Source organism: Loxodonta africana, chromosome 4, assembly GCF_030014295.1.
Source record: "Loxodonta africana isolate mLoxAfr1 chromosome 4, mLoxAfr1.hap2, whole genome shotgun sequence".
NCBI classification, from domain to species: Eukaryota; Metazoa; Chordata; class Mammalia; order Proboscidea; family Elephantidae; genus Loxodonta; species Loxodonta africana.
The window spans coordinates 132,432,218-132,560,936 of NC_087345.1; the positions used below are offsets into that span (position 1 = coordinate 132,432,218).

The 128,719-nt window shown below is 38.4% G+C and overlaps 2 protein-coding genes across 8 annotated transcripts; both read left to right on the plus strand.

Moving 5' to 3' along the window:
* The first annotated feature begins 17,196 nt into the window (after positions 1 to 17,196).
* LOC100655922 (C-type lectin domain family 4 member A-like) lies at positions 17,197 to 31,921 on the plus strand. Its single transcript, XM_064285183.1, has 7 exons — positions 17,197 to 17,417; positions 20,274 to 20,390; positions 23,204 to 23,305; positions 26,673 to 26,776; positions 27,511 to 27,807; positions 28,517 to 28,629; positions 30,001 to 31,921. The coding sequence occupies exons 1-7, from the start codon at positions 17,336 to 17,338 to the stop codon at positions 30,140 to 30,142; spliced, it is 957 nt and encodes a 318-aa protein (XP_064141253.1). The 5' UTR covers positions 17,197 to 17,335; the 3' UTR covers positions 30,143 to 31,921.
* A 21,808-nt stretch (positions 31,922 to 53,729) lies between these two features.
* Positions 53,730 to 113,542, plus strand: LOC100655642 (C-type lectin domain family 4 member A-like). 7 transcript variants are annotated; one of them, XM_023549074.2, is made up of 7 exons: positions 53,730 to 53,856; positions 53,976 to 54,116; positions 56,240 to 56,356; positions 73,241 to 73,342; positions 92,586 to 92,737; positions 93,453 to 93,568; positions 94,457 to 95,775. In XM_023549074.2, the coding sequence occupies exons 2-7, from the start codon at positions 54,035 to 54,037 to the stop codon at positions 94,596 to 94,598; spliced, it is 711 nt and encodes a 236-aa protein (XP_023404842.1). In that variant the 5' UTR covers positions 53,730 to 53,856; positions 53,976 to 54,034; the 3' UTR covers positions 94,599 to 95,775. The 7 variants fall into 7 exon arrangements, with proteins under 7 accessions (XP_023404842.1, XP_023404843.1, XP_023404844.1 ...); XM_023549075.2 differs by having other exon boundaries at positions 53,777 to 53,887; XM_023549076.2 differs by lacking the exon at positions 94,457 to 95,775 and adding an exon at positions 110,950 to 113,542 and having other exon boundaries at positions 53,792 to 54,116.
* Positions 113,543 to 128,719: the final 15,177 nt, after the last annotated feature.

Sequence of the window (128,719 nt, forward strand, 5' to 3'; positions counted from 1 at the left end):
GCTATAAAATGGGGATAATATTTATTTTAAAGGATTATTTTTAGGTTATATAAAGTAATGATTATAAAATCATTTTGCTAATTGCAAAGTGCTATGTAAGCTTTCTCTTTCTTCTTTCTTTTTCTATCATTGAATTAAAGATGTCTATTATTAATGGAAACCCTGGTGGCCTAGTGGTTAAGTGCTATGGCTGCTAACCAAGAAGTTGGCAGTTCGAATCAGCCAGGCGCTCCTTGGAAACTCTATTGGGCAGTTCCACTCTGTCCTGTAGAGTTGCTGTGAGTCGGAATCGACTCGACGGCAGTGGGGTTTTTGTTTTGTTTATTAATGACACTATTCAGGTTGTTCTTTTCGAAGTTCTGGATCTGTTGCCAGAAACATAAAAGCGTTGGCATCCATCTACTTATCTCCTTGTGAACATTCCATGAGTTTATGCTTTTTTTGCTAGAAAATTATTTATGTAAACATTAATACTGGCAAAATCAACCTGTTTTGGTCTATGAACAACTAAAATTTGATTGAAATTGAGATATTCAAATTATATATCTGATTGGTTTCTAATAAGAGAACATTGACTTATTAATTTTCATGTGAAAAAAATCGTTGACTTCCTATGTTTTTTATTATAAAAGAAATGCATGCAGATAAAATATCAAACAGGATAACAGCTTTAAAGTAAAAATAAATTGCCCTTTTTACTCTGTCCTTATTTCTATGTGTTCAGAGAAAGCTATTTTTAACAGTTTGATGTGTATTTTCCCTACAATTTTTATACATATACAAAGATACATGAATATGACTTTTGTTTCTACACAAATTGACTAAAATATATATAGCTCTGCAATTTAACTTTGTCACTTAGCAATATATTGTGGACATTATTGTAAGTGGTCCTATCGACAAGGCTACAGGAGATGAAGTGGCTGGGAGGGAAAGGACAATTCAAGGACTGCTGGGTAGAAGAGCGCTTCTTATGGCACTGGACAACCTAAAGAAAGAGAATGATAAGCTCGAAGTCCTGAATTCTTGGCTCCAGTTAAAATCTGGTAATCAGACTTTCCACGACTATGTGAAAAGAATCTTTCATTGCTTGTAGCTGCAAGCTGAAGCCAAAACCAAAATCAAAATTTGACTCTACAGGTTAGAAAATTACAAACTCAGTTGAATTCAAGCATTGCTAGATCCTTTAAGTAACAACTAGAGGCCTGATTGTGATAAAATGTGACCTCAAGAACCGATGAAGAGATACACGGAGGATTCAGGTCAAAGCACCTCAAACATTGAAAACCCATCAAATTTCCTTTGCCCACAAATACAGTAGGCATAGTGAGGGCCTGACCCTACCCTGTGGTTCAATAACTTATCCAAGGTCACAAAGCCAAAAAAACAACAGGGAGGTTTTTATACCAAGGGAATCTGTCCCAGGGACCAGATTGCCTTGGTAAAAAAAAGCCACATGGTGCAATAGTTAAGTGCTTGGCTGCTAATTGAAAGGTTGACCATTGGAACCCACCCAGTGGCTCCACAGGAGAACAGACCTGGTAATCTGCTTCCTTAAAGATTACAGCGAAGATGGGACAGTTCTACTGTGTCACATGGGGCTGCTAGGATTCGGAAATCAAATTCTCTGCACCTAATAACAGCAACGACAATTTGTCTCCTTTAAAATCCATGCTCCTGACCACTGCTCTTTACTGCCCATTAATCATCTATTATGGGTAGGGCTGGGGGTCACTATAATAAGTTTATTCTCCATTCAAATATTTATTTAGCAATTATAGTCTGAAAAATGTATCATTCTGTACCTCATTTTCTGCCTGCCAAAACTCCTGTATTTCTTCACTCCCACAAACTTTAGACTCCGTAGATGAGTTTTCCCTAGAGCGTTTTCATTTATTTATTCTTTTTAAGCACTTCTGTCAACAAGAAGTCTGAGCAACGTGTTCTACAGCCATGAGGGCGTTGACTGCTGGAGCACGCCCTCTAGCGGTCCCATCCTGATATGCAGCCAGATGCAGCATCCACACAAAGAGCTTCTGTGACATTTCTTTCCTATCGTAAGTGCAATGCCAGGAGCTGATGATGAGAAACAAGAAAATATTGAAGAATAAACAAAAAACAACTTACAGTGGGTCCTAATGCACTATTTTTTTTTTAGTTGAGGGGTCACAGTGGACAATTTTACTCCTGGCTCAGTTGCAAGCAGCTAAAGTATGCCAGCACTCACCCTCATATCTTGACATCTTTCAAAAGGGCTGGAAAGAAGAATTCTGGCTAAATTTTGAAGTAAGTGCCAGACCATAAAATTGCTGTGAAAACCCTCACAAGCCTATCCATTTCCCTTAAGGACCTACAGGTAAATATATTATCTTCCTTTTTCCTTTCTTTCTCAAGAGAATGTGTTTGAGGAGCAGCTCTGGTACGTGGGTCCTAGAGTCACAAACTATATGTGTTGTCTTCATGTAGAGTTAAATGAAAAGCATAGACAGAGCTTTTTTTTTCTTTCTTTTTTTAATTGCACTTTAAGTGACAGTTTACAATTTAAGTCAGTTTCTTATACAAACACTTATACACACGCTGTTATGTGACCCTAGCTTCTCTCCCTATAATTTGACAGTACACTTCTCTCCACCCTGTATTTCCTGTGTCCATTCAGCCAGCCCCTGTCCCCCACTGCCTTCTCATCTTGCCTCTAGGCAGGAACTGCCCACATAGTCTCATGTGTCTACTTGAGCTAAGAAGCATACTCTCCACCAGTACCATTTTATGTCTTATAGTCCAGTCTAATCTTTGAAGAGTTGGCTTCAGGAATGGTTTTAGTTTTGGGCTAACAGAGAGTCTGGGGGCCATGACCTCTGGAGTTTCCCCTGTCTCAGTCAGGCCAGTAAGTCTGGTGTTTTTACTAGAATTTGAGATCTGCATCCTACTTTTCTCCTACTCCATCAGGGATTCTCTGTTGTGTTCCCTGTCAGGGCAGGCATTAGTGGTAGCTGGGTACCATCTATTTCTTCCAGTCTTAGGCTGATGAAGTCTCTGGTTTCTGTGTCCCTTTCTATCTCTTGGGCTCATATTTTCCTTGTGTTTTTGGTCTTCTTCATTCTCCTTTGCTCCAAGTGGCTTGAGACTAATTGATGAATCTTAGAATACATTTGCTACCTATTAAGACCCCAGAAGCCACTCATGAAAACGGGATGCAGAATGTTTTCTTAATACACTTTGTTATGGCAGTTGACCTAGATGTCTCATGAAACCATGGTCCCCAGACCCCCCGCCCCTGCTACTCTTTCCCTCCAAGTGTTTGATTGTATTCAGGAAACTTCTTAGCTTTTTGTTTAGTCCAGTTGTGCTGACTTCCCCTATATTGTGTGTTGTCTTTCCCTTTACCTAAAATAATTCTTGTCTACTATCTAGTTAGTGAACATCCCCCTCCCTCCATCCCCACCCTCATAACCATCAAAGAATGTTTTCTTTTGTGTTTAAACATTTTCTAGAGTTGTTATAACAGTGGTCTCATACAATATTTGTCCTTTTGCGACTGGCTAATTTCAGTCAGAATAATGCCTTCCAGATTCTTCCATGTTATGAGATGTTTGGAGGACTCATCCTTGTTCTTTATCGTTGTGTAGTAGTCCTTTGTGTGACTATATCATAATTTGTTTATCCATTCATCCACTGATGGGCATCTTGGTTGTTTCCATCTTTTTGCTATTGTAAAAAAAAAAAAAACAGTGCTATAATTCCAAGGAGTGGGATTGCTGGATCCTATGGTGCTTGTATTCCTAGCTTTTTAAGGAAGTGCCAAATCAATTTCCAAAGTGGTTGTACCATTTTACATTCCCACCAGCAGTGTAGAAGTGTTCCAGTCTCTCCACAGCCTCTCCAACATTTATTATTTTGGGATTAATGCCAGCCTTGTTGGGGTGAGATGGTACCTCACTGTAGTTTTGATTTACATTTTTCTAATGGCTAATTAAAAAAAAAAAATGAGCATTTCCTCATGTATCTGTTAGCTGCCTCAATTTCTTCTTTGGTGAAGTGCCTGTTCATATCCTTTGCCCATTTTTTAACTGGGTTATTCATCTTTTTGTTGTTGAGTTTTTGCAGTATCTTGTAGATTTTAGAGATTAGATGCTGATTGGATTTGTTGTAGCCAAATATTTTTCCCAGCCTGTAGGCTGTCTTTTTACTCCTTTGGTGAAGTCTTTGGATGAGCATAAGTGTTTGATTTTTAGGAGATCCCAGTTATCTAGTTTCTCTCCTGGTGTTTGTGCATTGTTAGTACTCTTCTGAATTCTGTTTATGACATGTATTAGGGCTCCTAGCATTGTCCCTATTTTTTCTCCCATAATGTTTATCGTTTTGGATTTTATATTTAGGTTTTGATCCATTTTGAGTTAGATTTTGTGCATGGTGTGAGGTATGGGTCTTGTTTCATTTTTTTCCAGATGGATATACAGTTATGCCAGCACCATTTGTTAAAGAGGCTGTCTTTTCCCTAAGTAACAGACTTTGGGCCTTTGTCAAGTATCAGCTGCACTTAAGTGGATGAATTTATGCCTGGATTCTCAATTCTGTTCCACTGGTCCATGTATCTGTTGTTGTACTAACCCGGCTATTTTGACAACTGTGGCAGTATAATAGGGTCTAAAATCAGGTAGAGTGAGGCCTCCCACTTTGTTCTTCTTTTCCAGTAATGCTTTACTTATCTGGGGCCTCTTCCCTTTCCATATGAAGTTGGCGATTTGTTTTTCCATCTCATTAAAAAATGCCATTGGAATTTGGCTTGGGATCGCATTTTAGCTATAGATCGCTTTGGATAGAATTGACATTTTCACAATGTTGAGTCTTTCAATCCATGAGCAAGGTATGTTTTTCCACTTATATAGGTTTCTTTTGATTTCTTGCAGTAGTGTCTTGTAGTTTTCTTTGTATAGGTATTTTACATCTCTGGTTAGATTCATTCCTAAGTATTTTATCTTCTTGGGGATATTGTAAATGGTTTCGATTTGGTGATTTCCTCTTTGACATTCTCTTTGCTAGTGTAGAGGAATCCAACTGGTTGTTGTATGTTTATCTTGTATCCTAATACTTTGCTGAACAATTAGTTCCAGTTGTTGTCTTGTAGATTCTTTAGGGTTTTCAGTGTATAAGATCATATCATCTGCAAATTTTTATTTCTTCCTTGCCAATTTGGATGCCGTTTATTTCTTTTTCTAGCCTAATTGTTCTGGCTAGGACCTCCAGCACAATGTTGAGTAAGAGTGGTGATAAAGGGCATCGTTGTCTGGTTCCTGTTCTCAAGGGGAATGCTTTCAGATTCTCCATTTAGAATGAGGTTGGCTGTTGGCTTTGTATAAAAAAAAAAAAAATTTATGCAGAGGAATTTCACTTCTGTTCCTATTTTGCTGAGAGTTTTTGTCATGAATGGCTGCTGGACTTTGTCAAATGCCTTTTCTGATCAATTGATTAGATCATGTGGTCCTTGTCTTTTGTTTTATTTATGTGATGGATTACATTGTTTGTTTTTCTAACATTAAACAATCCCTACATACCTGCCATAAATCCCACTTGGTCATGTGAATTATTTTTTTGATATGTTGTTGAATTCTATTGGCTAGAATTTTGTTTAGGATTTTTGCATCTAAGTTCATGACGGTATTGGTCTGTAATTTTCTTTTTTTGTGGTGTCTTTACCTGGTTTTGGTATCACGCTGTTTGCACAGAATGAGTTTGGGGTATCCCATCCTTTTCTGTGCTCTGACATACCTTTAGTAGTAGTGATGTTAACTCTTCTTGGAAAGTTTGGTAGGATTCTCCAGTGAAGTCGTCATGGCCAGGCCTTTTTTTGTTGTTGTTGGGAGTTTTAAAATTACGTTTTCAATCTCTTCTTTTGTTATAGGTTTATTTAGTTGTTCTGTCTCTGTTTATATTAGTTTAGGTAGGTAGTGTGTTTCTAGAAATTTGTCCATTTCCTCTAGGTTTTCAAATTTGTTAGAGTAGAATTTTTCATAGTAATCTGCTATGATTCTTTTAACTTCAGTTGGGTCTGTTGTGATATTGTCCATCTCATTTCTTGCTTGGGTTATTTGTTTCCACTCCTGTTTTTCTTTTGTAAATTTGGCAAGTGGTTTATCAATTTTGTTTATCTTTTCAGAGAACGAGCTTTTGGTCTTGTTAACTGTTTCAATTATTTTTCTGTTCTCTATTTCATTTAATTCTACTGTAATTTTTATTATTTGCTTTCTTCTGGTGCCTGAGGGCTTATTTCACTATTCTCTTTCTACTTGTTCTACTTGTAGGGATAATTCTTTGATTTTGGCCTTTTCTTCTTTTTGGATGTGTGCATTTATTGCTATAAATTGACCTCTGAGCGCTTCTTTTGCTGTGTCCCAAAGGTTCTGATAGGAAGTGTTTTCATTCTCATTGGATTCTATGAATTTCTTTATTCCATCCTTAATTTCTTCTGTGACTCAGTAGTTTTTGAACAAGGTGATGTTCAGTTTCCATGTGTTTGCTTTTTTTCCTTTGCTTTTTCTGTTATTGATTTCTACTTGTATGGCTTTATGGTCAGAGAAGATGTACTATTCCAATGTTGTGGATTCTGTTAAGGCTTGCTTTATGGCCTAATATGTGGTCCATTTTGGAGGATGTTCCATGTGCATTGGACAAGAAAGTATACTTGGCTGCAGTTGGGTGGATCATTCTGTATATGTGTATGAGATCAGGTTGGTTGACTGTGGCATTTAGATCCTCCATGTCTTTATTGAGCTTCTTTCTGGATCTTCTGTCCTTCACCAAAAGTGGTATGTTGAAGTCTCCTACTGTTATTGTGGAGCTTCCTCTCTTTTCAGTGTTGTTAGAGCTTGTTTTGTGTATTTCGAAGTCCTGTTGTTGGGTGTGTCAATATTTATTATGGTTATATCCTCCTGGTATATTGTCCCTTTAATCATTATTTAGTGTCCTTCTTTATCCTTTGTGGTGTATTTTACTTTAAATCTATTTTGTCAGAAATTAATATTGCTACTCCTGGTCTCTTTTGCTTGTTGTTTGCTTGATATTTTTTTCCATCCTTTGAGCTTTAGTTTGTGTCTTTAAGTCTCTTATAGGCTGTATGTAGTGGATTGTGCTTTTTTACCCATTCTCTCTGTCTCTTTATTGGTGCATTTAGTCCTTTTACATTCAGTGTAATTATTGATAGGTATGAGTTTGGTGCTGTCATTTTGGCATCGTTTTTTTTTTGTGTGTGTGTTGTTAACGGTTTCTTTTTTCCACTTAACTTTCTGTGCTGAGTAGTTTTTCTTTATATATTGTCTTTTCCTCTTTTTCATTGTTGTTGCTTTTGTATTTGCTGAGTCTTTATGTTTTTCTTGTTTTTTATTTTGATGTGTAGGATTGTTAGTTTCCTTTATGGTTCCCTTATTATTTACCCCTATTGTCCTAAGTTTAAGCCAATCTTTTATTTCTTTATATTGCCTTGACTTCTTCTCCATATGAAAGATCTATGACCACAGTTTTTAGTCCCTCTTTTTTGTTTTAACATTGTCATCTTTTACATAATGCTGTCTCTGTTTCTGTGTTTTGAGTGTTTTAGCTTTATTTTTGTGATTTCCCTATCTGGATTGATATCTGGTTGCTCTGTCCTGTGTTCTAGTCTAGGGTTGTTGTCTGAGGTTACTGATTTTCTAATTAGAAGACTCCCTTAAGTACTTCTTGTAATTTTGTTTGGTTTTTGCCAATTTCCTGAATTTTTGTTTATCTTGTAATGTCCTAATTTTGCCTTCATATTAAGAGACAGTTTTGCTGGATATATAATACTTGGATGGCAATTTCAAGGCTTTATATATATCATCCCATTGCTTTCTTTCCTGCATGATTTCTGCCGAGTAGTCCAAGGTTACTCTTACTGACTCTCCTTTGTAGGTGACTTTTTGTTTATCCCTAGCTGCTCTTAAAGTTCTCTATCTTTGGTTTTGGCTAGTTTGATTATGTCTTGGTGACTTTCTTTTGGGATCTACCTTGTATGGGGTTCTATGAGCATCTAGGATAGATATCCTTTCATTTATCATGGTGTCAGGGAAGTTTTCTGCCAACAAATCTTCAACAATTGTCTCTGTATTTTCTTTTATCCCTCCCTGTTCTGGTATTCCAATCACTCACAAGTTATTCTTCTTGATACAGTCCCATGTGATTCTTAGGGTTTCTTCATTTTTTTAAATTCTTTTATCTGATTTTTCCTCAAATATGTTGGTGTCAATTACTTTATCTTCAATTTCACTAATTCTGACTTCCATTTCCTCGATTCTGTTCCTATGACTGTCTATTAAGTTGTCTAATTCTGAAATTTTATTGTTAATCTTCTGGATTTCTGTTTGCTGTCTCTCTATGGATTCTTGCAGCCTATTAAATTTGTCATTATGCTCATCTCTAATCTTCTTAAGTTCCTCTAATGCTTTGTCTATGTGTTTCTTGGCTTGTTCTATGTTTTGTCTGATTGTCTTCCTGATCTCCTGAAGAATTCTGTCTATTAATCTTTTGTATTCTACTTGTTGTAATTCCAGGAAGTTATCTTCATCTGTAAGATCTCTTGATTCTTTTTTTGGGGTCTTGCTAAAGCCATCATGTGATTTGATATTGACTGTTGTTGCCGAGCCATCAGTAAGTTATTGTATTTATTTATTTTATGTTTGCTTACTGTGTCCTAGCTTCTTGTTTTGTTTTATTTTGATATGCCCACATTGGCTTCTTGTGTGAGCTAGTTTGATTATTGGCACCTTTGAAGCTCTAAAGTCCTGTCACCAGGTGGTTAGAGCTATTACTAGGTATATGAGCCCAGGAGTCCATTTACTTTTCTTGTATGGATTCAGCTAAGGTGTCCAGGTTGGCAGTCACTCACCAAGTGTGTGGTGCAGGCTCTCACCTAGTCTTAGATGAGCAGGGGTGATTGGTGTAGGCACAGATATCTGGTTGCAGTTGGAAGTCACTTGCTGAGCAAGGCAAGGGACTGACAACAGCCCTTGGATGTCTGTGGGGAAAGCATGTCCCTGTTCCCTAGAGCACCTAGGTGGGTGGGTTTTACAGCCAGACTATGGGCACCTAGTGCTGTTGACTGAGAGGACTGGGAGGCAGCACTTATCCTCAAACCCCTGTCGATAGTAACTAGGTGGAATGGGTGAAGCCACTTGTCAAACATCATGAACCTGCTTCTCCACTATATAGCTGAAACAGTTGAATTTACACTTGGGGTATATACCCTGTTGTACTGTGCTAATGTGGGCCTACACTGTTGAAATAGGCCCACACGGATCTATGCAGGGCTGAAAGGCATTAAAGTCCATGGACCCCGTATGTCTGTGCCTAGGCAAAGAAGCTGTTTCTTCCCTGAGTTCCTGGCTTAGGGGAGCCAGCAGATTGTTTTTTCCTTGTTGTTAATGTGTTCCTTCTCCAAGGCTGGTACAATGGCTCAGGGCCTGCAACAGGCTCTACTTCGGGCCCAGGGAAAGCAGCTATCACTGAAGCCAGCTTGGGGCTTAGTGCCAAGCAGGGCAGATTCAAGAAAATGGGAGAGAGTTTTTTCCCAAAGGGGTGTTTTTTGGTCTGCATGGTAGATTAGATGCAAGTACTTATCTTTTGCTAAGAGCGCCACCTTTCGCTGATTCTGGAGGCATGGGTGGACTCTCCACCACTTGGTCTCTCCTGATGTGGAAAACATGTCCTGAATGCCACTTCTTGACTCAACTGCACTTGCTCCAGTGGATCTGGCCTGTGGGATGCAGATTCTGGCAACTCCTTACTGCTTCTGAACTGTCTTTCCAACCCCTGGCTGCTCAGTCCAATTCCTCAACTTTGCCTTTGATGTTCAGGGCTCCTAGATTGTCATATATAAGCTATTCACTTGTTTTTTCAGGTTTTTGTTGTAAGAGGGCCACATGAAGAGTCTCACTTCTCTGGCATCTTGATCCTACATCCCTTTTTTTTTTTTTTTAGGTAGAAAAATAATAACTAAAGCATGAGAAAGATGCAATGGAACTTTAGCAAGTTGTGATCATTAGAATAAGATAGTAAGCTACCAAATTTATCAGCTCTGTGCTACACAATCCCTAGTGTTCCTTTTCTCAGGCCATAGGGTCTATGTACCAGGGTACAATGTGTCTTCACCTCTGGTTACTTGGCCCTCTCCTAATGTGACTGATTCTTAGAAAGGAATGAGACGTTCTACAAGTATGACAGAGAATATAGTGAATACTGAAGTTATTTAGCTAGGAAAAATCCAAATGAGAATGAGTAAAACACTCAGCTTACTGATTTCTAGTCTCTCTTTGCTGAAAGCTCTGTTAATTCAACAAGTTTTTAATGAGCTTCTACTACCTAGGAAGGTGTTTGTGAAGTACTGTGAGTAGACAAAAATGAAGACATGGTTCTTTTCAAAAAGCTTACAAACAGTAAGAGAGAGAATTTCAGTAGCAACCCAAAGAAAACAAAGGAGATCATCTTTCAGACTGGGAGAATAGTATATGGGCTATCAAGTATTATATGAGCTAGTTATATACACAATGGGAAAAATCTCAATAGGCAGGTATGGGAGGGAATTGGTCACATATTCCTGGTTCTTTGTATGTCGAATAATTTCAGATTGTATTCTGGATACTTGATTATTATGCTCTATGGGATTTGGGTTCCATTAAAATCGCTTAAAGAATGTTAATGTTAATTTTTGGTTTTAGCAGTCCATCAATTCAGTTCTCTTACCTTCTTTGAAGATGGCTCCAATGTTAGTTCAGTTTTCAGTCTTTTTACTGCTCTAAGTCTCTCCCACACATGTGTTTTCGTCTGAGACCTGGGTAGTGGTTTAAATATTAGTTAATTTCTCAAACCCTTTGCTGTGCTGCTTTGAACCTGTCTTACACATATGCAGCTTAGAGGTGAACTTGGGAAGTTTCCTATACAGAATTAGGGAATTCTCTTCTTTCCCCAGGGTTCTCCACACAGTCTCCAGAGGGTTCCCTTTTCCTGTTTCCTCTGGCCATATCAATAGAGTTTCTCCAGGGCTGCTACTGTGCAAGTTCATAAGTGGGGCCTGCCCTCAAGTTATAGCTGTGAGGGAAAAGAGGACAAGAAAATGGGAAATCATCATCTTTCGGGGCACGTCTCCAAGTTTTGACTCCCCTCCACAATCTGCCTGCTTTTACTTTCTTTTCAGAGTCCTCAAATAATTACTTTTTGTACTTTAACCAGAGTTTTCATTTTTAATCAGTGGGACAGATAGGCTCTGTAGCGGGGTTTACTCCATTTTGGGCTGCATAGGACATCACCTTATTCTTTTTTAACAATTGCATCCTAGTAGATATAGCACCATTTATTTATTTTTATTTATTGTTCTTCAAGTGAAAGTTTACAAATCAAGTCAGTCTCTCATACAAAAATTTGTGTACATCTTGCTATGTACCTCTAGCTGCTCTCTCCTCCAGACAGGAGCTGCCCACATAGTCTTATGTGTCTGCTTGAACCAAGAAGCTAGCTCGCTCTTCACCAGTATCTTTTTGTCTTATAATCCAGTCCAATCCTTGTCTGAAGAGTTGGCTTTGGGAATGGTTCCAGTTTTGGGCTAACAGAGGGTCTGGGAGCCATGACCTCTGGGGTCCCTCCAGTCTCAGTCAGACCATTAAGTCTAGTCTTTTTATGAAAATTTGAGGACTGCATCACACTGTTCTCCTGCTGCATCAGGGATTCTCTGTTGTGTTTCCTGTCAGGGCAGTTATCGGTGGTAGCCAGGTACCATCTAGTTCTTCTGGTCTCAGGCTGATGGAGTCTCTGGTTTAAGTGGCCCTTTCTGCCTCTTGGGCTCATATTTAGAATAACTTATTTATCCCTTTGTCGTTACTGTTTGGCACACAGGTTTTAATCAGTTTTTATGTTCACAAAACAATATTGCTATGAATATCTGTGTACATTATCAATGCATGCTTGTGACAATGCATTTATCAAGCAATTCCTCAGAAATAGAGTGCTGGGTCAAATAGCATGTGCATTCAACAGTGTAATAGGACTTTCCAAATAGTTCTTAAAAACTGCGCATTATAATTTGTGGTTTATGGATATTTAAAATTTTTGCTAGTCTGTGAGATAAAATATAATCATTTTAATCATGGAGGATGGTGACCAACTTTTCATATATTTAGTGACCATTTGATTTTTTTTCTCTCTTAATTGCTTGTTCATTTGTTTTGCTTTTTTTTCTATTGGTTTGTTGGTCTTATTCCCGTCTTCTTGGATATTAAGGAAGAGAACTCTTTGTCCATCACATAAATTACATGAAACAAGATGCTTTTAAGTAGAAGTAGTATAAAATTTGGAGTTAGAGATCTGGTTTAAGTTTAATTATTACCACTTGTTCTTAGCTGTGTTAAAAATTTATAAAATGAAAATTTATTTAAAATGAAAGTTTTGGCCAGGATCCTAAGTTGGTAGACATTAGACGTCAAAACGAGATGTGGCACAGGACATCCTGTAAAATGTTAAAGAACTTTTGAAAATCTCTTACATGACTCTTAAACTTTTCACCCATTTGAAGTATATAAAAGAATAAAGTTGGTGGAGATCAGGGAGCATTTTTACCGAAGGTTCTCTGGAGAGAGCTGTAATATGAGTCCCATTTATTGTCCCCAGGACTAAGGGAGAGAGTTGTCTGTCTTTTTGTTGCTGAGTTGTAGGAGGTATATATGTATTCTGGATATTAAATCCTCATTAGATATATGGTTCCCAATTATTTTCTCTCAGTCTGTAGGTTGTCTTTTTACTTTGTTGATAAAGTCCTTTGATGCATGAAAGTTTTTCTCATTGTGGTTTTAATTTTCATTTTCCAAATGAGTAATGAAATTGAGCATCTTTTTATGTGCTTATTAATCATTTGTATATCTTCTTTGGTAAAATATCACCTCAAATATTTTGCCCATTCTTGAATTGTGTCATTTGTCTATTTCTGAGTTGTAAGTATTCTTTATGTATTCTAGATTCCAATTGTTGATCACAGTGTATGGTGTGTTCTTCACTTTGCTAATGATGTTTTTGTAGTGCAAGATTTTGAATTTTAATGAAATTCAATTTATGAATTTTTTTTTTCTGGATTATGTTTTTGGTGTCATATCTAAGAAATTTTTGCTTAATCCATAGTCTCAATGATTGCTTTTGAAATAATAATGTGAGAAGAACCTGGTCTTAGATTTCTAATTTTTTGAAACACATTTATAACAAACTAGTCAAGAACATTTAACCAGTAAGGGAAAGAACTAATGAGAGTGACTTAATTAAGGTGATAAAATTAATTAATAGTGTTACTCATTTCAGTGCTGCATTTTATTAAAGCTCTGTAGTTAGATTAAGAATAGGGTTCCTTTACTTTTTTCTTAGTCATAGGCACTGATTTATAACCTTCTTGAGCTACTCATGTTTACTGACTCCTCAACCAGCAAACAAGTCATATTTGAAGAGTAACCAGTTATAATTTAAAGGTGGAATCAAAAATATTGAGTACAAATAAAGGTGATTAATTGATCTAATTCATGCTCAGGGTCTTATGCATATCTTCATGAAAATTAATCAGGTTTTTATCTAACCAGTATCTCCTAGGAGCCTGGTGGTGCATTGGTTAGCTCAGGCTGCTACCCAAAACGTCAGCCATTCGAATCCACCAGCCTCTTTTTGGAAACCCTATGTGGCAGTCCTATTCTGTCCTGTAGCATTGCTATGAGTCAGAGTTAACTTGACAGCGATGGATTTTTAGTATCTTCTAGGGAAAATATAATGTATATACATAAAAGTATTGTTTGGCCTGTGTATCTAGTGAAAAGTTAACACATTTTTAAAAAATGCATTAAAAAAGTTGTTCTCAAAACGTTCTGTCTTTGCATTTAGTGATAATCAAGTATGCAATTTTTAGTCCAGTCCCCAAAGTGGCAGCTACAGCTTACTTGGCTTGCTCTTTGCCAAGGATGTGCTTCACATTTGGGGCTTAAGTTGAGGCTGGAATTATTCCGTAGGGAGACTCTCAAGGCTGATTCCGTGACATCTCCTTGGTAGGAGGAGTGTCTCTCAACCACTGACAGGTTGCCACAGCCTACGTTTAGTTGCATGGGGCTTGTGTAAGAAGAATAATCGGCAGTAGTGGGTCTGGGGACACTCATCCCTTTTCATTTGTTACCAGCCACTACATGAGTTCCATTCCTTTTTTTGGTAAAAATCTTTAATATTCTTATAGTTCTAGGAAGCACGGAACCTTGAATTTGAAAGAGGTCTTAATGGCAATTTGCACAAACACCTTTTATAGTAACATCACTAAAAGACAATTTATCCAATATCCTTGAAAATTAACCTTTTATAAAACAAAGTTGGGTTTTGGAATTATCAAGCATGAGTTAAAATTTTTAAAAAATGTATTTTTACTAGACATGTGACTGTGGCCAAATGAAGAATAACAATGCATACTTTCCAGGTTCCCATTGGAGGCAATTAAAGCATCAAAATAAATGATAATATCAGATTATATCCCATTCAATAAAATAGAAAACAATGATTCCATAAACCTAAAACCAAACTTGTCGCTGTATGGTTGATTGCGACTTATAGAGATCCTATAGGACAGAGTTTAACTGCCCCACAGGGTTACCAAGGAGCAGCTGGTAGACTCAAACTGCCAATTTTTTGATTAACATCTGCACACTGAACCACTGTGCCACCAAGACCCTTACTTAATGAACTGAAAGTCACTGTGGAATGAGATATATGTATACAGAGGGAGAGTTTTGAAGACCCTTCCCACAAAATACTTCTTGATTGCAAAAGGGGAAAAGAATAATTTTATAGTGAAGTTTGGAAGATGTCACCTTAATTAGCTGATCAAAGCGAACATCAATAAAGGAATAAGTTGACATTGTGTACCATCTGATAGGTTGTAATGATGAGAACCTGACATCATTTTTTTGGGTATTCCTGCCAATGAAGAACACCACACAAAATCAAATTCAGTGAATTCTATAAAATAATTGGGCTGTAATTTTCATAAAATCCAAGGAAGACTGAGGAATAGTTAGTTGCAGACTGAGGAAGATTTATAAGACGTATTATTGAGACAACTGGGAAAACTAGAATGAGGTCCGAGGATTAGATGATAGTTAACATATCGATTAAGGAGCCCTGGTGGTGCAGTGGTTAAGAGCTTGGATGTTAACTGAAAGGTGGGCAGTTCAAACCCTTCAGCCACTCCATGAGACAAAGATGTCACAATCTGCTTCTGGAAAGATTACAGCCTTGGAAACCCTATGAGGCAGTTCTGCTGTGTCCTATAAGGTTGCTATGAGTCGAAATCAATTTGATGGCAATGGGTAATGTATCAACGAGGTGACTGGGTGGAAAAAACAGTTACACTTTCAACTATTAACTGAAAGGCTGGCAATGCAAACCCATCAAGAGGTGCCCTGGAAGAAAAGCCTGGCAATGTACTTCCTCAAAATAGGCCATTGAAAACCCTGTGGAGCACAGTTCTACTCTGACACACATGTGGTATCCACGAGTTGGAACCAACTCAACTGCAACTGGTTTAATGTATCAGTATTAATTTCTTGATTTTGAATATTATGTTTTGGTTACTCGGGAGAAATTCCTTGTATATTCTAGCTACTCAGGAGAAGTTTCTTGACACTAAAGTATTTGGAGGTGATAGGGTATCAGATCGGCAACTTACTCTCAAGTGGCTCAGGAAAAAAGTTTTGCACTTGTAACTTTTCTAAGTTTGTGGTTGTTCCAAACAAAAAAATTGCAACAACAACAGAAAGCTTTGTGAATTTAAATAGGTATGCTTATAATTCACACTGGAAGGAGATTATGAAGGAGTTTCAACTTAGAGCGCTCGTGTCCACTGCGGCAATGCTGGATGTTTTAGGTTGGGTTCTCTAGAGAAGCAAAACCAGTAATGCATATAATTACATATATATATATATGTGATATATATATATAGAGAGAGAGAGATTTAGATCAAGGAAATGGCTCACATGGCTGTAGAGGTTGGAATGTCCCAAGTCCATGGGTAAGGGTAGAGGCTTCTCCTGATTCACATAGCCATAGGGACTGGTGAACCCAAGTTCAGCAGGTCAGGAGCAGGGCTCTTTCTCACAGGCTGCAAAGTTAGATGAATCCCAAGATCGGCAGGCAAGACCACAGGTAAGCTGCTGGCTCAAATCCCAAGAACTGGAGGTCAGATGAACGGGAGCCAGCTTCAGGATGCAGCTCAAGCAAAAAGCCCCATGCCTTCCAGACTATTCACTTATAATCAATGCATGACACAGGCCCAAGGAAATTCCTTTTCAACTGATTTGGCTACTCACAGGAGATCCCAACATGGAGTGATCACATAATATCAAATCTATCATGGAAGTAATCACATCATACAACTGCCAAACCAATGAGAATCATGGCCTAGTCAAGTTGACACACAACCTTAACTGGGATATATTGAATGTCCAGTTTCCCCTGAAACCATGTCCATTATCCAAGACTTTTCTGTTGGACTTGGGAAGTCAGCTGCTACCATAGATCTTCTTGTTTGAGTCCCCTCTGCCTGGGGTATTACTTCAGACTGCAAGAGTCAGACTTGGGGAAATGTATTGGGTGATATTGATAGTGGTGAATTTTCTTACTCTTATCATATGTTGTTGTTGTGTGCTGTTGAGTTTATTCCAACTCATAGTGACCTTCTATGACAGAGTAGAGCTGTTCTATACGGTTTTCTAGGCTGCAATCTTTAAAGGAGCAGATCACATGGTCTTTTGTCCCACAGAACGACTGAGTGGGTTCTACCTGCCAACCCTTGGATTAGCTGTTGAGAGCTTAACCATTGTGCTATGAGTGAACTATTTGAACCCATATGCACCCACATGCAAATGTAATTATTTGAATTTCATTCTTCCTGGTGAATTCAGAGAACACAGTTCTCAGCAGATTCTGTAACCACTTGGTTCCTTCATTTTTTTTTTTTTCCTCTTATTTTTTTCCCCACACTTTGAGTTCCCACTTACTACATTTGCTAGGGTATGTGTAAAGGCGGTGGTTCTCACTGTGCTGCTCCTGGAGATTGGGCCTCTGCCTGTGGACTGAGTGGCTTCATTTTGATGTTTTTAGTTTTCGCAAGATACTTCTCTGGGGTACTTGCCCATTTGGGACCTCTGCTCTCATGTAGTTAAGTGATAGGAAGTATCACTATTTATACCATATTTGTTCTCATTTTTAAGATATTTTAAGGAAAGGATGAAACAAATTTTCTGAAGAAAGCAAAAGACCTCTTCTCAATATGGCATTGGAGATCACTTATGCTGACGTGAGGTTCAAAAATGAATCCGACACCTCAGGTGCCAACTCAGAGCGTCCTGCAGGTAAGAAACATTTTCTGGTGGTCAGAGTTGGTGATGAGATGAAGAATGAAGACAAGACTTACAAGATGTAGATGATTGTTATGGTTTGAATTTTGCCCCCCAAAAAATGTGTCAGCTCAGCTATGCCATGATTCCCAGTATTGTGTGATTGTCCACCATTTTGTCATATGATGTGATTTTCCTATGTGTTGTAAATCTTGCCTCTATGATATGTATGAGGCAGGATTAGAGGCAGTTATGTTAATGAGGCAGGACTCAATCTACAAGGTTAGGTTGTATCATGAGCCAATCTCTTCTGAGGAAAAAAAGAAGGGAGCAGAGAAACAGGGGGACCTCCTACCACCAAGAAAGCAAAGCCAGGAGCACAGCATGTCCTTTGGACCTGGAATCCCTGTGCTGTGTCACTCCTAGACCAGGGGAAGATTGAGGACAAGGATCTTCACCCAGAGCAAACAGAGAAAGGCTTCCTCTGGAGCTGGCACCCTGAATTTGGACTTCTAGGCTCCTAGAGTGTGAGTGAACAAATTTCTTTTTGTCAAAGCCATCCACTAGTGGTATTTCTGTTATAGCAGCACTAGATAACTAAGACAGCAATGTTCATTGCTGGCTCTATGAAAGCACATGACTGGAAACACTGAGGATTCCTATAAGACTGAGTTGCCTGTAGAGAGGTGTTAAGGAGCTGCACAGTTAAATTATGGGGAAGAAAAGATATAATGACCCTGTCTTCAGCCTTAACTCTCGTGACTATGAGAAAACTAAGATGTGAGAAATCAAATACAGTCCTCCATTAATGCTAAAGAAACCAGTAATGATTCTGAGAAGTTGCGCTTCTGTGCCTTCTTAGGCTCAGTGGCGCTGGGGTCCAGTGATTGGAATGATTGGGTCCAGCTCAATCAGTCTGGCCCACACAGGGATTATTGATATATTAGTGTGCTTTGGGTGAAGAATGTTGAGTGTGTATTTTTTAGTTCTGGACTGAAGTGGAACAAAAGAACTTTGTAGATGAAAGGCTAGAAAGTCTAACAAATAAAGCAAGTGCCTGAAATCTGCAGCAAAATTTTCTGAAATTAGAAAATCCATTGGCTATTGTATCTCCAAGACAGACTCAATTAATTAGACTTGGGAGTTGATAAAACAGTAATTTAGGTGGCAAGTATGGTATCTTAGATATAGAGCAAAAGAGATTTTAAAAAATGCATGCAGACTACAAGAAGTTATGGGAGAGGGTGAGGATTGCTCAGGCTTTTCAAAAACATTTCTCTGGAAATATGAACAAATGTGAAAGAAAACTCTTTTTCCCTCTTTAAAAACTTTATATCATTGCTTTACTTTGTTGTTGCTGCTATTATTAGGTGCTGTGGAGTTAACTCTTACTCATAGCAACCCTATGGACACCAGAACTAAAAATTTCCAGGTGGCACCGTCCTCACAATCATTGCTATGTTTGAGCCCATTGTTGCAGCCACTGTGCCCATCCATCTCATTGAGGATCTTCCTTTTCTTTGCAGACCCTCTACTTTAGCAAGCGTGATGTCCTTCTCCAGGACTTGTCCCTCCTGATAACACGTCCAAAGGACATGAGATGAAGTCTCATCATTCTCGCTTCCAATGCACATTCTGACTGTACTTCTTCCAAGACAGATCTGTTCTTCTGCCAGTCCATTCTTTATTATACAAGTAATAATGTTCATTACAGAAAAAAAAAGGATCAACTAGAGGTGCACAAAAATTTAAATTATACTTATCATCTAAAAATAAGCATCATTTACATTTTAGTGTATGTCATTTCAGGTCTCCAAACCAAAAAACCAAACCTGTTGCAGTTGAGTCAATTCTGACTCGTAGTGGCCCTATAGGACAGAGTAGAACTGCCCCATAGAGTTTCCAAGGAGCACCTGGTGGATTCAAACTGCCGACCTTTTGGTTAGCAGCTGTAGCACTTAACCACTACACCACTAGGGTTTCCCTTATACATAAATGTGTATATGTATTTTTTTCTAAATATGAGATCACATTACACAATACTGAGGTTCCCCCAGCACCAACTTGACAATATAACTTTCAGAAAGTAATTCTTAACTGTGAAGTGGGGACTAAAAGGAACTGACCTCGTCCTAAGGAAATGATCAGGGGTTATTATAAAGATTTATCTGCTATAGCACTACTCAGGATCCCTGGATGGTGTAAATAATTAAGCATTTGACTACTAGACAAAAGGTTGTCAGCTTGAACACACCCAGTGACACCTTGGAAGACAGGCCTGGCTATCTGTTTCTGAAAAGTCACAGCCTTGAAAACCCTGTAGAGCAGTTCTATTCCGCACACATGGGGTCCTCAGGAGTTGGAATCAACTTTACAGCAACTGACAACAACAATAGCATTAATCAAGGTTGTTAAAAATGGAAACAATTTAGAGAGTTATTTAAACATATAACAAAATATCATGTGACCATGATAGTGTTAAAGAAGAAAATGTGGTGGTAAAAAATGTTCATGGTATCCATAATGTTCATGGTATAGTATAAAGAAAAACTGTGGACTAGAAATCAGTATTTATGGTGTGTCAGTCGTGTGGGAGAATGTGCACATATGTACATAGGCTTTAAAGATTGCTGGAAGGATAGAGAGCAAAACGTTAGTAATAGTTATCTGTCAATGACAGGAATTTGGGCTTTTATGCATTTTCTAAAGTTTCTACAATGAATGTTATTATTTCTTTCACATTCGTTTTTCTATTCCTATTATTATTTCAAATGTCAAACGGTTAGTAATTGTGTGTCATCCAAGAAAAAGAAGAGGAGGAAGCAAGGACAGAATTTATAACTGATGAATCTAATTTGGTTTCCCTTCCAGCTCCCAAAGAGAAGACCAGCCCTCAGCAAAGTAATGATGGTTTTCCCAAAAAGCTTCCTGCCTCATTGTTGATACTTCTGCTGCTATTGGCAATCTCATCCTTTATTGCTTTTATCAGTAAGTATGCCACCTGAATCAGTAAGGAATGTCTGCCTTACACGAACAGAGGGTGTCGATTAGATACTGACATTTAACAATGGATTTATCCAAAACTATGGAGAAATTTTCTCTGAGGGAGGCACAATTAGTGTGAGTTTTAAGGAGCCCTGGTGGTGCAGTGGTTACAACTGAAAGGTGCTAACTGAAAGTTTATTAGTTTGAATCCCCATTGCATTTTCAGCCTATTTATTTTTGTTCTGCTCAAGACTATGGGAGTTCTAAAAGCCAATTTAGCAAATAGGTGAGTTTCTGCATATCTTTGACTATAAGAGTTTATCAAAATTTTTAAAAGATACAATAGCCAGTGTATTTGGTCATTCAATAAGCAGTGATGGGCAGCTACTGTATGTCAGGCACTGTGCCACCCAGAGAGGCCAGCTGGAGCCACAGTCCTTGGTCTCAAGAACTGCAGAGAATGGTGCTGGAGGTAGTCAAATGAACCAGTGGTTATAATGTTATATGGTAAGTGCTTGCTGGAAGTAAATACAGGAGGCTGGGCTAGGCTTCCTGAAGGAGTTGATATCTGGGCTTAGAAGGAAGTATAAGGGCACATTATAAAAGGATTTGTGTGTACACAGAGATGTGAAAGAGCATAGTAAAATTTTGGGAATATAAATATGTATAGAAGGAACATACGGTGCTAAGTGAGGAACTGTGAGAGACGAAGTTGTAAATGGGAGAAATAAGCAGGGCTCAGAGCATGAAGAGTGCTGTGTACCGTTCTAAGGAGTTTCGATGTTTCCTGAAGGTTATTATATCATTTATCTTCTGGTGCTTAACAAACCAATCTAAATTTAGTGGACTAAAATAACAACTCTTTATTTAACTCATGATTTTGTGGGTTGGCGATCAGGGCTAGGTTCAGTTCAGAGGCTCTGCTGGTCCCAGGTGAGCTCACTCATGCATATGCAGTCAGGCACTAGTCATCTAGGCAACTCAGTTTCTAAGAGTTAGCTAGATGTTGGCTGGAACAACAGGGCAATTATTCACCAGGCTAACCTGGGCTTCTTCACGTAGCAACTTTCAGGCTCCAAAGAAGGAAAGTAGAAGTAAACAAAGCATCTTATTGCTGCTTCCACATTTCACTGGCCATAGGAATTCATAAGGCCCGCCCAGATCCAAGTGGTGAAGAAACAAACCCCACTTCCTGATGGGAGAAGATGTGAAGTCACACTGCAAGGAGATGTGGTCTCAGGGAAGGACGGAGAATTGTGGCAATTTTTGTAATGCGTCACACTTGTGTACAGCCTTTGAAGAATTTAAGCAGGGAAGTGCTATAAGCAAACATGACTTATAGAAATATGCTTTTGCAGAAGAAAATGAATATATGGATAAAACTGGAAGCAAAGAGAACAATTTTAAGGCTAATTCATTAATCCAGTTGAGAAATACTGAGAGCTTGACCTAAGGGTAGTAACAGTGAATAAAAAGAAGAGGATCTTAGTGAAGAAAAAGATGATGGTGGAAAGGTAGAAGAAACATGGAGGCAGAGGCTTGCTGAATATTGAGAGTTGGAGAATAAGGGATTCAGAGAAGTAAAGAATAACTCTGAGTTTCTGCCTTTGTCAACACAGAAATCGTGACGTTCGTTATTCAAAGTGGTAGACGGTATAGGATGGGTAGCAGGTTCGAGTTGGAAGACAGTGATTTAAGTTTTGGGCATGTTGAGTTTTATATGACTGTGGGAACCTCGAATGAACATGTCTAGTGGGAGACATATTTATCTGAATTTCAAGAAAGAGGTCCGAGCTTTGGAAATCATTTACATATAGGCAGTAGTTAAAGCTATAGGAATACATGACATCAGTCAGGGAGAGGATTTAGTAGGAGAAGAGGCACAAGGATGTAACTCTGGGGAATACTGCACTTTAAAAGAGGTAGATGGAGGAAGAGGAATTTTTAAAAGAGGTAGATGGAGGAAGAGGAATTTTTAAAAGAGTGTGAGAAACAGCAGCAAGAGAGATTAAGCAAAGACAGAAAAGAGTAGTGCCCCAAGAGACAAAGGGGAAGAATTCTAGTATCCAGTGTTCAGGCAGGTGGAGTAGGAGTAGTAAGTGGCCTTTGGATACATCCTCTAAGGCATACCTGACAGCCCATTGCAAGGGCAATTTTAGTGGAACGGCAGAAGCAGAAGTCAAGTAGCAAATGGAAGGCATGGAGGGATGAGAGAAAAAAGTCCGTTTCTAGGGGGAGGTAATTGAGTTTTTGATTGAAGATACTTGAGCATGTTGGTATGTTGAGGAGTAAGAGCCTGTTGGGATGGAGAGAAGAAAGGAAAGAAGTGGAAGAGGATAATGTTCTTCCGATCAACCTTGCTGTGTCCTTTTCTGATTCCCCACTCTCCAAGTTGAGAATTCCCCAGAATTAGATGAATTGTTTCTCTCAAAGACTCATGTTGTGTATAACCTCAGATAGGTATACTTTTGAGTATTTTCCCTCCATCTCCTCTCCCTCCCATCCCCAGGCTTAGCCGTTGCCTGTATCATACACTTAGTATTGAAATACAATCAGATCCATTCTAACAAAACAGTCATGTGCTCTTTCAGCTACAGATCAGCTATTTCTGGAGGAATCTATGGTTTTAAAACCAATAGGATTAGGATTATGTTGATGGTGGAATGACAGGAATTTTTTTCCACAGCCAGGATCCCTCTAGTCAAGTAATTGGGCCTTTGTAGGTTTTGTTCCTACACTGAATGCAAGAAAGTAACAACGAGGAGCAAAGTCATACTACTACCAGGAAAATGAATGGTCTATGTTCTTTTTTCCAGTTTTCCTCCAAGAATATTCTCGGCTTCTTAAGGAAAAAAAGAATTCAAAAGAAGTGTTTCATGAAAAATGGATATGTGAGAAAACAAATTTGAATGTGGAAGGTAAAAATTAATGTGTATAATTTATTTGCTTTCTTTACTGTGTAAGTATCCCTAATCAGGCAGATGACCCTAAGAAGCTGAGTCTCCTGATCATTTTAAGTGACAAGTATGAAAATATAAGGACCTAAAATTTGTATATGTATAACTTCAATTTGCCTGTGCAGTAAAGTGGAGGCTTAGCGTAAAAAAACATTACAATACTTATGAATTTCTTTAGCCTTCACTGCCTTCTGAATTTATGTGCACACTTACTCTTTTTCTCACGTATCAGTTAAAACAGTACTCTCTCATAAAAGACCTGATCTGTTTCTATTTTAAGAAAATATATTGAATGTTCATAAAACATTTTTAGAAGAATACATAAAATGGCTTTTGTATGGTTTTACCTCTGGTAAATGGAATTGATGATGTTGAGAAGTGAGAAACTTTTAGTTTTTATGAATTTAGTTTTGTTTTATAATGAGGATGACAATTTTATTATGGATGTGAATTATTTTTTTAATAGCTAAAGCTTTATTTAAAAAAAGAGCAGATCATTATATATTTTTGTGTGTAGCTGACATGGATTTCAAGCAACTATTACCCTGTATTTTAACTTACCTTATCTGTCTATACTTTTTTTTTAAAATTTTATTCTGTTTTAGGTGAATGTTTATAGCACAAATTACTTCCTCATTAAAAAATTTATCCATAAATTGTTTTGTGGCATTGGTTACAATCCCCACAATGTGTCAGCACTCTTCTCCTTTCCCTTTCTACCTTTGGTTCTCCGTGTCCATAGGTCCAGTTTTCCTGTCTCTTCCTCTTTGATTTTGAGTAGGTGTTGCCCATCTGGTCTTGCATACTTGATTGAACTAAGAAGCACATTTCTCACATGTGTTGTTTTATAGGCCTGCCTAATCTTTGGCTGAAAGGTGGTCTTTGGGAGTGACTTCGGTTCTGAGTTAGCAGGGTGTCTAGGGGCCATAGTCTCAGGGGTTCCTCCAGTCTCTGTCAGACCAGTAAGTTTTTGTGTGAATTTGAATTTTGTTGTACATTTTTCTCCAGCTCTGTCCAAGACCTTCTAATGTGATTCCTGTCAGAGTGGTCTGTGGTGGTAGCCGGGCATCATCTAGCTCTTCTGGGCTCAGGCTGGTGGGGTCTGTAGTTCATGTGGTCCTTTAGTCCCTTGGATTCATATTTTCCTTGTGTCTTTGGTTTTCTTCATTCTCCTTTGCGCCAACTGTGATAGGACTAATAGATGGATCGTAGATGGCCACTTGCAAGCTTTTAAGACCCCAGATGCTACTCACCAAAGTAGGATGTAGAACATTTTCTTAATAAAGTATGTTATGCCAATTGACCTAGATGTCGTCTGAGACCATGGTGCTCAGCCTCAACCTCAATAACTCAGTCCCTCAAGGTGTTTGGATGTGGCTAGGAAGCTTCTATGACTTTGCCTTTGTCAAGTTGTGCTGTCTTCCCCTATATTGTGTGTTGTCTTTCCCTTCATGTAAGTTAACTTGTCTACTATCTAATTAGTGATTTCTCCTATCCACCCCTCCCTCCTTCATAACCATCAAAGATTTATTTTTCTGTGTATAAACCTTTTCTTGGTTTTTTATAATAGTAGTCTCATAGGATGTTTGTCCTTTTGTGATTGACTTATTTCACTCAGCATATTGCCCTCCAGATTCATCCATGTTGTGAGATGTTTCATGGATTCATCATTTTCTTTATTGTTGGGTAGTAGTCCATTTTGTGTATATACCATAACTTTTTATCTATTCACCTGTTGACGGGCACTTAGGTTGTTTCCATCCTTTTGCTACTGTGAATAATACTGCAATGAAAGTGGGTGTGCATATGTCTATTCATGTGATGGCTCTTATTACTCTAGGATATAATCCTAGGAGTGGGATTACTGGATCATATGGTATTTCTATTTCTAGCTCTTTAAGGAGGTGCCATATTGTTTTTCATACTGTTGTACCATTCTACATTCCCACCAGCAGTGCATAAGAGTTCCAGTCTCCTGGCAACCTCTCCAGCCTTTGTTATTTTGTATTTATTATTATTAGTGTCAGTAATGTCAGGGCGAGGTGATAGCTCGTTGTAGTTTTGATTCGCATTTCTCTAATGGCTAATGATTGCAAGCATTTCCTCATGTATCAGCTGCCTGAATGTCTTCTGTGAAGTGTCTGTTCATATCCTTGCCCATTTTTTAATTAGATTATTCATCTTTTTGTTGCTGAGGTGTTGAAGTATTCTATTGATTTTAGAGATTAGATCCTTGTAGGATATGTCATAGCCAAAAATGTTTTTCTGGTCTGTAGGTTGTCTTTTTACTATTTTGGTAAAGTCCTTTGATGAGCATAAGTGTTTCATTTTTAGGAGCTCCCAGATAACTAGATAACTTCTGGTATTTGTGCATTGTTAGTTATGGTTTTATTTTTTATTTATGCCATGTATTAAGGCCCTTAATGTCTCTATTTTTTCTTCCATCATTTTTATAATTTTATGTTTTATATTTAGGCCTTTATCCATTTTGAGTTAGTTTTGGTGTATGGTGTGAAGTATGGGTCTTGTTTGATTTTTTTTTTTTTAATAGATACTCATCCAGCTTTGCCAGCACTATTTTTTGAAAGGACTGTCTTTTCCCCATTTAATTAACTTTAGTCCTTTGTGAAAGATCAGCTGACCTTAGGTGGATGGATTTACATTTGGGTTTTTGATTCATTCCATTAGTCTATGTGTCTGTTATGGTAACAGTATTAGGCTGTTTTGACTATTGTGACTATATAATATGTTCTGAGATTAGATATTTGTTCTTTATCTTCAATAACGCTTTGCTTATCCATGGTCTCTTTCCTTTCCATATAAAGTTGGCGATTAGTTTTTCCATCTTGATAAAGAATGCTGTTGGTATTTAGATCGAGATTGCATTATATCTGTAGATTTCTTTGGGTACGATTGACATTTTCACAACACTGAGTCTTCCTATCCATAAGTATGGTATGTTTTCCCATTTCTGTAGGTCTCTCTTGGTTTCTTGCAATAGTATTTTGTAATTTTCTTTGTATAGGTCTTTTACATCCCTAATAAGATTTATTCCTAAGTATTTTATATTTTAGGGGCTACTATAAATGATCTTGTTTTCCTGACTTCCTTTTTGAAGTTCTCTTTTTTAGTGTATAGGAATCCAACTGATTTTTGTATGTTGATCTTGTATCCTGCTACTCTGCTGAATCTTTCTGTTAGTTCCAGTTGTTTTCTGGTGGAATCGTTGGGGTTCTCTGTGTATAGGATCATATCATCTGCGAATAGGATAATTTTACTTCTTCCTTTCCAATATGGTACCTTTTATTTCTTTTTCTTATTGTTCTAGCTACTACTTCCAGCACAATGTTAAATTGGAGTGATGATAAAAGACACCCTTGCCTTGTTTCCATTCTCAGGGGGATTGCTTTTAGTCTCTGTGTTGAGAATGATGTTGGTTGTTGCCTTTGTTTAGATGCACTTTATTATATTGACAAATTTCCCTTCTATTCCTATTTTATTGAGAGTTTTTTTTTTTTTTTAATCACAAATGGTATGCCACCAGGGTTTCCACAAATGGTATTGGACTTCATCAAATGCCTTTTCTGGTTCAATTGAGAAGATCATGTGATTCTTTTCTTTTGTTCTACTTATGTGGTGGATTATTTTGATTGATTTTCTAATGTTGAACCATCCTTGCATACCTGGCAGGAATCCCACTTGTTTGTTGTGTATTATTTTTTTGATATGAAGCTGAATTCTATTGGCTAGAATTGTGTTGAGAATTGTTGTATCTATATTCATGAGAGATATTTGTCTGTAATATTCTTTTTCTGTGGTGTCTTTGCCTTGCTTTGGTATCAGGATTATGCTGGCTTCATAGAATGAATTTGGGAGTATTCTTTCACTTTCTGTGTTCTGAAATAGTTTGAGTAGCACTGGTGTGAGCTTTTCTCTGAATGTTTGGTGAAAGTCTCCAGTGAAGCTGTCTGGGCCAGGGCTTAAAAAATTCTTTTTGTTTGTTTATTACCTCTTTGATCACTTCTCTTGTTTTGGGTCTGTTCAGGTTTTCTGTCTCAGCTTGTATTAGTTTAGGCAGGTAGTGTGTTTTTAGAAATTTGCAAGTCTGCCATCTTTTAGAATCTTCTTATGTTTGTTTCATATTTAATGTCAAGGATGTTTAGTAGTATTTAGTGAAAGGAATAGGGAAAAGTATGTCTACCCTATCTTCCCAGAAGCAGACATCTCCTTTGGTGCTTTATTTTAATACCATGAACACTTTCAAAATTACTTTCCTAACTTTGCACTTATATTTCCCTCTTCCCAATACAGGGAAAGTTTGTGGCTGCTGCCCGGTGAATTGGATCATATCTAATACCAGCTGCTACTTTATTTCTTCTGAAGCAAAAACTTGGACTGAGAGTGAGAAGAACTGCAGTGGGATGGGAGCTCATCTGGTGGTGATCAACACCAAGGAGGAGCAGGTACTTTCTAATAGACCATGAAGCAGAAGCCCTGCCTGGGTTTTGTTCACTTCTGTTGGCTGAGAGGAGGTTTTACTTTTCTGGGATGTTGATGCTGTGGCAGAAGGCTTTAGGAAAGCAAATAGGAGAGTCTCCTAAGCCTTTACATTCTACACCTCCTTCCCATTTCAATAAAACCTCACATCCAAAGAAACTGGGCTATTTGCAATATAACACGTGAGAGTTGAGTGGAAGGATAAGAAAATTTCAGTTTGAAATATCAGTTTCTTCTTTCGACATGTACATGCTTTATACATCACTCACTGCTTAACAAAGAAGGGGTATTAAGTGAAATAGAGAAATAAAGTTGAGTATTGAGAATCACAATCAACAATCAGAAGCAAAGTTAAAGCATCTCTGAAAGTTATGGAAGAAAAAATTATTTAATCTGCGAACATCGTCTCATGCACAAGTTTGAAGAATACCTTTTCTTAGAGAAGAAAAGAGGCAAAGTGGGTATGAGATTAGAATTCAGTCTGATCATGGTTCACACTCTCTCCCATGTGTTCATAAGTGATGTATTTGATCCTGCCCTGCTCAGCCACAGAAGTCCTGTAATCATGGTCAGGGACCATGTGGCTTACCCTGGTTCCTATTCTTTTCTCTAAGACCATAAGAAAATCAATACAACCTAAGTATATTCTGTGAGTTCTTTCTTTTCTTTTCCCAGCTATTAATAACCCAGAAACTTAAGAAGTCTTCTTATTACCTGGGGCTGTCAGACCCAGAAGCAACGCACCAGTGGCAATGGGTAGATCAGTCACCATACAGCACAAGTGTTACGTAAGTATAGCATTCAATAAAAGAATCCTTAATCCTGCACCACACCGGACGATTACAGCTCTCAGCTACTAAACAACAAAACTTTTTTTTTTTTAAACTCAGGTCTATCTGACACTGAAATCTGTGCTTTTAATCACATTTATATCTCTAAATAAAAGAAAAAAATCATGTCATTTAAGATAATAATTAATTAAAGACTAAATATTTGTCCTAAAGCAAAAATACTAAACTCTGATAATCTTATTATAACTCCTATTTATGTAGTTTTTAAAGAACTTGAATATACTTTAGAATACATTACCACCTTTGATCATCATACCAATTGTGTGAAATACACGTGGATAGTACTCAATCCTCATTTTTTGGATAGGAACCCTGAGACTCAGGGAAATTATGTTACTTTCCCAAGATAACAGGGATGAAGTTGCGGATCTGGAGATCTTAACTAGTTCTCCAGACTTCGAAAACAGTGCATAAAGAAAAAACTGTATTGATAACTTGTAACCAGAGGGAAATCTTTTCATCACTTAAGGAAGCCCTATGGGATTGGCAGAGCCCTAATAGTGTAGTGATTTAGAACACAACTGCTAACCAAAAAGTTGCAGTTTGAATCCACCAGCTCCTCTTTAGAAAGTGTATGGGGTGGTTCTACTCTGTGCTATAGGATCTCTGTGAGCTGGAATTGACTCGATAGCAACGGGTTTGATTTTCGTTTTTATGGGACTGGCAGTCCCATGGGAACAAGAGAGGATGAACAAGTATACAGGAGTCTCTGGGATAGCTGATGAGAGGATGTTTAATGCGTACTGAATTGCTTAAGGTGGCAGAATACTGGGTATCCTGGGCACAATTTTCAAGGGAAATCTCAGACACACAGATGGAGGAGAAGCTGCTTAAACTTGAGGGTTTTACAAAAGGAGGCTGCATCTTCTATTAAACCCATTGTCTTACATGGAATATCCATGTGCCCATGCTTAAGGTTTATAATTTTAACCATTTCTTCAAGATTCTACATATGCGTATAAAAAAATTATTTAATAATGTCTATTAAATCGACTTTCCTATATGTTATGTCAGTCCATAACGTAGAAAAGAGACACATGAATTTTTTTTTATCTAAGCTTGACAGATTGAAAGACAAATGTCATTGTTTTCCAGTAGAAAACAATATTTACCATATAAAAAAACACCACTGCCATCAAGTAGATTCCGACTCATATCGACTTACCGTGTAAGTGAATAAAAGCAATTTAAATGCAGGATTGGATGTGTCTGACCTGAACTCCATACTCTTCGGCCCTAGCTCTCTCAGTCTTTAAGCCATTCAAAGCGTAGTTTGAATGATAGCCTCAATCTTTTTGTGTCTTTCAGATTCTGGCATCATGGTGAACCCGATAATCATACAGGGCCTTGTGTTTTAATAAATATTCGTGATGGAAGCTGGGGCTGGGATGATGCCTCTTGTGATGTACCTCAAAAGTCAATATGCGAGTTGATGAAGATCTACTTATGAATGCAGTATTCTCCATGGACATGTGGTTGGATTGACATCCACCATGAAAGGAATATCTAATTTTCTCTTGTTGTTCATGTGTGTGTAAATCTTGTGCAAAGGATGTCCATAGAATTTTTCAGTAGGCTGCCCTCTATTCCACTTATGATAGAATCAGTTCACACATTCATTCATCCATAAAATATACATTTATTGAGCACTTTCCATGTTCCAGGGACTATACGAGAGAGCCCTTTTGTGCAAACATGGAGGAAGCCTGAGGTTCCTTTCCTAATTTCTGTCTGACTGCTAAGGGATAAGTTACTGATATAGTAAGATACTGGTATAATTTGATGTGGTTCCTCCTCCTGACTGACACTCTCTTTTTTATGAACTGGTCAAAAGCGAAAAATCCCAACCATTACTTTTAATTTCTCTCAGACAGGTTTATTGCTTTTAACTAAAAGCATATTATGTAACAGTAGGCATACAATACACATCAATTTAAGGTACAGCTTTGATCCAGTAGACTCTTTGTGCTGCTTAACATTCTCTACTGACTCTTGGCATTTAACCTCAGGTGCAGAAAAAAGGGAACTAGAGACTGAACACTAGAGATTTAGAATTAGAGAACTAGAGGTCACTGCTGATGAGCTGATCTACAGAATTACATTCTTCCGATAATCTGATAATTCTTTGCTTTGCTTTAGTGTTATAGTTTCTGTGCATGGATTCCAGCTCAAAATGGCCCTTGGTTTTTGTTCCCCTTCTTCCTAAAGTTCTTACTCATCATTTTCTTTCTACTGCAATATCAAACATAGGTACAGTAAAGCCTGTAATTCACTGTCTTAGTCCAGTGATTATAACTGATTATGGTAAAGCTGCTCTCATCCATGGCTATACTTGTACACCCATATACGGTTCCTAATGTGACCTTCTGATATTATGCCCTGATCATCTTGATGCAACTGAGTCTTTCATTTGTCACTTTCCCTCTAAGTATACTTGAAGATGAGTTATTTTTATAGAGGTCTTACCTTATCCATTATATGTAGCATTTATCAGTTCAACTCTCAGAGAGCAACTTACTCAACCATTCTGGGAAAATTTCACTTTAGTTTTAATTAAATTTTCTTGATTGTATTTCAGTAATATGGGAATGGATGTGAACGACGGGCAAAAAGCACCACTTTCCTAAGTGCCTTTGATTGGCAGTACAGAAGATGTGCTTGAACTGGAGTGCAATGGAGAACGATGATACCAATCAGTGCTGGAGCTCTTCACTTCCTCTTACCTTGCGTTTTATGAATGCAGTTCAAAGGCTTTTTCTTTAATTTCCCCTTGAGCACCGTTAAGTCAAAGTTGTTTGTAATAATTTTTATGTAAGTTTTGTGTTTAAAGAATGAAATTAAAGTGAAGAGCCATCAAACTGAGCATTAATCAATGGACAGACTTGTGAGAAATTAAAGAAAAAAAATTTTTTAAGCCACTAAGCTTTGGGTATGTATGTATTGTTTTTGAAAGGAGCCTTGGTGACACAATGGTTAAGATCTTGGTTGTTAACTAGAAGATGGGCAGTTCTACCCTGCCCTATAGGGTTGCTGTGAGTTGAAATTGACTCGACATCACAGAACAACATTGAGTTTTAGGGTTGCTGTAACAAAGTACCAAAAGCTGGGAGGTTTAAAACAACAGAAATTTATTCTCTCACAATCCTGGAGGCTAGAGCCTGAAATCAAGACACTGTTAGGGCCATCCTCTCTCTGAAGGTCTCAGGGATGGGACAAATTCTTCCTTGCCTCTTCCTAGCTTCTGATGATTGCTGGAAATCCTTGGTGTTCCTTGGCTTCCAGCTGCATCACTGCAATCTCTGGTGGCATAGTGGGTAAGAGCTCAGCTGCTAACCAAAAGTTTGGCATTTGGAATCCACCGGCAGCCTCTCACTGGAAACCCTGCGGGGCAGTTCTGCCCTATCCTGTACGGTCAATATGAATTGGAATCAACTCGACGGCATTGGGTTTGAGTTTTTTGTTTTATTCTAGAAGGTCCATGGGTGGTGCAAACGGTTTACGCTAGTCTACTAACCTAAAGATTGGCAGTTTAAACCCATCCAGTGGTGCCAGGGATGAAAGGTCTAACAATCTGCTTCTGTAAAGCTTACAGCCAAGAAAACTCTATGGAGCAGTTCTACTCTGTAACGCATGGGGTCTCCATGAGTCAGAGTCAACTCGACAGGAATGGACTTGTTTAGATATTCTAGAATATGGGCCTTGACATGCTTATTAAAGTTTAGGTAAACATTTCCTTTAAGGTAAAAGAAAAAGATACGTTACATATGTTGTTAGGAATGGAACACCGCCGAGTCCTACACTATCCTCACAATCTTTGCTATGTTTGAGCCTATTGTTGCAGCCACTGTGTCAATCTATCTCCTTGAGGGTCTTCTTCTTTTTCGCTGAGTCTCTGCTTTAACAAGCATGATGTTCTTCTTTAGGGACTGATGCCTCCTGATAAGACGTCCAAAGTACGTGAGACAAAATCTCACCATCCACAACTCTAAGGAGCATTCTGGCTGTACTTCTTCCAAGACAGATTTGCTCGTTCTTCTGGCAGTCCACGGTACATTCAACATTCGTCGCCAACACCATAATTCAAAGACATTTTTGCATGCATATGACGTGATTGAACATACCATGGCTTGCGTCAGGTGCACCTAAGTTCTCAAAATGACATCTTTGCCTATTAATACTTTAAAGAGGTTTTTGTGACAGATTTGCCCAATGCAATATGTTGTTTGATTTCTTGACTGCCATTTCCATGGGCATTGATCGTGGATCTAGGTAAAATCCTTGAAAACTTCAATATTTTCTCCATTTATCATGATGTTGCTTATTAGTCCAGATACGAGGATTTTTGTTTTCTTTATGTTGAGATGTAATCCGTACTGAGGGCAGTAGCATTTGATCTTTATCAGTAAGTGCTTCAAGTCCACTTCACTTTCAGCAAGCAAGGCTGTGTCATCTGCATATTGCAGGTTGTTAATGAGCCTTCCTCCAAACCTGATACCATGTTCTTCTTCATATAGTCCAGCTTCTCGGATTATTTGCTCAGCATAGAGATTGAACAAGTATGGTGAAAGATACAACCCTTACACTCACCTTTTCTGATTTTAAACCAGGCAGTCTCCCCTCGTTCAGTTTGAATGACTGACTCTTGGTCTATGTACAGGTTCCTCATGAGCAGTTTAGTGTTCTAAACCCTCATACTTCACAATGCTATCCATAATTTATTATGGTCTATGCACTAGAATGCTTTCGCATCCTCAATTAAGCACAGGTAAATATCTTTCTGGTATTTTCTGGTTTCAGCCAAGATCCATCTGACGTTAGCAATGACATCCCTCATTCCACGTTCTCTTCTGAATCTGGCTTGAATTTCTGGTAGTTCCTTGTTGATGTGCTGCTGTGATGGCTTTTAAAAGATCTTCAGCAAATTTTACTTGCGTGTGATATTAATGATATTGTTCTATAATTTCTGCATTCTGTTGGATCACCTTTCTTTGGAATGGGCACAATATGGATATCTTCCAATCAATTGGCCAGGTAGCCATCTTCTGAGTTTTTTTGGCATAGACAAGTGACCACCTCCACCTTTGGATCTGTTTGTTGACACATCTCAATTGGTATTCTGTCACTCCTGGAGCTTGTTTTTGCCAATGCCTTCAGTGCAGCTTGGATTTCTTCCTTCAATGCTGTTAACTCTTGATAATTTGCTACCTCCCATAAAGTTTGAACATCGACCAGTTCTTTTTGATATACTGACTGTTTATTCCTTCTACTTTCTTTTGATGTTTTCAGCATCATTCAATATTTTGCCCATAGAATCCTTTAAAATTGCAACTTGAGGCTTGAATTTTTTCTTCAGTTCTTTCAGCTTGAGAAATGCCAAGCCTGTTTTTCCCTTTTTGTTTTCCTACTCCAGGTCTTTGCACATTTCATTATAATACTTCACAAGCCACCCTTTGAAATCTTGTGTTCAGCTTTTTTATTACATTATTTCTTCAGTTTGCTTTAGCTACTCTATGTTCAAGAACAAGCTTCAGAGTCTCTCCTGACATCCATTTTAATCTTTTCTTTCTTTCCTGTCTTTTTAACGGCCTTTTGTTTTCTTCATGTATGATGTTCTTGATATCATCCGACAACTTGTATGAGCTTTGTCATTAGTGTTCAATGTGTCAAATCTGTTTTTGAGATGGTCCCTAAATTCAGGTGGTATGTATTCAAGGTCGTGTTTTGGTTCTTGTGGACTCTTTTTCAGCTTCAACTAGAACTTGCATGTGAGCAATTGATGGTCTGTCCCCCAGTTGGCTCCTGGGCTTATTCTGACTGATGATATTGAGCTTCTTTTTCATCTGTTTCCACAGATATTTTTGATTTGATTCCTGTGTATCCCATCTGGTGAAGTCCATGTGTATCGTCACCGTTTATGTTGTTGAAAAAAGGTATTTGTAATGAAAAATCTGGTCTTGCAAAACCCTATCATGTGATCTCTGGTGTTGTTTCTATCACCAAGGCCATAATTTCCAACTTTTTCTTTGGTTCCTTCACATCCCAAACATCATTAATTATCAATACATTCTGATTGCATGCTTGATCAATATCAGACTGCAGAAGTTGGTAAAAATTTTCAATTTATTTTTGGCCTTAGTGATTTGTGTAAATTTGAATAATAGTTGTATTAGCTGGTCTTCATTGTAGGCGTGTGGATATTATCTGATTACCGACAGCGTTGTACTTTAGGATCCCAGCCCAATGCCGTCGAGTCGATTCTGACTCATAGTGACCCTGTAGGACACATCTTGGAATGTTCTTTTCTATGATGAATGGGACACGATTCCTCTTCAATTTGTCCTTCGTGGCTTAGTGGACCATATAAGTGTCCAATTCAAAATGGCTAATACCAGCCTTTTTCAGGTCACTGATACCTGGAATATCAATCTTTATGGGTTCCATTTCATTTATGGGTTCCAACTTTGTTAGATTTGTACTTCATACATTCCACAATGGATGTTTGCAGCTGTTTCTTCTCACTTTTGAGTCATTCCACATCAGCAAATGGAGGTCCCAAAAGCTTGACACCATCTACATCATTAAGGTTAACTCTGCTTTGAGGGGGCAGCTCTTCTCCAGTCATATTTTGAGTGCCTTCCAATCTGAGGGGCTCATCTTCCAGCACTATGTCAGACAATGTTCTGCTGCTATTATGGAAGCGCTGCTGAAACCTGTCTACCATGGGTGACCCTGCCAGTATTTGAGATGCTGGTGCCATAGCTTCCAGCACTATAGCAACATGCAAGCCACCACAGTACAACAAACTGACAGATGAGTGGTGGAGGTTACCTACAGAATTATTTAAAGAAAGTACGCTCACATATTGCTTTATTTGGCAGATACATTTGCCTCTATGAATAAAATGTGTCTTAGAATTCTAGGCTCTATAGTCATCTTTACAGTTGCTATTAAAAGCAAATAACACCATTAGGATAGCTATTATCAGAAAAATGGAAAATACCAAGTCTTAGAGAGCATATGGAAAATTAGAATCTTCATCCATTGCTGGTGGGAATGTAAAATAACGCAACCTTTGTGGAAAATAGTTTGATGGTTCCTTAAAGTTACAGATAGAATTACCATATAACCCAGGAAATCCACTCCTAGTTATACATCCAAAAGAATTGAACGAAAGAATTAAAACAGATATTTGTATACCAATGTTCATTATACCATTATTCATAATAGTCAAAATGTGGAAACATCCATCCATCAGCAGATATATGGATAAACAAAATGTGGTATATCCATTCAATGGGGTATTATTCAGTCATAAAGAAAAATGAAGTTCTGATACATTCTATAATGTGGACGAACCTTGAAACACTGTGCTGAGTAAAATATGTCAGACACAAAAGGACAAATATTGTATGATCCCATTTATATGAAATATCAGGAATGGGCAGATGTATAGAGAGCAAAGGGATGGGGGGATGGGTGTTATTAAGGGGTACTGAGTTTCTGTTTAGGATGATAAAAAACATTTGAAAATCAACAGTGAAGATGGTTGTGCAACATGGTAATTAATACAATTAATGTTACTTTATTGTACACTTAAAAATGGCTAAATGACAATTTTTAAAAAAATGTATTTTTCCACAATAAAATAACAAATTCCACAAATAAACATGCAAATAAATAAACCTACCAACACTTTAGATAGTTTTGGCCAACCTGCTGCTTAGTAAATGCAGAAGGAGGCAGACAACTCCATGGAATGTCCAGAACTAGGGGAAATAATTTTTTTCATTGGGATTAAAATGGTCACCCTTGTTGATTTCTCCAAAGGTGGGAATCTGCTGATACCTGACAATCTTTCAGGGCTCTTTTGATGTTTATTTTGTTTAGATGATCTTAATATTGAAGCATGGATCAATAGTTCTCTGTCTTTGCCAACATAGAAATCGTCAGTGGTGCCAAAAACAAAACATGAAAAAAAAAATCCAAAATAAATAAAGGTGTTGCCGTCAAGTTGATTCTGACTTACAGTGACCCTATAGGACAGGGTAGAACTGCCCATAGGGCTTCCAAGGCTACAAGTCTTTATGGAAGCAGACTGCCACATCTTTCTCACACAGAGCAGGTCATGCATTCAAACTGCTGACTTTTTGGATAACAGCCCAGCACTTAACCACTGAGCCATCAGGGCTTTCTAACAATGGTGTACACCTTGTGAAAGGTAAACTCAGAGGAACAATTCAGAAAAGGGGGGTGAGAATGGTTGCACAACTTGAAGAATATAATCAATGTCACTAAATAGTACTTGTAGAAACTGTTAAATTGGTATATGTTTTGCTGTGTATATTCTCAACAACAGGCAATAAAATTTAGAAAAAAAAAAGAATACCTCAGTGACTCAGGATGGATGAAATAATGTGACACAATTTCAATTGTATTCAACCAAATGTTTAGTATACGTGCTTGATTAAATTAATCACGTTATGTCCACATGATGAAATGCTCTGCAAAATAGCAAAATTGCTGCAAGTGGAATTTTGTAATGAAGAATCACTGTTTAGGACTGTGGTGTATATTGTTGTCTATTCAACGTTTCTTCCTTAGGAAAAAATCTTCAGTGTTGTTAGTCACTTTTCTTCAATCAGCCCAGGTGACTTGGGACGCTGACTTCACATTAAATTCTGTGGGTTTTTGTTGTTAGTTGGCATCAAGCCAGGTCAGTTGTGACTCATGGTGACCCCGTGTATGCAGAGTAGAACTTTTTCATAAGATTTTCAAGGCCGTGCCTTTTTGAAAGCAGATCGCCAGACTTGTCTTTTAAGGCTTGTGGGTGTATTTGAACTGCCAGCCTTTCCATGTAGTCCAGTACTTAACCATTTGAGCAAACCAGGACCCTGATTAATCCAAAGCAATCGAAACAATCACCTCCCCTATTGGCTGGTTTAGGAATACTCTGAGTTTTTAAATTGTATTAATTGCAAGTCATCCAATGAATTTCTTCTTTCTTGTTCTCATCAGGTTCTGTGAGTGAATCTCTTCCAATGAACATGAACAAAGAAACATGTAATACTGCTTGCTACTGATAGTCATTCTATGGTCATGAGGGGAACCAAGTTTAGGATGACATGAACTCCATGGATAGCAGAGCGGAACCCTAGAAAGAGCCAGGTGTTTAAAGGTATTATTGAGCTACTTGTTCAACTATCTTTGAAGCCCACTCTACTCTGAGTTTTTAAATTGTAAGAACTAATACATTTTTGAATTCTTTGAGTGTATTTGAATTCTGACTGATCCAAGAAAGTATATTATTTTTATTGCCCAAACTTTATTAGGATATAGTACAGTTCACAGTACAGTTCAATGATTTTAACACATGTATACAACTCTTATACAACTCTATGGAGGCTTTTTGGTGCAGTAGTTAAGCATCTGGCTGCTAATCAAAAAGTCAGCAGTTGGAATCTACCAGCCTTTTCTTGGAAACCCTGTGGGACAGTTTCTACTCTATCCTATAGGGTCACTATGAGTTGGAATCGACTCAACGGTAATGAGTTTTCCTTTTTTTTTAATGCAACTCTATAACCATTACACCAGTTAGTATAAAGAACATTTCCATCACGGTAGAATGTTCCCTTGTGCCCCTACCCTAGGCAAACAGTAATCTGGTTTCTATCAACATATATTCATTTTGTGATCTCTAAAATGTCACATAAATGGAGTCATAAAGCATGCTGTTTTGCTTCTACCTTCTTTTACTGTGAGATTCATCTTCGTTTTTGCATTATTTCAACAATACATTTAATTTTATATTGAGCTATATTCTATGGTATGAACGTACTCTGATTTATCTACTTTCCTATTGTTAACCTTTGGATTCTTTCCACTTTGCGAATAGTAAGCACTCGGCTGACAGTTCAAACCTACCCAGGGGTTGTAGCTTCTTGAGGGGGAAGAGTGTGTGGAAAAGATCTGGACAACCTGCTTCTGTAAACATTACAGCCAAGAAAACCCTATGGGGCAGCTCTACTGTGTCCCATGGGATCACTGTGTGTCGAAAACTATTCATTAGCACTCAACAACGACAACATTGTGCAAAATCCGTGAAAATTAAATACATGGGTTTTAAGTGAAATCGTGTTCAAGTTGCTTTTATGTGGTATGTTTTGAAGACCAAAGGTTTTCAATTTTTGATGTTGTGTAGCTTATCATTTTTTCTTTTCTGGCCTGTGTAAGACACCTTCACCTACACCAAGCTCATAAAAATTTTCTTTTATGTTTCCTCTAGAAGTTTTACATTTTTGCCTTTTGCATTACTGTGCCATTAATAACTAAATTTCATGCATAGTGTGAGGTAGCAGGTGAGATTTATATTTTACATATGAGTATCCAGTTAAGATGGGACCATTTTTTCAAAAGGACTATCAACTCCTCATTGAATTACCTTCATGCCTTCAAAAAATATCAACTGACCTCTGTGTGAGCCCATTTCTGGACTCGTGATTTTTTCCATTGATCTATTTATTTATTCTTATGCTAAAATTGCATTTTCTGGATTATTGTAGCTTTGTATAGTAAACCTTGTAATCAGGTAGTGAAAGTCCTCAAACCTTGTTCTGTCTTTTTTAAAGATTGTTTTGTTATTTTCAGTTATTTAATGTCCCATGTAAATTTTAGAATCAACTCGTCAACTTTTACAGAAAAATTCTGGGATTTTGACTGGGGTTGAAATCAATGTACTGAACAACTTAGGAGATAATTGACTTCTTTAAAAAATTTTTTCATTGTGGTGAAACATTTCAAGCATTTTTGTGCATACAATTCAGTGACATCAACTACGTTCACCATGCTGTGCAACAATCACCACTATCCATTTCCAAATTTTTTCACTACCCTTTAATGAAAACTCTGTGCCCATTAAGCAATGATTTCCCTTTTCCCCTCTCCCACCTGCCCCTATTAACCACTAATAAACTTTGGTCTCTCTGCATTTGCCTATTCTGAATATCTCATATAAGTGGGATCATACAATATTTGTCCTTTTGTGTCTGACTTATTTCACTCAGCAGAACATTTTCAATGTTCATCCATGCCACAGCATGTATCAGAACTTCATTTTTCTTTATGATTAAATAATATCATTGTATGTATACACTGTTCCACTGCTACTCATAAGATTTTCACTGGCTAATGCTTTTCAGAAATAGACTGCCAGGTCCTTCTTCCTATACTTTCCTTCTTTCTACACTTCCTATACTTTGTACCTCAACATAAAGAAAACAAAAATCCTCACAACTGGACCAATGAGCAACATCATGATAAACGGAGAAAACATTGAAGTTGTCAAGGATTTCATTTTACTTGGATCCACAATCAACACCCATGGAAGCATCAGTCAAGAAATCAAAAGATGCATTGCATTGGGTAAATCTGCTGCAAAGGACCTCTTTAAAGTGTTGAAGAGCAAAGATATCACCCTGAAGACTAACTAAGGTGCGCCTGACCCAACCTATGGTATTTTCAATCACATCATATGCGAGTGAAAACTGGACAATGAATAAGAAAGACCGAAGAAGACTTGATGCCTTTGAATTGTGATGTTGGCAAAGAATACTGAATATACCATGGACTTCCAAAACAACGAACAAATCTGTCTTAGAAAAAGTACAACTGGAATGCTCCTTAGAAGCAAGGATGGCGAGACTGCATCTTACATACTTTGGACATGTTGTCAGGAGGGATCAGTCTCTGGAGGAGGACATCATGCTTGGCAAAGTACAGGGTCAGCAGAAAAGAGGAAGGCCCTCAACGAGGTGGATTGACACAGTGGCTGCAACAATAAGCTCAAGCATAACAACGATTCTAAGGATGACGCAGGGCCGGGCAGTGTTTCGTTCTATTGTGCATAGGGTCGCTATGAGTCAGAACGGACTCGACGGCACCTAACAACAACAACCACAATGTATATACTATGATTTATTTATTCATTTATCTGTTAAGGGATTCTTGGGTTGTTTCCTTTGACTGAATAATATTCTATTGTATATACAAAAAAAAAACCCCAAAATTAAACTCGTTGAAGTTGAGTAGATTCTGACTCATAGCCAGCCTGCAGGACAGAGTAGAACTGCCCCATAGTGTTTTCAAAGAGCTGCTGGTGAATTCGAATAGCCGACCTTTTGGTTAACTGCCGTAGCTCTTAATCACTGCACCATCACATTTTATTTATCCATCTTTTGATGGACACTTGAGTTTTTCTTACTTTTTGGTTATTGTGAATAATGCTGCAATGAACATCGGTGTACAAGTGTCTGTTTGTTCTTTTAATTGGGGGGGGGGTGGATATACCTAGGAGTGGAATTTCTTGGTCATAAGGTAGTTCTATGTTTAACTTTTTGAGGCACTGACAAATTGTTTTCCATTGTGGTTGCACAATTTTATAATCCCACCAACAATGGATGAGAGTTTCAATTTCTCTACATCCTTGCCAACCCTTGTTATTTTCTGTTTTTATGATAAAAGCCATTGTAGTGGGTGTGAAGTGATATCTCATTGTGGCTTTGATTTGCATTTCCCTAATGACTAATGCTACCATCCATCTGTCAGTTTGTTGTACCGTGGTGGCTTGTGTGTTGATTTGATGCTGAAAGCTATGCCACCAGTATATCAAATACTAGCAGGGTCACCCATGGTGGACAGGTTTCAGCAGAGCATCCAGACTAAAGTAGAGTAGGAAGAAAGGCCTGAAAATCTACTTCCAAAAATTAGCCAATGAAAACCTTACATTGTCCAACTCTCTTGTTTTGGACACATCATAGGGAGGGATTAATTGCTACAGAAGGTATGTCATGTTTATTGAAGCAGAGGGCCAGTGAGGGCACGGGAGACCCTCAGTGAGATGGTTTGGCATAATAGCCACAAAGATGGAAAGAACATACTGGTGATTGTGAAGATGATGCAGAACCAGACAACATTTCATTCTGTCATACATCAGGTCGTCCTGAGTTAGTGTCAATTTGGCTGTCGATACAACAGTACAACAACGACTAATGACCTTGAGCATCTTTTCATGTGCTTATTGGCCATTTGCATTTTTGGTGAAATGTCTTTTCAACTTCTTTGCCCATTTTTAAATTGAGTTGTTTGCCTTTATGTTGTTGAGTTGTAGGGGTTTTTTACATACTTTTAGCATTAAACCCTTGTCAGATATATGGTTTCCCTTTATTTGCTCTCAATTTGTAGGTCGTTTTTTCACATTGTTGATAAAGCCCTTTGATGAACAGAAGTTTTAAATTTTGATGAAGTCCCATTTTGTCTCTGGTTGCTCTTGTTTTTGGTGTCGTATTCAGAAACCTGTTGTTCTAAGAGTTTTGTGGTTTTAATTCTTCCACTTAGGCTTTTTGATCCTTGTTGAGTTATTTTCATATAAGGTGTGAGGTATGGTTCCAACTTCATTCTTTGGCATGTGGAGATCTAGTTGTCCCAGCACCATTTGTTGAAAAGACTATGCTTTCCCCATTGGGTGTACTTAGCACCCTTGTCAAAATCAATTGGGCATAGACATATGGGTTTATTTCTGTACTTTTAATTCTATTCTATTGCTCCATGTGCCTATCATTATGATACCAGTACCAGACTGTTTTTGATTACTATATCTTTATAGTATGTTTTTGAAAATGTTTATAGTATGTTTTTGAAATTGGGAAGTATGAATTCTCTTCATTTTCAAGATTTCTTTGACTATTCAGGGTCCCTTGCAATTCCATATAAAATTGAGGATTGAGTTTTCCATTTTTGCAAAGAAGGCTCTTGGAATTTCGATAAAGATTGCATCAAATCTGTAGATTTCTTTAGGTAGTATTGACATCTTACGGCATATTAAGTCTTCTAATCCGTAAACATGGACTATCTGTCCTATTATTTATTCTTTAGTTTCCTTCAGCAGTGTTTTACAGTTTTTGGTGTACAAGACTTTCACCCCCTTATTTAAATTTATTTCTGAATGTTCTATTATTTTAGGAGTTATTTTAAACAAATGATTTTCTTACAGATTGTTCATTGTTGGTGTATAGAAACCCAACTGAATTTTGTGAGTTGACCTTATACTCTGCAAATTTGCTGAATTTATTTATTAGCTCTAGTAGCATTCTTGTGAACTGTTTAGGATTTTTTTTATATACAGGCAGTCTCCGGGTTAGAAATGTTCGACATATGGACAATTCATACTTACCCTTTAATGTTATGTAAATTTCTCTCACTTTGAAACGATTGATCCAAGTACTGCCGACAACAAATTTTTCATCACAATCACCTTCATTTGCTGCACATGCAGTTTTTAAATCATTGAAAAGTCTATGAGCCTTTTCTGGCACCAAAGAAAGGCTACATAAGAATCTTATACACCTGTTTCGACTTACCTGTAAATTCTTAAAGACACACTTAGGGACAAATTTTGTTCATAACCTGGGTACTGCCTATATAGGAATATGATATCTATGAATAGTGATAGTTTTACTTCTTCCTTTCTAATTTGAATGCCTTTTATATCTTTTTCTAACCTAATTGCTCTGGCTAGGATTCCAGTACAATATCGAATAGCATTAGTGAAAATGGACATCTCGTCTTGTTCTCGATCTTAAGGAGAAAGCTCTCAATCTTTCTCTTTAAGTATGATGTGACCTGTGGGTTTTTCATAAATGTCCCTTGTAATATTGAATAATATTCCTAGTTTTTTGAGTGTTTTTATCATGAAAGGATGTTGGATTTTGTCCAATGCCTTTGCCGCATTCATTGAGATGATTATGTGGTTCTTGTCCTTTGCTGTTTTAATGTGGTGTATACTTCAATTGATTTTCTAATGCTGAACCAACTTTTCATTCCTGGAATAAACCCCACTTGGTCATGGTGTATAAACCCAAAATAAGTCTTTGAAATCAGGTATGTATTTTACAGTTACAGCCAAACAGATTTTGGACTAGCCATATTTCAGTAGTCACATGTAACTTGTAGCTATGTATTGGTTAGCACAGCTCTAGGGCTTGCCTTTCTGTCATCTTTTGTGAAGTGGCAGCTTACTTTGTGAGGTCTCTTGGCCCTATTCCCCTCTTCCACTTTTATCTTGACTTTCTTTTTCCTTTCTCTCTATTGTCCCCATCTTGGTCAAATTTGAATTCTGCGCCAGTAGTTTTTTCTGTGAGTGGGGGGCTTGTCATGGAAGGAAGCTTTGACTCTTCATTTGAAATATTCATGAGCTCCAAACATCTCCACCTCCTTAGACCCTTGCACGCATTAGCTATTGGAGATGAAACCCAGTTTCAGCTGCTATTCTCAAATTGACTTGCTAGGTTTTTAAGTGTATGTTTTTAGCTGCTGTCACATCTGCTCTGACTCATGGCAATCTCATGCACAATGGAATTGGACAGTTGTGATCTGTAGAATTTTCATTGACTGAGTTTTCTTAGCAGATCATCAGGCCTTTCTTCCGAGTCTGTCTTAGTCTGGAAGCTCTACTGAAACCTGTTCAGCATCACAGCAACACGCAATCCTCTACAGTCAGATAGTTGGTGGCTGTACTTGAGGTGAATTGGCCAAGAACAAAAGGTGAGAATCCTGCCACTGAACCACCACTGTCCTTTTAAGTGAGTACTTGTTGGTTATTTTGAATTTCTAACTCCTCTGAGGCCCAGTTGCTTCCCCCTGCTTTCTCTTGTGCAGACACTGGTAACATGCAGATCCTGTAACTCTCCATTGTTTGTCTCCACCTGCTTATATTTTAGAGTTCATGAGAATACCTCGTTCCCCAGTTTTTTTGTCTATGTTTTCCATGGGCTTTTAGGTTTTGCTATTCTAGTTGCTCTGCGTGCTTTTATTGGGGAGGTTACAGGGGATTCAATCCCATGCTTGCTTTATTTACATTCTCATTTTGTTGGAGATTGCTCTTCTATTAGCTTTTTTTAAAAACGGAAACATGAGAGGTAAACTTTCAGCCCTTGCCTTACTTACTGACATGACTTTATTTTTATAGAATTTTGGTTAAAAACAGTCTTCCCTGGGAATTTTGAGGACATTGCTTCACTGTCTTGTAGTAACCAATGTATTTGTTGAGAAGTACAATAGCAACTCTGATTCTAATTTCTATTTCTATGACCTTGCTTTCTCTTTGGCAGATTTTAGGACTTTCCTTTTTTCCTTTTTTTTTGAAATTTTACTGTATTCGTGTGTGTGTGTGTGTGTGCTTTAGGTGAAAGTTTACAGAGCCAGTTAGTTTCTCATTCAAAATTTTTTTTGTGACATTAGTTGCAATCCCTGCAATTTGTTAACATTCTCCCTTTCTCAATCCCGGGATTCCCTGTTTCCATTCTTCCAGTTTTCCTGTCCCTTCCTGCCTTCTCATCTTTGCTTTTGGGCAGGTGTTACCGTTTGGTCTCATATGCATAATTGAACTATGAAGCATGTTCCTCGTGTGTGTTATTGTACATCTACTAGTCCCATCCCATCCAGTGAGAAGGAGAATGAAGAAAACCAAAGACATAAGGGAAATATTAGTCCAAAGCACTAATGGACCATGAGTATCACAGCCTCCACCAGCCGGAGCCCAGAAGAACTAGATGGTACCTGGCTACCTTCACTGACTGCTCTGACAGGGATCACAATAGAGGGTCACAGACGCAGTGGTAGAAAAATGTGGAACAAAATTAAGATTCATCAAAAAAAAAGACAGGGCTTATTGGTCTGACAGAGACTGGAGGAACCTCTGAGACTATGGCCCCAGACACCCTTTTAACTTAGAACTGAAGTCAGTCCTGAAGTTCATCCTTCAGCCAAAGGATTAGACAGCTCTCTATGTGTTTGTTTTATTCACTAGCTCCTCACTGGAAACCCTATGGGGCAGTTCTATTCTGTCCTATAAGGTTGTTATGAGTCAGAATCGACCTGACAGCAATGGGGCTGGTTGGTCGAATTAATTAGCCCTGATGTAGAGACCATGTTAGTCTTATTTTTGTTGAAGATTCCTTGAAAATGAAATAGATCTTATCTCACTTAATAGGTTTATCTCATTCTCTTCAGATATAGATGTCAATTTTATTTCTCCAAATTTCTTAGCGACAGAGCCCTGACTCATACAGATGACAAACCTGGCAGCTTGTGACCATCTAGAAGGAAATGAATATATCATTCAGTTTACAGAAGTGTAAGCTGCATAAAATCTAAAGTTAGGAATTTGGGTTTGGATTTCATTTTCACCATTGTTACGGATTGAATAGTGTCCCCCCAAAATATGTGTCAACTTGGCTAGGCCACTATTCCCAGTATTGTGTGATTGTCTACCACTTTGTCAGCTGATGTGGCTTTCCTATGTGTTGTAAATCCAACCTCTATGAAGTTAGTGAGGCAGGATTACAGGTAGTTATGTTAATGAGGCAGGACTCAGTCTACAAGATTAGGCTGTGTCTTAAATCAATCTCCTTGATATATAAAAGATAGAGGCAAATAGAGAGACACAGGGGACCTCATACCACCAAGATACAAAAGCCAGGAGAATAGTGCATCTTTTGGACCTGGGGTTCCTGTGCCGAAAATCTCCTAGACCAGGGGAAGACTGATGACAAGGACCTTCCCCCAATGTCAATAGAAAGAGAAAGGCTTCACCTGGAGCTGGTACTCTGAATTCATTCTATATCTCATTTTTTGCCAGCCAAAACTGCTGATTTCTACCCACCCATTGCTCATTGCCTTTGAGTCAATACCGACTCATAGCGACCCTACAGGACAGAGTAGAACTGTCCCATAGAGTTTCCAAGGAGCAGCTGGTGGATTTGAACTGCCAATCTATTGGTTAGCAGCTGTAGCACTTAACAACTACGCCACCAGGGTTTCCCACATCCCCCCCAAATTTGGATGGAATACAGATTTATATTCTATAAATGAAATTTCGTTGGACTATTTTCAATTGTTTGTTACTTTTTAAGTGCTTACCCTTTTACCAGGAAGTCTGAGCAGTATGTCCTACTGTTGTGTGGGAGTTGCTGGAAGGAGCATGCAGTTTTTTTTTTTTTTTTTAGTTGAGAGGATGACACTATCCTTCTATTTATGCGGCTGAATGCAAGATCAAGTTGGACAATTTTAATCCTGGCTCAGATCCGGACAACTGAAGTACGCCCACCCCATATCTTGACATCTTTCAAAAGGGGATGGAAAGTAGAATTCTGCAAAATTTTGAAGTAAACGCCAGATCATAAATTTGCTGTGAAAACCCACCACAATCCTATTCATCCTCCTTAAGGACCTACAAGTAAATATATTCTTTTCCTTTTTCATTTCTTTCTCAAGAGAATGTGTCTGAGAAGCAGCTCTTGAGTATGAGTTCTAGAGTCACAAACTATTTGGATTGTCTTCATACAGAGTTAAGTGGAAATCATAGACTTTTTTTTTAAGGTAGGAAATAAGTAACTAACACATGAGCAAACTACAACGTGAGTTTAGCCAGTTGTAATCGTTAAAACAAGACAGCAAGCTACCAAATTTATCAACATCTGTGCTACACAATCCCTAATTTTCCTTTTCTCAGGTTGTAGTGTCTATGTACCAGGGTACAATTTATCTTAATTTGTCTTAATCCTTTCTTACTTGGCCCTCGTATATTGTGACTGATTCTTAGCAAGGAATGAGATTTTCTGCAACTATGACAAAGCATATAGTGAACACTGAAGTCATTTAGCTAGGAAAACTTCAAATGAAAATAGTAAAATAAGGAAAACGCTCAACTCACTGACTTCTAGTCTCTCTTTGCTGAAAGCCCTGTTAATTCAAGAAGTATTTAATCAGCATCTACTGTCTAGAAAGGTGTTTGTGAACTACTGTGAGTAGACAAAAATGAAGACATCGTTCTCCTATTCAAAGAACTTACAAACTAGTAGAAGAGAATTTCAGTAGCAACCAGAAGAAAACAAGGGTGATCCTCTTTCAGACTGGGAAGTATTATTTGATCAAGCCATACACAACGGGAAATATTTCAACAGGCAGGTATAGGATGGAAGTTACTCTAGGCAGAGGGAATTTTAGCATGCATTAAGTGCTCATGGAGGTTATGGTGTTTGACTAATACTCTGGTTTGCTGGAGCATATTTTCAGTGAAAGGGAAAACTGAGAGTTGAGGATGGAAGTATACTTTGAACTTTATTCTGTAAGCAAAAGACAACCATTAAAGGCAATGAAGAGAGTGAGGGGCATGAGCAGAGCTTTAAGGAGACTGTTTTGGTGGCAGCATGTAAGCTGAATTGGAAGGAAAAAGCTATCAAGTAAGCTGACAAGCTAGAAGGTCATGAGAATGGACGAATTGAGGAGTAATAAAGGCTTACAGTGCAGCATCAAAGGCAGGTGTTAATGTGTCATTGAGGGGGGTGAGCTAGAAAAGTGATTCTCCACCAATACTACCACCGCCGCCAGTTGCACTTGAATCAGCTTTGACTCATGGCGACCACATGTGGGTGAGAATAGAACTGTGCTCCACAGGGTTTTCAGTGGGTGATTTTTTGGGAGTAGTTCACCAGGCCATTCTTCCCCCATGTGGACTGGAATCCTCAATCTTTAGGTTAGCAGCCAAGCGCATTAACCATTTACACCACCCAGGGACTTCCGTAGTTAGAACAGATGCTTTAAAGTTTGATAATTTCAACATCTGGGTCATCTTGGGGTTGTTGATTGTCTTTAACCTTGAGAATTGGTCACATTTTCCTGCTTCTTTTTATGTTAAATAGTTTTGGATTGTATCCTAGATACTTGAATATTATACTATGTAGGTTTTGGGTTCCATTAAAGCCCTTTAAAGAATGTTAATGTTAATTTTTTGTTTTAACAGTAAATCAATTCGGTTATGTTTAGACCACAAATTCTATCTTACCTTTTTTGTTGATGGCTCCAACGTTAGTTTAGTTTTCAAACCTTTTTGCTGCTTTGAGTGTGACCCACATGAGTTGGTTTGTCTGAGTCTTGAGCATTGTTTTAAGTCTTAATTGCCTTTGCTTTGCTACTTTGAGCCTGTCTTACACATGTGCAGCTTCGGAATGAGTCTGGGACTTTGGAAGTTTCCTACACAGAATTAGGGGGTTCTCTTCTACAAACTCTTTCTTGCCCCAGGAATATCCACACAGTCTATGACCAGAAGGTCCCCTTTTCCTGTTTCCTCTGGCCATATTAATGGGGTTTCTCCTGTGCTGCTCCTGTGCACTTCCACAGGTGAGGCCTGCCCTCAAGTTGTAGCTGTGAGGGAAAAGAGGACAAGAAAATGGGAAATCATCATCTTTCAGGGCACGTCTCCAAGTCTTGACTCCCCTCCACAATCTGCCTGGTTTTACTTTCTTTTCAGAGTCCTCAAATAATTGCTTTTGGTACTTTATCCAGAGTTTTCGGTTTTAATCAAAGGGAGAGATAGGCTCTGTAGTGGGCTTACTCCATTTTGGGCTGCATAGGACGCCACCTTATTCTTTTTTAACAGTTGCATTGTGGTAGATACAGCATGAGTTATTTATCCCTTTGTCATTATTTGGCAAAGAGGTTTTAATCAGGTTTTACATTTACAAATCAATACTGCTGTGAATATCTGTGTATATTATCTGTGCATGCTTCTGGAAATGTATTTATCCAGTAGTTTCTCAGAAACAGAATGCTGGGTCAAACAGCATGTGCATTTAACAGTGTAATAGGGTTTTCCAAATAGCTTTTAAAAACTGTGCATTATGATCTGTGATTTATGGATATTTAAAATTTTTGCTAATCTGTTAGATAAAATATAATCATTTTAACCATCTAGGGTGGTGACCAACTTTTCATGCATTTAGTCGCCATTTGATTTATTTTTTTCTGTGAATTGCTTGTTCATTTGTTTTTTGGTTTTTTTTCTCCAGGTTTGTTGGTCTTATTCCTATGATTTTGTGATCTCCTCAAGTATTAAGGGAAAGAACTCTGTCACATACATTGGAAATATTTTCCCTAGTGTTGATTGCCCTTCATGAAACAAGGTGCTTTAAAGCGGAAGTAGTATAAAATTTGGAGTTAGAGATTTGGTTTGAGTTTAATTATCATCACTTGTCCTTAGCTGTGTGAAAAAAAGTTATTAAAATGAAAAATTATTTTAAAATGAAAGTTTTAGCCAATATTCTAAGTTGATAGATATTAGACGTCAAAACAAGTTGTGGCACAGGACATCCTGTAGGATGTTAAAGAACTTTTGTGAATCTCTTACATGACTCTTAAACTTCTCATCCATTTGAAGTGGGTAAGAGAATCAGGTTGGTGGTGATCAGGGAGCATTTTTACCAAAGACTCTCCAGAGAGAGCTGTGATATGAGTCCCATTTATTCTCCCCAAGAGTGACTGAGAGGGTTGTTTTGTCTTTTTGTTGTTGAGTTGTAGGTGTTATTTATGTATCCTGGATGTTAAATCCTTTTCAGGTATATAAAAAAAAAACCATGGTTCCCAGATATTTTTTCTCAGTCTGTAGGTTGTCTCTTCACTTTGTTGATAAAGCCCTTTGACGCACACATGCTTTTCTTATTGTGGTTTTAATTTTCATTTTCCGAGTGAGTAACGACATTGAGCATCTTTTCATATGCTTATTAGTCATTTGTATATCTTCGTGGGAACATGTCAACTCAAATATTTGCCCGTTCTTGAATTGTGTTGTTTGTCTATTTCTGAGTTCTAAGTGTTCTGTATGTATTCTGGGTACAAATCATTTATGATATAAATGATTTGCAAATATTTTCTCACAGCGTGTAGTGTGTTTTTCACTTTGCAAATGATTTTTTTTTGAAGTGCAAAATTTAGAATGTCGATAAAGTTCAATTTATCAATTTTTTCTTTTCTGGATTGTGTTTCTGGTGTCATAGCTAAGAAATCTTTGCCTAATCTGAAGTTTCAACTATTGCTTTTGCAATAATAATGTGACAAGAACCTGGACTTAGGTATCTAATTTTTTGAAACAGATTTGTTCCAAACTAGTCAGGGACACACCTAATGAGGATGACCTATTTAAGCTGGCAAAATTAATTAGTGCTGTTATGTTACTCATTTCAGTGCTGCGTTTCATTAAAGGCTCTGTGGTTACATTAAGTATAAGGATTTTTTTTTCTTAGTCATCTGCACTGATTTATAGGCCTTCTCATGTGACTTCTGTTTACTGACTCCTCAGCCAGAGCACATGAGTAATTTCTGAAGAGTAACTAAAGTTATAATTTAAAGGTGACATCAAAAATATTGAGTACAAATAAAGGCGAATGATTGTGCTAATTCATGTTCAGGATTTTACGCATATTTTGGTAAAAGTTAATCAGATTTTTATCCAACTAGTATCTTCTAGTGTAAATATAATTTGTAAATATAAAAGTATTCTTTGGACTGGCCTATGTCTCTAGTGAAAACATTAGCACTTTTTTTTAAATGCATTTAAAAAGTTGTTCTCGAAACGTTTTGTCTTTACGTTTATTGGTAACCAAGTATTGAATTGTTAGTTCAGTTCCCAAAACAGAAGCTACAGCCTACTTAGCCTGGCTATTTGCCTAGGGTGTACTTCACACTTCGGGCTTGAAGGTCAGGCTGGAGTTATTCAGTAGGAAGACCATCAGGGGCTGATTCTGTGACATCTCCTTGGCAGGAGGAGTGTCTCTTAACCATTGACAGGTGGCCACAACCTATGTTTAGTTGCATGGGGCTTCTGTAAAAAGAATAATCCGCCATAGCTTGGCTGGAGACCCTCATCCTTTTCCATTTGTCACCAGCCACTACATGAATTCCACCCCTTTTTTGATAAAAATCTTTAATATTCTTATAGTTCTAAGGAACCACAGAATCTTGCATTTGAAAGAGATCTTATAGACAATTTTGCCAAAAAGAGCCTTTTTTAGTAACATCCTTGAAAGACAATTACCAAATATCCTTGAAAACTACTATTTTGTAATGTGAAGTTGGGTTTTGGAATTAGTAAGCCTGGCTTAAAATAAAAAAATCTATTTTTACTGTATATGTGAGTTTGGCCAACTAGCTAACTTTTCAGACTGTCAGTCTCCACATTGGTCAAATGAGGAATAACAACGCATATTTTTCAGGTTCCCGTTGGCCAAATATGAGACAATTAGAGCATCAGAATAAATATAGTACCAGATTATATCCCATATATAAATAAATCCCATAAATAAAATAGAAAACGATGATCCTATACTTTAATAATAATAATGAATTGAACATTTGATGAGGAGCGAGATATATATAGTTGTAAAGACCCTTCCCACAAAATACTTTTTGATTACAAAAGAGGAAAAGAGTAACTTCCTAGTGGAGAAGTTTGGCAGATATCATCTTAATTAGGTGATCAAAGTGAACATCATCAATAAAGGGATAAGTTGAAATTGTATACCATCTAATAGGATGTAATGATAAGAACATAGCATAATTTTGGGGGTATTCCTGCCCATAAGGAACACCAGGCAAAACCCAATTGAGTGAATTCTATAAAATTATTGGACTGTAATCTTCCCAAGTGTCAGTCATGAAAGTCCAGGGAAGCCTGAGGAATAGTTGCAGACTGAAGAAGACTAAGGAGACATGTTATTGAGACAATTGGCAAAACTGGAATGGGGTCTGATAATTAGATGATAGTAAAACGTATCAGTGGAGGAGCCCTGATGGCACAGTAGTTAAGTGCTCAGCTGCTAACCAAAAGGCAGGCAGTTGGAACCCACCAGCCGCTAGGTGGGAGAAAGATGTTGCAATCTGCTTCTGGAAAGATCCCCCCCCCCGCCAAAAAAAAGCTAAATCCATCGCCTTTGAGTCATTCCAACTGATAGCAACCCTATAGAAAGGAGTAGAACTGCCCCATAGGGTTTCCAAAGAGCTGCTGGTGGATTTTAATTGCCAGCCTTTTGGTTAGCAGCTATAGCCTTTAACCACTGCACCACCAGGGCTCCCTGGAAAGATTACAACCTTGGAAAACCTATAGGGCAGTTCTACAGCAATGGGTAATGTATCCATGAGGCTGCTGGGTGGCAAAAACGGATAAGGGCTCCACTACAAACCAAAAGGTTGGCACTTAGAACCCATTCAGAGGTGCCCTGGAAGAAAGGCCTGGCAATCTACTTCTGAAAAATTAGTCACTGAAAACCCCGTGGAGCACAATTCTGCTCTGACACACATGGGGTCTCCATGAGTTGGAATCAACTCATAACAACTTGTTTAAAGTACAGTGTTAATTTCTTGATTTTGATTATTATATTGTGGTTATTCAGGAGACTATCCTTGTGTGTAGGAAATACACACTAAAGTATTTGGGAGTGATGGGGCATCAGATCAGCAACTTTCTCTCAAATGGCTCAGGAAAAAGAAGTTTTGTACTTGTAAATTTTCTAAGTTTGTTTTGTTCCAAAGTAAAAAAAAAATGGCAAAAAAAGTTTTTTGAGTTTCAGTAGGTATGTCTGTAACTCTCACTGGAAGGGGATCATGAGGATTTCAACATAGAGTGCTCATGTCCACTGTGGCCCATGTTGGGATGTTTTGAATATCCAGTTTCCTCTGCAACCATGTCCACTATCAATACTTTTCTGGTGGACTTCGGAAGTCAGCTGCTATTAGTGATCTTCTTGTTGGACGTCCCCTCTGCCCTGGAGTATGACTTCAGACTGCAAAAGTCAGGCTTGGGGAAATATATTGGGTGATATTGATGGTGCTGTTGTTGTGAGCCCTTGAGTTGATTCTGACTCATAGTGACACTATATGACAGAGTAGAGCTGTTCTGTAGGGTTTCATAGGCTGTAATCTTTACGAGAGCAGATCACCAGGTCTTTTCTCCTATGGAGCAGTTGGGTGGGTTCGACCTGCCAACCTTTGGATTAGCAGCTGAGAGCTTAACCACTGTGCCTCCAGTGGGCTGTTCGAATCCACACGCACCCACATGCTAACATAATTATCTGGATTTCATTCTTCCTGGTGAGTTCAGAGAACACAGTCATCAGCATACATTCTCTAACCACTTGTTCCTCTTTTCCTTTCCTTCCTATTTCTTTCCCCACCCTTTGGGTTTCCACTTATTACATATGCTAGGGTTTGTTTAAAGGCTGTTTTTCTCACTGTGCTGCTCCTGGGGATTGGACGGCTGTCTGTGGACAGAGTGGTCACTTTGAGGTTTTTAGTTTTCATGAGATACTTCCCTGGGGTACTTGCTCATTTGGGATCTCTGCTCTCTTGTAGTTGAGTGATAGAAAATATCACTATTTAGCCCCATGTTTGTTCTCTTTTTTAAGATATTTTAAGGAAAGGATGAAACAAATTTTCTGAAGAAAGCAGAAGACCTCTTCTCAATATGGCTTCAGAGGTCACGTATGCAGAAGTGAGGTTCAAAAATGAATCCAACACCTCAAGTGCCAGCTCAGAGCCTTCTGCAGGTAAGAAACATTTTCTGGTGGTCAGAGTTGGTGATGAGATGAAGAATGAAGACAAGACATTATATATGAGACATAGGTGGTGTTAGTGGCTGGCTCTGTGAGTAGCCGTGACTGAAAACACTGAGGATTCCTATAAGACTGAGTTGCCTGTAGATAGGTGTTAAAGGGTTGTATAGTTAAGTGATGGGGAAGAAAACATATGATGATCCTGTCTTTAGCCTTAACTCTGGTGACTACGAGAAAACTAAGGTGTCAGAAATCAACTACAGTCCCTCGGTAATGAAAGCACTAATGATTCTGAGAAGTTCTCCTGTGTCTTCTGAGGTTCAGTGGGGCTGGGATCTGAGGATTAGGTCCAGCTCATGAATCATGTGCAGGCCAGACACAGGGATTATTGATGTATTAGCGCACTTTGGGTGGAGAGTGTTGAGGGTGTATTTTTTAGTTCTGAGCTGAAGTGGAACAAAAGAACATTATAGATGAAAGACTAGAAAGTCTGTCAAAGAAAGTAAATGCCTTAAATCTACAGAGAAAATTTTCTAAAATCAGAAAATCTATGGCAAATTGTATCCCAAGATAGACTTAGTTAGGCTAAAAAAAACAATAGGGAGTTGATAAAAGGTAATTTGGGTGGCCTGTCTGGTATCTTTGCTATAGAGCAAAAGAAATTTAAGAAAATATATGTAGACTATGGAGCTATAGCAGGGGGTCAGGATTGCTTAGGCTTTTTGAAAATATCTCTCCAGAGATATGGACAAGCATGAAGGGAGACTCTCTTTTCCTTTTAAAAACTTTATATCATTTATAATGGTGTTACTGTTAGGTGCCGTTGAGCTGGTTACGCTACGTACAACAGAAGGAAACACCGCCCAGGCCAGTGCAATCCTCACAATCATTGCTATGTTTGAGCCCATTGTTGCAGCCACTGTGTCAATCCATCTCATTGAGGGTCTTCCTCATTTTTACTTTACCAAGAACGATGTCCTTCTCCAGGGATGGGTCCGTCTTCATAACATAACATGTCCAAAGTACGTGGCAGGTAGCCTCACCATCCTCAACTCTAAGAAGCATTCTGGCTGTACTTCTCCCAAAACAGATTTGTTCTTCTACCAGTTCATTCTTTATTATACAATAATGTTCATTATAGAAAAAATTATCAACTAGAAGTATACAAAAATTTAAATTATGCTTAATCTTACTATCCAGAGATAAGTATAATTTACTTTTTAGTGTATATCCTTCCAAATATAAATATATATAAATGGTTATGTGTATTTTTTTCTAAATATGAGATCATATTATATAATACTGAGGGCATTTTTCTCCCTGCACTTGACAATATAATTTTCAGAAAGTAATTCTTAATTATGAAGAGGAAACTGAAATGAACTGACCTTATCCTAAGGAAATGACCAGGGATGATAATACAAATTTATCTTCCATAGCCATTACTCAGAGTCCCTGGGTGGTATAAACGGTTAAGCACTTGGCTACTAGCCAAAATGTTGTCAGTTTGAACCCACCAGGAGGCACCTTGGAAAGACAAGCCTGGAGATCTGTTTCTGAAGGGTCACGGCCTTGAAAACCCTGTGGAGCAGTTCTACTCTGCACGCATGGGGTCGCCATGAGTTGGAATAGGCTCTACAGTAACCAACAACGACATTAACATTATTTAAGGTAGTTGAAGATGGAAACAATTGAGAGAGTTATTTAAAGCTATAGTAAAATATCACGTGATAGCAATAATGTTAAAGAAAAAAATGTGGTGGTACAAAAAATGTTCATGGTATAGTGTAAAGGAAAATAGTGGACTAGAAATCAGTATTTATTTTGTGTCAATCATGTGGGAAAATGTGCATGTATGTACATACACTTTAAAAATTGTTGGAAGGATAGAGAGCAAAATGTTAGTAATAGTGATCTCTCAATGGCAGGAATTTGGCTTTTATGCATTTTCTAAAACTTCTACAATGAACATTATTATTTCTTTCACATTCCTTTTTCTATTCCTATTATGATTTCAAATGTCATACAGTTGGTAATTGTGTGTCATCCAAGAAAAGGAAGAAGAGGAAGCAAGGGCGGAATTTATAACTGATGAATCTAATTGGTTTCTCTTTCAGCTCCCAAAGAGAAGACCAGCCCTCAGCAAAGTAACCCTGGTTTTCCCAAGCAGCTTCTTGCCTCATTGCTGATATTTCTGCTGCTATTGGCAATCTCATCCTTTATTGCTTTTATCAGTAAGTATGCCACCTGAATCAGTAAGGAATGTCTGCCTTACACGAACAGAAGGTGTGTATTAGATACTGACATTTAACAATGTGCGTATCCAGAAATGGAGCCCTGGTGGTGCATTGCTTAAGAGCACAGCTGCTAACAATGACAAAAAAAAGTCAGCAGTTTGAATCCACCAGCTGCTCCTTGGAAACTCTATGGGGCAGCTCTACTCTGTCCTACAGGGTCGCTATACGTTGTACCTGACTTGACAGCAACGGGTTTGATTTGGTTTTTTATCCAAAAATGTGGAGAAATTTTCTCTGGGGGAGACATAATTAGCGGGAGTCTATCAGGAATTTTAAGGAGGCCAGGTGGTGCAGTGGTTAAAATGATTGGCTGATAACTGAAAGGCTAAAGGTTTGAACACAAGAGCTGTTCAACAGGAGAAAGATGTGGCAATCTGCTTCTATAAAGATTACAGCCTTGGAAACCCTATGGGGCAGTTCCACCCTGTCCTATAGGGTCGCTATGAGTCGAAATTGACTCTACAGTAATGGCTTTGGTTTGGTTTTATTGGGAATTTTGGTCTTTGTTTGTAGTTACTCTCCTTAAAAATAATGGATTCCACTCCATTAAAGAAATTGAAAAAAAATATGTATAGGTGTGTCTCTGTGTTTTGCAGAGGAAAATCTCTGGGCACTAGCTCTACTTCAGGCATACTGCCTATAGATTATGTGAGAATAAATATTTCCTTAGCAGCACTTTTGAGGCCAAGCCTATTTGAGTGCACAAAAGCTTATATTTTGGTTATTCTTTCCTTTTTTAAATTATACCTTAGATGAAGATTTACAGAACAAACTAGTTTCTCATCAGACAGTTAGTACACACTTTGTTCTGTGACATTGGTTAACAACACCGTGACATGTCCATATTCTCCCTTCTCAACCCTGGGTTCCCTATTACCAGCTTTCCTGTTCTGTTGTTGACCCAGGGCTGGTGTGCCCCTTTAGTCTTGTTTTGTTTCATGGGCCTGTTCAATCTTTGGCTGAAGGGTAAATCTCAGGAGTGACCTCATTACTGAGCTGAAAGGGTGTCTGGGGGGCATACTCTCAGGGTTTCTCTGGTCTCTGTCAGGCCAGCACATCTGGTCTTTCTTTTTGAGTTAGAATTTTGTTCTACATTTTTCTCCAGCTCTGTCCAGGACCCTCTATTGTGACCCCTGTCAGAGTAGTCAGCAGTGGTAGCCAGGCGCCATCTAGTTTTACTGGACTCAGTCTGGTAGAGGCTGTGGTACATTTGGTCCCTTAGTCCTTTTGAGTAATCTTTCCCTTGTATCTTAAGTTTTCTTCATTCTTCCTTGCTCCCGAAGTGATGAGATCAGTGGAGTATCCTAGATGGCTGCTCACAGGCTTTTAAGACCTCAGACGCTACTCACCAAAGCAGAACATAGAACATTTTCTTTATAAACTATGTTATGCCAATTGAGCTAGATGTTCCCCAAGACCATGGTCCCTACAGCCCTCAGGCGAGCAATTTGATCCCTCAGGGAGTTTGGATGTGTCTATGGAGTTTCCATGACCTTGTGTTGTACAGGTCGTGCTGCCTTCCCCAGTATTGTGTACTGTCTTACCCTTTACCAAAGTTCCCACTTATCTATTGTCTATTAAGTGTTTTTCCATCCCCACCCCTCCCCCCCCATAACCATCAAAGATTGTTTCTTTTTGTATGCAAACCTTTTCATGAGTTTTTACAGAAGTGGTCTCTTACAATATTTGTCCTTTTGTTCCTGACCTATTTCACTAAGCAAAATGCCCTCCAGATTCATCCACGTTATGAGATGCTTCACAGATTCATCGTTGTTCTTTATCTTTGAGTAATACTCCATTGTGTGTATGTACCATAGCTTATCCATTCATCTGTTGATGGGCAACTAGGTTGTTTCCATCTTTTTGCTATTGTGAACAATGCTGCAATGAACATGGGTATGCATATGCCTATTCATGTGATGACTCTTATTTCTCTAGGATATATTCCTAGGAGTGGGATTGCTGGATCATATGGTATTTCTATTTCTAGCTTTCTAAGAAAGTGGCATATCGTTTTCCAAAAATGGTTGTATCATTTTGCATTCCCACCAGTAGTGCATAAGAGTTCTGATCTCCCCACAGCCTCTCCAACATTTGCTATTTCCTGTTTTATTGATTTGTGCTAGTAATGCCGGGGTAAGATGGCGTCTAATTGCAGCTTTCATTCGCATTTCTCTAAAGGCTAGTGATCGTGGGCATTTCCTCATGTGTCTGTCAGCCTTTGGAATGTCTTCTTTGGTGAAGTGTCTGTTCATTTCCTTTGCCCATTTTTTAATTAGATTATTTGTCTCTTTGTTGTAGAGGTGTTGGATTTTCATATAGATTTTAGAGATTAGACCTTTGTCTGATTTGTAATAGCCAAAATTTTTTTCCCAGTCTGTAGGTTCTTGTTTTACTCTTTTGGCAAAGTCTTTAATGATGGTGTAAGTGTTTAGTTTTTAGAAGATCACAGTTATCTAGCTTATCATCTGGAACTTACGTGTTGTTGGTTGTGGTTTGTATCCCATGAATGCTGTGTATTAGGGCCTCTAGCATGGATCCTATTTTTCTTCTATGAACTTCATAGTTTTTGCCTTTATATTTAGGTCTTTGATCCATTTTGAGTTAGTTTTTGTGTATGGTGTGACGTATGGGTCCTATTTCATTTTTTTGCAAATGGACATCCAGTTTTGCCAGTACCGTTTGTTAAAAAGACTGTCTTTTCCCCCATTTGATGGAATTTGGGCCCTTGTTGAAGATCAGGTGACCATAGGTGGATGGATTTACATCTGGGTTCTCAATTCTGTTCCATTGGTCAATGTGTCTATCATTGAACCAGCACTGTGCTGTTTTGACTACCATAGCTATATAGTAGGAAAAACTTGTATTTTGGGATGAGTAAGTGGACAAGAGGAAACATATCAGGGAGAGTTCCCCATTGCATTTTCTGCCTATTTATTTTTGTCCTGCTCAAGACTATGTGACTTCTAAAAGCCAACTTAGCAAATAGATGAATTTCTGCATATCTTTGGCTGTTTAACAAGTTTTTTAAAGATATAACAGCCAATGTATATTTGGGTAGATTTTATTCATTCATTTGTTCATTAAATAAGCAGTGATGGGTAGCTACTGTATGTCAGGCACTATGTCAGTCAGAGAGGCCAGCCAGAGCCACAGCCCAGGGTCCCAAGAACTGCAGAGAATGGTGCTAGATGTAGTCAAATGAACCAGTGGTTATAATGTTGTGCTGTAAATGTTTACTGGAAGTAATTACAGGAGGCTGGGTTAGGCTTCCCGATGGAGTTGACATCTGGGCTTAGTTAAGAAGGGAATGAAAAGTACATTATGAAAGAAGCTGTGTGTACACAGAGATAAGAAAGAGCATAGTAAAAATTGGGGAATATGTATATGTATAGAAGGAATGTATGGTATTAAGTGAGGAACTGTGAGAGATGAAGTTGTAGATGGGAGAAATAAGCAGGGCTCAGAGCATGAAGAGTGCTGTGTACCATTCTAAGGAGTCTGTATTTGTTTCTTGAAGGCATTATATCAATATCTTTTGGTGCTTAATGAACCAATCTAAACCTTAGTGGATTAAAACAACAACTCTTTATTTAACTCATGATTCTGTGGGTTGGCAATTAGGACTGGGCTCAGCTGGGAGGCTCTTCTGGTCCCTGCCGAGCTCACTCATGCATATGTAGGCAGGTGCCAGTCACCTAGGCAACTCAGCTTCTGAGGATTGGCTAGAAGTTGGCTGGAATAACAGAGCAATTATTCATCAGGCTAGCCTGGGCTCCTTCACATAGCAACTTTCAGGCTCCCAAGAATGAGAGTAGGAGTAAACAAAGCCTCTTGAAATTTAGGTTTGGAACTGGCACATTGCTACTTCCACCACATTCTATTGGCCGAAGGAAGTCATAAGGCCAGCAGGATTCAACTGGTAAAGAAATGAACCCTGCAATTGATGGGACAAGCTGACAAATCACATTTCAAAGTGATGTGACTACAGGGAAGGATGGAGAATTGTGGTGATTTTTGCAATGTGCCACAATCACGTAGAGCCATTGAAGAACCTTAAACAGGGAAGTGATACAATCAAACGTGACTTTTAGAAATATGCTTTTGGCAGAAGAAAATGAATATATGGATAAAATTGGAGGCAAAGAGAGCATTTATAGGGCTAATTCGTTAATCCAATTGAGAAATAGTGAGAGTTTGACCAAAGGCTAATAATAGTGAGGAAAAAGAAGATCTAAGTGGTGGTGGCAGGGGGGAGAGGGGGAGAAGATGATAGTGGGGAGGAAGAATCAAGGAGGTAGAGGCTTGACAGGCATTTAGATTTGGAGAATAAAGTCCCAGAGGAGTAAAGTATGACTGATTCTAAGCTTCTGCCTTGATCAACACAGAAATCATGAAGTTATTCAGAGACACACAGTATAGGATGAATAGCAGGTTTGGGTTGGAAAATAGTGATTTAAGTTTAGGGCATGTTGAGTTTCATATGACCGTGGGAATCTCAAATGGACATACCTAGTGGGAGACATATTTGTCTGAATTTCAGGAGAGAGGTCTGAGCTTTGGAGGCCATTTATATGTAGGTAGCAGTTGAAGCAATAGGAATATATGACATCATTCAAGGAGAGGATTTAATATGAAAAGAGGGATAAGGATGGAGCTCTGGGGAATGCTACATTTTAAAAGAGGTGAATGGAGGAAGATGAGCTTTTGAAAGAGTGTAAGAAGCAGCAGCAAGAGCGATAAAGGAAAATCAAGAAAGAATAGTGCCCCAAGAGATAAGAAGAAAACTGTGATCCAGTGTTCAGGGAGGTCAAGTATGAAGAAGACTAGTAAGTGGCCTTAGTATACATGCTCTAAGGGGTAACTGATAACCCATTACGAGGGCAATTTTAGTGGAATGGTGGAAGCAGAAGTCAGGATGTGTTGGGTCAAGAAGCAAATGGAAAGTAAGGAGGAATGGAAGAGAGAAAAGTCAGTTTCCAGAAGGTGAGGTAAATGAGTTTTGTTTTTTTTTAATTTTTATTGTACTTTAACTGAAAGTTTACAAATCAAGTCAGTCTCTCAGACAAAAATTTATATACACCTTGCTATATACTCCTAGTTGCTCTCCCCCTAATGAAACAGCACACTACTTCCCTCCACTCTCTCTTTTCGTGTCCATTCGGCCAGCTTCTGACCCCCTCTGCCCTTTCATCTCTCCTCTAGACAGGAGCTGCCCACATAGTCTCATGTGTCTACTTGATCCAAGAAGCTCACTCCTCACCAGTTGTCATCTTCTATCCCATAGTCCAGTCCAATCCCTGTCTGAAGAGTTCACGTTGGGAATGGCTCCTGTATTGGGCTAACAGAAGGCCTGGGGACCATGACCTCTGGGGTCATTCTAGTCTCAGTCAGACCATTAAGTTTGGTCTTTTTACGAGAATTTGAGGTCTGCATCCCACTGCTCTCCTGCTGCCTCAGGGGTTCTCTGTTGTGTTCCCTGTCAGGGCAGTCATTGGTTGTAGCCAAGCACCATCTAGTTCTTCTGGACTCAGGATGATGTAGGTCTCTGGTTCATGTGGCCCTTTCTGTCTCTTGGGCTCATAATTACCTTGTATCTTTGGTGTTCTTCATTCTCCTTTGCTCCAGGTGGGCTGAGACCAATTGACACACCTTAAATGGCCGCTTGCTAGCATTTAAGACTGCAGATTCCACTCTCCAAAGTGGGATGCAGAATGTTTTCTTAATAGATTTTATTATGCCAATTGACTTAGCTGTCCCCTGAAACCATGATCCCAAAACCCCCGCGCTTACTATGCTGGCCTTCGAAGTATTCAGTTTATTCAGGAAACTGCTTTTGGTTTAGTCCAGTTGTGTTGACCTCTCCTGTATTGTGTGTTCTCTTTCCTTTCACCTAAAATGGTTCTTATCTACTATCTAATTAGTGAATACCCCTCTACCACTCTCCCTCCCTCCCCCATCTCGTAACCATCAAAGAATATTTTCTTCTCTGTTTAAACTTTTTTTTTTTTTAAATAAAATCTATTAAGAAAACTTTCTGCATTCCACTTTGAAGTGTGGAGTCTGGGGTCTTCAATGCTAGCAAGCGGCCATCTAAGATGCATTAATGAGCCTCAACCCACCTGGATCAAAGGAGAATGAAGAACACCAAGGACACAAGGTAATTACGAGCCGAAGAGACAGAAAGGGCTACATGAACCAGAGACTACATCAGCCTGAGACCAGAAGAATTAGATGGTGCCCGGCCACAACTGATGACTGCCCTGACAGGGAACACAACAGAGAATCCCTGAGGCAGCAGGAGAGCAGTGGGATGCAGACCCCAAATTCTCATAAGACCAGACTTAATGGTCTGACTGAGACTAGAAGGACCCTGGTGGTCATGGCCCCCAGGCCTTCTGTTGGCCCAGGACAGGAGCCATTCCTGAAGCCAACTCTTCAGACATGGATTAGACTGGACAATGGGTTGGAGAGGGATGCTGGTGAGGAGTGAACTACTTGCATCAGTTGCACACTTGAGGCTATATTGGCATCTCCTGTCGGGAGGGAAGATGGGAGGGTAGAGGGAGTTAGAAGCTGGCAAAATGGTCATGAAAAGAGAGACTGGAAGGAGGGAGCAGGCTGTCTCATTAGGGGGAGAGTAAATGGGAGTATGTAGTAAGGTTTATATGAGTTTATATGTGAGAAACTGACTTGATTTGTAAACTTTCACTTAAAGCACAATAAAAATTATTTTTAAATTTTTTTTATTGTGTTTTCAGTGAAAGTTTACAAATCAAGTTGGACTCTCATACAAAAATTTATAAACACCTTGCTATATACTCCTAATTGCTCTACCCCTAATGAGACAGCACACTCCTTTCCTCCACTCTCTCTTTTCATGTCCATTCGGCCAGCTCCTGACCCCCTCTACCCTCTCATCTCCCCTTCAGACAGGAGAAGCCAACATAGTCTCATGTGTCTACTTGATCCAAAAAGCTCATTCTTCACCAGTATCATTGTCTGTCTTGTAGAGTCAAATCCCCATCTGAAGAGTTGACTTTGGGAATGGCTTCTGTGTTGGGCTAACAGATGGTCTGGGGACCATGACCTCTGGGGTCCTTCTAGTCTCAGTCAGACCATTAAGTCTGGTCTTTTTATGAGAATTTGGGGTCTGTATCCCACTGCTCTTCTGCTCCCTCAAGGGTTCTCTGTTGTGTTCCCTGTCAGGGCAGTCATCAGTTGTAGCCGGGTACCATCTAGTTCTTCTGGTCTCAGGCTAATGTAGTCTCTGCTTTATGTGGCCCTTTCTGCCTCTTGGGCTTGTAATTACCTTGTGTCTTTGGTGTTCTTCATTCTCCTTTGATAGAGGTGGATTAAGACCAATTGATGCATCTTAGATGGCCTCTTGCTAGTGTTTAAGACCCCAGACGCCACTCTTCAAAGTGGGATGGAGAATGTTTTCTTAATAGACTTTATTAGCCAATTGACTTAGCTGTCCCCTGAAACCATGGTCCCCAAACCCTCGCCTCTGCTACACTGGCCTTCGAAACGTTCAGTTTATTTAGGAAACTTTTTCCCTTTTGGTTTAGTCCAGTTGTACTGACCTCTTCTGTCTTGTGTGCTGTCTTTCCCTTCACCTAAAATGGTTCTTATCTACTATCTAATTAGCAAAAACCCCTCTCTGTCCCTGCCTCCCTCCCCCGACTTGTAACCATCAAAGAATACTTTATTCTCTGTTTAAACTGTTTCTTGGGTTCTTATAATAGCCATCCTTATACAATATTGGTCCTTTTGCAGCTGCAGCTGACTAATTTCACTCAGCATAATGCCTTCTAGATTCCTCCATGTTATGAAATGTTTCACAGATTCATCATTGTTCTTTACTGATGCATAATATTCCATTGTGTGAATATACCATAATTTATTTATCCATTCATCCTTTGATGGGCACCTTGGTTGCTTCCATCTTTTTGCTATTGTAAACAGTGCTGCAATGAACATGGGCGTGCATATATCTGTTTGCGTAAAGGCTCCTATTTCTCTAGGATATATTCCAAGGAGTGGGATTGCAGGATCGTATGGTAGTTCTATTTCTACTTTTTTAAGGAAGGGCCAAATCGATTTCCAAAGTGGTTGTACCATTTTACATTCCCACTAGGAGTCTATAAGTGTTCCAGTGTGTCCACAACCTCTCCAACATTTATTTTGTGTTCTTTGGATTAATGCCAGCCTTGTTGGAGTGAGATGGAATCTCATTGTAGTTTTGATTTGCATTTCTCTAATGGCTAATGATCACGAGCATTTCCTCATGTATCTGTGAGCTACCTGAATGTCTTCTTTAGTGAAGTGTCTGTTCATATCCTTTGCCCACTTTTTAATTGGGTTATTTGCTTTTTTTGTAGCTGAGTCTTTGCAGTATCATGTAGATCTTAGAGATCAGACGCTGATTGGAAATGTCATAGCTAAAAATTTTTTCCCAGTCTGTAGGTAATCTTTTTACTCTTTTGGTGGAGTCTTTGGCTGAGCATAGGTGTTTGATTTTTAGGAGCTCCCGGTTATCTTGTTTCTCTTCTGCGTTGCTAGTAATGTTTTTGAATACTGTTTATGCCATGTATTCAGGCTCCTAGCATTGTCCCTATTTTTTTCTTCCATCATCTTTATCGTTTTAAATTTTATATTTAGGTCTTTGATCCATTTTGAGTTCATTTTTGCACATGGTATGAGGTATGGGCCTTGTTTCTTTTCTTTTTTTTTTTGATAGTCCAGTCCAGGCCTTTTTTTTTTTTTAATTTTTATTGTGCTTTAAGTGAAAGTTTACAAATCAAGTCAGTCTCTCACACAAAAACTTACATATACCTTGCTACATACTCCCAATTTCTCTCCCCCTGATGAGACAGCCCACTCCCTCCCTCTACTTTCTATTTTCTTGTCCATTTCACTAGCTTCTAACTCCGTCTACCCTCTCATCTCCCCTCCAGGGGGGAGATGCCAACATAGCCTCAAGTGTCCACCTGATCCAAGAAGCTCACTCCTCACCAGCATCCCTCTCCAACCCATTGTCCAGCCCAATCCCTGTCTAAAGAGTTGGCTTTGGAAATGGTTCCTGTCCTGGGCGAACAGAAGGTCTGTGAGCCTTGACCACCAGGGTCCTTCTAGCCTCAGTCAGACCATTAAGTCTGGTGTTTTTATGAAAATTTGGGGTCTGCATCCCACTCCTCTACTGATCCCTCAGGGGTTCTCAGTTGTGTTCCCTGTCACGGCAGTCATCAGTTGTGGCTGGGCACCATCTATTTCTTCTGGTCTCAGGCTGATGTAGTTTCTGGTTTATGTGGCCCTTTTTGTCTCTTCGGCTCGTAATTACCCTGTGTCCTTGGTGTTTTTCATTCTCCTTTGATCCAGGTGGGTTGAGACTCATTAATGCATCTTAGATGGCCGCTTGCTAGCATTTAAGACCCCAGACGCCTCTCTCCAAAGTGGGATGCAGAATGTTTTGTTAGTAGATTTTATTATGCCAATTGACTTAGTTGTCTCCTGAAGCCATGGTTTCTAAACCCCTGCCCCTGCTACACCGGCCTTCGAAGGATTCAGTTTATTCTGGAAACTTTTTCCTTTTGGTTTAGTCCAGTTGTGCTGATCTCGCCTGTCCTGTGTGTTGTCTTTCTCATCACCTAAAATAGTTCTTATCTACTATCTAATTAGTGAATACCCCTCTCCCACCCTCCCTCCCTCCCCCCTCTCATAACCACAAAAGAATGTTTTGTTCTCAGTTTAAACTATTTCCCAAGATCTTATAATAGTGGTCTTATACAATCTTTGTCCTTTTGCAACTGACTAATTTCACTTAGCATAATGCCTTCCAAGTTCCTCCATGTTATGAAATGTTTCAGAGATTCCTCACTGTTCTTTATCGATGTGTAGTATTCCATCGTGTGAATATACCATAATTTATTTATCCATTCATCTGTTGATGGGCACCTTGGTTGCTTCCATCTTTTTGCTATTGTAAACAGTGCTGCAATGAACATGGGTGTGCATATATCTGTTCGTGTAAAGGCCCTTACTTCTCTAGGATATATTCCAAGGAGTGGGATTGCAGGATCGTATGGTAGTTCTATTTCTATGTTTTTAAGGAAGCACCAAATCAATTTCCGAAGTGGTCGTACCATTTTGCATTCCCACCAGCAGTGTGTAAGTGTTCCAGTCTGTCCACAACCTCTCCAACATTGATTATTTTGTGTTTTTTGGTTTAATGCCAGCCTTGTTGGAGTGAGATGGAATCTCATTGTAGTTTTGATTTGCCTTTCTCTAATGGCTAATTGATTGTGAGCATTTCCTCATGTATCTGTTAGCTACCTGAATGTCTTCTTTAGTGAAGTGCCTATTCATATCCTTTGCCCATTTTTAATTGGATTATTTTCATTTTGTATTTGAGTTTTTGCAGAATCATGTAGATTTTAGAGATAAGACACTAATCAGAAATGTCATAACTAATAATTTTTTCCCAGTCTGTAGGTAATCTTTTTACTCTTTTTGTTAAGTCTTCGGCTGAGCATAGGTGTTTGATTTTTAGGAACTCCCAGTTATCTAGTTTCTCCTCTGCATTGTTAGTAACGTTTTATATACTGTTTAAGCCACGTGTTAGGGCTCCTGACATTGTCCCTATTTTTTCTTCCATGATCTTTGTCGTTTTAGATTTTATGTTTAGGTCTTCATTTTGAGTTTTATTTTTTGTGTGTGGTGTGAGATATGGATCTTGTTTATTTTTATGCAGATGAATATACAGTTATGCAAGCACCATTTGTTAAAAAAGATGGTCTTTTAGCCTTTTAACTGATTTTGGGCCTTTGTCAAATATCAGCTGCTCATATGTGGATGGGTTTATGTCCGGATTCTCAATTCTGTCCCATTGGTCTGTGTGTCTGTCACTGTACCAGTACCAGGCTGTTTTGACTACTGTGGTGGTGTGTAGTTTCTAAAATCAGGTAGAGTGAGGCCTCCCACTTAGTTCTTCTTTTTCAGTAACGCATTAATTATTGGGGCCTATTTCCCTTCCATATGAAATTTGTGATTTGTTTCTCTATCCCCTTAAGAAATGTGCTGGAATTTGCATAGGAATTGCATTGTTTGTATAGATCACTTTTGGTAGAATAGACATTTTTACAATGTTGAGTCTTCCTGTCCATGAGCAAGGTATATTTTTCCTCTTATTTACGTTTCCTTTGGTTTCTTGCAGTAATGTCTTGTAGTTGTCTTTGTATAGGTCTTTCATGTCTCTTGTAAGATTTATTCCTGAGTATTTTATCTTCTTGGTGGGTACCGTAAATGATATTGATTGGGTGATTTCTTCTTCGATGTTCTCTTTGTTGGTTTAGAGGAATTTAACTCATTTTTGTATGTTTGTCTTGTGTCTTGATACTCTGTTGAACTCTCCTATTAGTTTCAGTAGTTTTCTTCAGGATTCTTTAGGGTTTTCTGTGTATAAGATCATGTCATCTTCAAATGGTGATATTTTTACTTCTTCCTTGCCAATCCGGATGCCCTTTATTTCTTTATCTAGCCTAATTGCTCTGGTTATGACCTCCAGCACAATGTTGAATAATAGTGGTGATAAAGAGCATCCTTGTCTGGTTCCTGATCTCAAGGGGAATGATTTCAGGCTCTCTCCATTTAGAATGATGTTGGCTGTTGGTTTTGTATAAGTGCACTTCATTATGTCGGGGAATTTTCCTTCTATTCCTGTTTTGCTGAGAGTTTTTATCATGAATGTGTGTTGAACTTTGTCAAATGCCTTTACTGCATCAATTGATAAGATCTTGTGGTTCTTGTCTTATGTTTTATTTATATGATGGATTACATTAATTGTTTTTCTAATGTTGAACCATCCCTGCATACCTGGTATGAATCCCACTTGGTCATGGTGAATTATATTTTTGATATGTTGTTGAATTCTATTGGCTAGAATTTTGTTGAGGATTTTTGCATATAAGTTCATGAGGGATAGAGGTCTGTAATTTTCTTTTTTGTGTGGTGTCTTTACCTGGTTTTGGTATCAGGGATATGGTGGCTTCATAGAATTAGTTTGGTAGTATTCCATCCTTTTCTATGCTCTGAAATACCTTTAGTAATAGTGGTGTTAACTCTTCTCTGAAAGTTTGGTAGAACTCTGCAGTGAAGCTGTCTGGGCCAGGGCTTTTTTGTTGGGAGATTTTTAATTAGCTTTTCTATCTCTTCTTTTATTATGGATTTATTTAGCTGTTCTACCTCTGTGTTAGTTTAGGTAGGTACTGTGTTTCTAGAAATTCATCCATTTCTTCTAGGTTTTCCAGTTTGTTACAGCACAATTTTTCCTAGTAATCTGATACGACTTTTTTAACTTCAGTAGAGTCTGGGTTGTGATATCGCCCATCTCATTTCTTACTCAGGTTATTTGCCTCCTCTCCTGTTTTTCTTTTGTCAGTTTGGCCAATTTTGTTAATTTTTTCAAAGCACCAGCTTCTGTTCTTAAAATTTTCAATTATTTTTCTGTTCTCTGTTCCATTTAATTCTACTCTAATTTTTATTATTTGCTTTCTTCTGGTGCCTCAAGGTTTCATTTGTTGCTCTCTTTCTATTTATTCAAGTTGTAGGGATAATTCTTTGATTTTGGTCCTTTCTTCTTTTTGGATGTGTGCATTTATTGACATAAATTGACCTCTGAGCACTGCTTTCTCTGTGTCCCAAAGGTTCTGATAGGAAGTGTTTTCATTCTCATTGGATTCTATGAATTTCTTTATTCTATCCTTAACATCTTGTAAAATGCAGTCATTTTTGAGCAGTGTATTGATTTCTTTCCCTGCTTTTTCTGTTATTGGTTTCTACTTTGAATACCTTATGGTCAGAGAAGATGCTTCGTAATATTTTGATGTTTTAGATTCTGCTAAGGTTTCCTTTCTGACCTAATATGTGTTCTATTCTAGAAAGCATTCCATATGCACTAGAAAAGAAGTATACTTGGCTGCTATTGGGTGGAGTGTTCTATATATGTTTATGAGCTCACGTTGGTTGACTGTTGCATTTAGATCTTCAGTGTTCTTATTGACCTTCTTTCTGGATGTTCTGTCCTTCAGCTAAAGTGGTGTGTTGAATTCCCGTACTATAATTGTGGAGCTATCTCACTTTCCAGTACTGATGGAGCTTATTTTACGTATCTTGCAGTCCTGTCATTAGGTGCATAAATATTTAATATGGCTCTGTCCTCCCGGTATATTGTCCCTTGGATCATTATATTGGGTCCTTCCTAACCCTTTGCGGTAGATTTAACTTTAAAAGTCTGTTTTGTCAGAAAGTAATATTGCCATTCCTGCTGTTTTTGATTGTTCTTTGCTTGATATATATATTTTTTCCACTCTTTGAGTTTTAGTTTCTTTGTGTCTCTAAGTCTAATGTGTGTCTTTTGTAGGCAGCATATAGATGGATTGTGTCTTTTTTATCCATTCTGCTACTCTCTGTCTCGTTATTAATGCATTTTGTCCATTTGCATTCAGCGTAATCATGGATAGGTATGAGTTTAGTGCTGTCATTTTGATATCTTTTTTGTGTGTTGTTGACAGTTTCTTTTTCCCAGTTAATTTTTTATGCTGAGTAGTTTAACTTTATGTATTGCCTTTTCCTCTTATGTGTTGTTGTTGGTTTTGTTTCTGCTCATTTTCTATTTTTTTTCTTGTGTTTTATTTTGATGAGTAGTATTGTTAGTCTCCTTTGTGGCTACCTTAATATTTACCCCTTTTTTTTAAGTTTAAGCCTAGGTTTTCTTTCTTTATAACACTTTGTCTTCTTCTCCATATGAAAGATCTATGACTATATTTCTTAGTCTCTCTTTATTGTTTTAATGTTGTCTTCTTTTACATAATAACACTGCTGTTTCCCTGTTTTGAGCATTTTTTAATCTTGATTTATTTTTATGATTTCCCTATCTGGGTTGACATCTGATTGCTCTGTCCAGTGTTCTGGTCTTGGGTTGAGATCTGATATTATGGATTTTGTAATCAAAGAACTCGCTTTAGTATTTCTTGTAGTTTTGGTTTGGTTTTTACGAATTCCCTAAAATTTTTGTTTATCTGGAAAAGTCCTAATTTGACCTTCATATTTGAGAGACAGTTTTGCTGGATATATGATTCTTGGCTGGCAATTGTTTTCCTTCAGTGCTTTATATAAGTCATCCCATTGCCTTTTTGCCTGCATCGTTTCTGCTGAGTTGTCTGAGCTTATTCTTATTGACTCTCCTTTGTAGGTGACTTTTCGTTTATCCCTAGCCGCTCTTAAAATTCTCTATCTTTGGTTTTAGCAAGTTTGATTATAATATGTCTTGGTGACTTTCTTTTGAGATCTACCTTATGTGGGGTTCGATGAGGGTCTTGGATATCTTCTCATCTTTCACAATACCATGGAAGTTTTCTGCCAACAAATCTTTGACAATTCTCTCTGTATTTTCTGCTATCCCTCCCAGTTCTGGTACTCCAATCACTTGTAGGTTATTTCTGTTGATAGAGTCCCACATAATTCTTAAGGTTTCTTCATTTTTTTTAATTATTTTATCTGATTTTTCTTCAAATATATTGGTGCAAAGTGCTTTATCTTCAATCTCAGCAATTCTGCCTTCCACTTGCTCTATTCTGCTCCTTTGACTTTCTATTGAGTTTTCTAATTCTGTAATTTTATTGTTAATCTTCTGAATTTTTGGTTACTCCCTCTCCATGGATTCTTGCAGATTATTAAATTTTTCATTATGTTCTTGAATAGCCTTTTTAATTTCTTCAACTGCTTTATCCATGTGTTCCTTGGCTTGTTCTGCACATTGCCTGATCTCCTTCCTGATCCCGTTCTTGATGTCTTGAAAAGTTCTATATATTAATCTTTTGTATTCTGCATCTGGTAATTCCAGGAAGGCAACTTCCTCCAGAAGATCCCTCTATTCTTTGTTTTGAGAGCTTGTTGAAGAGATCATGTTCTGCTTCTTTATTTGATTTGATATTGACTGTTGTCTCCAAGCCATCTATAAGTTATTGCATTAGTTTCTTTTATGTTTGCTTACTGTATCCTAGGTTCTTGCTTTTTTCTGTTTTGATCTGCCCAAATATTTTGCTTGAGTGAGCTAGTTTGATTATTTTCAACTTTGAAGCTCTAACCTTCTGTCACCAGATGGCTAGAGCTTTTATCAGGTATATGAGCCTAGGAGTCCATTTGCTTTTCTTATATGGATTCAGCTCAGGTGTCCAGGTGGTTGATAATCAACTGTGTGGTACAGGCTCTGTCCTAAAGTCTTAGAGGGGCAGGGGTGACTTGTGTAGGTTCCTGTATCATGCTCTGAACAAGGTAGGGGACTGACAACCATCCCCCGAGTGTCTGTGAGGAAAGCATATCCTTGTTCCCTAGAGTGCACAGTTGGGTGGGTTCTGCGGACAGACCATGGACACCCAATACTTTTGGTTGTAAGGACTGGGAGGTATCAATTATCCTTGGACTCCTGTCACAGGTGGCTTTTTTGACCTGAGTGGAGCCACCAGTCCGTAGGCCCCTGATGTGGGTAGGTGAGCACCCCGTTTAATAGGCAAAGCACTGTCAAACATCAAACACCCACTTCTCCACTGCACAGTTGACACAGTTGCCATCTACCACCATGGGCTTATTTCCATTCTCATGAAATACACCCACACAGGTCCATGCAGTGGGGAAAGTTATTCAAAGTCCAAGGATCATTTCTGCCTGGACAGAAGCAGCTTGTGTCCTGAGCTCCCAACATTAGTGATGCTGGCATGTTATATTTTCCCCCAATTGTGAATTTATTCCTTCTCCAAGGCCAGGAGAATGGCTCAGGACACTCAGCAGAGCCTATTTCAGGCCCAGGGAAATCAACAGCCACTGAAGCTGGCTTGTATGCAAGTACTTAGCTTTTGCTGAGAGCACCGTTTTCTGGTTCCTGAGGTGTAAGTAGGCTATGAGGCTGGCTGTTTCTCCCTGAGGAAACTGCAGCTGAACACTACCACCAGTCCACCTTCATCACTCCTGGGAATGGTGCCTGAGGGATCCGGGACATTCAGGTCCAGCAGCTCTTCTCTGCTTCTGAAACATCTCTCCCTCCCCCTGCTGCTCAGTCCATTTTCTAACTTTGTCTTTGATGTTCAGGGCTCGTAGGTTGTCATAAATATAATTGTTTCACTTTTTTTTTTTTGGTCTTTGTTGTAAGAGAGTTCACCAGAAGCATCTGACTACTCTGTCATCTTGGACCCGCCTCCGGTAATTGAGTTTTTAATTGGAGAGATTTGAGCATGTTCGTATTCTGAGGATTAGAGTTTATTGGAAGGGAGTAGAGGAAAGGAAAGAAGAAGAGAATAATGTTCTTCTGATCAATGTTGCTGGGACCTTTCCTGATTCCCCACTCTCTAACCTAATCCAGAATTCCCCAAAATTAGCTGAATTGTCTCCCTCAAAGACCCATGCTGGGTACATCCTCAGATATACGTTTTTGTATTTTCTCTCCACCTCCTCTCCCTCCCACCCCAGGCTTAGCATTTGCCTAGATCATACAGTTAGTATTGAAATATGATCAGATCGATTCTAACAAAACTGTCATATGCTCATTCAGCTATTCCTGGAAAAATCTATGGTTTTGAAATCAGTAAGATTAGGATTATGTTGATGGTGGAGTGATGGGAAATTTTTTCTACAGCCAGGATCCCTCTACTCAAGTCCTTGAGCCTTTGTAGATTTTGTTCCTGCACAGAATGCAACAAAATAACAACCAGGAGCAAAGTCATACTACTACCAGGAAAGTGAATGGTCTTTTTTTTTTTTTTTTTTCAGTTTTCTTTCAAAGATGTTATCAGCTGCCTAAAGAAAAAAAGAATTCAAACGATGTGTTTCATGAAAAATTGACATGTGAGAAAACAAATTTGACTGTGGAAGGTAAAAAATATTATGCTTATAATTTATTTGCCATCTACTGTGTAAGGATACCAAATCAATATTTCCAGCAAGATTCCCAGTTCAATGATCCTAAGAAGTTGACTGTCATGGTTATTTTAAGCAGAAGTTTGAAAATATATGTTGTTAGGTGCTGTTGAGTTGGTTTAGACTCACAGCAACCCTACATTCTGTAAACACTGCCTCACAATCATTGCTATATTTGAGGCTGTTGTTGCAGCCACTATGTCAGTCCATCTCACTGAGGGTCTTCCTCTTTTTCCATGACCCTCTACCTTATTAAACATGATGTCATTCTTCAGGGACTGGTCCCTCCTGATAACATGTCCCAAGTACCTAAGACAAATATGTTTTAAGAAAATATACTGAATGTGCATAAAACTTTTCTGGAAGAATGCATTTTATGGGGTTTTACCTCTTGGAAGTGGAATTGAAGATGTTGGGAAGAGAGAGAAACTTTCAGTTTTTAATCATTTAGGTTTGTTTTATGATGAGGATGATGGTTCTCTTCTGGAAGTGAATTAAATTTTTTAATAGCTAAAACATTTATTTAAAAAAAAGAGCAAATAGTTATATTTGTTCGTGTAGCTGAAATGGGTTTCAACCAATCATTACCTTGTATTTTAACTTACCTTTAATTGGGGAAATGGAATCTATCTATTCTTAAAGGAATTTTAGACATTTTTTCATAGCAGGTTGAGAGTTTTGGAAATGGGAAAAGTTTTCGTTCATAACACAGTGACAGCGTGGGTAGCAGTTCAAGAAGATGCTATGGTTTCTACATTCTCAAAACTCCTTTCTCATTTATTTGAGGGAGAATGAGAAAGGAGAAGGGAAATCTTTAGATACTGGAACCTGTTATGGGCCTGCTGGTGTGAAGAGAAAGGCTTGTTCTGTAGTCACCTTCCCAAGTACCACCATTTTTTGTTTTTATAAATTCTGATACCATAATAATCCTCATGTAAATTTTCATTTCTGTGCATTACTTTTCTTGTTTCTTAAAGACAGTAGTCATAACTTTTGGAATACTTACTACATGCTAGCTACTGAGTGTGTTCTTCATTTATGTATTATATTAATATACAGTACATCTCTTCATATACGTGCTATCTACAGTATTAGGCATAAGCTATTTTTATGAAGGAAACCCTTGTGTTTAAGAGCTACATCTGCTAACCAAAAGGTCAGCAGTCCAAATCCACCAGGCGCTCCTTGGAAATTCTATGAGGGCAGTTCTACTTTGTCCTATAGGGTTGCTATGAGTCGGAGTTGACTTGATGACAATGGGTTTCGTTTTTATTTTATTTTTATGAATATTATTTTAAATATTTTAATTGTGAAGCATAATAAACAGGCAGGAAAGTGTGTAAATTATAATTATACAGCTTGATAAATACTTAAAAAAGTAGACACCCTTAGAACCACCACTGGAAATAGTACATTTCTAGTGTCTGAGAAAACCCCCAAGCGTACCTTCCCTACTCCCCGGGAGGTAACCCCAATCTGATTTTATGGTAATCAGTTATTTGCTATTTTTTAAAAATAGTTCCCTCACCTATATTTTCATCCCTGAATACAGTAGTTATGTCTGCGTTTGACATTGTATGATCATTCCATATGTATTGTGGTGTGCTTTTTTCTTCCAATATTATGTTTTTAAAATTTGTGCAGTTGTACTTAGTCATTGCAGTATAGTATTTATTTATGTGAATATATCACACTTATTTATCTATTTTTTATTTACTCTTGATGGGAGGAGCCTTGGTGGCACAATGGTTAAACTCCCTGCTGCTAACTGAAAATTTGGCAGTTGGAACCCACACAGCAGCTCAATGGGAGAAAGACCTGGACATCTGCTCCCTTTAAGACTACAGCCAAGAAAATCCTATGGGCAGTTCTACTCTCTCATAGCATCCAGCAACAACTCTTGATGGACTTTTTTTTTTTTTTTTTTTCCAGTTTTTGGCTCTAATCAACATTCTAAAAACATTATTGTACGTGTGTTCAGGTATATGTATGTGTGATTTTTCTCTAGGGCACGTATCAAGGAGTAGAATTGCTGAGTCATAGAGTATGTATATATTCAACTCTCCTACAAACTGACCAACTATTTTTCAAGTCTAGCTTTACCAGTCTACACCCTATCAGCATTTTATAAAAGATTTTTATTGTTCCGCTTTCTCACCATAGTTGGAATTGTCAGACTTTAAATGATTTTGCCAGTCTAGTACTATCTCATCGCGGTTTCAATTTGCATTCTTCTTATTACTAATAAATCTCAGCATTTTTTTTTAAGTTTATTGGCCTTTTGTAAAGTATTTGTTCAAGTCTCTTGCACATTTTTTCTATTAGATTTTCTACTTTTAATTTATTGTTGTTGTTAGGTGCCGTCAAGTAGGTTCTGACTCATAACGACCCTATGCACAACAGAATGAAACACTGCCCAGTCCTGAGCCATCCTTACAATTGTTGTTATGCTTGAGCTCATTGTTTCAGCCACTGTGTCAATCCACCTCGTTGAGGGCCTTCTTCTTTTCTGCTGACCCTGTACTCTGCCAAGCATGATGTCCTTCTCCAGGGACTGATCCCTCCTGACAACATGTCCAAAGTATGTAAGACGCAGTCTCGCCATCCTTGCCTCTAAGGAGCATTCTGTCCATACGTCTTCCAAGACAGATTTGTTCATTCTTTTGGCAGTCCATGGTATATTCAATATTTTTCACCAAAGCCACAATTCAAAGGAGTCAATTTTTCTTCGTTCTTCCTTATTCATTGTCCAGCTTTCACATACATATGATGTGATTGAAAATACCATGGCTTGGGTCAGGCACACCTTAGTCTTCAGGGTGACATCTTTGCTCTTCAACACTTTAAAGAGGTCCTTTGAAGTATATTTACCCAATGCAATGCATTGTTTGATTTCTTAACTGCTGCTTCCATGGTTGTTAATTGTGGATCCAAGTAAAATGAAATCCTTGACAACTTCAATCTTTTCTCCGTTTATCATGATGTTGCTCATTGGTCCAGTTGTGAGGATTTTTGTTTTCTTTATGAGTTTTTAAAAAACGATATATTCTGGATACAAGTCCTGTGTTCATTACATGATATTAAATAGTTTTCCCACTCATTAACTTGTATTTTGTCTGTCTTTATAGTATTCTTTGATGGACAGAAGTTAATTTTAATGTAATAATATTTGTAAATCTTTTCCTTTATGGTTATGCTTCTTGTCTTAAGAAAACTTGCTTTCACTAAGCTGATGTCATGAAGATGGTCTTCTATGTTATCTTAAAGAGCTTTATACTTTTTCCTTTCACATGTAGGTGTATAATGAACCTGAAATTGATTTTTGGGTATGCTGTGAGGTATGAGTCTATTTTAATTGTTTTGTTTTTTCTGTACGGAAAACCATTTTTTTCCCAGTACATTTATTGAAAAGACCTTCCTTTTACTAATAATCTATAGTACCATCTTTGTCAAAATTCAAGTGATTTTTTTCGTCTGGGTCTCTTCCTGGATTCTCTATTACATTTCTTTGATCTATTTATTTATCCCTACACCAATAAGAGTGTCTAAATACAGTTTTAAAAAATCTTGATATCTGGTAATGCATATTCTTGGCCTTTGTATTTCTGTATAGATTTTAAAGCCAATTTGTCCTGGTTTTCAAAAACCTCCTGTTGGGATTTTTTTTTTTTTTTTTTTTTGGCTCTGAAGAAAGAGAAGTTTATTTTCTCACAGTAAAGTTGGCTAAAAGTCCAAATTCAGGGTGCCAGCTCCAAGGGAAGGCGTTCTTTCTCTGTCAGCTCTGGAGGAAGGTCCTTTTCCTCAATCATCCCATGTTTGAGGAGCTTCTCAGGCACAGGGACCCCAGGTCCAAAGGACATGCTCTGCTCCTGGTGCTGCATTCTTGGTGGTATGAGGTTCCCAGCTCTCTGCTTACTTCCCTTTTCCTTTATCTCTTGAGAGATAAAAGGTGGTACAGGCCACATCTCAGGGAAACTCCCTTTATATTGGATCAGGGAGGTGACCTGAGTAAGGGTAATATTACAATCCTACCCTAATCCTCTTAACATAAAATTACAACCACAAAATGGAGGACAGCCACAGAATACCAGGAATCATGGCCTAACCAAGTTGATACACACATTTTGGGGGGGACATAATTCAATCTATGACATTTCACCCTTTGGCCCCCCCCCAAAATCACATTCTTGTAACATGGAAAACATATTCATCCCATCATATCATAGCAAAAGTCTTAACTCCAAGTCCAAAATCCAAAAATTCCTCTTCTCTGTGAAATCTAGAATACAAGTTATCTTCTTCCAAAGATACAACAGCAGAACAGGCACAAGCTAGATATTTCCATTACAAATGGGAGAAACTGGAGGGAAAGAAGGGATAACAGGCACCAACAAGTCAGCAGAACACAATAATAATTCCCTGTTCTCTGAGACAATTTACACAGTGACCCTGCCCTCCAGACTCTAGGTATTGGCCACAGACTCCGGATGCTGAGTGGAGGCCCCAAGGCCCTGGGCTTCACCTTCGCCTTCCAGGCCCACTGGGACAGCAACTCTTCTCCCTCAGCTTTAGGAGGACCATTCCCTAGTCCATCTGAGTGGCAACTCCACCCTTAGAAACACCAGAGGCCATGGCTTCAGACTTTGAAGCCCCTGTGTTCATGGCCATACCATTTGAGGCTGAGGCAGCTCGGCTTCTTGTGTTGTCTCTTCAGCTTCTGCTTCTTGATTTCTTGGCCTATCGACTCCTCAGGCCTCATGCCTGCATCTGCCCTGCTGGGGCAAGTGTTCCAAAGCTCAGTAGCCCACTAATAAGTGCCTGGAGGCACCCCACTCCACCAGAAATCCTCCTGCACACAGGCACTCAGGTCTCTTGCTCCATGGGTTGGCTCAAGAGCCATCTGGTGCTGGCCTACTGGTTCTTCTGCCACTTGTTCTCTGCTGCTGCTGCTTCTCTGCTACTGCAGGTTCTGTGCTTCTGCAGCCCCTCTGTCACTGCTGCTTCTCTATCCATTTACAGTTTCAAAACTGCTTCCACATTTTAGGTATCTGTTAGAGCAGCAGCCCACTCTCTTGGTACCAAATTCTGTCTTAGTTATCTAGTGTTGTTATAACAGAAATACCACAAGTAGATGGCTTTTAACAAAGAGAAGTTTATTTTCTCACAGTAAAGAAAAAAGTAGGCTAAAAGTCGAAATTCATGGTGTTAGCTCCAGGGGAGGGCTTTCTCTCTCTGTCGGCTCTGGAGGAAGGTCCTTGTCCTCAATCATCCCACAATCAAGGAGCTTCTCAGGCACAGGGACCCTGGGTCCAAAGGATGGGCTTTGCTCCCGGTTCTGCATTCTTGGTGGTAGGAGGTCCCCCTCCTGTTGGGATTTTGATTGAAATTGTATTGAATATACAAATCAATGTGGGTTCAATCAATAATTTTACAATATTAATTCCTTTAATCAATAAACATGGTATATGCCTCAATTGATTTAGATTTCCTTTATGTTTCTCATTTTTTTCCCCACATGGGTTTTGTCTTTTGTTAGATTTCTCCCTGGATGATTTTTATTTTGATGATATTTTAGAGTGTGTTTTTAAAAAATAAACTTTAAATTTTTAACTCTGCATTTTCCTGTATAAACCTTGTATCTAGAAGCCTTGTTAAAATGATAAATTCTAATAATTTATCCATGGATTGTTTTGAAATTTTTGTGGAACAATTAATTTACTGCAGATAATGATTGTTTTGTGTCTTCCTGTCAATGGTTATAACTTTTATTTTTCTTGAGTTAGTGCTATGGCTAGAGCTTCAAGTAACCAGTTTCTGTGGAGTCTGTTCCTACTCATGTGTCAAAGTAGAACTGTGGTCCACAGGGTTTTCAATGCTGAAATTTTGAAAGTGAATCGCCAGGCCTTTCTTCTGAGGTGTGTCTGGGTGGACTCAAACCTCCAACTTTTCAGTTAGCAGCTGATCACATTAACCATTTGCACCACCCAGGGACTCCAGGACCTTCAGTACAACGTCGAAGTGATATGGAAATAGCATGCACTCTCATGGTCCTGATTTCCAAGGAAAAGCTTTCAATATTTTGTCATTAAGAATAATGATTGCTGCAGGTTTTTTTGTAAATGCATTTTGTCATATTAATGAAGTTCCCCTTTTGCTGGTTCTGCTATTGGTGCTGGCCACCTATCGCTATCCCAGCTTCCATGGAGTCACTTCTGACTCATAGCAACCTCACGTGTGTCAAAGTAGAATTGTGCTCCATAGGGACTTCAATGGCTAATTTTACGGAAGTAGATCACCAGGCCTTTCTTTTGAGATGCCTCTGGGTGGACTTGAACTTCCAAACTTTTGGTTAGCTGCTGAGCATGTTAACCTCTTGCACTACTCAGAGACTCTAAGAGTTTTTTTTTTTTAACTCATTAATGAATATTGTATTTTTATCAAATATTCTGCATCCACTGCATGTAAACATATGACACATGTTATTTTAAAATATAGTCAACATTCTTTTAAATTGATCCATATAGTTATCATTTTCTTTGACTTTCTTCCTGCCTTTCTTCCTTCCTTCTTGTCTTCCTTTCTTTGTACCTTCCTTCCTTCCTGCCTGTCTTTCTGCCTTCCTGCTTCCCTTCCCTTCCATCCTTCCTTCCGCTTTCCTTCCTTTTATCTCATGCTTTCCAACTGTATTCATTTTCTTTTTGCCAAAAGTACATCATTAACGATTACCTTAAATGACGGTCTTCTCTTGGAAACTCTATCTTGTTTATCTGATAATAGCTTTAGTTTGGCCTCTTCCTGAATGACATTTTCCCTGGGGATATAGTTCTAAATTGGTATTTATTTTCTTTGAGTGTATTGAAAACAACATTCTACTTTTTTCTGGCTATCTCTTGGTTTCAAGAAGTCAGTTGCCAATCTATTTGTTGTTCCTTTCATGTCTGTCTACTTTTTTCTTCATCAGCTTTTGAGATTATCTCTTATGTTTTTTTTTTTTTTTTGCCACTTCTATGTTATGACTTATTGAGGTGTAGTTTCTTTCTTTTTTTTTTTTTAGTCCATTTAATTTTTTTTTTGAAATTGTGGATGAATGTATTTTATCACTTCTGAAAAAAAAAATCCAGCTAATTATCTCTTCACATCTTGCCTTAGTGTCCTTTATTGTGTTTTTTTGTAGTGCTTCTTTTGATCATTATGCTTCTTTCAATTTGGTCTTCATTTCTGTTATGGTTTTGTTTTACTTTTTTCTTGAGTTGTACTTGTTCAGTTTTATCTTTCCCTATTGCCTTGCTATCTCTTTTCTAGTTCTGTTTCTGCTTTGTGACCTTCATAGATGTGATAACCTCAAGTCTCAATAAGTTGTCTGTTTTAAAAATCATAGTGAAATTGCTGCTCCCAATTAAGGTCTGCTTCATGGCAGCATCTATCTGTTAGTAAATCTTGCCACTCTTCCTGTTATTTTTTTATTATAGACTTTGTCCTGCAAATTTGACTTATCTACATGATTATTTTCTAAGCTGATTATAGCAAGGGAGTGAGTGGTTTTGCTCCTTCTCATGTCACTCCCAATACCACTCCCAATGCTGTGGGCCATAGATATAGTTTTTACTTTTCAGGATGTGTTTGCATTCTTGTTGTTGATTTTTTTGGTTGGCAATTTTTGACAGCTGTTCTGGCTGGACTTTCAACACTGAGATTTATTTTTGTTTTCTCTCTACTTCTTCCACATGGCTCCTGTGCAAAAGTTGGTAACTAATTTAGAATTTCAGCAAAAGTGGGAGTTTATGTTTTTATTTTCCATTTGGCTTGATGATTTTAGACAGATTCCAGGAGGAAAATGAAATACTTTCCTGGAAATCTTTCTTTTCTTATTCCTTATAGTGCACATTAGTCATTGTTTCATTAATTTTCATTTAAAAGTAATGTTGACAATCTCTCAAATTAAATTGTAACTTTGTTATCAACAGTGACTATTCATCTCCACAATATATCCTGCCAATCTTTATAGTTCTGTAAACTTTTATCATGGTTTTCCACCTCCAACTTAAAAGTAAGGTAGAGAGATCATAGTTTTTTTGCCTTCACCAAAGGAAGATTTTCATGGAAAGTAATTATTTTATTTCATTTTGACAAATAACTCATTGGTCTAACTTGCCAATGAGTATGTAAAGGAAGCACCAGAGTTAATTGTATATTGATTTAGTAGGGGACAATTGTTTTACTACGTATTCAATATTTTACCTCAAATTCTCTTTAGTAGAAGACAGCGTATTGATAAATTAAGAAATACAATGGTTCTACTAAAGATTTTGGCTAAGTAATCAGAGAAAATATTAAATATCTTAAAGATATAAAGAGGAATTATAGAGATGAGGCCAAGATTGCAGAGTAGTCAGATGTTTCCTGTGGTCCTTCTTACAACAAAGACCAGAAAAAAACAAGTAAATCCATTATATATGACAATCTAGGAGCCCTGAACATCAATGGCAAAGTTGAAGAATTGAACTGAGCAGCAGAGGGAGGGAGAGATGATTCAGAAGCAGCAAGGAGATGCCAGACCTGACCCTGCAGGAACCAGCACCCTGCAGGCTAGATTGGTTGGCATGCACGGTGAGGCAAGCAGTAGTGCTCGGGATGCATTTTGCACATCAGGAGAGACCGAGCAGCACAGAGTCTACTCAAGCTTCCAGAACCAGTTAAAAGCAGTGCTCAATTGGCAAAAGATAAGTACAGGTGTCTAACCTACTACACGGGTCAAAAAACACCCTCTTTGGGAAGAACCTCTCTTCTATTTACTGGGCCTGTCACTGCTTTGCACTGGATCCAGGGCCAGCTTCAGGAATTGCAGCATCCCCTGGGCCAGAAGTAGGGCCCATCAAGTGTCCTGAGCCATTCTCCTGGCTTTGGAGAGTGAACAGATCAATAAACAAGAAAAAACAATCTTCTAGCTTCCCTAAGCTGGTAACTCAGGGCAGGCACAGCCCCTTTCTCTAGGCACAGGCATAAGGGGTCTATGGACTTGAAATGCCTTTTGCCCTGCAAAGACCTGTGTGGGCCCATTTCAACACTGTAGGCCCTCTTTAGCACAGTACAACAGGGTATATACCTGAAGCCTATTTTCAACTGTATCATCTATAAGGTGGAGTGGCAGGTTCAAGACATTTGACACTGCTGTGCCCATTAAGCAGCGTCCTCACCTACCTACATCAGAGACCTGAGGACTGGTGGTTCCACCCATGACACCTAGCCGCCCATGACGGGGTACAAGAATAAGTGGTGCTTTCCAGTCCTTACATCCAACAGCACTGGGTGCCCATAACCTGGCTGCAAAACCCACCCACCTAAGCACTCTAGGGAACAGGGACATGGTTTCCTCCTAGACACTCAGGGGGAACTGTCAGCCCCCTGCCTTGCTCAGCGCATGGCCTGCACTGCAGCCAGATACCCGTGCCTACTTTGATCACCCCTAGCCATCTAGGACTGTACGTGACAGTCTGCACCACACACTTGGATACTGATTATCTGGACACCTGAGCTGAATCCATACAAAAAAGGAAATGGCCTGCTGTGCTTACATACCTAGTAACAGCTCTAACCATCTGGTGAAAGGACATGAGAGCTTCAAATGTACCAATAATCAAATTAGCTCATATGAGCAGCCTATTTGGGCATATCAAAACAAAACAAGAATCTAGGACACAGTAAGCAAACATAAAATAAAATGCAATAACTTATTGTTGCCTCAAGGACAACAGTCAATATCAAATCACATAAAGAGGCAGACCATGATGGCTTCAGCAAAGGCCCAAAATAAAGAATCAAGAAACCTTCCAGAAGAAGATAACTTCTTGGAATTACCAGAAGAAAAATTCAAAAGATTAATATTCAGAGCTGTTCAAGAGATCAGGAAGGAGATCAGGTAAAATGTAGAATAAGCCAAGGAACACACAGCAAAGCAATAGAGGAACTTAAGAAGGTTATACAAGAGCATAATGACAAATTTAAGAGGCTGCAAGAGTCCATAGAGGGACAGCAAACAGAAATTCAAAAGATTAACAATAATATTTCAGATTACACAACTCAATAGATAGTCATAGGAGCAGAACTGAGGCAATGGAAGTCAGAATTAGTGAGATTGAAGGTAAAGCACTTGACACCAACTTATCTGAGGAAAAATCATATAAAAGAATTTAAAAAAATGAAGAGACCCTAAGAATTATGTGAGACTCTATCAAACGGAATAACTACAAGTCATTGGAGTGCTAAAACAGGGAGACTAGCAGAAAATACAGAGAGAATTGTTGAAGATTTGTTGGCAGAGAACTTCCCTGATATCGTGAAATATGAGAAGATATTTATCCAAGAAACTCATCAAACCTCACACAAGGTAGATCCCAAAAGAAGGTCACCAAGACATATTATAACCAAATTTGCCAAAGTCAAAGATAAAGGGAGAATTTTAAGAATGGCTAGGGAAAAACAAAAAGTCACCTACAAAAGAGACAAAGGAGAGTCAATAAGAATAAACTCTGACTACTCAGCAGAAACTATACAGGCAAGAAGGTAATGGGATAACAAAGCCTTGAAGGAAAAAAAAAAAAATTGCCAGCCAAGAATTATAGTGTCTCTCAAATATGTTGGCAAAATTAGGGCATTTCCAGAATAACAGAAGTTTAAGGAATTTGTAAAAACCAAACCAAAATTACAAAAAATACTAAAGGGAGTCCTCTGGCTAGAAAATCAATAACATCAGATAAAAACCCAAGATGAGAACACAGGACAGAGCAACCAGATATCAAAGCAGATAGGGAAATCATAAAAATAAATCAAGTTTAAAACACTGAAAAGAGGGAAACAGAGATGTCAATGTGTAAAAGATGATAACAGTAAAACAAAAAAGAGGAACTAAAAAAAAGTAGTCATAGATCTTTCATATGGAGAGGAAGTCAAAGCAATATAAAGAAATAAAAGATTGGTTTAAACTTAGAAAAATAGGGGTAAATATTAAGGTAACCACAAAGGAAACTAACAATCCTAAATATCAAAATAAAAAAAAAAGAAAAACATAAAGGCTCAGCAACACAAAATCAACAACAATGAAAAAAGAGAATGAAAGGGAAATACATAGAGAAAAACAAGTCAGCACAGAAGATTAAGTGGAACAAAGAAACTGTCAACAACAACAAAAAATACCTCAAAATGACAGCACTAAATTCATACCTATCCATAATTACGCTGAATGTAAGTAGACTAAATGTACCAATAAAGAGGCAGAGAGTGGCAGGATGGATTAAAAAAAACATGATCCGTCTATCTTCTGCCTGCAAGAGACACACCTTAGGCTTAAAGACACAAACAAACTAAACCTCAAAGGGTGGAAAAAAATATATCAAACAACAATCAAAAAAGAGTAGAAGTGGCAATATTAATCTCTGACAAAATAGACTTTAAAGTAAAATCTACCACAAAGGATAAGGAAGGATACTATATAATGATCAAAGGTCAATACACCAGGAGGACATACCATAATAAATATTTACACACACAACCACAGGGCTCCAAAATACATAAAAGAAAATCTAACAGTGCTGAAAAGAGAAATAGCTCCACAATAATAGTAGGAGGCTTTCAACACCACTTTTGGTGAAGGAAAGAACATCCAAAAAGAGGTTCAATAAAGACACAGAAGATGTAAATGCCACAATCAACCAACTTCATCTCATAGACATATACAGAACACCCTGCTCAACAGCAGCCAAGTATACTTTCTTTTGCAGGGCACGTGGAACGTTCTTCGGAATAGACCACATGTTAGGCCATAAAGCAAGCCTTAACAGAATCCAAAACATCGGAATAGTACAAAACATCTTTTCTCACCAGAAAGCCATAAAAGTAGAAATGGATAACAGAAAAAGCAAGAAAAAAAAATTAAACACATGGAAACCTAACAACGCCTTGCTCAAAAACTACTGGGTTATAGAAGAAATTAAGGACAGAATAAAGAAGTTCACAAAATCAAATGAGAATGGAAACACCTCTTATCAGAACCTTTGGAACACAGCAAAAGCAGTGCTCAGAGGTCAATTTATAGCAATAAATGCACACATATTTAAAGAAGAAAGGGTCAACATCAAAACATTAACCCCAAAACTCAAAAAAAAAAAAAAGAGAGAGAGCAGCAAAAGAAGCCCTCAGGCACCAGAAGAAAGCAACTAATAAAAATTAGAGCCAAATTAAATGAAATAGAGAACAGGAAAACAATTGAAAAAGTTAACAAGACCAAAAGCTGGTTCTTTGAAAAGATCAGCAAAAATCATAAATCATTAGCCAAACTGACAAAAAGAAAAAAAACAAAAACAAAAACAGAAGAAGCAAATAAGAGATGAGATTGGCAATATCACAACAGACATAACTGAAATTAAAAGAATCATAACAGAATACTATGAAAAATTGTACTCTAACAAAATTGAAAACCTAGAGGAAATGGACAAATTTCTAGAAACACTCTACCTACCTAAACTAACACAAAGAGAGGTAGAACAACTAAATAAACCTATAACAAAAGAAGAGATTGAAAAAGTAATTAAAAAACTCCCAACAACAACCAAAAAAGGTCATGCCCTGACGGATTCACTGGAGAATTCTACCACACTTTCAGAGAAGAGTTAACACTACTACTACTAAAGGCATGTCAGAGCACAGAAAAGGATGGAATACTCCCAGACTCATTCTATGAAGTCAGCATAACCCTGATACCAAAAATAGGTAAAGACACCACCAAAAAAAAAAAAAAAAAAAAACAGAAAGAAAATTACAGACCAATATCCCTCATGAACATAGATGCAAAAATCCTCAACGAAATTCTAGCCAGTAGAATTCAACAACATGTCAAAATAATAATTCACCATGATCAAGTGGGATTCATACCAGGCATGCAGGGATGGTTCAACATCAGAAATACAATCAATGTAATCCATCACATAAATAAAAGACAAGAACCACATGATCTTATCAATTGTTGCCAAAAAGGCATTTGACAAAGTCCAACAACCATTCATGATAAACACTCTCAGCAAAATAAGAAGAGAAGGGAAATTCCTCAACATAGTAAAGGGTATTTATACAAACCCAACAGCCAACATCATTCTAAAAGGAGAGAGTCTGAAAGCATTCCCCTTGAGAACGGGAACCAGGCAGGGATGCCCTTTATCACCACTCTTATTCAACATTGTGCTGGAGGTCCTAGTCAGAACAACTAGGCTAGAAAAAGAAATAAAGGGCATCCAGGTTGGTAAGGAAGAAGTAACAGTATCTTTATCTGTAGATAATATGATCTTATACACAGAAAACCCCAAAGAATCCTCAAGAAAACAACTGGAACTAATAGAAGATTTCAGCAAAACATCAGGATAAAAGATAAAATACAAAAATCATTTGGATTTCTCTACACCAAGAAAGAGAACTTCAAAGATGAAATCACCAAATCCATACCATTTACAATAGCCCCCAAGATGATAAAATACTTAATAATAAATCTAATCAGAGATGTAAAAGAGCCATACAAAGAAAACTACAAGACACTACTGCAAGAAACCAAAAGAGACCTTCCTAAGTGGAAAAACATACCTTGCTCATGGATAGGAAAACTCAACATTATGAAAATGTCAGTGCTACCCAAAACGATCTATAGATACAATGCAATCCTGATCCAAATTCCAATGGCACTTTCTAATGAAATGGAGAAACAAATCACCAACATCATATGAAAGGGAAAGAAGCCCTGGATAAGCAAAGCATTACCGAAGAAGAACAAAGTGGGAGTCCTCACGCTTCCTGATTTTAGAACTTATTATACTGCCATTTTTTTATACTGCCACAGTAGTCGAAACAGCCTGGTATTGGTACAACAACAGATATATAGACCAATGGAACATATCTGAGAATTCAGACCTAAATTCATCCACCTATGAGCAGCTTATATTTGACAAAGGCCCAAAGTCCAGTAAATGGGGAAAAGACAGTCTCTTTAACAAATGGTGCTGGCATAACTGGATATCCATCTGGAAAAAAAATGAAACAAAACCCATACCTCATACCATGCACAAAAACTAACTCTAAAATGGATTAAAGACCTAAATATAAATCTAAAACAATAAGGACCGTGGAAAAAAAGTAGGAACAATGCTAGGAGACCTAATGTATGGCATAAACAGAATACAAAACATTACTAACAATGCACAAACACCAGAAGAGAACCTAGATAGCTGGGAGCTCCTAAAAATCAAACACATATGCTCATCAAAAGACTTCATCAGAAGAGTAAAAAGACAACCTACAGACTGGGAAAAAAATTTTGGCTACGACATGCCCAAGCAGGGTCTAATCTCCAAAATCTACAAGATGCTGCAAAACCACAACAACAAAAAGACAATTAACCCAATCAAAAAATGGGTAAAGATATGAACAGGCACTTCACCAAAGAAGACATTCGGGTGGCTAACAGACACATAAGGAAATGTTCATGATCATTAGCCATTAAAAAAATGGAAATCAAAAGTACAATGAGATATGATCTCACCTTAACAAGGATGGCATTAATCCAAAAAACACAAAGAAATAAATGCTGGAGAGGTTGTGAAGAGACTGGAACACTTATACATTGCTGGTGGGAGTGTAAAATGGTAGAACCACTTTGGAAATCGATTTGGCACTTCCTTAAGAAACTAGAAATAGAAGTATCATAGGATCCAGCAATCCCACTCCTTGGAATATATTCTAGAGAAACAAGAGCCCTCAAACGAATAGATATATGCACAGCCGTGTTCACTGGAGCACTGTTCGCGATAGCAAAAAGTTGGAAATAACCTAGGTGCTCATCAAAAAGTGAATGGATAAACTATGGTATAACCACACAATAATAAAGAACAAGGATGAATCCATGAAACACCTCATAACATGGATGAATCTGGAAGGCATTATGCTGAGTGAAATTAGTTGCAAAAGGACAAATATTGTATGAGACCGCTTTTAAAAGAGCTCAAGAAAAGATTTAAACACAGGATGACATTCCTTGATGGTTACGATGGTAGGGAGGGAGAGAGGGGTATTCACTAACTAAATAGTAGACAAGAATTGTCCTAGGTGAAGGGAAGGACAACACACAATACTACAGGGGAAGTCAGTAAAACTGGACTAAACCAAAAGCTAAGAAGTTTCCTGAATAAAACCAAACACTTTGAGGGACAGAGTAGCAGGGGAGGTGGTTTGGGGACAGTGGTTTCAGGGGGCACTTAGGTCAATTGGCATAACAAGGTTTGTTAAGAAAATGTTCTGATCCCACTTTGGCATCTGGTGTCTTAAACGTTAGCGAGCGGTCATCTAAGATACATCAATTGGTCCCAACCCACCTGGAGCAAAGGAGGATGAAGAAAACCAAAGACACAAGGAAAACGAGCCCAAGAGACAGAAAGTGCCACAAAAACCAGAGACTCCATTAGCCTGAGACCTGAAGAACTAGATGGTACCCAGATACCACCAATGACTGCCCTGACAGACAACACAACAGACAGCCCCTGATGGAGCAGGAGAAAAGTGGGCTACAGAGCTCAAATTCTAGTAAAAAGACTAGACTTAATGGTTTGACTGAGACTGTAGGAACCCCAGAAGACATGGCCCCCCGGACTCTCTGTTAGCCCAGGACTAAAACCGTTCTCAAAGCCAACTCTTCAGACAAAGATTAGACTGGAATACAAGACATAAAATGATACTTGTGAAGAGTGTGCTTCTTAGTTCAAGAGACTAAATGGGCAGCTCCTGTCTGGAGACTAGATGAGAAGGCAAAAAGGGACAGGAGTTGGTTGAATGGACACAGAAAATCTGAGGTGGAAAGGAGTGTGCTGTCACATTATAGAGAGAGCAACTAGGGTCACATAAAAATGTGTGTATAAATTTTTGTATGAGAAACTATCTTCAGCTGTAAACTTTCACTTAAAGCATTATCATGCTTTTTTATTTTTTAATTAAAAAAAGAAGGAATTATAACAATACTTTGTGACTGATTTGTAAAATGTGTGTTGTACCCTATTAAAACCTGGAATATTTCAAAAGAAATAAATTCTTAAAAAAACAGTAAATTCACTATCCTTAATTTTGACTTATAAAGACTCTAGATGGAGCCCTGTTGGCACAGTGGTTAAGAGCTCAGGTTGCTAACCAAAAAGGTTGGCAGTTCAAATCCACTACCCCCTCCTTGGAAACACTATGGGGCAGTCCTACTCTGTCCTGTAGGGTCACTATAAGTTGAAATCAACTTGATGGCATGGGTTTGTGTTCTTGTTTTGTTTTTTGGTTTAAGGCTCTTTATAGATTTTTATATTAAGCATTTGATATTTTTATAGAATAGCTCTCATCCCTTTTGGGACAACTTAGTGCCACTTATGAACTCAAGAATCATCCTTACTCTCCTCAGGTCATTTCAGTCTCTGTGTGAAGGAGCCCAATGACTGGGGTCTCCATGACATTTTCAGAGTCCTCTGAGAGTCTGGCCAGTTGATTAAGACATTTTTTTTTTTCTTTTTTCACCAGACTGACCATCTTTTCTACCTATTTTTCCCCTGGAGCAGAAAATCATAAGGAGGAAATATAATGTTAACAATGCCTCACATTTTATACCACATCAATTTTCAAAGTGCTTTTACACATTTTATTAATTTTGATCCTCAGGAAGGAGATAGGGCAGATATTTTTGCTGGGTATAAAATATTGTGTTGACTTTTTTTCTTTCTGTACTTGGAATATATTGTGCCACTTGGTCCAGGCTTTCATGGTTTCTGATGGGAAATCTTCTATTGTTTAATTGTTTTTCCTCTATGGATAAGATGTTTTTGTCTCTGGCTGCTTTCAAGACTTTTTCTTTGTCTCTAGTTTTCAGGGAAAACCTGACGGCATAGTGATTAAGAGCTACAGCTGCTAACCAAAAGGTCAGCAGTGCAAATCCGTCAGGAACTCCTTGGAAACACTTTTGAGCAGTTCCCCTCTGTCCTATAGGGTCACTATGAATTGGAATGAACTCAACGGCAACAGGTTTTTTTTTTTTTTTTTTTTTTTGGTTATAGTTTTCAGAAGTTTAATTATGTTGCATCTGGACGTGGATTTCTTTGGGCTTATTCTTTTTTTCTTATTCTGTTTGGGGGTCTCTCAGGTTCTTGAATCTATAAGTTTATGTTGATTTCCAAATTTAGGAAGTTTTCAGCCATTATTTCTTTGGGTATTTTTTTTTCAGCCCCATCCTCTTTCTCCTCTCCTTTTGAGACTCAGATAACAGGAACTTTAGGTCTTTTGTTATAGTCTTACAGGTCGCTGAGGCTCTGTTCTTTTATTTTTCACTCTTCTTTCTCTGTTGTTCAGATTGGGCAGTTTCTATTGTTTTCTCTTCCATTTCACCAGTTCTTTCCTATGTCACCTCCATTCTGCTGTTGAGACCAACCACTGAATGTTTTTTATTTAGATTGCTGTATTTTTCCATTCTAAAATTTCATTTGGTCTTTTTTTTAAATACCTTCTATGACTTTATTTCTTTGCCAAGTCTTTCTATTTCTTTGATGAAGCTTCTTATTTTTCATTCATTTCTAGGGTGTTCATACTCTCTTACTGAAATATTTTTATCATGATTGCTTGTATATTTTTGCCAGATAATTCTAACATTTCTGTCATCTTGGTGTTAGCATCTTTTATGGATCGAATTGTGTCTCCCAAAAATATGTGTTGTAAATCCTAACCTCTATACCTGTGGTTATAATCCCATTTGGGCATGGGTTGTCTTTGTTATGTTAATGAGTCAGGATTAGTGTAGCGTGTCCTTGAGTCAATATCTTTTGAGATATAAAAGAGATTAAACAAGCAAGCAGAGATGGGGGAATATTGATGTCAAGCCACATGGAGATCTCCAAGGAACCAGGAAACAGAAGCTGAAGAAACAAGGATCTTCCCCCAGAGGTGACAGAGAGGGAAAGCCTTCCCGTAGAGCTGGTGCCCTGAATTCAGGCTTTTAACCTCCAAAGCTGTGAGAAAAGAAATTTGTTTGTTAAAGCCATCCACTTGTGGTGCTTCTCTTATAGCAGCACTAGATAACTAAGACAGCATCTATTGATGGCCTTTTTAAAATTTAGTTTGAAATCTTCATTCTTGGTATGACGAGTACATTTCTATTGAAATCTGGATATTTTCAATTTATGTTATGAGACTCTAAATCTTATTTAAACCATCTTTTTTACTTAACTTTTTCTAATACTAAAGGGGCCCCACCTTGCAGCTGCCAGAAGGAGGTAGAATTTTAGGTTGCCCACTCAGCCTGTGTTGACACCTGAGGAGTGAGGGATCCTTGTTACTGCTGGGTAGGAGTGGGAATTCTACTCTCCGTGTAGACTTCACTGATACTGCAGTGAGTACGTTGTCTTTACTGCTGGGCATGGCAAAAGTCCTGACTCTCCACTAGTCCCTCTTTGACACCAACCCAGTGAGACGCTGGAGGGGTGCCCCATTACTACCAGGTTGGAGAGGAAGCCTAGGCTCCCTACATGATCTGCACTGACACTGTAGGGTGGAGTGGTCTCTTTACTGACCACGGAAATAAAAGTCCCACTTTGTACTTGATCTTCTCTGGTGGGGGTGGGGGGGCCCCATTACAGCCTCACAAGAGTGAAAGCCTAGGCTACCTATTTATCCTTTCCTAGAATGGAGACCACAGTTCCTCCACCCCCCCACCCTCTTGTGGTCTTTGATGGTAATAGAGCGATTATTGTCTAAAAGTTTTGTGTCTTGCTAGGTTGCCACTTTCCTGGTTCTCTGGATAAAGTAGGAAGGCTTTTGTTAAACCCCCATTTTTTGTTGATGTTTCTGGGTCACCACATCTTCAATTCCACGTCTGGGATTATGGGGCAAAGAGAAGCCCTGGGAACTCATCACCATGTCATTGCTTGGGTCCTAAGGTCTCTAGCAAGTCTGCCATCTTTTACAGTCTTATGTTTGTTTTATATTTAATGTCAAGGATGTTCAGTTATACTTAGTGAGGGGAATAGGGAAAATATGTCTACTTCGTCTTCCCAAAAGCAAAAATCTCCCTTGGTGATTAGTTTTAATATTATGAACACTTTAAAAATTACTTTACTTATGTTGTACTTATATGTCCTTCTTCCCAACATAGGAAAAGGCTGGGGTTGCTGCCCAGAGAATTGGATTGCATCAAATACCAGCTGCTACTTTATTTCTTTTAAATTAAGTAACTGGACTGAGAGTGAGAAGAACTGTGCTGGGGTGGGAGCTCACCTGCTGGTGATCAACACCAAGGAGGAGCAGGTACTTTCTAATGGACCACGAAGCAGGGGCCCTGCCTGGGGTTTGCTCATCTCTGTTGGCGGACAGGAGGTTTTATTGTTCTGGGATGTTGGTACTTCGTGAGAAGGCTTTTAGGAAAGCAAATAGGAGAGGCTTCTAAGCCTTTACACTCTACAGCTTCTTTCTGCTTTAATAAAACCTCCCCCAAAAGAAATTGGGGCATTTAAAATATAACATGTGGGAGTTGAGTGTAAAGATGAGAAAATTTCAGTCTGAAACATCGGTTTGCTCTTTCAAAATGTAAATGTCTTATACATCATTCACTACTTAACAAAGAAGGGGAATTAAGTGGAATAGAGAAATAAAGTTGAATCTTAAAAATCACAATCAACAATCAGAAATGAAAAAGTATCGCTGAAGTTATGAAAGAAAAAATTATTGTATTTGTGAACACTGTCTCATATACAACTTTTCAGAATACCATTTCTTGGAGAAATAAAGGGGGAAAGTGAGTATGAGATTAGAGTTCAGTCTAATCATGGTTAGAACTCTCTCCCATGTTTTCATAAGTGATGTATTTGATCCTGCCTTGCTGAGCCTCAGAAGTCCTGTGGTCATGGTCAAAGGCCATGTGGCTTTCCGTGGTTCCTGTTCTTCTCTTTTCTCTAAGACATTAAGAAACTCAGTACAACCTAAGTACTCTACAGTTGGTGAGTCCTTTCTTGTCTTCTCTCAGCTATTAATATACCAGAAGCTGGATAAGAGATTTGCTTACTATATGGGACTGTCAGACCCAGAAAGGACGTACCAGTGGCAATGGGTAGATCAGTCACCATACGACAAAAGTGTCACGTGAGTATAGAATTCAATAAAAGAATCTTGAATCCTGTGCCATACTGGGCCATTCCAGCTCTCAGCTACTAAAAAACAACGAAAAAAACTTACTTTTTTTTTTTTTGAACCCACGTCTATTTGACCCTGAAATCTGTGCTCTTAACCACATTTATATCTTTAAATAAAACAAAAAATTCATGTCATTTAAGTTCATAATTAATTAATAAGATTTAATATTTCTCCTAAAGCAAAAATACTAAATTCTGATAATCTTATAATAACTTCTGTTTGTGTAGTTCTGTAACAAATACTTTAGAATACATTACCAGCTTTGATCCTCATACCAACTGTGTGAAATACATATGAATATTACTCAATCTCCATTTTTTAGATAGGAAACCTGAGACTCAGGGAAATTACATTACTTGCCCAAGATAGCAGGGAGGAAGTAGCAGATCCAGACGGCTTAACTACTTCTCCAGACTTCAAAAGCAGTGCCTCAAGAACAAACTGTATCCATACTGGAGACCAGGGGGCATCTTTCATCACTTAAGGAAGCCCTATGGGATTGGCAGTCCCATGGGAACCGGAAAGAAGGGTGAACAAGTAGACTTGGGCCTCTGGGACAGTTGGTAAGAGGATTTTTAATGTGTCCTGAGTTGCTTAAGGTGTCAGAATATCGGGTGATGTGGGCACAGTTTTCAAGGGAATTGTCAGACACACAGATGAAGGAGAAGCTGCTTAAACTTGAAGGTTTTACAAAAGGAGGCAGCCTGAGAAGTGAGGAAGAAATGATTAGACATGTCTGACCTGGACTCCGCACTGTTCAACCCCAGCTCTCTCAGTCTCTAACCCGTTTCAAAGCACTCTGAAGAAATAAAACCTTCATCCTTTTTCACCTTTCAGATTCTGGCATCCTGGAGAACCCAGTGATAATAATGAGCACTGTGTTTTCATAAATTCTGTTAAAGCAAACTGGGGTTGGAATAACGCCCCTTGTCATGAATCTCAAAACTCAGTTTGCGAGATGATGAAGATCTACTTATGAATGGAACGTTCTCCTTTGATGGGTGCTTGGATTGGCATCCACCATGAAAGGAATAACTACAGTATTTTTCACAAATAGCCAACCCACGTAAATAAAGCACTCACATGTATTGCGCGGAAAGGATGAAATTGTGTAAAAAGTTCTGCCGTAGCGCGCTGGTGCATATATCGCTCATGTCTGCTGAGTGATGTTTTCAGAAGGGAATTTCAGCCTTATTCACCCTAATTCAATAATCTAAAAATGTTACTTTTGATCATATTTGTGTAATAAAGGTATAAGCCGTGGTCAAGAAGTCATGGATCAATTTGGTAGTATCTCGGTAACTGGAAAAAAGACAATTGAAACTGCACTCGCCCTGAGGCAGTTCCCGGCGGAGCCTGAGAGTGGTAGAGTTCCTTGTACATCTGTGCCCAGGCACCTCCCCTCCCAGAGACTGGCGGGGAGTAGGGTGGAGGGCTGGTGGGGGGCGGGGGCTGGTAGGAAAGCTGCCGCAGCCGGTGCACAGGCTGGTCCCTTGGTGGGTGGGGGGGGGGGGCGGTGCCCCGCGCCAGGGTCCCTGAGGTGCCTGCACCACTTCAAGTCCTTTACAGGGCGGTGTGGGCTTCGCGGGCACTGCCCCGGTGTCGGTCAGACCTGTCTCCTCCGAGCGAGGGACATGCGATTCCTCTGCGCCGGAGGCTCTGACACCAGCCTGGTGGCATGACATTCAAACGGCCTGCGCTGGGCAACCGGCCAGGCATACGGCGAGGAGGAACGTGCGCGGCTGCAGAGCGCCAGCCTCGCCCTGCTGAGTGGCTTCTCGGGCCTGGAGCGTGCAGACCAGCCCTGGGCTAGGGCCCAGCAGCCTGGAGGAGGCTGTTTCCGGGGCGGAAAAAATGATTTCTTCCTGCATTGGAGTAAGTGGTTTGCACAACAGGGAAGGAATCCTGCCAGGAGAGGAGCTTCTTTAGAAACTGGAGGGTAGGCTGGTGAGGGTCTGCTGCTGGGAACCAAAACTCTGCTTCAATAGGCACCAAGACGAAGACGTAATAACATTAAACCCGTTTGGACAGAAAAAAAGAAAAATTGAAGTCAGCAACATGTAAAAATATTGGTATAGCATGCTTATGAAAATAATATGTGGGAGAGGGGATCCACGGTAGGAAAAAAAAAAACAAAAAAAAGGATAACATCTGCATGATTTGCAGAAAATATAGTAATTCGCTCTTTTTGTTTATGTGTAAACCTTGTGTAAGGGATGTGGATAGAATTTTCAGTAGGCAGTCACTTATTCCACTTATGGTAGAATCAGTTCACAACTCATTCGTCCATAAATGTACATTTATTGAACATACGCCATGTTCCAGAAACTACTAGAGAACCCTTTTGTGGACACGTGGGGGGAGCATCAGCTTCCTTTCCTAATTTGTCTGCTAAGGAATTAGTTACTGATATAATTAGATACGACAGCTAACCGAAAGGTCAGCAGTTCAAATCCACTAGCCACTCCTTGGAAACACTACAGGGCAGTTCTATTCTGTCCTATAGGATTGCTATGAGTCGGAATGGACTCCATGGCAAGGTGTTTTTTTTTTTTTTTTAAATAATTAGATCCCGATATAACTTGATGTGGTTCCTCCTCCTGACTGACTTTTTATGAACCAGTCAAAAGCAAAAAATCCCAATCATTACTTTTGGTTTCTGTCAGACACATTTATTGCTTTTAACTAAAATCATACTATCTAACAATAGGCATACAATACACATCAATTTATGGTGAATTCCTGCTTTGGCCCAGTAGACTCTTAGGGCTTCTAAACATTCTCTATTCAGTCTTGATATTTAACATCAGGTGCGGACAAAGGAAAATTAGAGCTTGACCGTTAGAGGTTTAGAATTGGAGAACTAGGGTTCATTGCTGATGAGCTGATCTATAGAATTGCATTATTCCAATATTCTGATAATTCTTCTCTTTGGTTCAGTTTTATAGTTTCTGTGCATGGATTCCCACTCAAAATGGCCCTTGGTTTGTTTTTGTTCCCCTTTTTACAAAAGTTCTTGCCCAACTTTTTTTCTATGAAAATATAAAATATATGTAGGATAAAGCCTGTAATTCATGGCCTTCTGCCAGGCGCTCCTTGGAAACTCTATGGGGCAGTTCTACTCTGTCCTATAGGGTCATATGAGTTGGAATCGACTCGAAGGCACTGGGTTTAGTTTGGTTTTGGGTTTGTCCAGTGATTATAATTGATTATGGTAAAGCTGGTCCCATCCAGCTATACTTGTACACCCATATACAGTTCCTAAGGCGACCTCCTGAGATTATGCCCTGACCATCTTAATGCAACTGAGTCCTTCATTTGCCACTTTCCCCCTAAGTGTATCTGAAGATGAGTTATTTTTATAGAGGTCTGATCTTATCCATTGTATGTAGAATTTACCAGTTTAACTCTCAGAGAGCAACTTACACAACAATTCTGGGGGAATTTCACTTTTGTTTTCAATCAAATCTTCTCACTTGTGCTTTAATAATATGGGGATGGATGTCAACGAAGGGCAAAAGAACCAATTTCCTAAATGCCTTTGATTAGAGATGAGAAGGTGTGCTTGACATGGAGTACAGTGCAGAATGGTGATACCAATCAGTGCTGGAGCTCTTCGCTTCCCTCTGCCTTGCGTTTTATGAATGTGGTTCCGAACCTCTTTCTTTTAATTTCTCCTCCAGCACCATTAAGTCAAAGTTGTGTGTAACAATTTTTATGTTAGATTTACATTCAAAGAGTGAGATTAAAGTGAATAACCATCAAACGGAGCCCTAATCAATGGACAGACTTCTGAGAAATAATAAAATAATTTTTTTTTTTTAAGCCACTAGGCTTTCTGGGAAGCTTTCAGGTATGTATATATTGTTTTCTAAAGGAGACTTGGTGGAACAATGGTTAAGAACTTGGTTGCCAACCAGAAGACGGGCAGTTTTACTCTGTCCTCTAGGATCGCTGTGAGTCAGAATCAACTGGATGACACCCAACAACAATACAACATTGATTTCTAGGGCCGCTGTAACAAAGTACCAAAAGCCAGAGTGGCTAAAACAACAGACATTTATTCTCTCACAGTTCTGGAGACTAGAGCTCTAAATCAAGATGTTGGCAGGGCCATGCTCCCCCTGAAGGCCTTAGGGAAGAATTCTTCTTTGCCTCTTCCTAGCTTCTGGAGATTGCTAGAAATTCTTGGTGTTCCTTAGCTTGCAGCTGCATTACTCCAATCTGTCTGCCTTCTCATGGCCTCTTCCCTGTGTACGTCTTCTGTGTCTTCTCTTCTTAAAAGAACACCAATCACATTGAATTTAGGGCTCACCCTAGACTGCTATGAACTCATCTTAACTGATTTCTTCTGCAAAGATTTTATTTCTAAATCACTATATTCACAGGTACTGGGAATTAGGATTTAAGCATTTCTTTTGGGGGAACACAATGTAACCCACAACAGGGTGGCTTATTAATCAATAATATGTAACTGAGACATCTTTGGAACCCATATTCTGCAAAACAATGAAGCATGGTCAATCACATTGCTGTTTCTAAAAAGATTAATAACAATTTTTAAAGTAAAAGCAAATTAATTTTTATCATTAGTGAATCAAATATCAGATTAATTACTGTGTTTTTTTAATATAATTTAATCCCTATTTTTATGTACTGGATATATTACATTAGATCATATGTTTGGAATTGTTAAATAAATAAATGTTCAATATTAGGTGTTTTTTTTTGTTTGTGTTCTAGAAGAAGGTCGCTGGGTGGCACAAACAGTTTGCACTTGACTACTAACCTAAAAGTTGGTAGTTAAAAGCTACTGTCTTAGGCTGGGTTCTCTGGAGAAGCAAAACCAGTGCAGAGTATAAATATATATATAGATTTATATAAAGAAAATGGCTTATGAGGTTGTAGAGGCTGGAAAGTTCCAAGTTTGTTGGTCAGGCTACAGGCTTCTCCTGACTCACCTCGCCGCAAGATTGGAAGGTCAGATAGGAGGGCTCTGGCTCACAGGCTGTGAAGGCCAACGAATCCCAAGATCGGCAAGTCAGCTGTTAGCTGTTGGCTCAAGTCCCAAGAACTGGCAGTCGGATGAAGAGAAGCCAGCTGCAGAATCCACAGTAAGCAAAAGAGAACAAACCTTGCCAGAAAGCCCACCTACATTGGATGCAGGCCACACCCCCATGGAAACTCCCTTTCAACTGACTGGCTACTCACAGCAGATCTCGTCGTGAAGGTGATCACTTTATATCAGATCTCATTAAAAAGAAAAAAGTTTTTTTTTTTTTTAGATCTCATTAAAAGGTTATTATTATTATATTTATTTTAATGTAGTATACTTATATAGTATATTTAGTCTAGTATATATATCTAGTCTAGTCTATTTAGTCTAGCATATTATTAAGTATAGTATATTTAGTATAGTGTATTTAGTATAGTGTATATAGTATATTTAGTACAGTTATTAGTATAGTATAGTATATTTATTATATATAATATATATTATATTGTATTGTATTATATGATATGATATTGTATTATAATATTATATCCTATTGTATTAATTCCATTCTTTTGTATTAATTCATGGAAACTCTGGTGGCGTAGTGGTTAAGTGCTACAGCTGCTAACCCAAGGGTCAGCAATTCAAATCCACCAGGTGCTCCTTGGAAACTCTATAGGGCAGTTCTACTCTGTCCAATAGGGTCGCTATGAGTCTGAATTGACTCAATGGCACTGGGTTTGGTTTTTATTTTGGTTTGTATTAATTCTATTCTATTGTATTTATTCTATTCTATTATTATATTACATATACAATATAATTATTATATTATATCATTATTATCATTATATATTATTATTATTATATCATTAAAAGGCCAGATTCCCAAACCATTGAGGATCATGGCCCAGCCAAGTGGACACACAACCCTAACCATCACAGTCCACCCCTTGCCAACTTGGCACCTGTGCACATCTCCTTAAACCATACATAATCTCTGAATAAAGACAGTTATAAGGTCATCTTTGTGCCTAACATGATACAGCTGAAAACACACTAGCCCTGTTTATGTCTTATATTTTATAAGTGAAGAAAACAAAAATATTTGATGCATACATACAAGGAAGGAATACTCATAACAATTACAGTTCTCATTTCTGCAACTGGTCACGTGTTCGTAACTGGTATTTAGAACTATTTTCTTCCACCACCCATCCCACACTCCCTTTGCTCTCAGCAAGCACCTCAGCTGGCTCTGGTTCTGGTTCTTTGTGTTGGTGAGGTGACCCAAACCTTCCTTCCTCAAGAGTCTGGGCCATTAGTAGTTGTGTTGGAATTGGCTTGCTGTAATTTTCCATTATCTTGAATCACAGGGCATGGCAGTACTAAGAGACACCCTAAGGGATCTCCTGCATTCCAGACATACTCTTCTTTACCTCTATTATGTAATATCAATCGGATTTCCTCTTGGTAATCAGGATCAATCACACCAGCTAATACGGAAACTTTCTTTGCCTGTGGATCCAGGTGCATAAGGAACCCAAAGTGGCCAGGTGGTATTCTTAATTTCCAGTTCAATAGAATCAGTGATATGTCTCCAGGTGGGAGCATTCCTCTCTTTGGAACTAGAATCTCTAGACCAAAAAGAACATAAGGGTGTGGGGACTGGAAGCAAAAATTTTGTCAGTGGGTCACTAGGGGAAATAGCGGCAGCACTCCCATTTCCACCCCTTGATTCCTGGACCGATGAATGCTGGCTATGGCAGAAACGGCAGCATCTCTTGTATGCTGGTTGAGAGCATATACAACCTCCTGGACAACATTGTCCCAACACTGCAAGGTTTTGCCACCTAGCCTGCACTGTAATCATGTCTTTAGAAGATCATTCCATCATTCTATCAAGCCAGCTGCTTCAGGATGATGGGGGAACATGGTAAGACCAGTGAATTCCCTGAGCTTGGGCCCATTGCCTCACTTCATTTCCTGTGAAGTGAGTACCTTTATCTGAGGCGATGCTGTGTGTGATACCAGGATGGTGGATAAGGCATTCTGTAATTCCATAGATGGTAGTTTTGGCAGAAGCATTACATACAGGGAAGGCAGATCCATATCCAGAGTAAGTGTCTATTCCAGTAAGAACAAAATGCTGCCTTTTCCATGATGGAAGTATTCCAATGTAATCAGCCTGCCATCAGATTGCTGGCTGATCACTTTGAGAAACGATGCCATATTGGGGACTTAGAGTTGGTCTGTGCTGCTGGTAGATTGGGCACCTAGCAGTGGCTGTAGCCAAGTCAGTCTTGGTGAATGGAAGTCCACTTTGCTGTGCTCATGCATAACTTCCATTCCCTCCACCATGGCCATTTTGTTTATGAGCACATTGGACAATGACAGGAGTGGCTGGGGAAAAAGGGTGACTGGTTTCCACAGAATATGTCATCCTACCCACTTGATCATTAAAATTTTCCTCTGTTGAGGTCACCCTTTGTTGAACATTCACATGAGACACACATATCTTCACTTCTTTGGCCCATTCAGAGAGGCCTATCCACATACCTCTTCCCCATACCTCTTCATCTTCAGTTTTCCAATTATGTTCTTTAGGAGTCCCTGACCATCCAGCGAAACTATTGGCCACGACCCATGAATCAATATACAGTCTTACATCTGGCCATTTCTCTGTTCAGACAAAGTGAACAGCAAGGTGCACTACTTGAAGTTCTACCCACTGGGGAGATTTTCCTTCACCTTTCTTGTTCAGTGAGGTCCAGAAAGGGTTGTAGTGCTGCCACTGTCCACTTTCGAGTGGTGCCTACATATAACACAGAACCATCTCTAAAACAGGCAGGAGTTTTCTCTTCCTCAGGCAATTGATCGTAGGCACACCCCATGAGGTCATAGGTGCAGACAGGGAAATGGAAGGTAATGTGACAGGAGTGGAGACCAGAGGCATTTGGGCCACTTCCTCATGCAACTTACTTGTGCCTTCCAGTCTTGCTCTGGCCCAATACCATATATACCACTTTCATTTAATGATGGAGTGCTGCTGTGCGTGCCTGTAAGAATAGTGTGGGGGAGGTGTCTGACCTCCTCCAACCCCACAAGAGGAAAGAGAACCAAGATCAGCAGTGCAAGGCTGACACCCATGAAGTGGATGCCAGACAAGCCTCCTCTCTCTGCCATCTTTACTAATTCTGAACCAACTGTCCCTTCCACAGCACTCTCTACTGGAATCAGTAATTCATTGCAATGGCCATGCAGAACTCACAGACCATACTCACAATTGTGGGGTTTATTAGGGAAGTAACAGTTGCATTTCAGGCTCAAGAACACTGAGGATACAGCTCTTCTATCAGAATAGCCTCTACCCAGGTGCGCTCATAGGCATACCTCTCTTTGCCCCTCAGTCTCTGCCCAAAGGCACTCAGCTTTCTCTGTCCATGGGCTGGGAAGCCCACTGCACCATCTCCTGCTACTGGCTCTTTGCTGCTGGGTCTTTCCTGCTGGTCTCTTCTTCCTTGATGGTGGTAGACTCCTCTCCTCTGCCCTGAAATTGGCTCTCTTTAAGGCAAACTGACCAATACCTTTGGTACGCCACAATTACTCTATCACACAATCACCTGGATAGAGTTAGAAGCCCATGGCTAGAAAGACTGCACACAAAAGTAATCACACTGCAACCCCCAAATTTATGGCTCTTGGGTCAGATTATACCCAGTTCATGAGGGGCAGCTCAGGCCACAGGGTGATTTGCTGACCCATGGTTAAGCATTCAGTCTCTACTAATACTCAGTAACAAGCCAAAATCTGTTTCTCAAAAGGAGAGTAGTTATCTGCAGAGGATGACAGGGCTTTGCTCCAAAATCCTAACAATCTGGGCTGTGATTCACCAATAGAGGCCTGCCAAAGGCTCTGAACAGCATCTGACAATTCAAGCACCATTGGATCAGCCAGATCATATGGCCCAAGGGATAGAGCCTGAATCTGTTGCAGAGCCTTGTCTTGTTTTGGGCCTCATTCAAAACTAGCAGCTTTTCAAGTCAGTTGATAAAGAGGCCTAAGTAGCATGCCCAAATGAGGGATATGTTGTTCCCAAAATCCAAAGAAGCCCACTAGGCATTGTGCCTCCTTTTTAGTTGTGGGAGAGGTCAGATGCAATAACTTGTCCTTCACTTTAGAAGGAATATCTTGACATGCCCCACACCACTGGGCCCCTAGAAATTTCACTGAGGTGGAAGACTCCTGAATTTTTATTGGATTTATTTCCCACCCTCTAGCACACAAATGTTTTACCAGAAAGTCCAGAGTCATTGACACTTTTTCCTTACTAGGTCTAATTAGAATAATGTCATCAATGTAATGGACCAGCGTGAAGCCTTGTGGAAGGGAAAGAGGATCAAGGTCCCTGTGGACTAAGTTATGACATTGGGCTGGATAGTTGATATAGCTCTGAGGTAGGACTGTGTAGGTGTATTGTTAGCTTTGCCAACTGAATGCAAACTGCTTTTGCTGGTCCTTTGAAACAGGTATGAAGAAAAAGGCATTATTCAGATCAATAGCTGCATATCAGGTGTCAGGAGATTTTATAAATATATATATATATACAAAATATTATTTATCATACACTATGTACATTTATAATGTTGTATAGTATATAATAAAAGTTTTTATTATATACTATACAACATTATAAATGTACATACTGCTCAAGCAATGAGACAACATCTGGAACAGCAACTGCAATTGGAGTCATCACCTGGTTAAGTTTTTGATAATTCACTGCCATTCTCCAAGATCCATCTGTTTTTTGCACAGGCCTCATAGGCGAGTTGAATGGGGCTGTGGTGGGAATCACCACCCTGGCATCATTCAAGTTCTTGATGGTGTCAGTAATCTCTGCAATTCCTCCAGAAATGTGGTATTGCTTTTGGTATACTATTTTTCTAGATAGGTAGAGTTCTAATGGCTTCCTTTTGGCTTTTCCTACCATAATAGCCCTTACTATGCTTGTCAGGGATCCAATGTGGGAGTTCTGCCAGTTGCTGAGTATGTCTTCCAATTATGCATTCTGGAATTGGGGAAATCACTATAGGATGGATTCAGGGACCCACTAGACCCACTGTGAGATGAACCTGAGCTAAGACTACATTAAAAACCTGACCTCCAAACACCTCACTCTGACTCATGGGCCACAGTGATGTTTTAGGTCTCCTGGAATTAGTGTCAGTTCAGAGCCAGTGTGCAATAATCCCCCAAAATTCTGATTATTTCCTTTACGCCACTGAACAGTCACTTTCATAAAAGGTCATAGATCTCTTTGGGGAAGGCTGGGAGAAAGATAAACAGTATAAATTTTTGGCAGTGTAGTGGGGTCCTTCCTCAAGAGGACCTGGACTTGCCTTCATTCAAGGGGATATGGTCTGTAAACTGGCTCAAGCCTGAAATTTGATTAAGAGGCCTGACTCTCTATTCCAGCAATTTGAATTAGATTACCATTCACTTCACCTAGAAGTCTTCCACTTGTACAGATCAAATAAATATTTAGTAGATTTCCTATCTATTTCACTCCTGGGTACATCACAAGTAAGTAGCCAAAGCCAAAAGTCCATATGAGTAAGACTATTCTGATTACTGCTTTGACTTTGAAGATCATTACAGTAAACATGCCTACCTTGTATTTGTTGATTGAATGCTGCTACTTTTTTTTTTTTTTTATGTATAAGGTGTATTAATTCAGTTAGGGCAGTTTCCACTGTAAAATCTGACTTATATAAAATAGCAATCACAGCACTCTTCAAGGATGCTGGGGCTCCCTTCACAAATTTGGGCACTTCACGTGTGGACCTCTGGATCTAACCTGATAAATCTACTTTAACATGCCAATTTCCCTACGTCTTTGGATACCTTCTTCTACAGTATACCAGGGCAGGTCTGGTATTTCAGCTTGATTTAGTGTATGCCATCACTTAATCCATGCTTTAGTGACCCAACCAAATAAGCTATTAGATCCTGTCTTAACTTCTTGAGCTGAAACACTGAATGAAGAAGCTGTGCTTAGTGGGCCCATATCAATAAACTCAGACTGATTCATTTTTATGTTACTTGCATCATTTTCCCACACCTTTAATACCCATTCCCACACATATTCCCCAGTTTTCTGTTTGCATTGTTAATTATTGGCAATTGGAATGCGAAAGTTGGAAAAAAAGAAGAAGGACCAGTAGTTGGAAAATATGGCCTTGGTGATAGAAACAATGCTGGAAATAGAATGATAGAATTTTGCAAGACTAACGACTTCTTCATTGCAAATACCTTCTTTCACCAACATAAACAGTGACTATACACATGGACCTAGCCAGATGGAACAGACAGAAATGAAATTGACTACATCTGTGGAAAGAGACAATGGAAAAGCTCAATATCATCAGTCAGAACAAGGCCAGGGGCCAGCTGTAGAACAGACCATCAATTGCTCATATGCAAGTTCAAGCTGAAACTGAAGAAAATCAGAGCAAGTCCACGAGAGCCAAAATATGACCTTGAGTATATCCCACCAGAATTTAGAGACCATGTCAAGAATAGATTTGACACATTCAACACTAGTGACCGCAGACCAGATGAGTTGTGGAATGACATCAAGGACATCATCCGTGAAGAAAGCAAGAGGTCACTGAAAAGACAGGAAAGAAAGAAAAGACCAAGATGGATGTCAGCAGAGACTCTGAAACTTGCTCTTGAGCATCGAGCAGCTAAAGCAAAAGGAAGAATTAATGAAGTAAAAGAACTGAACAGAAGATTTCAAAGGGCCTCTTGAGAAGACAAAGCAAAGTATTATAATGACATTTGCAAAGAGCTGGAGATGGAAAACCAAAAGGGAAGAACACTCTTGGCGTTTCTCAAGCTGAAAGAGCTGAAGAAAAAATTCAAGCCTTGAGTTGCAATAGTGAAGGATTCCATGGGGAAAATATTAAACGATGCAGGAAGCATCAAAAGAAGAAGGAAGGAATACACAGAGTCATTATACCAAAAAGGATTAGTCAATATGCAACCATTTCGAGAGATGGCATATGATCAGGAACCGATGCTACTGAAGGAAGAAGTACAAGCTGCTCTGAAGGCATTGGTGAAGAACAAGTTTCCAGGAATTGATGGAATATCAATTGAGATGTTTCAACAAACAGATGCAGCGCTGGAGGTACTCACTCGTCTGTGCCAAGAAATATGGAAGACAGCTTCCTGGCCAACTGACTGGAAGAGATCCATATTTAGGCCTATTCCCAAGAAAGATGATCCAACTGAATGTGGAAATTATAGAAAAATATCATTAATATCACACACAAGAAAAATTTTGCTGAAGATCATTCAAAAACGGCTGCAGTAGTATATTGACAGGGAACTGCCAGAAATTCAGGCTGGTTTCAGAAGAGGACATGGAACCAGGGATATCATTGCTGATGTCAGATGGATCCTGGCTGAAAGTAGAGAATACCAGAAGGATGTTTACCTGTGTTTTATTGACTATGCAAAGGCATTCGACTGTGTGGATCATAACAAACTATGGATAACACTGCGAAGAATGGAAATTCCAGAACACTTAATTGTGCTCATGAGGAACCTTTACATAGATCAAGAGGCAATTGTTCAGACAGAACAAGGGGATACTGAGTAGTTTAAAACCAGGAAAGGTGTGCGTCAGGGTTGTATTCTTTCACCATACCTATTTAATCTGTATGCTGAACAAATAATCCAAGAAGCTGGACTATATGAAGAACGGGGCGTCAGGATTGGAGAGAGACTCATTAACAACCTGCGTTATGCAGATGACACAACCTTGCTTACTGAAAGTGAAGAGGACTTGAAGCACTTACTAATGAAGATCAAAGACCACAGCCTTCAATATGGATTGCACCTCAACATAAAGAAAAGGAAAATCCTCACAACTGGACCAATGAGCAACATCATGATAAACGGAGTAAAGATTGAAGTTGTCAAGGATTTCATTTTACTTGGATCCACAATCACCAGCCATGGAAGCAGCAGTCAAGAAATCAAAAGGCACATTGCATTGGGTAAATCTGCTGCAAAGGACCTCTTCAGAATGTTGAAGAGCAAAGATGTCACCGTGGAGACTAAGGTGTGCCTGACCCAAGCCATGGTATTTTCAATCACATCATATGTGTGTGAAAGCTGGACAATGAATAAGGAAGACCGAAGAAGAGTTGACGCCTTTGAATTGTGGTGTTGGCGAAGAATATTGAATATACCACGGACTGCCAAAAGAACAAACAAGTGTGTCTTGGAAGAAGTGCGGCCAGAATGCTCCTTAGAGGCAAGGATGGCGAGAGTGCGTCTTACATACTTTGGACATGTTGTCAGGAGGGATCAGTCCCTGGAGAAGGACATCATGCTTGGCAGAGTACAGGGTCAGCGGAAATGAGGAAGACCGTCAACGAGGTGGACTGACACAGTGGCTGCAGCAATGAGCTCAAGCATAACAACGATTGTAAGGATGGCTCAGGACCAGGCAGTGTTTTGTTCTGTTGTGCATAGGGTCACTATGAGTCGGAACCTACTCGACAGCACCTAACAACAACAACAACATGTATTAGAAAAGTCAAGCAGTTCTTTTGGAGTGCAGCATAACTCCTCCTGGGTCACACTTTGTACTTCACCTTTTGGGGCTCACTGGGACTTTTAAGTCTAGTCATAGGTCTAGAAGCCAAAATGGGTGGTGAAGATGTGCTTTAACAACGTTCAGCATTGCCTTGGAAGGCATCTGTCTCAGGCAATGCCCGAGTCAATGACTCAGACAAAGGCTCTTCAGACACAGCTGGGTTAATCTCATCAGACGGGCTTGGAGGGGCTAATGGTTTTACTGGAGAGGGTGGCTTAGCAGGCAAAGATGGAATAATCTCTTCATATGGGAGTGAGAGGGCTGGCTTTGTTTGCAGGAGTAATTCAACGTAATTTAGGGGTTCAGTGTCCCCAGCTTCCTGATTATCTGCCCATGTGTCCCCATCCCAAGTTTCAGGATTCCATTTCTTCCCAATCAATGCCCTCACTTAACTTCAGATACCACTCGAGTTTGGAAATTGAGTAGGCATTGTAATTCAGCCATTTACAGTAAGACTCTGGGTTTGGTTTTTGGCAATATAAACTCTATTACTACAAGAAATAAGGCTTTCTTTCAAACCATAACTGTAAATTTTGAGGTTGTTTATGTGGCAGTAGGGCTTTGATTCTGAAGCTCTGAGCTCATCTCTTTCTTTCAATATGTTGTCTAGCAAAAGTAGGACCAACCAACCAGTTTCTTTAAACCTTTCATTATGACATAATTTTAGAAAGATATCAAACATGTGATCACCCAGAGCCTCTCCTCTCCCCAATACCTGATCTATTGGTGGTGATATAGTGCGTAGTTTCATTGCCACCTCATGGCACAAATTAATAGTTCCTTCTTTGCTGCTGGAAGCAGAATCATTGAAATCTTTAAGACTAACCAGACTTGAGCACCAATTTAGAAAACTCATCCTTAAAATTTTGTTTCTCTAGAACTACTCTCAGTATCAAATGTCTTAGGCTGAATTCTGTAGAGAAGCAAAACCAGTGAAGCATATAAAAATATGTGTATGTATATAGTGAGAATTATATCAAGGAAAGGATTACATGGTGGTAGAGGCTGGAACATTCCAAGTCTGTGTGGGTCACGCTCGAGTTTCTCCTGACTCACGTAGCCACAGTAGCTGGTGAATGCAAGATTGTAAGGTCAGATAAGAGGCCTTGGGCTCACAGGTTGTGGAAGCTGATGAATCTCAAGACTGGCAGGTAAGTCAGCTGGTAAGCTGCTAGCTCCAGTCCCAAGAATCGGAGGTCAGATGAACAGGAGCCAGCTGCAGGATCCAGAGTGAGCAAAATCTAACAAGCCTTGCCAGAAAGTCCACCTATATTGGATGCAGTCCACAGCCCCAAGGAAACTCCATTTCAATTGACTGGCTGCTCACATAAGATCTCATCATGGAGGAGATTACATCATTAAAAAATGAAACTATTTCATAACTGTCAAAACACTGAGGATCATGTCCCAGCCAAGTTGACACACAATCTTAACCATCACACCTCCCCAGTGGTGCCATGGAAGAAAGGACTGACAATCTGAGCCTATAAAGATAATAACCAAGAAAACCCTATAGAGTAATTCTACTGTGTAGCACATGGTGTCGTCATGAGTCAGAATTGACTCAACAAGAATGGGTTTGTTTTTGGTATTTTAGAAGATGGGTCTTGAAATGCTTAATTAATGTTTAGGCAAACATTCCCTTTAAGGTAAAAGAAAAGAAAAAGAAAAAGACAGGTTACATATAGAACTATTTAAAGAAAGTAAGCTCATTTATTGCTTTGGTTGGCAGATATATTTGATCCTATGAGTGAAATATATCTTAGAATTTTAGGCTCTATATTCACCTTTATATAAAAAAAACAAATAATACCCTCTAGGATGGTTATTATCAGAAAAACAGAAAATACCAAGTCTTGGCAAGGATAGTGCTGTTGGGAATGTAAAGCAATGCAACTTCTGTGGAAAACAATTTGCTGGTTCCTCAAAAATTTACACACAGAATTATCATATGACCCTGGAGTTCCACTTCTAGGTATATCCCAAAAGAATTGAAAGAAGGGACTTAAACAGATATTTGTGCATCAATGTACATTGAGTCATTATTCATAATAGCCAAAAGGTGGAAACATTCATTTATAAACAGGTATATGGATAAACAAAACATGATATATCCATACAGTGGAATATTTTTCAGCCATAAAGAGAAACGAAGTTCTCGTACATGCTACAATATGGGTGATTGTTAAAAATATTATGCTGAGTAAAATACTTCAGACACAAAAGGATGGTTCCATTTATGTGAAATATCTAGAAAAGGTATCTAGAATAGATAATAGACCAGTGATTATTAGTATTTGCCAGGTGATAAGGGGAGGGGAAAATGGGTGTTATTAAGGGGTACTAAGTTTCTGTTTAGGATGATGAAAAACGTTTGGAAAAGGATGGTGATGATAAACGTACTAACTGGCAATTAATGCAATTAATGCCACCGAATTGTACAGTTAAAAATGGTTAAATGGCAATTTTTTAAATACATATTTTATCACAAATAATAAAAAAAGTCCCACAAATAAACATACAAACAAACCTACCAACACACCAGACTGTTTTGGTGAAAAAGCCACCTAGTAAATGGAGACGGACACAGACAACTTGGTGGAATGTCCAGTACTAGGGGAAATACTTTTGCTCACTGGGATTAAACTGAACAACCGTGATGATTTTTCCGAAGGTGGGAATCTGCTGATACTTGACAAACCTTTAGGGTTCTTTCGATGTTGATTTTGTTTAGATGATCTTAATATTGAAAAATTATTGAAGCATGAATTAATTTTTCTTAGATCTATACCTAGGAATGGGATTTTTTTTCAGTTATAGGATTGATGTATGTTTAACTTTGTAGGAAATTATCAAACTGTTGCCCAAAGTGGTTGTACCATTTTACACGTCTATAAGCAATTTATGAGAGTTTCAAATTCTTCATATCATCACGATGCTTGGTCTTGTCAGTTTTTTAAAAAATTTTAGTCCTTCTAATGCATGAGAAGTGGTGTCTTGTGGTTTTAATTTGCTTTTCCCTGATAACTAATGATTTTGAACATGTTTTCATGTGTATTGACAAACCACATAAAATCTTTCATGTCTAGGCTTTTTCCTCCTCAATTTTCAAATTGCATTGTTTTGTCCTCATTATTGAGCTGTAGGTTTTTGAAAAGGTTATTCTTCATATAAGACCTTTGCCATATATGTATTGTAAACATTTTCTCCCAGTCTGTGGCTGGCTTTTTAATTTTTTCCATGTATTTACTTTTTATTGAATTTGTTAATGTTACAGCATTCTTGCACTGACAAAATCAGGTCTGACAGTTCAAATAAAGAATTTTTACAATGGACAGCCTCATCTATCCATCATACAGTACGTTAAAACTTGATTCAAGTGCACTTCGATAATTTCAGAATCTTTTTAAAAGTTATAACAAGTGCTGAAATTTTAATTCTCCTGCAGGTGTTTTTGGTATAGTAGGCCACTAAATAGCACTTCTATATATTCATCTCACTTCATCTCTTAACAATATAACTCCAGCAAAAATTTTCTGGAAAAGAGGCATTCTTTTCAGTAAAAAACACATGGCTCAACACCCCAGAGATTATTGTTAAGGTTTTTGGTTCCCAAATGAAGCCCTTGGTTTAACTAATTACCCCTTGTTTCTCTTTTAGTCATCAAAACTCCCCTTGGTTCAGCTATTCACAAATATTTCAGAAGGTGGGTATCTTGCCTGCCACCTCAAATTTGGAAGACCTGGACAACCGACTGGAAGAGATCCATATTTGTGCCCATTCCAAAGATAGGTGATACAACAGAATGCAGAAATTATCAAACAATATCATTAACATCACACTCAAGTAAAATTTTGCTGAAGATCTTTCAAAAGTGGTTGCAGCAGTACATTGACAAGGAATTGCCAGAAATTCAAGCTGGGTTCAGAAGAGGGTGTGGAACAAGGGATATCATTGTGATATTAGATGGATCTTGGCTGAAAGCAGAGAATACCAGGAAGAAGTTTACCTGTGTTTTATTGACTATGCAAAGGCATTTAACTGTGTGGATTATTACAAATTACAGATACCATTTCAAATAGTGGGAATTCTAGAACGCTAAATTGTGCTCGTGCCAAACCTATACATAGAACAAGAGGTGGTCATTCTTACAGAACAAGGGGATATCGTGTGGTTTAAAAACAGAAAATGTGTGTGTTAGGGTTGTATCCCTTCACCATACTTATTCAATCTGTATGCTAAGTGAATAATCCCAGAAGCATGACTACACGAAGAAGAATGTGGCATCAGCTTCAGAGAAAGACTCATTAACAACCTGCGTTATGCAGATGACACAACCTTGCTTGCTGAAAGTGAAGAGGACTTGAAGCACTTACTGATGAATGTCAAAGACTACAGCCTTCAGTAACAGTTACACCTAAGCTTAAAGAAAACAGAAATTCTCACAATTGGACCAATCAGCAACATGATGATAAATGGTGAAAAGATTGAAGTTGTGAAGGATTTCATTTTACATAGATCCACAATCAATGCCCACCAAAACAACAGTCAAGAAATCAAATGATATATTGCATTGGGCAAATCTGCTGCAAAAGACCTCTTTCAAGAATTGATGCATTTGAATTATGGTGTTGGCGAAGAATATTGAATATACCATTGACTGCCAGAAGAACAAACAGGTCTGTCTTGAAAGAAGTACAGCCAGAATGCTCCTTAGAAGAGAGTATGGTGAGACTTCATCTCACATACTTTGGAGATGTTATCAGGAGGGATCAGTCCCTGGAGGACATAATGCTTAGTAAAGTAGGGGGTCAGCAAAAAAGAGGAAGACTCTCAATGAGGTGGATTGACATAGTGACTGCAACAATGAGCTCAAACAGAGCAATGATTGTGAGAATGGTGCAGAACTGGGCAGCGTTTAGTACAGTTACTTATAAAGTCACTATTAGTCAGAGGAAACCCTGGTGGCTAGTGCTTAAGAGCTAAGACGGCTAACCAAAATGTTGACAGTTCAAATCCATCAGGCACTCCTTGGAAACTCTATGGGGCAGTTCTACTCTGTCCTATAGGGTCACTATGAGTTGGAATCAACTCGACAATAACAGGTTTATTAGCTGGAACTGACTCAATGGCACCTAACAACAACAACCTCAAATGCCAACATCATTGCACAGGAATAATTGGCAGACAGATTCTGTCAAGGACACCGTAAACTGCCTAGGAAACCAATTCCTGCATTTACACTTTCATCAAGGCCAAACTCCTATAGGAAATTACTCACACATTGGGATAGTTTAACCCACCTAACTCTTGCCAGTAGTGTTTGCAGCTCCTGCATTTGGCAAAGGGATTTATTATAGAGAAGCCTGGAGTATGCATCAAGTGGTCACATACTCTGAAATATTTCTATTGAATCAAAGAGACAAAACTAGGAAATTACCAGAATAGCTCTTGTTACAGGGAAAGAGACTTATTGCCGTTGGTAATAACTCTGGGTAGCTTTCTCAAGTAAGGACTAAAAATACTGGATAGTTTAAGCTGTAATTATTAAAAACAGAAGTGCTACATCACTTATTTTTCATCCCACACTCTTCAAAAGAACAGCATAAAGACACGCCAGAAGGACAACAATAGAGCCAATTGGGACAACCACTGCTTATTCAGAACTTCCAAAACCATAAACATTTTGGCACATGTATGATATCCGGAATTCTTTTTAAAGATCATGCAAAATCCATAAAAATTTGCTACATGGGTTTTAGATGAGATTCTGTTCAAGTTGCTTTTGTGTGGTATGTTTTGAAGAGAAATGTTTTCAATTTTTGATGATGTGTAGCTTATCACATTTTCTTTTATGGCCTGTCTAAGAAACCTTCACCTACACCAAGCTCACAAAAATTTTTTCTTATGTTTTCTTCTAGAAGTGTTATATTTTTGCCTTTTGTGTTTTGGTCTACAGTTCAATAATTAAATTTTGTGTGTAGTATGAGGTAGCAGCTGAAGTTTATTATTTCTCATATGTATATGCAGTTAAAATGGGACCATTTTTTTGGAAAGACTACCAATTCCCCACTGAATTACCTTCATGCTTTTGTAAAAAATCAATTGACCTTATGTATCGGTGTCTATTTCTGGACTCATGGTTTTGTTCCATTGATCTGTTTGTTTATTCTTATGCTAATACTATGTTTTCTGGATTATTGTAGCTCTGTAGAATAAATCTTGTGATCAGGTGCGGAAGTCCTCAAACTTTGTCCTGTCTTTCAAGATCGTTTTGCTATTTTCAGTTATTTAATGTTCCATATTCATTTTAAAATCAACTGGTAAATTTTTACAAAAAAAATTCTGGGTCTTTGATTGGGGTTGAAGTCAATGTACATAAAAATTTAGGAGATAGTTGACCTCTTTCTAAAAATTTTTATTGTGGTGAGACATTTCAACAAACATTTCAAGCATTTCTATGTGTCCAATTCAGTGACATCCACTACATTGACCATGCTGTGCAACGGTCACCACCATCCATTTTCAAATTTTCTCACCACCCTCAGTGAAAACTCAGTGCCCCTTAAGGAATGCATTCCATTTTCCCCCTCACACCTGCCCCTAGTAACAACTAATAAACTTTGGTCTCTGTGCATTTGCCTATTCTGGATACTCATATAAGCGGGATCATACCATATTCGTGCTTTGCGTCTGATTTATGTCACTCAGCATAATGTTTTCCAGGTTCATCTATGCCATGGTAAGTATCAGAACTTCATTTTTCTTCCTTGCTAAATAATTTATCATTGCATGTGTTGCATGTCTATACCATGTTTTATTTATCCATTCATTTGTTGATGGACACATGAGTTGTTTCCATTTTTTGGCTGAATAATATTCCCTTGAACCTATATGTTATTGTCCTTGTTAGGTGCTGTCCAGTCAAATCCAACTCATAGTTATCCTATGTACATCAGAACGAAACACTGTCTGGTCCTGTGCCATCCTCACAATCATTGCTATGTTTGAGCCCATAGTTGCAGCCACTGTGTCAAATCATCTCGTTGAGGGTCTTTCTCTTTTTCACTGACTCTCTGCTTTACCAAGCATGATGTCCTTCTCCAGGGACCAATCCCTCCTGATAACATGTTCAAAGTATGTGAGATAAAGTCTCAACATCCTAGCTTCTAAGGAGCAGTCTGGCTGCACTTCTTCCAAGACAGGTTTGTTTGTTCTTCTGGCAGTCCATAGTATATTCAATATTCTTCATCAACACCATAATTCAAACACATCAATTTTTCTTAAACACCATGGCCTGGGTCAGGCGAACATTAGTCCTCAAAGTGACACCTTTGCTTTTTATTACTTGAAACAGGTCTTTTGCAGCAGATTTGCCCAATGCAATATGTTGTTTCATTTCCTGACTGCTACTTCCAAGGGCATTGACTGGAAATTCAAGTAAAATGAAATCCTTGACAACTTCAATCTTTTCTGTTTATCATGATTTTGCTTGTTGGTCCAGTTGTGAGGATTTTTGTTTTCTTTATGTTGAGATGTCATCTTTGATCTTCATCAGTAAGTGCTTCAAGTCCTCTTCACTTTCAGCAAACAATATTGTGTTATCTGCATAATACAGGTTGTTAACGAGGCTTCCTCCAATCCTGATGCCACATTCTTTTTCATATAGCCCAGCTTCTCTGATTATTTTCTCAGCATACAGATTGAATAAGTATGGTGAAACAATATAGCCTTGACACACATCTTTCCTAATTTTAAACCACACAATATCCCCTTGTTCTTTACGAACGACTGCCTCTTTTTTATGTACAGGTTCAGCATGAGCACAAATAATTGTTCTGGAATTCCCATTCTTCATAAAGTTATCCATAATTAGTTATAATCCACATAGTTAAATGCCTTTGCACAGTCAATAAAACACAAGTAAACATCTTTTTGGTATTCTCTGCAGCTATAATCCATCTGACATCAATGACGATATCCCTTGTTCCACATCCTCTTCTGAATCTGACTTTAATTTCTGGCAGTTCCTTGTTGATATACTGCTGCAACCGCTTTTCAATTATTTTCAACAAAAATGAATGTTAGCAGCTGTTTCTTCTCATTTTGAGTCATGCCACATCAGCAAATGTAGGTCCCGAAAGCTTTACTCCATCCATGTCATTAAGGTCGGCTCTACTTTGAGGGGGTAGCTCTTCCCCAGTTGTGCCTTCCAACCAGTGGGCCCCATCTTCCAGCACTATATGAGACATGATTTGATTATACTATTTGTTTCTACCTTTTGGCTATTGTGAATAATGCTGCAATGAACATTCGTTTACAAGTATCTGTTTCAGTCCCTTCCTTTAGCTTTTTTTTTTTTTTTAGGTATATACCTAGATGAGCCCTGATGGCACAGTGGTTAAGAGCTATGGCTGCTAACCAAAAGGTCTGCAGTTTGAATCCACCAGCCAGTCCTTGGAAGCCCTGTGGGGCAGTTCCACTCTGTCCTATAGGATCTCTATAAGTCAGAATTGACTCGATAGCAATGGGTTTGGTTTTTTGTTTGGTTTTATATACCTAGGAGTGGAATACCTTGTCCATAAGGTAGTTCTGTGTTTAATTTTTTGAGGTTCTGCCAAAATTTTCCATAGTAGTTAAACCATTTTACAATTCCACCAGCGGTGGATGAGGGTTCCAACTTCTCCACATCCTTGCCAGTGCCTGTTATTTTCTGGGTTTGTGATAAGAGCCATTCTAGTAGATGTGAAGTGATATCTCATTGTGGTTTTGATCTGCATTTCCCTAATGACTAATACCATCATCCTTCTGTCAGTCTGTTGTATTGGGGTGGCTTGTGTGTTGCTTTGATGCTTAAAGCTATGCCACCAATATTTTCAATACTATCAGGGTCACCCATGGTAGACAGGTTTCAGTGCAGCTTCTGGACTAAGAGTAGGAAGAAAGATCTGGCAATATACTTCCAAAAATCAGCCAATGAAAACCTTACTGATCACAAGAGAACATTGTCCAACTCTCTTGCATTGGGCACATTATCAGCAGAGATCAATTGCTAGAAGAGGACTTCATGTTTGGTGAAGTAGAGGGTCAACGAAGGCAGGGGAGACCCTTGGTGAGATGGATTTACACAATAGACTCAACGATGGAATGAATATACTGGCGATTGTGAGGATAATGCAAGACCAGACAACATATCATTCTGTTGTACATCAGGTCTCCATAAGTCGGAGTCCATTTGACAACAGATACAGCAGAAACAACAACAATGGCTAATCACCTTGAGCATCTTTTCATGTGTTTATTGGCCATTGGTATATCCTTTTGGTGAAATGTCTATTCAATTCCTTTACCTATTTTTTAATTTGTTTTTTTGTCTTTTTGTTGTTGAGTTGTAGGGGTTTTCTATATATTTTGAATATTAAGTCCTTATCAAATATTTCTGATATCTTATCATTTATTTTCCCTCAATCTGTAGATTGTCTTTTTATGTTGTTGATAAAGCCCTTTGATGAACAAAAGTTTTAAATTTTGATAAAGTCTCATTTACCTATTTTGTCTTCTGTTGCTCATGTTTTTGGTATCATATCCATAAATCCGTTGTTGAAAGCTGGAAGCATTATTTCTACAGTTGTTTTAAGAGTTTTTGGTTTTAATTCTTCCACTTAGACCTTTGATCCATTTGGAGTTAATTTTCACATGTGGTGTGAGGTATGGTTCCAACTTAATTCTTTTGCGTATGAAGATCCAGTTTGTCCCAGCATCATTTGTTGAAAAGACTATACTTTCCCCATTGGTTGAACTTAGCACCCTTGTCAAAATCAATTGTTCATTAGATATACAGGTTTGTTTCTGGACTCTCAATTCTATTCTGTTGCTCTTTGTGCCTAATATTATTATACCACTACCAGACTGTTTTGATCACTGTAGCTTTATAGTATGTTTATGAAATTAGGAAGTATGAATCCTCATACTTTTTCTTTTTCAAGATTTCTTTGACTATTCAGGGTGACTTTCAATTCCATATAAAATTGAGGAGTGAGTTTTCCATTTATGCAAAGGAGGTTGTTGGAATTTTGATAGAGATTGCATTAAACCTGTAGATTCCTTTGAGTAGTATTGACATCTTCAGACTTATTAAGTCTTCCATTCCATGTGCACAGAATGTCTTTCCATTTATTTAGATTTTGCTTAGTTTCCTTCAGCAGTGTTTTATACTTGTCAGTGTACAAGACGTTCACCCCCTGGTTAAATTTATTTTTTATTATTAGCTTTTTATTTTCATTAGCATAGTAAAAAAACTTTTATAACTTTTTACTGATTTTGTTAAAGACTACACCATGCATCTTTGACTAATTAAATCTAATATTGTAATTTTACTTTTTTTTTTTTTTTTGAGTCATGCAAAGACATTCGAACACTTTTATTTTACTCATCTCTTGAGTTGTTTGCTATTTTTGTCATGGATTTTAATTATCCTTGTATTTGCAACTGCTAACACCTTATTTAAATGCTTTCTATGCACAATTTTAATTTTCAGCATATTTACTCTTGCTAGTGCTTTTCATTGCTTTCTGTCTCTCTGAACTTTTATATAGGATAATTTTCTTCCTGCTTGAAGAATACTCTTCTATATTTCATTTAGTGAAGGTCTCCTGATGATAATTTCTCTTAGTTTTTATCTCAAAATGTTTTTATTTCACTTCATTATTGAACAATATTTTCAGAGCATATAGAGTTCTAGCTTGGTAGTTATTTTTCCTTTAGTACTCTGAAGATATTATCCCATTGTCTTGTGGGTTCCATTGTTTAATAATCAAGTGGTAGGCTAGTTGTTGCAGTCCCCTAGCGGTGGAAACGGTTAGAGTGCTTGACTGCTAATCAAAAGGTTTGAGATTCGAGTTCACCCAGGGGTGCCTTGGAAAAAAGTCCTGGTGATATACTTCTAAAAAATCGATCATTGGAAACCCTGTGGAGATTAGTTCTACTCTGACATGCATGGGTCGACATGAGCAGGAGTTGACTTGATGTCAATTGGAATTAGGGGCTAGCTGTTGCTCCTTTGAAAATAATCAGAATTTTAAAATTTGTCAATCTTAAAGATGTTCTCTTTTTCTTTTTTAGGGTTTGTATTATGATGTGTGTAGTTGTATGTGTGTGTGTGTTTTCTCTCCTTAGAGCTTCTTAAATCTATGGCTTAATGTCTTTCATCACTTTTGCTAAATTATGACTTACTACTATAAAAAAAAAGAAAAATTTTTTTTTTTTTACTATACAAATATTGTCTCTGCCACATACTTCAGATCTTTTTTAATGGATTTGAGTTATATGTTTCACCTTCTTTTATGTCTCTTACTCTCTCTTCTACATTATTAATCATTTTTGGTCTTCAGATTTCGTTTAGTATTTTTTCTTTCTCTGTTTCCAATTCACCAGTTATTTCTTCATCTGCATCTAATTTGTTTTTAAACACACTAATTGAATATTTAACTTTAGTTACTATATTCTTCAATTGTAAATTTTCATATTGGTTCTTTTTTATCATTTCAAATTCTCTGCAGAGATTCTCAGTATTTTCTTATATCACATCAGAATAATAAGCATATTTATTTTAAGCTCTTAACCTGAAAACTCCATTATCCTGAGCCACATGGGTTTTTTTCTATTGTCTATTTTTTTTGGTTTTATTGTTTCTTTTGATTTTCACCCATGTATTTTTTTTTTTTTCTCTTCATTTGGTCATTTTTGATTGAGTGCTAGATGTTGTAAATGAAAAAATCCTACAATCAGTTTTTTTTTTTGTATTGTCCTTTTTTTTAAAATAATTTTTATTGAGCTTTAAGTGAACGTTTACAAATCAAGTCAGTCTGTCACATATAAGCTTATATACACCTTACTCCATACACCCACTTACTCTCCCCCTAATGAGTCAGCCTGCTCCCTCCTTCCAGTCTCTCCTTTTGTGACAATTTTGCCAGTTTCTAACCTGTCTATCCTCCTATCTCCCCTCCGGACAGGAGATGCCAACACAGTCTCAAGTGTCCACCTCATACAAGCAGCTCATTCTTCATCAGCATCTCTCTCCAACCCAGGGCCAACAGAAGGTTTGGGGACCATAACCGCCGGGATTCCTCTAGTCTCAGTCAGACCATTAAGTCTGGTCTTTTAATGAGAATTTGGGGTCTGCATCCCACTGATCTCCTGCTCCCTCAGGGGTTCTCTGTTGTACTCCCTGTCAGGGCAGTCATCGGTCGTGGCTGGGCACCATCTAGTTCTTCTGGTCTCAGGCTAATGTAGTCTCTGCTTTATGTGGCCCTTTCTGTCTCTTGGGCTCATAGTTATCGTGTGACCTTGGTGTTCTTCATTCTCCTTTGATCCAGGTGGGTTGAGACACATTGATGCATCTTAGATGGCCGCTTGTTAGTATTTAAGACCCCAGACAACACATTTCAAAGTGGGATGCAGAATGTTTTCATAATAGAATTATTTTGCCAATTGACTTAGAAGTCCCCTTAAGCCATAGTCCCCAAACCCGTACCCTTGCTCCACTGACCTTGAAGCATTCAGTTTATCCTGGAAACTTCTTTGCTTTTGGTCCAGTCCAGTTGAGTTGACCTTCCGTGTATTGAGTATTGTCCTTCCCTTCACCTAAAGTAGTTCTTATCTACTAACTAATCAGTAAATAACCCTCTCCCACCCTCCCTCCCTCTCCCCCTCATAACCACAAAAGTATGTGTTCTTCTCAGTTTATACTATTTCTCAAGATCTTATAATAGTGGTCTTATACAATATTTGTCCTTTTGCTTCTGACTAATTTCACTCAGCATAATGCCTTCCAGGTCCCTCCATGCTATGAAATGTTTCAGAGATTCGTCACTGTTCTTTATCGATGTGTAGTATTCCATTGTGTGAATATACCACAATTTATTTACCCATTCATCCATTGATGGGCACCTTGGTTGATTCCAGCTTTTTGCTATTGTAAACAGAGCTGCAATAAACACGGGTGTGCATATATCTGTTCGTGTGAAGCTCTTATTTCTCTAGGGTATATTCCGAGGAGTAGGATTTCTGGGTTGTATGGTAGTTCTATTTCTAACTTTTTAAGAAAATGCCAGATAGATTTCCAAAGTGGTTGTACCGTTTCACATTCCCACCAGCAGTGCATAAGAGTTCCAATCTCTCCACAGCCTCTCCAACATTTATTGTTTTGTGTTTTTTGGATTAATGCCAGCCTTGTTGGTGTGAGATGGAATCTCATCGTAGTTTTAATTTGCATTTCTCTAATGGCTAATGATTGAGAGCATTTTCTCATGTATCTGTTAGCTGCCTGAATATCTTCTTTAGTGAAGTGCGTGTTCATATGCTTTGCCCACTTTTTGATTGGGTTGTTTGTCTTTTTGTGGTTGAGTTTTAGCAGAATCATATAGATTTTAGAGATCAGGCGCTGGTCGGAGATGTCATAGCTGAAAATTCTTTCTCAGTCTGCAGGTGGTCTTTCTACTGTTTTGGTAAAGTCTTTAGATGAGCATAGGTGTTTGATTTTTAGGAGCTCCCAGTTATCTGGTTTCTCTTCGTCATTTTTGGTAATGTTTTGTATTCTGTTATGCCCTGTATTAGGGATCCTAACGTTGTCCCTATTTTTTCTTCCATGATCTTTATCGTTTTAGTCTTTATGTTTAGGTCTTTGATCCACTTGGAGTTAGTTTTTGTGCATGGTGTGAGGTATGGGTCCTGTTTCATTCTTTTGCAAATGGATATCCATTTATGCCAGCACCATTTGTTAAAAAGACTATCTTTTCCCCAATTAACTGACACTGGTCCTTTGTCAAATATCAGCTGCTCATATGTGGATGGATTTATATCTGGGTTCTCTATTCTGTTCCATTGGTCTATGTGCCTGTTGTTGTACCAGTACCAGACTGTTTTGACTACTGTGGCTGTATAATAGGTTCTAAAATCAGGTAGAGTGAGGCCTCCCACTTTCTTCTTCTTTTTCAGTAATGCTTTGCTTATCTGAGACTTCTTTCCCTTCCATATGAAGTCGGTGATTTGTTTCTCCATCACACTAAAAAATGACATTGGAATTTGGATCGGAAGTGCATTGTATGTGTAGATGGCTTTTGGTAGAATAGACATTTTTACTATGATAAGTCTTCCTATCCATGAGCAAGGTATGTTTTTCCACTTAAGTAGGTCCTTTTTAGTTTCTTACACTAGCAGTTTGTAGTTTTCTTTGTATAGGTCTTTTATGTCTTTGGTAAGATTTATTCCTAAGTATTTTATCTTCTTGGGGGCTACTGTGAATGGTATTGATTTGGTGATTTCCTCTTCGATGTTCTTTTTGTTGATGTAGAGAAATCCAAGTGATCAGTGTATGTTTATCTTATAACCTGAGACTCTGCCAAAGTCTTCTATTAGTTTCAGTAGTTTTCTGGAGGATTCCTTAGGGTTTTCTGTGTATAAGATCATGTCATCTGCAGATAGAGATACTTTTACTTCCTCCTTGCCAATCCGGATGTCCTTTATTTCTTTGTCTAGCCTAATTGCTCTGGCTAAGACCTCTAGCACAATGTTGAATAAGAGCAGTGATAAAGGGCATCCTTGTCTGGTTCCCGTTTTCAAGGGAAATGCTTTCAGGTTCTCTTCATTTAGAGTGATGTTGGCTGTTGGCTTTGTATAGATGCCCTTTATTATGTTGAGGAATTTTCCTTCAATTCCTATTTTGCTGAGAGTTTTTATCATAAATGGGTGTTGGACTTTGTCAAATGCCTTTTCTGCATCAATTGATAAGATCATGTGGTTTTTGTCTTTTGTTTTATTTATATGGTGGATTACATTAATGGTTTTTCTAATATTAAACCAGCCTTGCATACCTGGTATAAATCCCACTTGGTCATGGTGGATTATTTTTTTGATGTGTTGTTGAATTCTATTGGCTAGAATTTTATTGAGGATTTTTGTATCTATGTTCATGAGGGATATAGGTCTGTAATTTTCTTTTTTTTTGTTTGGTATCAGGGAGATGGTGGCTTCATAGAATGAGTTAGTCCATCATTTTCTATGCTTTGAAACACTTTTAGTAGTAGTAGTGTTAACTCTTCTCTGAAAGTTTGGTAGAACTCTGCAGTGAAGCCGTCCGGGCCAGGGCTTTTTTTTGTTGGGAGTTTTTTGATTACTTTTTCAATCTCTTTTTTTGTTATGGGTCTATTTAGTTGTTCTACTTCTGATTGTGTTAGTTTAGGTAGGTAGTGTTTTTCCAGGAATTCATCCATTTCTTCTAGGTTTGCAAATTTGTTAGAGTACAATTTTTCGTAATAATCTGATATGATTCTTTTAATTTCAGTTGGGTCTCTTGTGATGTGGCCCATCTCATTTCTTATTCGGGTTATTTGTTTCCTTTCCTGTATTTCTTTAGTCAGTCTGGCAATGGTTTATCAATTTTGTTAATTTTTTCAAAGAACCAGCTTTTGGCTTTGTTAATTCTTTCAATTGTTTTTCTGTTCTCTAATTCATTTAGTTCAGCTCTAATTTTTATTATTTGTTTTCTTCTAGTGCCTGATGGATTCTTTTGTTCCTCACTTTCTATTTGTTCAAGTTGTAGGGACAGTTCTCTGATTTTGGCTCGCTCTTCTTTTTGTATGTGTGCATTTATCGATATAAATTGGCCTCTGAGCACTGCTTTTGCTGTATCCCAGAGGTTTTTTTTTTTTTTAATTAATTTTTATTAAGCTTCAAGTGAACATTTACCATTCCAATCAGTCTGTCACATGTAGGTTTACATACATCTTACTCCCTTCTCCCACTTGCTCTCCCCCTATTGAGTCAGCCCTTTCAGTCTCTCGTTTCATGCCAATTTTGCCATCTTCCCTCTCTCTCTATCTTCCCATCCCCCCTCCAGTCAAGAGTTGCCAACACACTCTCCAGTGTCCACCTGATTTAATTAGCTCACTCTTCATCAGCATCTCTCTCCCCCTCACTGACCAGTCCTTTTCATGCCTGATGATTTGTCTTTGGGGATGGTTCCTGTCCTGTGCCATCAGAAATTCTGGGGAGCATTGTCTCTGGGATTCTTCTAGTTGCAGTCATACCATTAGGTACGGTCTTTTCATGAGAATTTGGGGTCTGAATCCCATTGGTCTCCTGCTCCCTCAGGAGTTGTCTGTTTTGCTCCCTGACAGGGCAGACATCGATTGTGGCTGGGCACCAACTAGTTCTTCTGGTCTCAGGATAATGTAGGTCTCTGGTTCATGTGGCCCTTTCTGTCTCTTGGGTTCTTAGTTTCGTGTGACCTTGGTGTTCTTCCTTTGCCTTTGCTCCAGGTGGGTTGAGACCAATTGGTATATCTTAGATGGCCGCTTGTTGGCATTTAGAACCCAGGCGCCACAATTCAAAGTGGGATGCAGAATGTTTTCATAATAGAATTATTTTGCCCATTGACTTAGAAGTCCCCTCAAACCAAGTTCCCCAGACCCCAGCCCCTGCTCCGCTGACCTTTGAAGCTTTCATTTTATCCCGGAAACCTCTTTGCTTTTAGTCCAGTCCAATTAGGCTGACCTTCCTTGTATTGAGTGTTGTCTTTCCCTTCACCCAAAGCAGTCTTATCTACAGATTGATCAATAAAAAGCCCTCTCCCTCCCTCCCTCCCTCCCCCCTTTGTAACCAGAAAAGTATGTGTTCTTCTCCGTTTTTTCTATTTCTCAAGATCTTATAATAGTGGTCTTATACACTATTTGTCCTTTTGCAGCTGACTCATTTTGCTCAGCATAATGCCTTCCAGATTCCTCCATGTTATGAAATGTTTCAGAGATTCGTCACTGTTCTTTATCGATGCATAGTATTCCATTGTGTGAATATACCACAATTTATTTACCCATTCATCCGTTGACGGACATCTTGGTTGCTTCCAGCTTTTTGCTATTGTAAACAGAGCTGCAATAAACACGGGTGTGCATATATCTGTTTGTGTGAAGGCTCTTGTATCTCTAGGGTATATTCCGAGGAGTGGGATTTCTGGGTTGTATGGTAGTTCTATTTCTAACTGTTTAAGATAACGCAAGATGGATTTCCAAAGTGGTTGTACCATTTTACAATCCCACCAGCAGTGTATGAGAGTTCCAATCTCTCCGCAGCCTCTCCAACATTTATTATTTTATGTTTTTTGGATTAATGCCAGTCTAGTTGGTGTGAGATGGAATCTCATCGTAGTTTTAATTTGCATTTCTCTAATGGCTAATGATCCGGAGCATTTTCTCATGTATCTGTTGGCTGCCTGAATATCTTCTTTAGTGAAGTGTGTGTTCATATCCTTTGCCCACTTCTTGATTGGGTTGTTTGTCTTTTTGTGGTTGAGTTTTGACAGAATCATATAGATTTTAGAGATCAGGCGCTGGTCTGAGATGTCATAGCTGAATATTCTTTCCCAATCTGTAGGTGGTCTTTTTACTCTTTTGGTGAAGTCTTTAGATGAGCATAGGTGTTTGATTTTTAGGAGCTCCCAGTTATCTGGTTTCTCTTCATCATTTTTGGTAATGTTTTGTATTCTGTTTATGCCCTGTATTAGGGCTCCTAGGGTTAATCCTATTTTTTCTTCCATGATCTTTATCGTTTTAGTCTTTATGTTTGGGTCTTTGATCCACTTGGAGTTAGTTTTTGTGCATGGTGTGAGGTATGGGTCCTGTTTCATTCTTTTGCAAATGGATATCCAGTTATGCCAGCACCATTTGTTAAAAAGACTATCATTTCCCCAATTGACTGACACTGGTCCTTTGTCAAATATCAGCTGCTCATATATGGATGGATTTATATCTGGGTTCTCTATTCTGTTCCATTGGTCTATGTGCCTGTTGTTGTTGTACCAGTACCAGGCTGTTTTGACTACTGTGGCTGTATAATAGGTTCTGAAATCAGGTAGAGTGAGGCCTCCCACTTTCTTCTTCTTTTTCAGTAATGCTTTGCTTATCTGAGGCTTCTTTCCCTTCCATATGAAATTAGGGATTTGTTTCTCTATCCCCTTAAAATATGACATTGGTATTTGGATTGGAAGTGCGTTATATGTACAGATGGCTTTTGGTAGAATAGACATTTTTACTATGTTAAGTCTTCCTATCCATGAGCAAGGTATGTTTTTCCACTTAAGTATGTCCTTTTGAATTTCTTGTAGCAGAGTTTTATAGTTTTCTTTGTATAGGTCTTTTACATCCTTGGTAAGATTTATTCCTAAGTATCTTATCTTCTTGGGGGCTACTGTGAATGGTATTGATTTGGTTATTTCCTCTTCGGTGTTCTTTTTGTTGATGTAGAGGAATCCAAGTGATTTTTGTATGTTTATTTTATAACCTGAGACTCTTCCAAACTCTTCTATTAGTTTCAGTAGTTTTCTGGAGGATTCCTTAGGGTTTTCCATGTATACGATCATGTCATCTGCAAATAGTGATAGCTTTACTTCCTCCTTACCAATCTGGATACCCTTTATTTCTTTGTCTAGCCTAATTGCCCTGGCTAGGACTTCAAGTACGGTGTTGAATAAGAGCGGTGATAAAGGGCATCCTTGTCTGGTTCCCGTTTTCAAGGCAAATGCTTTCAGGTTCTCTCCATTTAGAGTGATATTGGCTGTTGGCTTTGCATAGATGCCCTTTATTATGTTGAGGAATTTTCCTTCAATTCCTATTTTGGTAAGAGTTTTTATCATAAATGGGTGTTGAACTTTGTCAAATGCCTTTTCTGCAACTATTGATAAGATCATGTGGTTTTTATCTTTTGTTTTATTTATGTGATGGATTACATTAATGGTTTTTCTGATATTAAACCAGCCTTGCATACCTGGTATAAATCCCACTTGATCAGGGTGAATTATTTTTTTGAAGTGTTGTTGGATTCTATTGGCTAGAATTTTGTTGAGGATTTTTGCACCTATGTTCACGAGGGATATAGGTCTAAAATTTTCTTTGTTTGTAATGTCTTTACCTGGTTTTGGTATCAGGGAGATGGTAGCTTCATAGAATGAGTTGGGTAGTATTCCGTCTTGTTCTATGCTTTGAAATAGCTTCAGTAGTAATGGTGTTAAGTCTTCTCTGAAGGTTTGGTAGAACTCTGCAGTGAAGCCGTCTGGGCCAGGACTTTTTTTTGTTGGGAGTTTTTTGATTACCGTTTCAATCTCTTTTTTTTGTTATGGGTCTATTTAGTTGTTCTACTTCTGAATGTGTTAGTTTAGGTAGGTAGTATTGTTCCAAGAATTTATCCATTTCTTCTAGGTTTTCAAATTTGTTAGAGTACAATTTTACGTAGTAATCTGAGATGATTCTTTTAATTTCATTTGGCTCTGTTGTGATGTGGTCCTTCTCGTTTCTTATTTGGGTTATTTGTTTCCTTTCCTGTTTTTCTTTAGTCAGTCTAGCCAATGGTTTACCAATTTTGTTAATTTTTTCAAAGAACCAGCTTTTGGCTTTGTTAATTCTTTCAATTGTTTTTCTGTTCTCTAATTCATTTAGTTCAGCTCTAATTTTTATTATTTGTTTTCTTCTGGTGCCTGATGGGTTCTTTTGTTGCTCACTTTCTATTTGTTCAAGTTGTCGGGACAGTTCTCTGCTTTTGGCTCTTTCTTCTTTTTGTATGTGTGCATTTATCGATATAAATTGGCCTCTGAGCACTGCTTTTGCTGTGTCCCAGAGGTTTTGATAGGAAGTATTTTCATTCTCGTTGCTTTCTAAGAATTTCATTATTCCCTCCTTGATGTCTTCTATAACCCAGTCTTTTTTCAGGAGGGTATTGTTCATTTTCCAAGTATTTGATTTCTTTTCCCTAGTTTTTCTGTTATTGATTTCTAGCTTCATTGCCTTGTGGTCTGAGAAGATGCTTGTAATATTTCGATGTTTTGGATTCTGCAAAGATTTGTTTTATGACCTAATATGTGGTCTATCCTAGAGAATGTTCCATGTGCACTAGAAAAGAAAGTATATTTTGCAGCAGTTGGGTGGAGAGTTCTGTATAAGTCAATGAGGTCAAGTTGGTTGATTGTTGTAAGTAGGTCTTCCGTGTCTCTATTGAGCTTCTTATTGGTGTCCTGTCCTTCTCCGAAAGTGGTGTGTTGAAGTCTCCTACTATAAATGTGGAGGTGTCTATCTCACTTTTCAATTCTGTTAAAATTTGATTTATGTATCTTGCAGCCCTGTCATTAGGTGCGTAAATATTTAATATGGTTATGTCTTCCTGATCAATTGTCCCTTTTATCATTATATAGTGTCCTTCTTTATCCTTTGTGGTGGATTTCAGTCTAAAGTCTATTTTGTCAGAAATTAATATTGCTACTCCTCTTCTTTTTTGCTTATTGTTTGCTTGATATATTTTTTTCCATCCTTTGAGTTTTAGTTTGTTTGTGTCTCTAAGTCTAAGGTGTGTCTCTTGTAGGCAGCATATAGATGGGTCGTGTTTCTTTATCCAGTCCGTGACTCTCTGTCTCTTTATTGGTGCATTTAGTCCATTTACATTCAGCGTAATTATAGATAAATAAGTTTTTAGTGCTGTCATTTTGATGCCTTTTCATGTGTGTTGTTGGCCATTTCATTTTTCCACATACTTTTTTGTGCTGAGACGTTTTTCTTAGTAGCTTGTGAGATCCTCATTTTCATAATGTTTAACTTTGTGTTTGTTGAGTCGTTACGTTTTTCTTGGGTTTTTTCTTGAGTTATGGAATTGATATTCCTTTTTGTGGTTACCTTACTATTTACCCCTATTTTTCTAAGTAAAAACCTAACTTGTATCCTTCTATATCGCCTTGTATCACTCTCCATCTGGCAGTTCAATGCCTCCTATATTTAGTCCCTCTTTTTGATTATTGTGATCGTTTATCTATTGATTTCCATGATTTCCTGTTGTGTGTATTGTTTTGTTTATTTATTTATTTATTAGAATTAGTCTTAATTTGTTTGTTTTTGTGCTTTCCCTATTTGAGTTGCGTTGATATCAGGGCGTTCTGTTTTGTGACCTTGTATTGTGCTGGTATCTGATATTATTGGTCATTCGGCCAAACAATCTCCTTTAGCATTTCTTGCAGTCTTGGTTTAGTTTTTGCAAATTCTCTAAACTTGTGTTTATCTGTAAATATCTTAATTTCTCCTTCATATTTCAGAGAGAGTTTTGCTGGATATATGATCCTTGGTTGGCAGTTTTTCTCGGTCAGTGCTCTGTATACGTCGTCCCATTCCCTTCTTGCCTGCATGGTTTCTGCTGAGTAGTCTGAACTTATTGATTCTCCCTTGAAGGAAACCTTTCTTTTCTCCCTGGCTGCTTTTAAAATTTTCTGTTTGTCTTTGGTTTTGGCAAGTTTGATGATAATATGTCTTGGTGTTTTTCTTTTTGGGGCAATCTTAAATGGGGTTCGATGAGCATCTTGGATAGATATCCTTTCGTCTTTCATGATGTCAGGGAAGTTTTG

Bases quoted from the DNA above. Each gene is read 5' to 3' on its own strand.
- LOC100655922 (XM_064285183.1), top strand. From the start codon at position 17,336: ATGGCATTGGAGATCACTTATGCTGACGTGAGGTTCAAAAATGAATCC. The intron at 20,391-23,203 runs GTAAGTATGCCA...TCTTTTTTCCAG, and splicing joins ATCCTTTATTGCTTTTATCA to TTTTCCTCCAAGAATATTCT. The intron at 26,777-27,510 runs GTTGGTTGTTGC...GATGTTTAGTAG, and splicing joins GTCTCTGTGTTGAGAATGAT to TATTTAGTGAAAGGAATAGG.
- LOC100655642 (XM_023549074.2), top strand. From the start codon at position 54,035: ATGGCTTCAGAGGTCACGTATGCAGAAGTGAGGTTCAAAAATGAATCC. The intron at 92,738-93,452 runs GTACTTTCTAAT...GTCTTCTCTCAG, and splicing joins TCAACACCAAGGAGGAGCAG to CTATTAATATACCAGAAGCT. The intron at 93,569-94,456 runs GTGAGTATAGAA...TTCACCTTTCAG, and splicing joins CCATACGACAAAAGTGTCAC to ATTCTGGCATCCTGGAGAAC.